Source organism: Sebastes umbrosus, chromosome 2 (assembly GCF_015220745.1).
Source record: "Sebastes umbrosus isolate fSebUmb1 chromosome 2, fSebUmb1.pri, whole genome shotgun sequence".
Lineage (NCBI taxonomy): Eukaryota > Metazoa > Chordata > Actinopteri > Perciformes > Sebastidae > Sebastes > Sebastes umbrosus.
In genome coordinates, this window is record NC_051270.1 from 35,437,285 (window position 1) to 35,581,463 (window position 144,179).

At 39.8% G+C, this 144,179-nt stretch overlaps 3 protein-coding genes and 1 long non-coding RNA gene across 8 annotated transcripts; 3 read left to right on the forward strand and 1 right to left on the reverse strand.

The window, feature by feature from the left end:
- Window positions 1-2,152: 2,152 nt before the first annotated feature.
- On the reverse strand, window positions 2,153-9,737 carry traf6 (TNF receptor-associated factor 6). 4 transcript variants are annotated; one of them, XM_037759765.1, is made up of 8 exons: window positions 9,595-9,737; window positions 7,373-7,704; window positions 7,052-7,202; window positions 6,424-6,582; window positions 6,212-6,283; window positions 5,036-5,113; window positions 4,578-4,901; window positions 2,153-3,104 (listed from the first exon to the last, which is right to left on the reverse strand). In XM_037759765.1, the coding sequence occupies exons 2-8, from the start codon at window positions 7,702-7,704 to the stop codon at window positions 2,499-2,501; spliced, it is 1,722 nt and encodes a 573-aa protein (XP_037615693.1). In that variant the 5' UTR covers window positions 9,595-9,737; the 3' UTR covers window positions 2,153-2,498. The 4 variants fall into 4 exon arrangements, with proteins under 4 accessions (XP_037615693.1, XP_037615689.1, XP_037615696.1 ...); XM_037759761.1 differs by having other exon boundaries at window positions 9,502-9,687; XM_037759768.1 differs by lacking the exon at window positions 9,595-9,737 and adding an exon at window positions 9,293-9,451.
- Window positions 9,738-11,114: 1,377 nt separating this feature from the next.
- ttc17 (tetratricopeptide repeat domain 17) lies at window positions 11,115-36,818 on the forward strand. The gene is made up of 25 exons (XM_037789997.1): window positions 11,115-11,313; window positions 12,556-12,645; window positions 12,914-13,083; window positions 13,220-13,331; window positions 14,884-15,015; window positions 16,115-16,224; window positions 16,353-16,500; window positions 17,326-17,465; window positions 18,049-18,209; window positions 19,325-19,437; window positions 19,632-19,784; window positions 20,501-20,616; window positions 20,852-21,005; window positions 21,212-21,283; window positions 22,151-22,375; window positions 23,895-24,114; window positions 29,173-29,292; window positions 29,593-29,888; window positions 30,026-30,179; window positions 30,273-30,393; window positions 31,536-31,695; window positions 32,805-32,888; window positions 33,628-33,747; window positions 35,446-35,589; window positions 35,774-36,818. Exons 1-25 carry the CDS (start codon window positions 11,143-11,145, stop codon window positions 35,903-35,905), a joined length of 3,618 nt encoding a protein of 1,205 aa, XP_037645925.1. The 5' UTR covers window positions 11,115-11,142; the 3' UTR covers window positions 35,906-36,818.
- An 8,688-nt stretch (window positions 36,819-45,506) lies between these two features.
- Window positions 45,507-50,007, forward strand: LOC119500337. The gene is made up of 2 exons (XR_005209607.1): window positions 45,507-46,705; window positions 49,534-50,007. It is a non-coding gene; the product is annotated as an uncharacterized LOC119500337 (long non-coding RNA).
- A 3,076-nt stretch (window positions 50,008-53,083) lies between these two features.
- hsd17b12b (hydroxysteroid (17-beta) dehydrogenase 12b) lies at window positions 53,084-94,385 on the forward strand. Of its 2 annotated transcripts, none has more exons than XM_037790019.1 (12): window positions 53,084-53,102; window positions 65,378-65,559; window positions 78,724-78,770; window positions 80,663-80,738; window positions 81,510-81,617; window positions 81,953-82,017; window positions 84,649-84,693; window positions 86,083-86,117; window positions 88,288-88,369; window positions 89,137-89,202; window positions 89,924-90,083; window positions 93,602-94,385. In XM_037790019.1, the coding sequence occupies exons 2-12, from the start codon at window positions 65,382-65,384 to the stop codon at window positions 93,688-93,690; spliced, it is 951 nt and encodes a 316-aa protein (XP_037645947.1). In that variant the 5' UTR covers window positions 53,084-53,102; window positions 65,378-65,381; the 3' UTR covers window positions 93,691-94,385. The 2 variants fall into 2 exon arrangements, with proteins under 2 accessions (XP_037645947.1, XP_037645940.1); XM_037790012.1 differs by having other exon boundaries at window positions 89,924-90,073.
- The last annotated feature ends 49,794 nt before the right edge of the window (window positions 94,386-144,179 follow it).

A 144,179-nucleotide genomic window follows, 5' to 3' on the forward strand; every position in this document is an offset into this window, starting at 1 on the left:
AATTAATAGCATAATGTAAAGGCTTAACAGGCAGTATGTTGGTGTAAAGTAAAGACAATGACCCATCATGTTGGATTAGGTAGGAACTTTGATGAAAGGCACAATAAATTCTCAACAAAATGAGCAACTTAGTGACAAATCGGCACAGCTGTAATGTATGATATGTATATAAAAATCCAAAGTGGTGATGAAACAGGGTAAACAGAAAGTGTAAAGACTGATTTTGCCACAGTGATTCCCCAAAAACAGGACAGTCAAAAGTAGTGAAGCATGAGATGCTGATATTGGAACGCACATGAATGTGTTTTGCTATTCCTTTTCCTTAAATGTACCTTACTGAAAAGGTACCCTGTGGAGTTTTTTGTGTAAACACAGTTAAGTTTACGGTCAGTGTTTCTCATCGAAATACACTCTTATGTATCCTTGAGGTCCAACAAATGTGTTGAATTCATTTCATGCCTCATAAAACACTTGCGATGCAGACTTTTGAATATTTTGCAATGTTTCCAAATATCCATCCGTACATCAACTAGTAGTCTTCTTCTTCATCCTTTGCTGGAACATTTCTAAATTGCTTGCCATGTGACCTCCACCAAGTATCCAGTGTAATACCATGAAACCAAGAGATACTATACAGCCATCCTTTTGTTTGATGGACACACCGTTTCTTTGCTCTGTCCGCTGCTTCATCTTCTCTACTCAACTTCTCGTTTCCCCAACAGATATATTAAAAAATAAATAGATACTGTATTCCAAGATAGCACCCCATTCATTCCAATGAAAGTTGCTCACCTGGCGCATACACAGACAAAAACAGGTTACCGTGTTTTTGGATCCGTTGCACTTGCACATTAGAAACCCTGTCTGTCTGAGCCGGCTGACTCTGCAAATGGACAAATCAAAAACCTAATAATCACAAAAACAATTACTCTTTTGTCAGGTATGGTCAGGACAATAATCATCTGCTTCAACTCCAACTTTCTGATCCACTCCGTCAACACTCTAAACTGGAGCAAAGCTGTAATTTCTAAAATGTTCAGTGAGAAATATTCTTCTGAATACTCCCAAAAGGCACTGCACAACAAGAAGATTTTTTTGCAGAGTATGCATTGCCTCAAATCCACGCAGCCACATCAATGATTGTTAAAAACAAAAGTTAAACTCAATAAAAGTCAGCATGCAAGTGCTGTTAGAGCTCTTACAGATGTTTTATTTTTGTTGGACTCAAATTGTGCTTGTGGCACTTCTTCACTGTTTTATAGCCACTTCTTTTGTATGATTCGGTATGGGGAAAATGTCTTTCTCAACCAAAGCACATCACACGACTCGCAATTCCACTTTCCACTGTGGCCACTACAACAAAATTGCTACACAGCCCAGAGCGTCTCCTCCTGGGGGGATTCGTTTTACCTGTTCGCCTTGTTCTTCATTTTTTTTTTATAGCTTGTGTGCACTACTCATTTTTCTTCTCACTCTCTGCAGTCGTTGAGAATGTGCGTCTCATCACCTACACGCCCCTGTGCATACATGCGTATGTCTTATAGTAAGAGGATATAATGGACATCTGCTCGTAAAAACATTACTCCATGGCATCACTGGTGGTCAAAAACTCCATAGGGTATCTTTAACATCATTTTCACATTCAGTGCCGTCTCCAACAACCAGAACAAGAGCGCAAAGTCTTGCGGTAACATTCAGTCTGCAGGCAGCGAGTGCACATCTAAAACTGGTGATGTTGAGCTGATTAAACACTTCTGACTATTATACAAAAATGTAACTTATAAGGCTCGCTGCTGAATGTTGGTACCTTATGGGTGAGAACATACATTTCAAATATATTAAAAAGGATTGTGCTGTATATAAACTGGGAAAAAAAAGTTGGGAAACTTGTGTTTGGTGGATTATTTCTCTGTTGTTACAATGCTAATTGGCATTGTATTTTACATCGTTGGAAAGCCTGTTTATTTACCTTCGCAATGATTTCCAGCTTGTAAGGATCATGCATTTGTGAGCATTTTGGCAAATTTTTCTTGGGCGCTCCCCACATAATCAGCTGTGCTGCTCATCCCACAAATGCATGATCCTTACAAGTTGGACATCATTGTGAAGGTAAATAAACAGGCTTTCCAACCATGTAAAATACAATGACAATTAGCATTGTAACAACAGAGAAATAATCCACCAAACACAAGTTTCCCAACTTTTTTTCCCCAGTTTATTTATTATTAAAACTAAAATCACACTGACATTTAAAAGTTGTTAAACACATAAATACTAGCATACTTGCACTGTCCAAATTTTAAATGGGTGTGAACATCAATTTTCCTCCTCCTGATGTCCATTCATTAAAATTAACTGAGCAGTATTCAAACACTGGGAGGTTCACTGTGCTGACATCTCAGCACGATACGAGATACGTGATACGAGATACGAGGTACGAGATACGAGATACGAGATACGAGATACGAGATACGAGATACGAGATACAAGTTTGACTTTTAGTCCCTCGAAACTGAGGCCTCGGGTCCTCGCGGCTGCACTGCCGGTCCCTCACGGTGAAACATATTGTCAAAGCGCGGCGTCACCTCGCAGCGGATGAGCAGAGTGTCGTCTTTCACAAAGGTTCTCTGAGTCAGCTGATGCAGGTGCAAGAAGGTGACGTAGCCGAACCCTTTGGGGTTGCGCTGGATGGTGGGCTTCTGGAAGGCCTGCAGGTCTGGTTTAGTCTCCATCAGCTCCATGTGGTGCTGACCCTCGGGGCCCTGGTCCAGGATGGCGAGGCGGATGGTGCCCTGGAACGGCCAGGTCAGCTGCCCGTCGAAAACTCCTTGCATGGTGTGGACGAAGAGGGAGATGAAGTTGGAGCAGCGCGGGGCGTTGGGGGTCTGCAGGTGGAGGCGCAGGCACAGCTTGTAGCCCGGACGGCCCGTGTAGAAGCCGGGGCTGTGCTCGACCACCGGCAGGCCCGCTTCTTGGCTCCGCACGTGGGCAGAGAAACCTTTGAGGCGCCAGATGAAGATGCCGTGACACTGCTGGGACTCCAGGTCCTTCACGGTCTCCTCCAGCATCGACACTTTACGCCGGATCTCTGCGAGCTGGCCGGCCTGAGGAAGAGACGGAACAATAGGTTAAAAAATCTGGTTTTACACAGGATGCGTTCAGGCACAGTATTGAGTGTAGGTCCCCTGTGTTTTGGAGGCACTCAGAGCCAAACACACAATCACTGTAATTATGCATGTAAAATGAAAGAAAATAGACGTCTTTAAAAGGGTACAGCGGGAGTGAAACATGAGAGCCTGTGTAGACAGCTGTATTGATTAAAATACAAGACGGCCGACTGAGAAGCACAGCTCAGTCCTGAGCAGACACACGGTTAAACTGTCTGTGCTCAAACAGGTAGAGACAATGTGCTGCCAGAACAACTGAACCATCTGGAAAATTAATGGAGACACAACTCAAACTCAATATTGCTCTATGATCTGAGGAAAGCATGGCTAAAGCATCATGTATCTTTACTAGGGCTGCCAACGTTAACACGAGAATAACGTGAAATTCGTTTTAACGCCGCTAATTTCTTTAACGTATTAACGCAACTTGCGATTTTTTGGTTGTAGCGGGCTCAGTTTTAAAGCTAGAGTGAAGATACTGGTATCATATGAAACTAGAAAACCTAAAGAATCCATTGGTAAACTCTTGGCCAACTCTGTCATACTAGCTAGTCAGGAAGGAGATTAAATAACGCTCCAAACTCACGCTCAATTTTAGCGAGGAATAACTGGCATGTCCATTTTCAAAAGGGGTCCCTTGACCTCAAGATCAGTGAATGTAAATGGGTTCTATGGGTACCCACGAGTCTCCCCTTTACAGACATGCTCACTTTATGATAATCACATGCAGTTTGGGGCAAGTCATAGTCAAGTCAGCACACTGATACACTGACAGCTGTTGTTGTCTGTTGGGCTGCAGTTTGCCATGTTATGATTTGAGCATATTTTTTTAATGCTAAATGTAGTACCTGTGAGGGTTTCTGGACCATATTTGTTATTGTTTTGAGTTGTTCATTGATTTCCAATAATAAATATATACATACATTTACATAAAGCAGCATATTTGCCCACTCCCATGTTGATAAGAGTATTAAATACTTGGCAAATCTCCCTTTAAGGTACATTTCGAACAGATAAAGAATGTGCGATTAATAACTATGGACAATCATGCTATTAATAGCGATTAACTATGGACAATTGTGATTAATCAAGATTAAATAATCGACTTAATCGACTGACAGCCCTGATTTTTACTGGAACTATATTTTCCAACAGAGCAACTTTTACATCTCCTTTTCTTCTCCTAATTCACACTTTCCCCCAAATGACCAGGGTCTAATGAAATATAAAATATAGTGGTATCTCTTTATGTAAAACCATTGAGCCACTGAGTACCAGATTGAGGCTTGATTCTCTGGCTCGTCTTTGTCTTTTAAAAGCCGCCAACTAACTCTACATTAAATCATTTTGTATGGTCATAGATTCCATGATTACCCAATACAAGTCGCATGCACATGTCTTCCTCTTTACCTGTGTTTCTTTTAAGATGATGAGCTCACGCAGCTGGTGATCCTGGTGTACCAGCCGTCTGTCCATCTCCCTGATACTCTGCATCGCCTCATTGGGCTGACCCGGGGCACAGCTGCTGCTGCAGCTCGCAGCTCCTCTGGGCCCGCTACAGGCCGACGACGACGCCGCAGCTCCTTGATCCTCGGAGGACACGGAGGGTCCTAGCGCCCACAGGGATTTGGGTGAGGTGCCGTTGAGGCTGAGGCCACGCACGAACTCGGCCATGTAGCGCATGTGACTCTGTGTGAACTCCTGCATGTGCTGAGCCAGGTTGTGGCGCTGCATCTGCGGAGACAGACGATTTTTCTTTGAGACATCTGGTCTGCAGTGCTGATAGGGCTAATAGTCGTGTAGCAGACCACGTTCTCAAGGATTGTTCTTTTTAACAGTGTGCGGAAGATTTGAATGTGATCACGTACCCTTTCCTTACATCCAAAGGTGCTGAAGTTACAGGCGATGGGTGCTTTTGGGCAATCTATATCACAATGAGATTCCATCTGAAACAAAAAACATTAGCTTAGCTTCACTGTAGGGCTGTCAAAGTTAACACGATAATAATGCGTTAACGCAAATCCATTTTAACGCACCTAATTTCTTTAACACATTAACGCAACTTATGATTTTTAAGGTTGCAGCGGGCTACGTTTTAAAGCTGGAGTGAAGGTCTGGCATCATACGAAACTAGAAAACCTAAGAAATCCATTGGTTCCAACCATGTCATAATAGCTTGTCGCAAAGGAGGCTAAATAACGCTCCAAACTTATGCTAAATTTTGGCGAGGCAAAAACTTGTATGGCCATTTTCAATGGGGTCCCTTGACCTCTGACATCAAGATATGTGAATGAAAATGGGTTTTATGGGTACCCACGAGTCTCCCCTTTACAGACATGCCCACTTTATGATAATCACATGCAGTTTTGGGGCAAGTCATAGTCAAGTCAGCACACTGACACACTGACAGCTGTTGTTGCCATGTTATGGTTTGAGCATATTTTTTATTCTAAATGCAGTACCTGTGAGGGTTTCTGGACAGTATTTGTCATTGTTTTGTGTTGTTAATTGATTTCCAATAATACATATATACATACATTTACATAAAGCAGCATAATTGTTGATAAGAGTATAATAGTATTAAATACTTGACAAATCTCCCTTTAAGGTACATTTTGAACAAATACAAAATGTGTGATTAATTTGCGATTAATCCCGATTAACTATGGACAATCATGCGAGTAAACATTTTAATCAATGACAGCCCTACTTGATTTCCATCTATTAATTCAAATCAGTATTCCAACAAGCCAGTTATTACTGTATAATTGAGGACAGAAGTAATGAGGAAACCCTCTTGGAGATAATTACTTTCCTGTTTCACACAGAAAACCATTTAAACGTCATGATTGCACTCGCTGCAGAAATAGTGGATGCCCACATCAGCTGTGACTGGTTGTTGAATGGTTCCCCATTGTTTAATCAAAAGAGAAGTTATTGTTGAGAGAAGTTACCGTAAATTATTAACAATTCACAAATACTCTATACAACTATTTTGATCTACCAGAGGCCTTTTTTTTCATGGCAGATACTGAATAACTCACCTGGTCTCTGACGAGATCAATCTCACAGTACTGGCACTTGACATTGGCGAAGGGACACTGCTGCTCATGAAGCTGAAGGAGCAACCAGAACAGAGTTTAAGGAGACTAATACTCAGTGATACACAATGCAGCTGTGTCATTTTCCTACAAGAAAAACTATTTTGGCAAAAAAAAGCAAGAGGAGCAAATTGGATGAAGTGAGTCCACATTACCTCTCTCTCCTCATAAACAAAGCTCGCCACACAATCTGGACATGACACGGGTCTCCGTTGGCACTCGACAGTTGTGTGCTCCTCTACGTGGCTCTTTCTCACAGGCTCCTTGCACTGTAGGCACAGCACGGTGGCAAACTGACACTGAGCCAGATGATTCTGGGAGGAAAAGAAGACGCTGACACTGTAAGACATATAACAATTTCATCGTCCAACCAGAGAAAGACGGCGTTCTCTACTTGGCACCTAACACATATTTTATATGCCAAAGACAGGATGCACAGTGTGAGGAAATGTTGGAACAGTGCTGACTATGGTGGTGTTGACAGGGGAAGAGGCTGGTTTTTTACTACCTTATTTTACTGAGGCAGTTCTTTTTTTTATTTGTTTACAAGTAGTGATGGATCAACCATAAATAATAACAATTATATGATCATTCATGGTTTATACAGCATAATAAACACATCTAAGCAATCAAAATGATATAAATATAATTTGAATCTTACTATGCCACCCAGTGGCATTTTAAATTCTAGATTTTTAACTTTTAACTTTTAACTTTTCTGTTTCCATGTTCTTGGTTGTGAAGTTGCATTAAAAAAAAAACTCAGTGATGCCTGATGCTTACCTCTAAATGTCGGAGCTCCATTTTCTCAGCACAGTCTTTGTTTTGACAGCGAACAGTTAGCGACAGAATCTCCCGTTTGGCGAAGTTATCTGGAAACAACTGGTCTTCTAACAGCCTTTCGTTGTCCACAGGGCATTTCTGTCCTGTACCACTGTTTTTGCAAAGAGGAAGAGAAGTAATAATTTATGAAGCGCGTTAGAAATATCATGTTCTGTGTGGTGCTTTATATCTGAGCAGGAAAGTTAGTGTCAGTGAAAAGGTTGCATCAGTTACTGCGGCCTGGAGCGCATTTATTTTTCAGAGAGCTGCACAATAGCATACCGAATAGACTTCTCGATGCAGTTCTTGCAGAATCGGTGACCGCAGGGCGTTTGAATGGCGTTCCTCAAAGCCATGAGGCAGATAGGGCACTCGTATTTACTCTCTAGGGGGGGATCAAAGTCCACGTCGTAGCCCTGGGGGGGGACAGCGGCCTGTAGGCCAGCGGAGGTGGAGGTGCCGCTCATGAAGGTGCCGGGGCTCTCTGAAGGGCTGAGGAGGGATTCCCGTTCCCTTTCCAGCATCGCCAACGCACAGCCGGACAGCTCTCCACCGACAGCTCCTTCATAGCTGTCCTCCTCCAAACTCCCCTTACTGCTGTCAAAGCAAGCCATCTGTGGAGATTCAGACAAAAATGGGACATCAAAGGGTGGAAGTGGCAAAAGAAATGAATTGTAAATAATCTTTTTTTTTTTTTAAAGTTGGCATCAGTAATTATTTTCTCTCTTATAGTGGGAGGTCATTACTTCAACAATACTGAAGACACCTCAGCAAAGACTTTTCTATTCAAAACAGCTGAAAAGGTTTTATATCACGGGATGGTACAGTATATCAAGGGGGCATCTTCAAGTTGCGATAACTGTGGGACACCAACACCTAAACTCAATGAAACAGCTGGATAAAGTGGTGCGAGCTGCATCAAAAATGACCAGCCAGAAGCTACCATCCTTCGCTGAAATGTACACCATTAGGCTACTAATAGATTCTACAGGACTCATCTCAGCCTACGAACTATCCTTTTAACTTCCTCCCTTCAACTAACCATCTTTTCAACTTCCTCTCTTCTTTTAAAAGACAAAAAAAAGACAAGAAAAATATTAGATCGAGGATAGCCAGGTTCTGTAAAAGCCCCTATTCAGAGACTCCTTCACTCCTAAAACACCAGATGTGTTATTATTCTCTACGAAGAATAATAATAACTTAAAGCTGCAGTGAATAGAAATGGAGCAAATATGAGATTAACAAAAGTTATTTTTATAAAACGGTCACTATATCCTGACAGTAATGCATGAGACAGGTAATCTGAAAAAAAATAAAATCATGTGCCTCTATGTCCCCCGGTGCAGCCGGAGCACAGCCAATAGGAACGCTCTCTCTGAAATGACCTGTGATTGGCCAAAGTCTCCCGTCACGGGCTAGATTTTCTAAAGCCTGAAAACAGAGCCATGAAGAGGTGCAGAAGTCTAGTTTTCTCTCAGAACACTTGAATTACAATATGCTGAAAGGTTATTATGGAATATTTGCCCAGTGATACCAAAAATATTTTGCCTACTGAAGCTTTAACTCTCTTAAGGTATACCATAAGATACTGTAATGGAATGTACATAATAGTACACATCATAGTTAGTTAGTTTGTGGTGATAATATCATCCCTATGGGAATGCTTCAAGGTTGCCACTAACAATGATTATTAATTATGGAATAATCAGTAGGACCTAGATTACTTCTAATTTCAAATAATTGATAAATCATTTGGTCTTTGAATTGTCAGAAAATGTTGTTTTAAGTTTCTGTCACATGTTTTATGCTTCAGTGAGGTGACGTCTTGAGGTTTCTGTTTTGTTTTTGGTTTACATGAGTTCACCAAAGCTCAACTAAATGACAATACAGTAATACATCTTGAATCCTGAATATTGAGTTAAATACTGTTTTTCAGATCATGGCACCTCCTTCATATGAAGAAATATACTGAGGATTTGTAGTTTAACATACACACAATTATAATGCAGCTATATTCATTAAGTAACGGTGTAGCTGCATCTGTGTACATAGAAACCACATATATATTACTCTTACTGCTAATCCAGTAACAAACACTGTAGAATATGAACTGGAAGTATCGAAACCTACTAGTCACTAGCTGCTCACCGACACTACAAACTCCTGCTAGAATGAGGTAACGTAAAGCAAAACGTTACACACCTATAATGGGCAGTAACATCATTAGTTTTCATAATTAACATGACTCAACAAACTAAAGTGGTAGCTAGCTAACACCCAGAAGCCGTCGGTAATCATATATTACACAATAATCAAGTGTTGTCACTTGATGCAGTAGTCATGCTCCTGGATGCGGAACTGACACTTTGAACCTGTGGTGCTAAAGAGCGACTAAAAGAACAGATACTGACCAAAACAGCAGCGATCGTCCTCCTCAGCTACAACGGCATTAAAGTACTGACTGTACACATGTGAAAGCAGATATTATTCTTATATAATACCACCTTTGTCTGGAAATCGTCTCGAACTTTTCGTTTCTACAGAATTTCCTGTTTTCGTTTCCTGACGTCATCACACAGATGACCTGTTGAGTTGTTGCTAGGTGATGACGTGAGCGCCGCCGGGCGGCCGGAGGCTGAGTCTGCAGTTGGTTGCCACTAGTGATGGGAATTTCAGCTCTTTTTTGTGAGCCAGATCATTTGGCTCAGCTCAGCTCACCAACAAGATCCGGCTCTTTCGGCTCCCAAACGGCTCTTAGTTATAGCCCTTATAATTTCAAGAATGCCACAATTTAACATGCTGCTTCGTTTCCTACTGTCACTCATCTTGTCTGCTATTCACGTACTGCACTCCTCACTCTCTTTCTCTCTTCCTCTCCCTCCTGCTCTGTACCTGTAGACCACCAGCGCGCCAGCGCGCCGCGCACCCCCGCCCCTCCCTGCTTGATGCTATGATCCTTGTCTGTCATTACCTGATTGGTCGCACGGACGTCATTAACACAACATTCAGTCACAGTCAGTGCATAGAGTGCCCATGGCGCGGAGAAGATTGTCCTATCATTCTGCCTTGAATTAAAGGGACTGTTTGTAACTTTTTACACATATAAATCTACCAGGTCAGTTTCCCATGCGTGCTCGCATATGCGCGCTCGCGTGTGGCTACGCTATTCAGACTCGGACTCCAACACAAACTACACAGAAGCACCAAAACCGCAAAGTTCTATCTAGTGAAGCCTGTCTTGCAAAACAGTGTTGGCCGCGGTTGTAGTACGCGGGGGAGACCGTAGCTTTGGTCTCCAGGACCGGATCTCTGCTGTATTCTGCTCCTCTGCCTGCCTGTCTTCACTCACACAACGCGTCATTCTCGCTCCACCTCACGTTCATGCGCGCACACTACACACTGCAGAAGACTTCGTAGCTCTGAGAATATCTAGTGAATATACAGTGGATGTTTGTGCAGAAATAAATGCTGCAGATCCTCCAGACTAACAGAGGGTTCCTGTGTCTTGTGAAGTGACAGGGCTCTGGAGCGAGAAGCGTTATCGTCTCTGACCGGGTGCCGGTGTCTTCCCTACGGGCGCAGTCGGAGACGATAACGTTTCTCCTCCTGCTTCCACCCTGGAGGAAGAAGCAGGAAAAGCCAACACTAGGATCAGCAGTGATCCATGGAGAGACCTTCATCTGGTCAGCTAACATTACTGCCAAGCAGGTGAAATATAGAGAGATATTGTGTTTTTAGCTGACGTGTGTCGCCTCACTGTTTTGAGCGATGCTCGTTCATGTCTATGTAGAGCAAGCAAGCGCGAGCCCGACGCTGACTTTCGTTGACTTAACGGCCACAGGTGTCGCTGTCAACAAGCATTTCCGAAAGTTACAAACAGTCCCTTTAATACATCCATGGTCATACTGCCTTGAATTAACAAAAAAAAAAAAAAAAACGTCTCTCGGATGGGAGCCGGCTCTTATCGTTCACTTAAGAGGAGCCGGCTCTTTGAACCGGCTCGTTCGCGACCGACACATCACTACTCCACAGAGCAAAATGAGACAGGAAAAATGGCGGACCTCAGGAAGACCTGTCCTGAGTCTTTGCCCTGTCGTGTCAACTATCCGCGAAAAACGTCGTTTCGGGGGAAGCTTTTCATCCTTCTCTGCATACTGATAGTGGACTCCGGAGGAGCTACGACACACTGGGTTGTCACAGAGGACGGGAAGATCCAACAACAAGTATGCCAGTATAGCGCCAGCTCATTGACCTGCTGACGTTAGGAGGCTAGCTCGTTAAGCTAGAGTCGTTAGCATTAACGGTAACGGGTTGTTATGGGGTTTGACAACGTACTTTTAGGAGATAATTTGATCTCAACAAGACGTCGTTTGACAGCTTCGGTAACGTTACACACAGTGAGGAAGTAGCATTAATAGATCATCTAGTTCGGCTCAGTCGGTTAGCTCACACTAGCTACCTCACATTTGATGTTATCTGTCTGAGGTCAAGATGACCAGTATATATTACAGTACCATGGCAACGCCCGCGGTGGAAACTGCCTATTTATTATGTGGGAGATAACGTTAATGGCGGTTGGTGATAACTGCCAGCCAACGGTTCCCTTCATTTAGCTGAAGACAAGGCCTGTTGAAGGAGGTTGGGTCACTGGTCTTGGGATAGGGGTATGACGCATGCGCAGTGTGACTGAAGCTGCGGTCATGCGTTGCGATTGGCTGAATTTCAGGCCAGATTTTACTGCGCATGTGTAATACCCTTGAGATGTGACGTGTTGATGACGCGTGACCCAGCCTCCTTTCCATAGGCCTTGGCTAAAGATAAAGATGTTAATGTTTATGTGACAGGCTTTGGGGCTCTAATAGGCTGAGTTTGCAATGTAAACATCTGAAATTAGAGTTGGACAGACTATTTCCAACAATATAACTTGAATCTACTGTCATATCCTTAGATAGATTAGATTAAAATGGTTTAATGTGTTTTGCACTCACTGGGACTGACTTGAGTATTTTAACTCTATTGCTGTCCTTAAAGGTCCCATATTATAAAAAAGTTAGATTTTCATGTTTTTTTTATTATAAAGCAGGCTTAAGTCCTATATAAATACTGTGAAAGTATAGAAACACTCAATCCACAGGGAGGTACACACAGCCCATATTCGTAAACATCCTAAATGTGTCCCAGTTTATATCCTGGTTGCAGTGGTTGTGAATGTCATCAGCTGACAGGAAGTACACATGGAACCAAGCTTTGGATCCAATTCTGTTGCAATTCTGTTAAATTATGCTAAAATAGAGCGTTTCAGACAGAGGGTAAATACAGGCATATTCAGGCTGACAGTATGAGGAAAATAAAGTTTTTTTTTAACATTACAGCATGTAAACATGTTCTAGTAGAAACACCAAATACAAGTATGAACCTGAAAATGAGCATAATATAGGACCTTTAACGCACTGTTTTCATTTCAGGTTGACTCGCCTTTGAATCTGAAGCATCCACATGACGTTGTGATCTTTATGAGGCAAGAGACTCGTGTTAACTACCTCAAGAAGCTGGAGGTGTGTGGGTTTCACTTTGTCAGCGTCATGTGCAAAGATGTTTGTCAAAGTGTGTTTCTCTTTGGGTTTCCCTTTTCTGGTTAATCTTTAATCTAACAACAGAGTCTATTGCCTTCCGATTAATTTGTGCAGACAAGAGGAAACTGTATCTCAATTATGTGGGAAAAGAGAGCATTTTCTTTTACTTTATTCATTGTAACTGTCAACTGTCCATTTCTTGTGCTCACTAGTCCTCATTGATTGATTGTCCTTGGTTATTGTTGAGCAGAAGCAGCTGGTGGCGCAGAAGATTCACATCGAGGAGAACGAGGACAGAGACACAGGGCTGGAGCAGAGACACTACAAAGAGGATGCAGACTGTGTCATGGCTAAGGTACCCCTGGGAGACCTGGACCTGTATGATGGTACTTATATTTCCCTGGAAAGCAAAGACATAAGGTAAGCTCTCCTCAATAAAACACGTAATTGCCAACATTCTTTTTATCTCTACAATGTTTTTGTTGTGTTTAGTGTCTCTCTATGATTATGATGAAATGTCATCTTAAAGAGATTTTATCCTGCTCTCCTCCTATAGCCTTGAAGACTATGTGGATTCCCGGTCAGCTCTTCCCCCAGATCTGGAAAAGCCTGACTGTGCGAAAGTGTTTGAACTACCTTATAGCATCCATGCCTTCCAGCATCTCAGGGTGAGTAGAGGTCAGACTTGTCAATAGTTTGCTCAGAAATGGAACAAGAAGGGAATGACTGATGATAATGAAAGTACTGTCTAGGTTGCTTTCATCACCCAATGAATATTTTGTTAGAATAAGTACGCCAACTTAAACCTCTGTTTTTGAGAGAAGGGATGCTGTAACTATGTGTAAAAGTATTCTCTCCACTCTCAAATTTATGTTAAATTGAAACTCATTAGTCACAGGTGCTTAACATAACAGTTAATGTTTAAGATTTCAACATTTTATATTCATCAAATGTAAGCATCCTGTTGGGAATGTACTGTATATAACCTTTAGTTTGGCCGAGCTGACATTTTGCAGCGACGCTCTGTTTACAGTTTCAGTGGGAAATTATTTAAATAATGTAAGAACAGAGACATACAGGAGAGAATAGTTTACAACCAGAAAATGGGCTCACAGTTAAGTCAGTCTTAGACAGATATGGGATGATTATCAAAGATGGTCTTGAAGTGTGAATATAAGTGTTTTGCTTTGTTGGTGGCTTTGCAGTTTTGTCCTATTATTCCATGCGCTAACAGCAAAAGCAGTCTTATTTAGATCAGTTCTGGTACAGGGTTAATGAAGCATCAGCTAGTCACTAAAGCAAGTTCAGCATGGACAGAATTCAAGAGCACCAAAGAGAAGATATAAAGCTGGCCATTTTCTGACAAAGACTTTGCAGATTTATGAAGAATGAAGTTTATTAAGTTTCTCAGAACGAGAAGCCCAGTCAACCTTATCAAATGAAATGCAGTGGTGAGTCTTGTAATTATCGCCAGTAATGACCCTAAGAGCCTAATGGGAAATGTAATCTAAAGGCTAGAGTGGAGGCAGCTGCATGTCGATAAATTACATCCCAATAATGTAGAGCTAAAAAGAAGAGGTGCTCAGAGGGAAACTGGTTTTGTTTCTGTGCAAAAAGCTAAGCTTCTGTTGCAGTTTATCTACAAGGTTGTTTGTATGATGTTTAAATGTGAATCTTTCATCTTGACATTTATATTCCGTGACCCTTTTAGCAATAAAAAAATGTCACTGTGGAGATATGCAAATCACTGTAATCTGTGTTTTTGGATCTCAAGACTAACTTGATTGTATCTTAAGGTTGCATTCAAGTCCAACAACATTTTTATAAATGAGGCCATTGGGTAAAGATTAAAGGGCAGCGGTGTTTTCGTGGGCAAGTAACAATAAATAAAGTTGATATTTTGTTGCCGTCAGAGTGGAAAACCCCGATGACTTCACCACATTTCATTCAGTCAGCCATTTATTGCTTTATCAGGTTAAGAATCCAGTGGGCGTTCACCAGTACATTATATTTATTTGAATATAGTTGCAGATAAGTGTGTGCTTTGGAAGTTGGTATGCTGTTTACCTAGAATTTCTGTTAGTCCTGCTGTCAGGTGAGATTATATGTGCTCTGCTTATTATGTAGACAACAGAGATGTAGCCTTTGTGTGACCGATCACATGCTAAAATTCCCAAATTCCAAGTAAGTGAACTGTAACTTCCCTTCTGTCTGTTCCAGGGTGTGCAGGAGAGGGCAAACTTGACCTCCCCGCTGCTTTCTAAGGAGGATCCAATTTTTAGTTCATTGTCTCATAAGCTGGGCCGCAGTGTCGATGAGGTGGGCCATCGCATCCATCAAGGGTTACTGAGGGTAAGGTCTGCCTGTACAACTTTGCCTCACTGAACTATACAAATATTAAAGACATTTGTTATCCCCTTTGCAGATATTGGACAAAAGCATGGAATGTGCATAGAAAAGAAAAAAAAACTGATTCAGAAGAAGCCTGGTAAAGCATGGAGAATACAAAATATCTGCAAATGGGGAGCAGACCTGTATTTTTAAGATTTTTTGTATATGCATTTGCCTAAATAACACCACCATATGTATAAATTTGAGTAAAAAAAGAAGTCACTATGTAAAATGACTACTATGAGGACTAACTTCAATACATATGAATACAATTGGACTCATTTGATCCACAAGAGTATCAGCTTTCCAGTGATACACAATTTATGTAATTCCAAGACTAATTGTAATTTAGGGACCCCAGTATGCAGAAATATTCAAACACACCATTTTTAGAATAGGTGAATTTAACACATTTGTACTGCATTCAAAAACTGCAGGGTATTATCATAAAGTGGGCATGTCTGTAAAGGGGAGACTCGTTGGTACCCAAAGAACCCATTTTCATTCACATATCTTGAGGTCAGAAGTCAAGGGACCCCTTTGAAAATGGCCATGCCAGTTTTTCCTTGCCAAAATTGAGCGTAACTTTGTAGCGTTACTTAGCCTCCTTCGCAACATGTAAGTATGACATGATTGGTACCAATGGATTAAAACTGAGCCCGCTACAACCTCTGAAAGACAGAATAGCAACCGGGTCCACTGCGCATTTTTAAGAGGTTAATTAGAGAATTGATACAGTATTGCAAAACATAATATTGCGATACTCGTGTATCAATATTTTCTTACACCCTTACTGTATGCATGTGTCTTTATCTGCCTTCCGCTCAGTCAGCATCAGAAAAGATGGGTTAATGTTGAAACCATCATTTTGAAGAAGCAGCCATTGTCAGGACAAGCCCAGACACAGAGTACAAGCAAGTCAGAGTAATTAGACATGTGACCAAGATTCAATGCAGCAAAACTATGTTGGGGAAAAACAAAGATTCCATAGAGGCCTAACAGTTAGCAGTCCTTCGAAGCAGTTAAAAGTGTGCACATCTTTATAATTACTGTTTTGCAGAACTCATCGTCCTGGGTTCTGTACAACATGGCGTCATTTTACTGGCGTATGAAGAACGAGCCTCAAAGGGCAGTGGACTGTGTGGTGCGCGCTCTGCATTTCTCCCCAAGGTAATGTCGGGCTGGTCAGAAGGCCTCTGCAATACTATATACTGTTTATTGCATGAGACTGCTCACAGGTGTTCACATTCTCATGCTGTGTGTGTGTGTGTGTGTGTGTGTGTGTGTTGTACTTGTAGGCAGCACAAGGATGTAGCCCTGGTCAACATGGCCAACATCCTGCACCGCGCCCATTTCTCAGCTGATGCTGCTATCCTGGCCCACGCTGCCCTGGACCTTACGTCAGACCTCTTCACCAGCCACTACACCTTAGGCAACATTTATGCTGTAAGTCAAAGAAAAACATATTCCACCGCAGTAAACACTTGTGTAATTAAACCGCAGACTTACCATCTAGTTAACCATTAAATGTGCCGTTAACTGTTTGTTCAACAGGATCACAGGATCTCTTGCATCAGCTCTATACTGTGTGTGCATATGTTAAAGTAAATACTTACAAAGCAAGATAATTTAAGTCTTCCATGTTGAACCATTTAAAAGTATAAATATCCAGTGAATTAGATATATTGGTAGAGCAATGTTGCATTGGACAAATGGAGAAATACTTTTATTTTCTTCCTTTCAACTTTGCTGCCAGCCTGTCCTTACCTACCATTGCTAATTATTTAAGTGTTTGGTAAGAAATACATAGGTAATTGAGACTTAGCTAACTAAACTCCTACTACAGTATTGCTACAGTAGCTCACAGGAGAGTGATGCTTACCTAAAGTGGTGGCAAATGTGTTGATAATGATCTCATGAGTTGAGTTTCAGGGTTTACATAACACAAATGAGACAGAATTCAGCTGTCAGCAACTTCTTTTCTTACTGGTCAGTGTACAGTATATATAGAAGATGCTATTTTCTGAATGTAAAGGTAGAGCGTATAAATTAAGATTTTTGTATTTGTAGGGAATTAATCGAATCACCTGCATTTTACTAAACTCTTATTTAACTAACACTTACATTTGAGTCCCCAAAGCTTTATTCCAGCAGTGTGTGGTACTCTACATATGTTTAGTCTGTTCAGTTCTTTTTTTTTTCTACATGAAACAGATCACTGTTTGACCTCTGCTATATTGTTTGTCTCCTCTTCTATCGCTGTCTGACCAGATGCTTGGGGAATACAACCACTCAGTGCTGTGTTACGAGCAGGCACTGCAGGCCCAGCCAGGCTTCGAGCAGGCGCTGAGGAGGAAGCATGCTGTGCTTTGTCAGCAAAAGCTGGAGCAGCGTCTGGAAGCCCAGCACAGGTAGGCAAGCACTCGTACATACATACACACTTTGATTGGTCAGGACATTCACTATGATATCTAGACATTTCCAAACATGTCCCACTGTACGCAACTGCGAGGCACCAACAATAACTGATCCTGGGTTAGGTTATCTCAGAAGGCATTTTTTCCCTCTTTCTTTTCACTGTTCAGTTTAAAAAAATCCTTGAAAAATGACTGGTAGATCTGAAAAACATAAGCGGTTTAGCGTACCTGGGACTGTCCACAATATTTCTGTTTAAGCAAAGATCGGTTGGTCTAAGGTTTCATGAAAATGTAGGGGATTTTTAATGATACCAAGTAAAACCAAAACATTTTTCCCTGTAGGGAAATGTTCCTTGCTCTTAGACTCCTCAATGGGGCAGTCAGAGTATGTAAGTAAAAGAAAAGTCCCTTGAGCTGGCAGAGAGTCTGTGTTTTTCTTAAGAATGCAGAGTGGATATTGCGCAGATACCAAGTCTTTAACATAGTTGTAGTGTGGTCATGTGATATGCTTTGTTTCCCTGCTATGCATTTCTGCCTGTCTTGTATATATGCCTTCCTCATTTTACTATATTTTTAGATCCCTGCAGCGGACGCTGAATGAACTGAAGGAGTACCAGAAGCAACATGACCACTACCTCCGCCAGCAGGAGGCACTGGACAAACACAAGCTGCTGCAGGAAGAGCAGATCCTGCGCAACATTATCCATGAGACCCAGATGGCCAAGGAAGCCCAACTTGGTAAGATGCCATGCACATAGAACTGAAAACACTTATAACAATCTTGAGGTGTGCAAGGAATATATTACTTTTTGGATTTTGTACGTAGAGTAGGGGTAGGCGATATATTGAATATACGGGTTGTATTGCGGCTCGTTCTACGTGGGATGTAGTAAATGACTATATCATCAACATCGAGTATAAATATTAATTGTCATTTTTTTAAGCCGCCAGCATGACACTCGCTTTGGCATTTCGCTTCTCCCGCGGCTCTCTCCCTCCCAGAGAGACACTCTCCTGGAAGAGTGTGTGTGTGGCGTATGAGCATTGATGTGCTTATGAGGTGTGTGGTTTGTATCTTGAGGGAAGCGGGGAACAAGGAAAAAGCCTGGCGAGAGCTGAGGAAGTGAAGCGCCAAAGAGGGTTTATACATGTTGAGGTCGGAAATGTGATAGAAGATGCCAGCCTCCACTTCAAAAAAGACGTTTCCGCTTTTAATAATCGCCACGGTCTCTGAGATATACTGGTTTTGAACTGCCCATGGGGGCAGGGAATGAACATGTAAGAGTCTGTCCATTCTGCTTAAATAGCTCTGTTTTTGTCGTCTACTTTTCTCTTTTTAGAGCATGCCACGTATTTCTCCGACTGTTGTCTCAATGCCTATCGGAATGCACAGATTTAATTGACTGATTATTATTTATAAAACATATCGCCCACCCCTAATGTAGAGTATATTATATTCTTAAGTAAAGAAAAGCTAATTGCTTTAACTGGTCAAGAAAGAATGTATTGACTTGCGCTGGCTGTGATTTAGCATGTCGTATGCTAGATAAATGCACATATTGATAATTATGAAAAAGAAGTAAGATGATCAGACAGGTGCTCGGCTTTAAAGTGATATATATCAATTTACCATTGGCTTCACAGAACAGAAGTAGCAATGCTGTAGAGTCGAGATAAATGTGATTGTATGGAACTCATGAGAGGCAAGAGTAAACAAGCTTACTGTGTGAGTTGTTTGAAAAGATGTGTCGTCACATAAATCTAGCTTTGATATTCATGCATATTGCTACATATACATACCTTGATGTGGCAGTATAGAGCAGCACCTAAGTATTGTGTGTTATGTGCTCCAGGGAACCATCAGATGTGTCGGCTGGGTCAGCAGCAGCGCAGCCTCTACTGCCCCTTTGACCTGCCTGTTCGCTATCACCGTGGCGATCTGTTTGAGCATGTCCACTATGTCCAAGTGAGTCTAGTGATATTTCAATGTACTTGGTCATTATTAGTCCAAGGTTTTTCCTGAAATTCCATTTTGTTATGAAACGAAGCTGTCAGTGTTAGTAGATATTTATCAACAAAAGCAAACAAACGGGGGAGTATACTAAAATGTCCCTTCAGTTTCTGTTTCTCAGTTCTTTCTGTTTCTCTTTCCGTTCATAGTTTGGGGAGGAGGTGTCAGTGGCTTCCAGCGTGGCGCTTGTGTCAGAGCGCAACCCGAACCAGACGGCAGCCAGCCCCCAGCTCCACCCCTCTGTGTCCGGAGACCAGGACCCTGCTGCTGCCCTCTGGGGCGGCCATCAGGATTACACACAGGCAAGACAGACAACTACATTTCATTGCTTTTTGTTTATGTTTTAAATTCTTTTTTTTGCAGGTCAGCTCAGTGACTGCAGAGTACACCGTCAAATTAAAATCAAAAGGAAAAATTATATCTCTGCAATGCTAAAGCAACACAATTCAGAAACCACACTGGACCTGCTAAACAAATTAATACTACTGTAGAAAAACAGCTGGATGAGGACAGTCTATAAATATTTAACAATACTTAATGTAAACAATATTTAATGTAAAATGGTATTTTGACACACATTTCACCTTAAACAAATATTACGATTTCCTCCTCGTCCTACGATTTGAAAATTGCAGTAGGTCATATTGTGATTTCGATAAGATTTCAATTAATTGTGCAGCCCTACAGGGTACCAACAATTACAAAATTCCTGCAATTATCATTTAGCTGACCTGTATACTCTTGGTAATTTAATTGAAAAATATAAAAAAAAATGTCTGATCAGAATGGCATGTATTATTACATCAAAACAGGTAGTGTTTTGTAAAAAGTGTTGGTGCAATAAACTGTAGCTTCAGCCTACACCTTTTTGGTCTGTAGAAAAATAGTCTTTCTAATGTGACATTGTTTTGTACTGTTTTGTTGTAATTACATGTACAAGTTGTTTGCATGTACAAGTTGTTTGCGTAATTATTTACAGACTGAAATAAATTTCAATTTCCATTCAATTGTTTTGTAGGACATACAGGGGATGTTGTGGCCTCAGAGGACTGATTGTGCCCAAGAGTACCCAAGTGTTCCCCCTGCTCACCTGCTGCCAACTTATTACCTTCCACCTGAAACACAGGGCCTCAGGTCAGTACACATTCCTGGATGGGGGTGATTTGTGGGTACAGTTGCGTTCCATTTGAGTTTGAGGTTCCTCAGAATGATCATCAAAACTGCAGCACACACCAAAGCAAAGAATACTGATTTGAATTCAAGTGAGAAAAGAGTCGGATTTTGCCTCCAGAGTTGCATATTAAAACTTATTACACAATGAGTCAAATGACTTGAAATGAGTGTAATGTGTCTAATTGTGTATATTCAGCCCGGTGGCAATTCTCCTCTATGGGAGCAGCAGTCCTCTGACGGTAGAACTGCCAAACTGTGGTCCCGTACCCCAACCATATCCAGACCTCCTGCCTGCCTCACTAGACTGGCCTCTGGAGGAAAAGATGCTGCCAGATCCCTTTGCCTCCCAGGTATCTGTCTGCCTGATTATTTAGATATGTGTGTGTGTGATTTGAATAGGGAAATAAAAGAGTTGGATGCATGCCATGTGCATTATGTTTACAGACTAACTATGCCCTTACTCTGTATGTCTGTATTTGTGTACGAGTGTTGTCTATGGTATGTAGAACTGTGCAAAGGAATATTCAATCATTGATATTACTATGTGTGATTACAGATACTGCAGTTACGTAGTGGAGGATGGACGCTGGATCAGATTGGCTCCAGAATAGCTCAAGCTATGAAACAAGTAAGAGGGCCCCTCACTCCTCTGCTCTCGTAGCACAATAATGTATCTCACTACCTAGTGTGAAATGGATGGAAGTCTAAATCTGTAGAGAGTGGCATGTGGCAACATGTTTTCTGTCTTTAATGATGGAATGTAAATTTACCTTTTTAGTAGGGATGTCTCGATTAAATTTTTTTGGCCCCAGTACCAATCCGAGTTCTTTAATATCATCTCCGATACTGAGTCTGATTCTATGCTTGAATCTATGCCGAAATTATTAAATCTGACACAATTCAAAAGCCACTTGATCCAAATACTGAAGGCCCTGGTTCAAAACTATTAAGTTGATAAGCTTTAATTATAAATATGATATTAAGGAAAGCTTATCAGGGAGACGGTGACTCCTGAAATTGATGTGATGCGATCCACTAGAGAGAAGATGTATCACTCTGGTGAAGTTGTTGGGACTACAAAAACACTCACACTCGTGGTTGTACTGTGGTGTGACAGAGTGATGCTTCTTGTACCTCCATAAACGATGTTTGGCAGAGTACAGACACCCACTTGCAGAGAGCACATAAACCCAACAACAACAACCAATATTTATTTAGGCAGATTTTGATCAGTTTTATTTTAGCAGATATACAGGTCCAGTAAAATATGCCAGGATCGAGCCCAATACCGGTACTGAGGATGTGCTCGGGACATCTCTACCCTTTAGTGAGGCGATGCTCACACACTCAAACTAGAGTTGTCTTGTTGTTGAGAAAAAGTCTCGATTAAATTTCAGATTTGATTATGAATCACATCTAATCGCTCTAACTTGCTCCCAATGGCAATAGTCTGAACCCATCTTAAGTCATTGATTTTTTTTTTTTGTATATATAGGCCATTGTACCCCGCTGGCAGATCCACAATGAGGCAGCTCTATTCTGGCGGGCCAAAGGCAACGGCAGCCACGCCCTGCAGTGCCTGCGCCAAGTGTTGAGCTCAGCCCCGCCTTCCCACCGCCACTTGCCTCTCACCAACGCTGCTAACCTGCTGCTACACCACGGCTTGACCACCCACTCACAAACACTGCTGGAGCTAGCAGTGGCTTTCAACGCATCAGAGGTAAAAACACAACGGTGCTATAACCTGCTAGGTTTTACCCTCTTAGTGTTGCACACATACACTGTGTTACATTTACTTTTCTGTTTTGGCCACTTTTTTAGGTACACAGACTACACATGTTTGTTGATTAAAAAACAAGCAGGGCTGTCCTGCATACCACTTTTTGGGTTTCAAAGCTTCGGGGAAAAATATTTAAAGCTTTGCGGCACGGCGCAGCAGACTGACATGTTCTTCTTTCTGTCTGTCTCCATCTCCCCTGTTTCAGTGCCGCTGCCGCACTACTGTAAACACACGCACCTCTACACATAACAAACAGCGGTATCCGTCTAAGAATAACTACTAATGATTAATGTTGAATATGAATAACGTTGTGGGATTATTCCTTTTTTCATATGCTATTTTGGGATTTATACTTTATTAGGACATACTTGTGTGTGTGTATATAGATAAAAAACAAACAAACAAAGCATTCAAATACTTATTTGAAGGTTGATTATCATGGCAACGGTCGAAGCTTAACCTCGAAGCGGTAGTGATAAAACCTTACTGATACCGTTGCAGTGTAAACAGATTGTTATTGAGTAGGTTAGCCCAAAAACTATCCCAATTCTGCTAGTTCACCACATAGTATTCTTGCAGAACTGTTTATATTTAATATCAGCAATGCATTATATACTCAGAGATCCACATTCATGTTGGATCTCGTAGGTGGAAGGACATATCCAGGAGCGAGGAGGGCATTATTGGCTTGAATGTTGATAAAACAGAATTGTTGGCTAATATGTTTTGGACTGTACAAAGTGATGTAAGTTCATTTTAGCTTTTATTTGACATGTGTCTGGAACAAAGTGTACTTTGTCCAAAAACATTACCAGCAGTACAAGTTGTCACAAAAAAATGCCCTGCCCTGACTACCAGTAGAGCAACATTTGTCCAAACTTTGCTGACTAAGCACAAATTTTAATGGCCACTCACTGTACCCTTTGTCAGTTTTAGGCACCCAGCAGTATATTAAACCATGTTACAAAGCCCTCATTATCTCAGGGTGGTTCCAGGAACATGAATATGAATTTAGTCCTCTCCTTCGGCCTGCTGATTCTCCACATTTCAACCCAAAAGAGTGACTTGGGAAGATTTAAAGCAGAAAAAAATGTGCAGGATCTGCAAGATGATATCGAGTCAGCGTGGATTAAAATTGTTAGAAACATTTCCAACATCTTGTTAAATCAAGCCATCAAAAAAACAGGGACTTGTAGAGGTAAAAGGGGCTTCTATACAATGCTTGTTGATGATATAACAATCCAGGATCCACTGGATTTATGTAAGAACTGGAGCTGATAAAGTGTAGTAGGGAATGGTAATATACACTACAAACTGAAGTTTTAGAAAAAAATGCATGTAAATATTTATTTTGTTTCTAGAAGGTACATACAGTATATCTACTAAAGTTGAGTGTTTTAGTTTCTTACCCGTCAGCTAAGTTTCCCCTGTTTTGTTTCGTTTTGCTCTCCTCCCTCAGCCCCACACCCTGCTCAGCCTGGTGACCGTGCAGTTGGCCCAGGGCAATGTGACAGGTGCTCTGGCCTTGTTCCGCCACATCCTGGTGAAGGCCCTTTCCTCCTCCTCTTCCTTCTCATCCTTTGCTGGCTGTGAACAGTGTCGCACCAGCCTACCTCTGCTGCGTTGTCTGCAGTTCTACCCCTTCCTTTACAATCTTTCACACCGACAGCCCTGCTCACGTAAGTGAATCCAATGCACACATAGACTTATTTTACTCCCTCTCCTAAGCGTGATGGATTTTTTACTTGGAATTTTACTACTGATAATGGTACACTCTCAGATTTTTCAAACTGTGAACTGAGATAAAGTTTCAAAACATCAGCACTAATGTGGGATAACATTTACGGATTTGGAGACACTGTTAGGGAGCTACACCAAAGTGAAGGGTAGATTTTAAAGATGTTTCATGGTTTTTGAAGGCCTAACAATTGCATCATTAGACTGTGTTTAGGCAAAGAAGCTGTAGCATTTGGACAGAGCAAGGACAGGACAGTGATAATCATCATTTCCACACGTTTTTTTTTCAAAATCTGAGCTGTAACATGAAGATAGTAGGGGTGTAAATCACCTGTTTCATCACGACACGATATTATATTGATTCTTTGGACAACGATACGATATTTGCTGATATCACAACGTCTGCTACGATACAATTTTGATTCAGTTCATTCAGTGGCATGCGATTGGTATGAGACAATATGGTATGCCCATTTAACAGAATCAGTTACATTTATATAAACTAGGGCTGTCCCGAATACCATTTTTTGGGCTTCGAAGCTTCGTTGAGAAATATTCGAAGCTTCGCGTAGCAGCGCGGCGCAGCAGGCTGACATGTTCTTCTGTCTGTCTGACTTCATCTCCCTCATTTCAGTGCCCTGGACAGTGCTGATGACGCACAACTGTACAAACACGCACCTCTACACACAACAAACAGCAATATCCGTCTGAGAATAACTAATAATAATTATTGTTAAATATAAATAATTATTAATGGTGTGGGATTATTCTCTATTTCATGGGATATTTGGGGATTTATACATTATTATTACATACTTATATAGAAAAAAATAAAGAAAAAATATAAAATAAAGCATTCGAATAGTGATTTGGAGGTTGAATACCATGGCAGCGGTTGAAGCTTTGAAGCATTCGATTCAGCACTAACATAAACTCTAAAATATGATTTGACAATTTAATTACAGGGCTCTTTAAGGAAGGAGGTCGCTTGGACTGAAATTGGTGATGCAGACGTGCCATGGGAATTTCAAAATAAAGGCATATCTTGTATCAATGTTTTCATTTTGCACCGATGATATTGGATCGTTGATCATTGAATCGATGTATCGTTACACCCCTAAAAGATAGCTGTGTAATCGACGGATGGACAGACCAGGGACACTAATTCTTGCATAATTTCATATTGGAAAATAACAAATTTATACATTGCGAACAGTTTACATATAATGTACCCCATCTAAGACATTACCAAACATTTTCAATATTGTTCAATGATGATGGCATTTATTGTTCTGATTATACAAAATCTTTTGTAAAACCATTTCTTTATGGTTTACAAATAAGCAAATATAATATTTTATTTTTGCTAAATTGTCCAGCTCTATCAGCTAACTGTGTTGAGCTGGAAATTAGCCATGGGCTTAAAATGCACTCATGAGCTGTGGGCCTGGATAGGACAATGTTGTCCCTCGAAGCTGCAGGAGTAGCTGTGAGAAACAAGTAGTATGTTGCGCTTCTGATATGAATAGAGACTGCACCTTCCTCTTTATTCATATCAGTGGGAGTAAAGAGAAAAGTGCTTTGAAGTGGAGAAATTTTGCCACTCAATAATTTACACTGCAGAAAATAGCTGATGCCAATTTTAGAAGGGTCTATATGTTACTCTCCAAAGCTAAATATTGCTCCCTTAAAGCACACTGAGTACATGAGGTCACATAAGCACTTTTAAAACACACACCCACCTCAAGTTAGGGCAAAGGTTTAAATATACAAAAAAAAAAATACACAAACCTTTCTCATGTTAAGTTTTATGGTTGCTGCAGTTCCTCCCACATGTTTGATCCTGTTAGGGATTTTGCTGCAGTCAAACAAATGGTGATAATTTGGGCTCTCTGGCTGTATTCGAAACCGCCTACTACGTACTGCTGACGAACGCAGTACGCAGTATACAGTACACACTGCATACTGCGTTCCTCCGTAGTAGTATGCAGTATGAAACCGTTAAAGCGATTTTTTATTTTGCAGTATGCTAGACCAGGTTTTAGCATTTAAACAAGCTCTTAAAGCACTGGACAAATAAACAAACTCGTACCACTATTGCATTTTTATCGAAAAATACAACTTGATTTATTTATTTTTTTTTGTTCATGACCAGTGTTTATTTACTTTATAAGATGCTGCATGGTAAAACAATTTACTCTAAACAGCTCATAGTGAAGTAAGACAAACAGGATCATCAACGAGGGGAGACGGTAAAACATTGCTCACAAAATGTACTCAAAACTGCTTTTTCAGTTACAGCAACAAAATAGTGGAATGACATCCCTTAAAAATAAGTAATGTTAAAAAGCGTTGTGTTGTCTCAGCAGATATCACTCTCGTGATCGTGGAGCTTTTCAATTCCAAAAAAGCAGATAAGCACAGGTTCCTGTTAATGTTATAAAGGACATTTATGTTGTGATATTTAAACAAACCATCTGTTAACAAGGAAATAAAAGCCCCTCGTCTACGAGACCGGTGTCTCTAGAGAGCTCCAGCTAGCTCACAGCGGTCTGTGAGCGTGACTGAGCGTGACCGTCCGGCTGGTGAGGTAGTGACACCGACAGGTACTAGCTAGCTGTCACGGCAGTTTGTGGAGCTTCTAAGCTCCAAAAATGTTGGAGCAAATGTTCGATTCGTCATTTAATAATGTAAAACTGTAAACATTCAAAATATACACAGTTGATTTCTCACCTTAAAAATTTCAGGAGTGAATTTAGTGATGAAATAAACTACGAAAAATGTAAAGAATTTTCTGTTTTTGTGACCATAGCTTGTACCGTTCCAGTGCTTTGCATTGTGGGATACAGTAGGTAAGGTAGACTAATCTGATGGCATACTGGAGATTTGTTCTAAATCAGTATGAAATCCGAGTATTTTTGGCATACTGTAGATTTTGCTTTTGTTTGCATACTGCATACTATATACTACATTTTGGCCAAATCAGTACGTACTACTAGTATAGAATGCGGTTTCGAATACAGTCTTTTTAATGGTTGTGGAAAAACAACATCATGCATAGAGTCTTGATTAGTACCTAACTACTGCACTTGAGAAATAGCTCCACAGCCCAACATCATGGTAATGTCAATCCCTGTAGACAAGCTAACAAACAACAGAAAATCATACCAGTGCAACAAAGAGCCATACAGGGCTGCAACAATAACGACATTTTCGCAATACTACGGTATTGGGAGGTATAATCCATGGCGTAGCATGTACTCATCATTACGACCTTCTTCCTATCTCTTGTAAAAACTGTCCATCCTGAAACAGCCCTACTGGGTTAAATGTTGCAGCATAGGAAAATAAAAAAGACTACTTGCCTGTTGTGAACCAGCCATCCAGGGTGTCTCTTGCACCTATGCAGCTGTTCTCATGGGCCTCCCATGGCTCCTATAAGCTTGTGGGATCCAGTAATGAAGTGCACAGATCTAATGTCTTCGCAGCAATAGCCAGAGTTTCCAAGTTGAAAAATATCAGAGCTTTGCTAGAGTAAATTGAGACAGAGAATGGAGTCAGCAGAGTGTAGAGAGAGAAGCTGAAGGGACAGATTTGTTTGTTCCACAAAAACAAACACTGTTGCTGTGTGTCGAAATATAAAATGCATCACTTTCTGTCCTGGAGAGGATTAGTCCCCAGGAAGAGCTAGTGCAAAAGCTTTCATGGTCTGGCTTTGGTCTGAACCACTATATCGGTCAGAGACAGAGTAGTAATAAGAACCATGTTTATAGTCAAAAAGGTGAAGGTCCAAACTGCCTTAGTAACTTGTCTGTAATAACATCATGATTGCATAATTTCCAACATAAGAGTGGGCTAATTGTTCAAGTATTCATTCTATTCCAAATTTACTGATGCAAGCCCCCTTCAGCCAGTGTTACTTCCTGTTTTTCAGTTAACGTTCTTTTCTCAAACAGAGAATGGGGGTGTGGTTAATAGTCAGATGTAATTCATTACCATGGAAACCAGAAACCGTCTACTCTTGGCGAGGCGGCCGTTTGGCTGCTGCTGCATCGAAGAGCCGAAACGCAGGATGGATAGACATGTTGCAAAGTCCGCCGATTGAAATGCAGTTTTGGGATGTTTTGGTGGTGCACCGTTGACCAGCACTGACCTCTCTCGCCCCGACACTGCACCAGGCTGCACTGTGATTTGTTTATTTCTCTAACGGGGCTTTTCTCTTGTTTTCTCTTGGGCTGAAAGTTATGCGCTCCCCGGCGTCCGGACCTGTTAGCGGCTTTTGCTGGTGGGCAAGACAAACCTCCAAAACGTCCCAAAACTGCTTTTCAAATGGCAGGCAACTATGATCCGTCCGTGGCCGGACACAACACCGGCGTGCAGGATCGGCTGCTTTCCGTTAATTTATTTCCACCGCACACACGAATGCCATTGTGAAAATAAACCACACACTAAACTAAGGTGGAGGGAATAAAAAATGTAATGAAAACCCTCAGTTAGCTAATGCAATAAGTTGGGCTAGCTAACTACACATAACTAAGTTATCTAACTAACTAGAAAGACAACCTGGCAGACAGATCAACAAACACATTTATGGGTTTGTCGCTCAGATGCAAAGAAGAGGATGACATATGACCTTCAGCTATAGTCATTCCCATTTTAGCAACAACCTTTTTTTTTTAACTTTGAGCTCAAAATAAAGTTATTAGTCAAAAAGAAATTTTGGTGAGCAGTGAGGCTAAACAACATTGACAGGAAATGACTCAAATGAATATGAAATATCATAGAAATGCCAAAATACACTGGAGGGAGGCTTCTACCATCTACCGATATAGAGAAACAGTGTTTGAGAATACATTTCACATTTGTCACCTGTCTCTTAGTCAGTCTAATCAATTATAAATACATTTGTTCCATTCAGCTAATCTGTTTCTGCTGCAGGTCTACTGTCACGATAAGGTTTGTATAATAAGTGTGCCTAAACTTAACTTGTGTCTATGCAGAGGGTGCTGCCTGCATGGCTGAGAAGGACCTTGGGATACAGCTGGAGGAATGGGAGGGCAGTGAAGAGAAGCAGGACGCACCAGCCATCACCGCCATGGAGGACTCCCTGCTCTTTGAGAGTAAGAATATGATTTAGCGACGCCTCCAGTGGCAAGAAATCAAGTCAAGAATGTACTTAATTCAGTCAATGATGTCCTCTAATGGTGTAATTTTCTTGAGTGAGGAGTGACTGACGGACAAAATGTCATTGAGAATTAGACCACGTGTCACTTGGCTTCATTTGCTGCCCTGTAAAAATATATTTATCAGATTCTCAATAGTGTTTCTGTCCTGAACAGATTTGCTAATTGCTCCTGTAGCTCAACACCACTCTTATTTATTCTCTTATTCCCCACCCATCCCCCACACACACTCTTCAGAGGTTATCTTGGACAGCAATGGGTCAGGTGAAGCTGCTGGACAGCAGCGGGCTTCTCCCTCTGCCTCAGGAACAGCTAAAATAGCCACCCCGTTTGGTGGTGGAGGAGTGGAAGGGGAGGAGGAGTGGCAGCTGAAGGAGGACCTGATGGGAGCTTTTGAGGGAGCGCTGGACGTTGGAGGCAAACGAGGGGACCTGCGAGGTATCCGGGTGCTAAAGAATGACCGTGTCATGGGTGCCCGTGCCGGTGGCGGGCCTTGCTTTGGTAACTGTGAGGATGACGAGGGAGCTGAGTGGGTAAGTGTACATACCCATACTTTTCACAACACAGAATTATGTTTGAGTTATAGTCCCAAAGTATGTGAGATCTGGGGGACTGATGTGACTGAAGTTTGTATAGCCGAACTGAACATGAGTGCCTTTTTGTTCATCAGATCACCTTCCAGGTAAAGCGGGTCAGGAAGGCTAAGGTGGATGGGACGGAGAGTGTTGCCAGCTCTGATGACGGCCAGAACGGAGAGTCGCTGCCAGGAGGACACTCCGTCTTGGAGATAAGCGGGCCAACCATCCCGTCGCCTGGCCCTTCAGGTACAACACACACCAGCATGAGCACAGGAAAGGCACTGAGTTGCAGGACTTCACTCAACTGAGAGACATGTCTTTTCTTGTGTTTTCATGCAGGCCGCTGGAGGGACTACACAAGTCTTGGCTGGCCAGGGCCAGAGGAGTGCCAGCGGACACGAAGGGTAGACCTTACCACTGTAGCAAGCACCTGGTTGGCTGTTTCTGCCAAGAACATTGAGTAAGACTCTCACTGTCCCGATCATGGTCACATTTTCATTTAATGTTATATTATAACAGGTTATATACTGTATATATATAACTGTGAATTTAGTTAGCACTGAAACATTGACCATGTAGTAAGGATGTCACGAGAACCGTTATTTTCGGTACCAAATCAATGCCAAAATTCTGAAAACGTGACGGTACTCGTTTTTCTACAGTACCGTAGATACCGTCAGGGCTCAAGACGAACAGCGTCCCGTCGTGCCGCCGACAATAGACAATGTGTTTGGGACTTGGAAACTCACTATTGACGCAACTAGTGGACGCATCCTATTTTTCCCTGATAATGCTACATTGCGAACAACAAATCCATTTTGAAATCGGCATGACGAGAGCTAGTTAAGACGAGAGCTGCTTACTGGCTGGTAACGCCTAACGTTAACTAGCTCTCGTCCTGCCGATTTCAATATGGGAGGTAATATTGATTTACATTCTGATGCGGCTCTATTTAGTAAAAATGAGTATTGGGCGAAGGTAAATTCTAACGTTATCATGATGTGTTCAAATGTGATCTTGTAAAATGTAGTTTTTGGCGAGAAACTTGAATGAATACAGTTGCAAGCAGATGTTTTCATGGAATTATTTATTATTATTTGAGGTTTTAATCTCAATGTGACTTCCTAGTTAAATAAAGGTTATATATATTATAAAATGGATAATAATAGAGAGGGGATTATGACCTGTTAAACTTCCTAACAAAAAACAGTATGCAAACAGTAATGATGGAGTGTATGTTGAAGTACATTACCGTGGTATTGAATTAGCATCAAGAATTGTGGAATTCCACTGGTATTGGTGTCAACTACTAAATTTCTGGTATGGTGATATCCCTACCATGTAGTACACACTGTTAGTTTTGGGAGTGACGGCTCCAATGTGTTTTCTATTTTGATCACAGAACCACTGGAAAAATAATATCCACAAAGCTTTTAAGATACCTTAGAAATGTGTGGAGTGTTTTAACAAATACCTGTTTAGTGTTTAGACATAGAAAACAAAGGGAAAAAAAGAAAACATTGCTACCTCATTGATGTTCTTGCATCACAATTTTAGTCTTATGTTTGATTTCCCCTTTTTTTTGCTGTCTCTTTTTTTCAGCATCACAGAGCACATAGACTTTGCCACTCCACTCCAGGAGCCAGCTGCTGAACCTTTATGCAACGCCAACCTAGCTGCCAGTATGCACACCCTCGACCACCTGGCAGGGGTGGCCAATCGTGCTGCCATCCACTACACCGGAGAGAGCCAACTGCGTGAGGTAGGCCGAGGCAGAAGCCATAGATTACGAGAATTAACATGCATACTCTTCCTAAACAGTGTGGAGTTCCACTAACTGTGTTGCTCTATTGAAAGATGTCAACAATAATTAAATAAGTAACTAAACGACCAGAATGACAGACCAGTTGGTCATCGATCAAAACTAAATATTGATATTCTCATCCAGGAGTTTCAGTTCCACAGGTGTACTTACATAAAGCATGTATTATATGAAGCTTTGTGCAAACTAATGAAAAGAATTCAAAGAACTTGTGCTTGGTACCACAAAAAATCAAACAGTTCCAGCAGGGTAGTTAATATCTGAACCTAAAAAAAGGTTTAACAGCCAAGATAGGTTGAGTTAAAGGACATGAAACAGGTAGATAATGCATGGCAGCAGCCTCCCACTCAAGCTAACGTTAGCTAGCCATGCTAGTCACTGTCACCAGCATCATTTAGCGATTTACCACACTGACGGTGAATATTCACGTATCGTATGTACCTCAAATCTACTGTATGTGTGAAAGTCTCGGTTAACCCGCGACACAACAGCTTTTCATCATTTTCTCTTCTCTGTGACAGCGAGTTTCTTTCCCCCAAACGGGAGCGCAGCCTCGGCGATGACACCATGCAGGTCTGGTCTATAGCTTGGAGCCATAAAGACCCTCTGTTACATTTTTGTTAGGACATGGCGGGGGAACAAATCGGAGATCAGCGTTTTTGAATTCATTGTTGGTGCAACCGACTTCACAGCAACTCTTGGACATAGTGTTATTACTATTACCGGTTAGTTTAAAGTAGAGGTTTGGAGACATGTTTCAACTTCTTCTGTTTACTTTGTTACCGTCTGGGACATGGAATTGGTTTCCCCCAAAGCGGTTTGGTCATGAGAGCCTACTCTTGATGATGTATTGACGGTCTGATGTATCCGCTGGCTACACCAGAACCCCAGGAATACAGCCCCTCCTTACCCCCTTAGAGGTTTATCTGTCGTCAGACCGAGAGCCGATGGGTTAAGACATAATTGACAGACTGTTTTTTAAATAATCAGAACAGCCCCGCTTCTTAGTTAATAGTGGCACATGTGTCTCTTCTTGTCCAAACCCCCAGGTCCTGCAGAACCTCGGCAAAGATAAGTTCTCCCCTCAGTCCTTTGAGCAGGTGGGAACGCGCATCGCTAAAGTACTGGAGAAGGTAAGGGCTCTCGCATCTCTTCGTTAAAGACAAACTGTTGTATTCAAACAATGGATGTTTTGATATCTTGAATTTCACCTGACTGTACAACAGCAAAGACAGATGGCAGATCATTTTGTTTTCTGCATTTTTCATTCCTTCCTACAATAACTCCAAACCCTGCAAAAGTTAACTACTATTAAAATACTAATGTTTATGTGACTTGGAAAGCATCAGATGACACACACACTAAATTGTGTGCTATGTGAAAACGCTTCCAGTCGCCTAAACACATGCTTATTAGCAAACTCTTTAAAGCTCTGCTGCAGCTATTCAGAATACTACATTGTACTGAAACCCATATGGTTGTGTTAGCTCAATTTGTCTGACTCGTCAGTTTTTCTGAATGTAGGTTTTTTTTAGAAAATGACATAATCACAGCCATTAAAGACGGGTTTTTCTCACTGAGGAAATGGCGAAATGCCAAGAAGTAGATTGTAGAAAAAGCTTTTCTGAAATATAAAGATGCATTGAGCTTATTATTTGTGATATGTTGCTGTAAATTGTAGTAATGTGAATAAAACACATTCAAGGTGCAACTGCGGGAAAAAATATTAGCAAGGATTTGAAGTGTCATTGCTGTGCATAATTATGAAGTAACACCAGAGCCATTTTAACACCCCACTACTACTACTACACACAACCAATTACTATAGACTTAAATTGTACATTCATCGCTCTCCCTCATACATGACTGCAGAATCAGACATCATGGGTGCTATCCAGCATGGCTGCACTGTACTGGAGGGTGAAAGGTCAAGGCAAGAGAGCCATCGACTGCCTGCGACAAGCCCTCAACTACGCCCCCCATCACATGAAGGCAAGTTAGACATCAACTGTTCCCAACAGCTCACCCACCTGGTGCTTACATTAAACAAAGGATTGTTTTAAACAGGGTTCCCCACGGTCATGAAATTCCTGGAAAAGTTAGGAAATTAGAAAAATTGTTTTCTGGGCCTGGAAATGGTTTGAAATTCATTAATTAATTAATTAATTTAATTTAATATTTCATTTTAAGCCAATGCAAGATTAGTGAAAATAAAAGAATATGGATGCAATAATGAGGCTCTTACTCTACTGTGCTATGCCCTGGGATAGGTGGTGTAACAAATATGTAGTCCCTGTTGGGCATAGCACACTGGAGATCCAAGAGCCTCATTACTGCACCCTATGATCGCTAGGGGTGGGGGAAAAAAAGAAGGAAGTTAGAGCTTTTATTGTTGTAGTCTGAGTAACGTGACGTCATATCCATTCTGTATCCTTCAACCAAAACAAACCGCAGCAAGCCAAAATCAAGGCCTAGAGAAAGGAGGCTGGGTCACGCATCATATCTCCGGGGGTATAACACATGCGCAGTAAAATCGCGCCTGCACTCACCGAAGTTGAGCCAATAGCAACGCACGACCGCAGCTTCAGTTACACTACGCATGTGTCATACCCCACACCCCAAGACCAATGTCCGCCCGTGACAGAGCTTCCTTTCCATAGGCCTTGGCCAAAACAAGGAAGTACAAAACAGCGGAGGGTCTGTGTGGATATGACCTGCACCCTCGCATGTTTAATCCAAAGTGGTAAACACGACACATCCAGTAAAGTATGGAAACACTTTGGGTTTCACATATTGTCAGGAAAAGCAGAGCTAGACCTCACGGCTAAAGCTGCATGCTAACTCTGTCATGGACAGGAAATGTTATCGTATTGCGGTAACGTGCGTCGTCACTCGCATCTCCGTGGTCAAATGGGCCGACGCTACAACCGTAGAGCACCCATATACTGACATTTATGTTAAATGCATTCAAACGGCCCCGATGGAGCTGACCATGGATGGATAAAGAGAACGCAGCTGACGGGAGAGCTAGCAACAGACTTGGCAAAGTTAGCGGAAGTATACACGTGTGACTACGTCCGGTTTTCAGAATAAGGTGTTAACAAAAGGAACTATATACAAAATACATCTATGGAAATAAGATTGATTGAATTATATTCACCAGAAGTATAAAATATTACATGTCCCTTATAAATTAAAAAGATACTACCACTAATTTGTGTGGGAAATGTTTCTAGTCTTTGATTTTTGAGTTGCTGGAAAAAATCAGGTCAGGACATCTTTGACTACATACATGCTGAAAATCAAACATTTTTATTGTATCAATTTAGATATTTTCCAAAGTAAAAGTCCATAGAAGTGTATGATTCAACTTTTTCTCATGGTCTAGTGTTAAAAAAAAGTTAACAAAAATCGCAATAAGTCATAATATCGAATCATAATACTTGTAGAATCGCAATACATATCGAATCGCCACCCAAGTATCGTTATAGTATCGAATCGGGAGATAGATAAATCGTCCCAGCCCTAATGATCGCTTTATAGACTTACCTATTATAAACTACTTGAAGTCATGGAAATGGGGGAAATGTTATGGAAACATATTGAAAAGTCATTGGTTAAAATGTGTGGGAACCCTGTTTAAACTGTTTATGAAAATAATAATTTTTTGCCTCCTGAATTGTGAACCAGGACGTGCCCCTCATCAGCCTTGCCAACATCTTCCAGAACGCTCGGCTATGGGAGGACGCTCTTACAGTCGCCCGTATGGCGGTAGAAATCGCCCCGCACTTTGTCGTCAACCACTTTACCCTCGCCAACGTCTATATAGCAATGGTAATGGCTACAGTCACGTTTCCTGACACTGTTTGATCATTATTTGTGTGCTTGTGGTGACATGAGCCACTGCTCAGCTCCTCAAGTTTAACCACTGCAAACAAGAAGTCAAAGGCATTTATCAAGCAGTGATGGCAGTCATGTGTCCTTACAGTGACGTGGTTGTTGTGTTTGTCGTCGACAGGAGGAGTTTGAGAAAGCCATGCGCTGGTACGAGTCTACTTTGAAGCTGCAGCCAGAGTTCGCCCCCGCCAAAGATCGACTAAGAACCATCCAGTGTTACCTGCTCACCAAGAGGGAGCGTCGTCAGCCCTGAACCTGTCTGATCCAGTCTGATCACAAGAGTACCCCACAGTCATGCACACTCACACAGACACACTCTGATCTGAAGACCACAGATAAGTAGGACAAAATAAAAGTGTAGGAAACTTTTAATGTGGTTAAAGGTGAGTGATCAGGATTCATATCCTGTAGAATCTGGCTCCTAACGCCCCCCAAAGAATTAGGTTTGAAACGTCACAACAGTACAACTGTAGATACTTTTGCCCCTCAACTTATCAGTCAAATGCAGGACCTCTTGTTATCTAACAATCAAGAAGTTATGATTGTCAGACTCGGTTTTTTTTCTAGGTTTTGCTTGAAAAATGGAAGCGGGATAATAAGGTTTGCAAATCCCAGTTAAACCTTCTGCAATATTTTGATTCCAATCTGTGCTAATTGGAAGAAAAGCTCTCATTCTTGAAGATGTTTCGGTAAGAGGTGGCATCTAGGTGGTTCTCAAGGATAATAACGTACTTCAGCCTGCAGATGGCGCCATGTTTTAATGTATCTTCATTGGAAATTTCAAATGAAAAGGATGTTATACAGTATTTGCTTATGCAGTCTTTAGCTGAGATGGTAAGGAATGTGCCTCTCAACTCAGAGGTTAAAGGAGTTCGAACTGAACAATATATGCCCTCACTATTTCTGCTTCATAAAATGGATGGGAATTCTCAGTTTTTGCACTTTTTTCTATATCATTCCTATTTATATGGGACCTACAAACTTTTGATTTTGCTCCAAGATAATTTAAATACAAAAGAGAGAAACTGAAATATGCTATTACATTTGCTTCTTAACTTATGGAAATCATAAGGCAGAAAAAGGATTTGCCGTTGACCATCTATATAAAAAAAAAGTGGAATCTGTATTTAATGTACAGTATTAAAGGCAGTGTGTGGATTTCGTTAGTTCATTTCTCTGCGTCAATTCTTTGTCTCTTTGAGAAATAAAAACAAAGTGTTTGGACTCCTTGAAGTTTAAATTAAAATGTAGAATTGATAGCATTTCACCATTAACACTTTACAGCCGCACTAAATGAATCTGTGATTGAAGACTGTGATTGAAGACTGCTCTCATAAACGTAACTTCAACCTTTTTCTAGTTAACATTTTAAAACCGGCCTAATGGGGGCACTGTCAGACCTTTTTTTTGTCACACTCCTATCAACCCCTACAATCTCACCCTTTCTTTATGATAGCCCAAAATGCATTCTAGATCAGGTTAAAGGTCAATTTTGTCAATTTTTTTTTTTTTTATCTTGCATATTTTAAGACATCACAATTAAATATTTTAATAGATTAACAGCCCTAATTTTTGGTTATAATGGTATAATTATTTTACTGTAAAATACAGCAACATTAGGTCACATTCTGGGTTGTGCATTGAGTTTATCTTTAATATAATGATCAGATTAATGCGTTGAAATCTATCTTGAGAGTCAGATTTAATTATTGCCGTCTGTCACATTTGTGCTCTTCCAGTTTCACACAACTCTGGCATGTACATTAATTCAGAGATTGATGAGCATCTTCAGTCCAGCAATGTATACACTCAGCCTAACTAAGGCTATTTCTTTTATTTGCTTCTAATATTCCTACTCTTTAGTGTGTTAAACTACCCAGATAGCACCATTGATGTTTTTAAAAAACTCTCTTTTATTGGTTTTGTAGTTCAGAACACAAACGAGAACACGTCAGGTCCAGAGATCATTACATAGCCGGTCATATACATGTAAACAGACACATACAGTCAGAGAGACAAGCTAGAAATATGGTAAAGCACACGTATACAAGCAAAGGGGACAGAAATAGACAATACATAGCTAGCAAGATTATACTATGAAATAATAACAATAGTACTAATGATGATGGTATTAAATTAAAAAGATGGGGGAAAAAACTAATGCTATTTATAAAGATACTGAAATCAAAATAATTTTTGAGTGAATACATTTTCTTCTTCACATCAGTCATCAACCTCCAGAGTTTACAGGCAGTGAGTGAACATTACTAAAGCAATCCAGCAATTGTGACAGAGGGTTCATGAAAAATGATTTGAAAAACAATTCAATTATTCAAACTTTTTTGTGGAAATTGAAAATAAAGACACTGTGGACCCATGAAATAATAACGATTGTAATTACAATGGTGATACACAAACCTTACCATCAAGAAGTCAGGTGGGGCATCTCATGCATTCTTTTTACACAGCACATTATATTTCACTTCAGAGGACAACGAATCAAAATACTATCAGCTCTGAGCCAAAAGCAAAAACACTTCATCCAATCCTAAACTTCCAGGTGAACAAATGATCCTTGTATGTTGTGTTCATGCCCTCAGCTCATGTTAGTGGTCATCTTAAACACATTCACATTCCTGAACGTCATAAAACCACTTTCCAGATAACTACACATTCCAGATCATCGTAAAAAAAACTGTCCAGTTGAACAGAGTCACAGTGATCAAAGTGAAATAATGATAAACTAACGCTTCATTTTCAATAAAGATCTACTCCCTGGCCTAATCTATACTACTATACTGTTTGGGAAACCTGAGGAGTTTGACTAGAAAGTGTTAAATACCCTTTTGAAACAAGCAGATGTACTTTCTAGTAGATCATGTGTATAAATTATGTCTGAGATATAAATTAACTATGTACTGCTCAAAATAGATGTCATGTTGTTTAGTAAAGGCCAAACATGTTGAATTATATCACAACTAGGGCTGTCAAAGTTAACACGATAATAACAGGTTAACGCAAGTTTGTTTTAACACCAATAATTATGGGCTAGAGTGAAGATACTGGTATCATATGAAACTAGAAAAACCTAAAGAATCCATTGCTACCAACCTTGTCATACTATCTTGTAGCAAAGGAGGTTAAATAACGCTCCAAACTTACGCTAAATTTTGTCGAGGAGAAACTGGCATGGCCATTTTTAAAAGAGGTCACTTGACCTTTGACCTCTAGATATGTGAATGAAAATGGGTTCTATGGGTACCCATGAGTCTCCCCTTTACAGACATGCCCACTTTATGATAATCACATGCAGTTTGGGGCAAGTCATAGTCAAGTCAGCACACTGACACACTGACAGCTGTTGTTGCCTGTTGGGCTGCAGTTTGCCATGTTATGATTTGAGCATATTTTTATGTTAAATGCAGTACCTGTGAGGGTTTCTGGACAATATCTGTCAACCCTGCAGTTCAAAGCAGTTTATTTGAACATGACGTTGCCGATGCAGCGTGGAGCATCTCAGAACAAAGATGGAACAGTGCGTCCACAAAAAAAAAAAGTGCATCCACATAGTATCCTTGTGAAACAGCACTTTTTTTTCCCCCTTTAAATTGCAACAGCTAAAAATGGCACAAGCACAGTGCAGCCTGCTATTTTTAGAATCCTGTAAAGGAACAAGATGGTTGCAGAGGAGCTGAAGTGTATGCACAGACTCCTATAAATACGAGCACAACACATGAGAGAGCAAATCTGCGGCTAGCTACACATTTCCCGCCCGTCTCCTTCAGATTCAGCACCGCTGAGGACAAACGGGCTGCTGCGTTGCTAATGGACATTATTTATTGTTAGCCCCTTGGTCTATTCCTGTGCAGCCGAACCCCCCCGCTCTGTTTTGGAATGTTTCTCAATGAATAATTGACTGGAGCGGTATTTTTGACCAGCCCTGTCTTGGGTGCAGTGTATAAATAGCTCATGTGCAGCAAAGCGTGCATGGATTTGTCAGGGGCGTTAGGCCTGGGAGTAGGAGCCCTGTTATGTAATAGGCATGTGAGTTGGCACACCATAGAGACGCTGCATTGAATGGGTGTGTGTGTTTGTGTGCGTTTGTGTGCGTGTGTGTGGATGTGTGTGTGTGTGCGTGCGTGCCCGTGTGTGTGTGTGTGTGTGTGTGTGTGTGTGATGCTCTGTTCCCATTGAGTGTTTTCAGAGTGATAGTATACTCACTGGGAGTCCTTTGTTAAGACTGCTGCAGCTGAGGCAGCTCATTTCATTATTGCATTAGCAACACAAACGTACATGCACCTTATATACATTAAAATAATGCACTTTGTTTATTAATACATATTTAAATTAGCAGTAAAGTATGCTCATCCAGGTTTAATATTGATTAAATAAACATTTTCCTCTTGATTAACTAGCCTTATCCCATTCATTTGAACATGTAGTATCCCTATATTGCACTGTAGTAGTATTGGTAAAGCAAACATCCTTATGAATAGAGCAGTATTAAAATGGTAACCAATATTTTTCAACCAGGTCCCTATTTTTCCATGTGTTTGTGTCTAAGTGACTAATGGGGACAACAATTTCTGAAATGTAATGAAATTGTAAACAATGTAATGTTATGTTCACTAAAAGTGCATGTTTTTGCCACTGACAGGCTCAGATTATTATTATAAGTGTCTGACAACATTATGAAATCTGAATATCCGTATACTCTGGCTCAAATAAATACGGGTGATAATTGAATTCAAAGACCTCATTCACATTGTAGAAATCATCTAAATATTCAGCCATGACATTGAAAATCTTTTATATAACACTAAGCTACGCTTTCTCTACTCCAACACAACAAACTCTGCCCTGCTGGCACTCGCGTTTCCACCATGGATGTATTCCACTATACCGTTGTCTTCCGGCAACACATCACCTCGCCAGATTTCAGAATCTCTTTGAGCGAGACTCTTTCCATAATGTTGTCAGACACTTATAATAACAATCAGAGCCTGTCATGGCAAAACCAAGCACTTTTAGTGGCTGTAAATGATGGCGCAACCCGATACCACGCCAAAGCGTGTTATAGATCCGTCTGTCCACCAGAGGATAGCGTGTCAGTGTCACATTTTGCCTCGCAGAAACAAGAATATTACACGCCTGTATTAATGTGCAGTACCAGCAGGGGGCTACAAAGCCACTGATTTAGGATCAGGCAAGAAAACTACTTAGGTATGGTTAAGGAAAACGTCATGGTTGGGCTTAAAATAAGTATGTAAACTAAGTAAAAAACGTACAGAAACAACCTAGTGTCAGTACAGAAAATACTTGACAACTGTCATTAACATAACTTGCTAAAGAAAACACCGGTCTTCCGGTTGTTTGTTGGACCATTCCACCTCTTCACCCGCCCACCATAAGCGGTCTTTCTCACATTATATACTACATAACTACCTCTGAAGCACCTTCATGCAGGCATGTAATAATCACGTCTCTGCGACACAAAACGTGACACTGACACACTTTCTTCCGGCGGACAGACGGGTCTATTACACACTTCGCTGTGAGACTCTGCCGGGCGGTGTCAGCTTGCCCCATAGGATTACATTGCAGCCTGTGAGCAGCTGCCGTTTACAGCGCTCTCCCTCAATACTGGATCAATTTCATAAAATTGTTGTTGCTATCAGTCAGTTAGACACAAAAACATGGGGAAATAGGGTCCATTTTGAAAAATACCAAAGTTACCCTTTAATATTTATCAGTTGCATGTTGGTAATAGTTAAATAATCTATTTGTGTGCAACACAAAAACATAAAATCAACAAACTTTTGCAGTTATCTATTTATGTGCTGCTAAATAGATGCTGAAAAGTCATTTTGGGTCAAGGAACGTTGGGACAAGTGGACAACATTCTGAAGTTGTTCCGATGCAAAACTTTTGATGCCCATTTCCGCATCAAAATTGTGTTATTGCACCTCACAGTGTGTAGATATATTTGGCTCAGGACTGCTGAATATACTAACACTGAATGGACGTTGCTGCAAGATATTACATAATGATAGTGAATTTCCTACGCGGACATGAAAGGAGACGACTATTTTAAAGACACAGACACTCAGAGTGGAGCAAGACTACAACACACAAGGAAAGAATGGCAGTTTGTTTGAATGTCTTTCTCATTTATGGCGTAGAATTACAAACATTTGTGTGTGTCGTTGAATTATCATCTGATGTGACAGCGACTTCTCAGTTGCTGCGGCAAAATATGATCTGAGACAGGTTGTGTAATGTTATTTTAGATATCAGAGGAAAATTACAGTGTATTGCTTCAACAAATAAAGATACATTACTGTAGAATATGCACATTATAAGAAGAATATAAAGTACCCAAAAATAAAACAAAAGAAAAATATGTATTACATAAGCTTGCAGTTGGCTTTTGCATCATGTTAAGTAAAAATCTAATGTATTTTGGTTTTACGTATAAACATTTATTAATTATTCATATATGCGCAACATAGTAAAATATCATAAATGTTTATGTACAGACTAAATGGACAGTTCTGATTTTGGTTTTTGTGTTTGAGGTTGAGGATGTGCATCTGAAGATCACCATATATGTAAGTCATAGAGGCCCACACCATGAAGGAGAATACTATGGCAGCAAAAATCTATTTTCTCCACCATTTGCCCTTTATGTTATGGCATGCATTCATCTAAATACTGCACTAGTTCACTAGACATTCATAGAAGCATGTATTATTTTTTGCTAGGCTGTATCCACAAGGGATTTACTGGCCGTTTCTTTCCAGTTCAGTGTAATAAAAATGCATTGGCCTTGTGAGAACAATAGTTTTCTCTATCATTAACACCAAAGTTATTCTTGTCTCTACCCTCTTTACTTTTGCTCTTCCTGCAGCCTGAATCAGTGAATCTGTGTTTTACGTATAGTAGCTAAAGAACTGTTGTCTCCATCTGAAGTGTGAACTCACTCCTGACTGTGTGTAACTGCTGCACTGTTGCTGTAGTACCATGGACAGCTCCAAAGTAATGCCATCCCACTCTCTCCTCAGCATGCAGCTGTACCACTGAAGTTACAGACCTGTTCACACAGATGGGTGACGATAAGAAAGAAACAACATAATTAGAAAGTTGTTAGACGACCACGAGCTTCCAGAACAGCTTCAATGCACCTCGACGTTTCTGGAGTTCTGCTGAGGGCATTGTCATCGTGGAATAGACCGCTCCCATCAGGTTTTTGTTCTTTTAAATACATCGTACGTCTTTTCTTACACTTTACTATAATTAGGATTATGTGCACAGGCATAAGTCAAATACCAGATCAGGACAAGCAATTCCCGAGTCTTAAAGGGGAACTACGCCTATTTTCAAAATTCATACATGTTATTCCTATATGGTCTAAGACAGTCCAACAAATATGGTGCCTTCAAATGGGTTCGTGTGTACGAGTTGGGCCCATATGACCGCCCACCCCTTGCAGTATTCAAGTTTCTGAAAGCTCCGAGTTCACGACTTGTGACGTGTTTGTTGACGTTGTCAGAAATGGCGGAGGCCATGGAAGTTCATTTTTCAGTGCATAATAAGTGAATATATTGTAATTCTTCGTAATTGTTTAATATGTCTGAGGAAAATGTTGATATTCTCAACGGCCTTATCCTTTTCCTCTTTCATTATGCCTTCGCATTTACATTATGTTACCCGCTTGCTAGCTTCCTAAATTGTTAGCCTCTGTGGCTTCTAGATACCGACAGCAATGTTAGTGTTGCCGTTGCTTAGCAGCGTCGTTCTTCGCGACTTAACCACTTGAACGGCAAGCATATCGTGTACACGACTTCCCATGTTGTAAATACAAGCTCACAAGACACAAGGCACCAATACTAATAATCATGAACAACTCTCTCTCAAATCCAAAAACTAGAGCGCTAAAACTCAAATTTTGTGATGTCATCAAGTATAAAGTGTTTAGCCGCTCCATAGACAATGAATTGGGAGAGATGTTCCAGATGACACTGAGAGCACCCAGGGGATCATTCTGAGTATATGGGAACTTTTTCTGTTTCACAACTGACAACATGACAATAGAATAAAGATCATTTGGGTATAAAAAAGAAAACAAACATTCTATGGATTCACAAAATCAATCAGCCTCCCATTTATTGTCTATGGAGTAGCTCCAGACTTTATACAAGTTTGAGACTTCCTTCTCTGGTTTCTGGCTTTGAGAGAGAGTCGCTCATGTTGATTAAACTTCACCAGGCCATGGAAAAAACATATTGGAATTCTTTATTTAGGTGGTGTTCCCCTTTAAACAGGTCCTCAAGTCCTAAACCAGTCTGTAAACAAAATGTACATCATTTACAGAACTAAAAACAAAGTGATAGTTTGCATCAGGACGACTCTGAAACACCTCGATTGTACATCAATTCTCTGTTTCTTCTCCTCTCAGAGAAGCTTTCAGGACTCTTTCAGACTACACCTTTGGTTTTGCATTCAAAATATTTGACCTTTTTGTGTGTGCCCTAATGTTGATTCACACAGCAACTATTTAGATCTGTTGGGGGTTGAAATCCGTAAGGATAGAGTAATACACTGCATTCTGCTTTTTTGCAACCATCTTCTTATTTAATTTTCTGTGAATATCCACTATCAACCGTGTGAAGGAGCAACAAGGTAACAATAACTTCAGGTATTCATATGAAAGGCCTCTGAGTACCTGGTATCATCCCTCTGTGATCACACACCCTCGTAGTTTGTCACAGCACACCAAGGTTCACTGGTGTGCACGATGTGTGTGATATATTGTATTATAAAAAGGCTTTATTATTCATTTGGAAGATAAATTATATTTGCATTTATAAAATCAAAGGCTGTCCTCGACCAAAAGAATTGTTAGTCGACTACTACTCATATGATTTTGTTGACTTAATTGATTAGTTAATTTTAACCGACAGTACGATATGGAGAAAATCAAATATCGCAATATTCTTGACCAAATACTTCGATATCGGTATCGCAATGTTATTGTAGGGTTGACTATTGGAGCATTTACTAAATATTTATACAATGAGATTTTTTATAAATAATCATCATCATCGTGGGTAAAGGCAAATAATAGAACATCTAGAACAGTCTGGTAAGTTCAGAAAACCCCATAACTTTACTGTAATATAGCCTTTAAAACCAGGAAAAGACAACACCTGTGTCATATTACAATATTACGATATCACAAAATCTAAGATGATATCTAATCTCATATCACAATATCGATCGACTGATCTTTAAAACTGAGTTTCTCCACAAAGAATCACATTTAAATCGTGTGTTTACCAGAGATGTGCTCATAAGATTATTGGAAATAAGTCTTTCAGCATGAAAAAAAACAAAAACAAATTACTAATCGACTAAATAAATCTTAATCGACTAAGAGGGGGCAGCCCTAAATAAAAAAAAATATAATCCATGTCATCATGAAACATTCAAATAAAACACAGAAAATGGAGCAGAAAGTTGAATATCCTGTAAATGTAATGCCATGAAAATCCTACAGGTTGCAGCTTTAATGAATGAGACAGCTCTCTCATTCTTAAAGAGACACATTGATAAAGAAGAAAAAAAAGGCAACATAATGTGCCGAGGATTGTTTTCTATATTTGTGTGTTTGTGTGGGGGATGAAACCACAAAGATGCATCCCTGGAATCTGTCCCTGTGTTGATGTCTCCACCTCTCAGTATACAGTATAGTAGGAGGCTATACCCTGAGCAGAGAAACCCGCAGCGCCATGCAGGCATGTTGAGGATGGGAGTTAAAAATAGCATCATCGGTCGGCCAAGCGGCGCTCCGTTACTACGCGTTTCAGCATTCTGCCCTGTGCAGGGGGAGTCTGCAGGACGGAGACCGAAACAGCCTGGAAGCAGCCTGGAAGCAGACTAACACCTGCAGCATCACACTCAGCAGGGACACTCCTCCTGGGTCTGCTGGAGGGGGGTTAAAACCAGAACCAGGAGTCATTTAAACCAACATACAGATTTGAAATAGGAGGGGAAAAGCATCAAAATGCGACATTGTGTGTTGCTTTGTCTCACAATGGAGCTCATCTTATACTCCAGTAGATTTGTGAGGAATATGTTATATAGGCCTTTTTGCTTCCAGTGCCTTCAAAGAGAGGTTTTGACTCCAGCCAGCAAACAATGGCCCTTAAAGGAGGAGGAGGAGGAGGAGGGTGCTGCGCCTTCTTCAGCCTATCCTCTTGCTATTTTACATTTTCCAGCGCATGTTTCATTGGACCCATCGCTGGCTTTTTTTTTTTTTAGTCAACGGAGGCTCCTGCTTCCACCTTCAAAGTGGGAGATTCTCCACCTGACGTCAATAGTGACTGACGCAGCCCCCAGGAGGAGAAGAGAGTCTGTTGTGTTCTTCCATTTATTTCTAAATTAAATGTAAAAGCAGGACGCGTAAAAACATCATATCACATGAGCTTTGTGTGAGCACATTTTTTTTTTTTTTTTTTTTATTATTATTTGATAGGGGGTCGGGGGGGCGGCTGTGCTCGCGCGCGTAAATGTTTGCGCGTAAAAGGGATGGTGGTGATGGTGATGGAGGTGATGGTGGGTTTAGCCAAATTCTGCACACTTCCGTGATTCCGTGCAGTTTTTTCCACAGCATCATTATTAGGGAGATGCTCTGACGTGCGTGCACGCGCATCCATCGTGCAGAGAGAGAGCGAGATGGTCGCGGGAGCGCGCTACGGCTCTCCAAACGCTGCACGCTCGAAATTCCTCCAAGGAACCTCTGCGAGCTTTTTCTTTTTTTTCATCACGCGCGGGCTAAAAATAGAAACGGGGTTGGATCGTGATCCAGAAATAGATAGGGGGCATCACTCCTATAAAAGGCTCACCATTCAAGAGTACAGTGTGTGCACGGGTTGGAAGAAGCGGAAAGAAGACACAGCAGCTTTTTATATTGGAGAAACGGGCGCTTTTTTATGCTACTTTTCCTGTTTTTGTTTTTTTTTTGTGAAAGGAGGCTCCGCTTGCTCCAACGGTGAGTTGTGAACCCTTCTCTCTATAGCTGCACCTGATTCCGGTTTTGTGTCTTGTCTTTAAGGCTCTGTGCTTTTTATTCACACCACTGCAACACGTAGAGAGAGTATAGCAAAATGTGTGATGTGTGATGTGTGCGGAGTAGAAACGCGATGTCATGAGTGTTTTGGGTGGATTTCTGTGCTATTTTTTGCAGCATGCTTGAAGGGATGGAGAGCTACACGGGAATCACCCTCAGTTCTGATTAAAAAAAGGGTGGATGTCAGTTTGCTGTAGTTGATCGCACCATTATTATCCTTTTGTTCAGGATGTACCAATATTTTTGTGATTCCTTGTGAGGATGCTGTGAGTGTGGAGCTGTCCTCTGGCTTGTGGTGCTGAAGTGCCTTTTTGCTCTTCTCCACGGAGCGTCCTTACAACACCACTGGGGTTATTTCTGATAAGTTTCATGCAGCAGGTTTCACATAAAAAAAAAGGCTTTTTACGAGATCTTCTCGATGCTCGCTCTTTCTTGCCATTTTTTAAACGCGCACATCTCCATCACCGCCTCACGCTATAGAAGCCGGAGAGGACGAGCATCTCTCTCATCATCCAGCATCCAGCTGCTGCTGCTGCTGCTGCTCTACCTTTTACGATCCCATCCTTGTTTGCAGTTTTTTTTTTTTTCTCTCCCTTTTGTGCACGAAGAGTCTCGAGTCGTGACTGCTAAAAAGTGAGTAAGGCGCGTGCTGCGTCAGTGGCGTTTGGCTCCGGTGCGCTCGAGACAGATGGGGGGGAATCGTGACCGGCTGGTGAGAGAGAGAGAGAGAGAGAGAGAGACGCGTCCACGAATGAGAGAGGCTGGACGGCCCAATGGAAACGGAGGAGCGAGGGTGGGGTGGGGCCCCCCATGCCTCGGCTGCTGGAGGCTCTAGAGACAAATTAACCCTTTAGAAATAAAGGCAACTTTACTATTAATGAAACTGGAGGCGTTTTCAACTGGTGCTTTTCTCTCTCCTCCGCGTAAAAGGAGCCACAGAATGGTGGAAAAGCGCACATCAGATCAGGCGTTGGATCATCTGTTGTTGTGTTTGGTTTAACGTCGCGCTGGTGTCCAGATAGTGGATGGATGTTGTAGTGGGGGGGGGGGGTAATGAAACTGTCAGGTGCTTTGGCCTCCTGCTTAGGTGCTCTTTTCCTTTGCATCGCTATTGGTAGATGACGAGGTCCTCCTGTCCAATGAGAGCGCGTCCATCCCTCTGCTCTGCTGCGCGTTAAAGTCTGGAACGATGAGATGAGATGATGCCGCCTCTCCTCCTCATCCTCACAGCCGCTCTTTTTAATAACAAGGCTGCGTGTTGCTGCAAAGCAATCCACTGGCTTTCAGTTTTTATATATATATATAGCTACATCTTGATATATACCGGTTCGTTTGTGCACAAACGCCCCTCATGCACAATGGTGTTTTTATCTGGAAAACACTTTGAGGATGAAGACCACCCTGAGGAAGAAGGAAGTCGTGGACTGGAGTGGATTTTTTTTTTTTTTTTTTTGTGGGAGCAGTTGTCCGTCACGAATCTTTTTGCGGTCTGGGCTTGCTGTGCATACATGAATCTGGGAAGCCCTTACCCCAAAAAGCATTTGTGGAGGATATGAACGTCGGTGGTGGTGATGTTGTTGGGACTGAGAGAAGTCACACTGCTGATGCTGATGCTGCTGCTGTCAGGAGACAGGCTCAGTGAGGTCTGGATTCACAAAGTGTACAAGTGTGACCCAAAACACACACACATACGCACACACACACACACACACACACACACACACACACACACACACACACACACACACACACACACAGTGCTCAGCTTGATGTTACACATTAAAATGTGAATATTAATCCTCTCCAGCTGTGATCCATGATGAAGAAGTGAGTGGTTGAAAAAAAGAAAAAAAGAAAGGGAAATACAAACAGTGTTGTCTTGCACCATCTCCAGCCTCCCACAGCAGTGTACACTCATTCAGCAGTCCTGGGATTGTTTGGTGTTACGCTTGTGATGTTGCCTAATTATGCACTATGTTGCTTTCTATTGTGCTATAAATAAACCTGCTTGAAAGAGGAGGAGCAGATGTGGAGGATTTTTAACAAGAAATGTGTGCAATATTATATTAAAGAGAAATAGTTTTTTTATCTGATTAGTAATTATGCATCAGAATTACATCAGCATCAGAATTTGTTATCTGCCTGGCAGTGCCTTTCTTATTGGATGCAATTTAGTTGTTTAGATGAAAATGCAGACATGTTCTTTAGTATTTTGTTTTGATTCTTATATTTCTGCTGACTAAACATCTGGGACGTAGACTGACAGATTTCATTTGATTTAAATATGTAATTTTAAATGAGGATTCTGGGGTTTTGAGTCTTCTGCGTATAGGCGTCAAATAGAAAATGATGTACTAGGAATCATTTCAGCGCTGCAGGAACCTCAGGTGCACCACTGCACTTACGTCACTTTCGGATTTTCTTGCAATTTGAATATTTGGCTTTTTCAAATACACCTCTCTGTTTCTCGCTTATGCTTTTGTGAAGCTAATCAACAATCGACAAAATGCAAATTAGAAAGCGCAATAATTCCTATTCTATACATTCACATCATTCAATATATGGATGTTCTTAATGTTTTGATTGTTGTCTTCGGCATTTTATGGTTCATTTTCCCATTGCACTCAACATGTACCGATGTATACCCATGTCACATCCTTCTGAATCAGGAGCAGTTCTCCGTATACTATGATGATATATCTGCTTCTGCTTTCTCATATTATCTTTTTTTATGCCTTTTGAACTCACAGGTTGTCTACGTCACATAAACTACGCTGGGAGACGGCAGCAGTGACCAAACCACAGTGAGGTCAGCAGGTCGAAACCACAGAGTGAGTGGGAAATCTGTAAAAGAGAAATAGACAATAGTTTTTCATCATATGCAAAAACAAGTGCTGATATCATGCTCATGCAGCATGGGTGTGCATTCATTACGTCTTGTGTGTCACCCAAGATTTTGTTTGTAGTCTTTTTCTTCTTCTTCTTCTTCTTCTTCTTCTTCTTCTTCTTCTTCTTCTTCTTCTTCTTCTTTTTGATCACCACATATTACAAGAATGGAAATTAATTTTGTCCACACAACTTTTCCTTTTATTATCTGAAATAAAAAAGGGCGTCTACTTATTATTGCAAGCTAATGAATGAGCTCAAATCACAATAATCACCAGCCAGGAAATACATTTGTTCCTATTCAGGCTCGGCACTAACACAAGAAGAAAATGTTACAACATGACAGTCACGACTATCGAACATTCATAATATTCCAATGTACAAAGACTGGCGGCACACTCACTAACTTAAACTGCCATGTGAAAATCAGCTGCTCAGTCAAAATCTCCACAGAGTTGTAAAATCTTAAGATTATTGCATATAGTGTTAATATAGATTACTAGACATTCAGAAAACCAGAGGTGATAAATGATACCTTCTTGGGAATGTTTAAGCTTTTCTTTCGGTATTACAAATGTGCTTCTTTTGTAATCTGACCTCAATGAATGACCCCTTTGATTTTGCTCTCTGAAATATTTTAATGAGAGTCACTTCATACAGGAGACCCTATAGGGTCTTCCTGGGGGTCTAACGTAGGCCCACGAGCACTAAGCGAACCCCCCCTCAGCTCCAGTGGAGCCGTCCAGCAGCTCACAGAGTAGGGAGCTCCTGTTTCGGGAGAGTGTGATTATGTTTTAGCCTCCCTCTCCCTGCGATTTCCCCTCCAGGCCGTCTTTTTAATCAGCTCACCTGCTTAAAGGAGAGGTAATAACCATTACACCAAAGATAGAATACACATGCTGGTCAGAAGACTGTCTTGTTTCTGTAGTTCTGTCAGGTGAGGTGTGAGGATGGTGACAGTAACTTGGTAAAAAGACAGAAATAGTGGAAAGATTGTGTGAGTCTATGTTGAAAGACAACCAGATTCAAAAATTATTTAATAGTATTTAACCAATACAATTAGAGAAATCATAAGAATACTATAATTATAAATGTACAGAGTTCAGATCTGAGGAGTAAAGATGTGTGTGTGTGTCTTTGTTTTTCTCTCTTTTTACAGAGTCACATTTTATGTGTGATTATGGACATATGTGTCCTGTAAATCAGACGGTGATTTGTGGTTTTAAATTAGTTTTTGCATATTCATTTGTGAGTGTAAAGAGCCCTACAGTTTTTAATGTGCTGTAAGTGTTTGGGACTGGACAGACACTTCACATTAAACAACAAAGAAACATTACACGGCCATTTCTAAATGTATTTAGATATGCCGTGTCCTAGCTTTTCTTTAACTTTGTCCTTTTAATTATTTTTTTCTTCTGGAACAATAATATCACTGTTTAGCTATGACAATGAGCACATTTAAATCTTTATTTGAAAGGCAAGACACACACAGCAAAGTGTGTGTGCATCCATGTTATAGTGTTACGTTTGCAGATGTGCGTGTATGTACGAAGGAGCGATAGAAAGAGAGAAAGTCTTCAGACTGAAATTAAATAAGATACCTGCATGTGTCCATGTACAAACATTTACACCAGTTTACAGTATATACGACTGTTAAATCTATGTTGAAATTTGCAAATATCAACAAGCCACATAAACACGTCCTGCTCCTGCGTTTCTACAAGGCAGAAATGTTAAAATCATCAGCGTTATATAGAAACCGGTTGATCCTCCTGTTTGTAGTTCTCAGACATACAGCGAGCAGCCAGACACTTAACACTGATTAAATGGAAATCTGCAACCATCTCTTCTCACGCTCTGTGGGTCAAGGAAATATTCACGAGTCTTGAACTGGAAAACAATCAGATACACGTTAACTGTTAAGGCTCCGAAATCAAATTTATCACATGTGGAACTCCTGAATAATTGATTTGTGGGTTTTTTTTTCCTTCTCAATTTAACAACAGATGACAAAGAGAGACGAAACACAGAGAGCGAGGTGTGTGTGTGGAGTCAGTGTGCGTCCTTGTTATGGTCTTCTCTTGTAGGAGTGTGTGTGTGTTACCTTTTAGTTTACACTTTTATTTCTTCTCATCATGTGTGCTTTCTTGTCTCCTTATTTGTTGAATTAATTTAATTAAATTTAAATAATTCTCTCTTGTTTTGTCACATCTTTTCTATTTTTTTGTTCAAATATGTCATAATAAACTATAACTTAGATTTTATTTTATTTTTTAAAAAGAAACCTTACCTTAATCATATTCCAATAATGGCTGAATGTGTTAATGGTAAATTTGCGTCATTTGCTCTGATTATGAATGGATTTACAATTTAATTGTATGCTGTTAACTGTGTGTGTGTTTTGTTTCAGAAGCTACTGTATGTTTCAATACTAATGATGCTTTTAACCATTTTTATATAGCAGCTTTATAATAAAAGCAGTGTGAAATATCCTATCATGTGTCTCTTATTGAATTGTAGTTTTAGTGAATAACACCGCACAGTATTTGGAGTGTCATGTTTTTAAAAGAAACTTGTAATCAGTGTGTGCCTTTGTGATGTTTCGCTGTAAAATAACAGATGAAAATATGAAAATAAACATTAATAAATACTTGTGAAGATGAATCTGACAGATGTAAAGAACACGCAGAATAAAATATGTATTGTCCTGTAAAATCCACAAAGAACAGAGTTTATAATAAGTGTATTATTTGTATTTTGTGTTTTCTACGAATGTGGTGTTCTTCCTGTATGCGTGTGTGTGTGTGTTTTGTCCAATAACAGACAGATTGTTCTCAATATACACAGTTGTAGATCTCTCGAACATTACGTGTCCTTATCAACAATGTGTCAAAATAACAATTGAAAAACAATGACATAATGATAAGGAGCTGTCCATCAACACACGGTGCTGAATCACTGGCTGTATATTGCACCATGTGTCATTAAAAGATGTCCATATGCTTTTATTACATATTTATATTAACTAACTGTTTTTTATATGTTTTATCAAAGTCACAAGTCAGCCTTCATCAATGCAACAGTTTTACCTCTCACTCTTCATCCACCTCATTCACACTCATTCACACGTGGACATCAGGCCCGTGCACTGTACTTGCCTGCAGGCTCTCGTGGTCATGATCAGCAGCTGGTCCATTTACGTCCGAGATGGAGCTTTAATCTAAATTTCATTCAGGTTCCTTTGAAAGCTTAGAGCCAACAGTTTAGACTCCTGTTTACCATTGCTGCATTTCTATTTTTAGATGCAATGCTCTTATGTAACGCTCACTCTCACATTATGGACCACTGCTGTCTGCTCCACTTGGCTGAATTGTGTACTCCCCCCGTGTGTGTGTGTGTGTGTATGTGTGTGTGTGTGTGTATGTGTGTGTGCGTGTGCGTGTGCGTGTGTTTGTGTTTGTGTGTCTGTATACTAAGTTAGATTCAATTATGTCTTATAACTTCCATGACGTAAAAATAAATTAAAAGGAAAGAAAACAGACAGATGCGTTCAAGGCTCAGCATCTACATGTTGTTGGGAAAACTATAAAATCAAGCAAACAAAATATCCAATTCAAGAACAATATTGCATTGAGACTGTTTTGTTTTATAGGGTTAGGGTTAGTTTAGTATTTAGACCCTCATTTGGGCCCTTTTTGTTAAAATACACTCGAAAGAATTCTAATCAAATTCTCAGGGTGAACATGATGTACATGCCAAGAGTTTGTTGTGTTAATGGATTTCTCATGATAGGTATATATCATGAATACTGCCAAAAACTTACAGCATTTCAGTATTTATAAAGTATTTATACATAAGGCAAGGCAAGGCAAAGCAGCTTTATTTGTATAGCACATTTCAACAACAGGGCAATTCAAAGTGCTTTACAGAAACATTCAAGAACATTGCGACAAAATGCAAAAGAACATTAAGAAATAATTAAAACAGTTATAAAAACATTAAAACATTAAAACATTAAAGATTAGAAAATAAAAACGAGCTAAAAATAAAAGCTAGGATAGAAGCTAAAATTGCATAAAACTCAAAAGAGTAAAAGTTATAGTGCAGTGTCAGATCATTATCTAGTTTAATAAAAGGCACCCGCAAACAGGAAAGTTTTAAGCTTTGTTTTAAAAGAAGTGAGAGTTGGAGCGGTCCTGCAGGTTTCTGGGAGCTTGTTCCAGATATTTGGTGCATAAAAACTGAACGCTGCTTCTGCATGTTTAGTTCTCACTCTGGGGACACTAAGCAGACCTGATCCAGATGACCTGAGAGGTCTGGATGGTTCATAACAAAGCAGAAGATCAGAAATGTATTTTGGCCCTAAACCATTTAGTGCTTTGTAAACCAGCAGCAGTATTTTGAAATCAATTCTCTGAGAGAAAGGGAGCCAGTGTAGAGACTTCAGAACTGGACTGATGTGATCCACTTTCTTGGTCTTAGTGAGGACTCTAGCAGCAGCGTTCTGAATCAGCTGCAGCTGTCTGATTGATTTTTTAGGAAGACCGGTAAAGACGCCGTTACAGTAGTCAAGTCGGCTGAAGATAAATGCATGGACTAGTTTTTCCAAATCCTGCTGAGACATCAGTCCTCTAATTCTTCTTATATTCTTCAGGTGATAGAAGGCTGTCTTTGTAATTGTCTTAATATGGCTGTTAAAGCTCAGGTCTGAGTCCATGACTACACCAAGGTTTCTGGCTGGGTCCGAGCTTTTTAACATCACAGATTGTAGGTGAGCACTAACCTTTAATCTTTCTTTTTTGGCTCCAAAAACTATGACCTCAGTTTTGTCTTTGTTCAGCTGAAGAAAATTCTGGCACATCCAATTATTGACTTGTTCAATGCACTCACTCAGTGCTGGTATTGGACTGTAGTCTCCTGGTGATAGAGTTATGTAAATTTGTGTGTCGTCTGCATAGTTATGGTAATTTATTTTGTTGTTCTCAAAAATCTGACCCAGTGGGAGCATGTAGATGTTAAACAAAAGAGGCCCCAAGATGGAGCCTTGGGGAACTCCGCATGTGATTTTGTTCAGCTCAGATTTGCAATTACCTATAGACACAAAGAAGTCCCTGTCTTTTAGGTAGGATTTAAACCAGCTGAGTGCTATGCCAGAAATACCCACCCAGTTTTCCAGTCGGTCTAGTAATATATTATGGTCAACCGTGTCGAATGCAGCACTGAGATCCAGTAAAACTAAAACCGTAGTTCTACCACTGTCTGTGTTCAATCGGATGTCATTGAAGACCTTAACAAGAGCAGTCTCAGTGCTGTGGTTTCGTCGAAAACCTGACTAGAAGACATCAAAAGAGTTGTTTAGTGCCAGAAAGCTATTTAATTTTTGAAAAACTGTTTTTTCAATTATTTTAGACAAGAATGGAAGATTTGATATCGGTCTGTAATTATTTACTACTGATGAGTTCAGATTGTTCTTTTTGAGGAGTGGTTTGATGACAGCAGTTTTCAGGGCCTGTGGGAAGACTCCTGAAACAAGAGATGCATTAACAATCTGTAAAAGCTCTGAGACCATACAATCTGATACTTTTTTGAAAAGGCCTGTTGGCAGAATGTCAAGGCAGCATGAGGAGGATTTTAGATGTTGTATGATTTCCTCCAGGTATGTCTGATTTATTGGATAAAACTGTGTCATGGTATTTGCACCAGGTTTAAGTGGACGCAGGGGAAACAAACATCCTGTACCTGCTATGGAGGAAGTGACTGCTTGTCTGATTTTGTGAATTTTTTCTGTAAAAAAGGATGCAAATTCATTGCAGGCCCTGGTGGATAAAAGTTCAGAGGCTACTGACACAGGAGGGTTTGTTAGCCTGTCGACAGTAGCAAACAGGGCACGTGCATTGTTATTGTTTTTGGTGATGATGTCAGAGAAGAAGGACCGCCTTGCATTTTTCAGTTCTGAATTATAAATGCAAAGTCTCTCTTTATAGATGTCATAATGAACTTGTAGATTTGTTTTCCGCCACTGGCGTTCAGCTTTTCGACACTCTCTTTTTTCATTTCTTACCAACATGGTATTTCTCCATGGAGATTTTTTCTTACCAGAGACAATCTTCACCGTTTTGGGTGCAATGGTATCAATAATATTTGTCATTTTAGAATTGAAATTATCTACAAGCTCATTGACAGCGGTCCAGGGGAGGGTGGGTGTGGAAGAGAAAGCCTGAACAAATTGATCACTGGTATTTTCAGTGATATACCTTTTTGTGATTACCTCTGTCTTATCATTTCTGTGCACAGGAAGAGTACTCTCAAAGAATACACATGAATGATCAGACAGAGCAACATCCATCACTACAACCTTGGAAATGTTCAGGCCCTTTGATATGATTAAGTCCAAAGTGTGTCCCCTATTGTGTGTGGGCTCTGTCACATGCTGACTCATTCCATAGTTATCAAGAACCTGACACAGTTCTTTGGCCCCTCTGTCCTGTTGGTTGTCAACATGGATGTTAAAATCACCAACAATGACTACACAGTCAAAGTCAACACAAATTACAGACAGCAGTTCAGTAAAATCATCAAAAAAGTTTGCACAGTATTTAGGTGGCCTGTAGATATTGAGAAACAAAGCTCGAGAAGAGGAGTTCAGCTGAAGAGCGACATATTCAAAAGAAGCAAAATGTCCATAAGATATCTGTTTGCATTGGAGAGAATCATTAAACAATATGGCAACTCCACCTCCTTTCTTATGCATTCTAGCTTCGCTCATAAAACTAAAGTTGGGAGGAGTTGACTCAATAAGAACAGCTGCACTGTTATTTTGGTCTAACCAAGTTTCAGTTAAAAACATAAAATCAAGCTTGTGCTCAATAATAAAATCATTGATTAAAAAACTTTTTCCTGCCAAAGACCTGACATTTAACAGGGCTAGCTTTAATGTGCTAGAAGCATTACTATTATTTTTTGGGACATGGTTTGGCTGGCAAGGAATCAATGCTAAATTTGATAAATTAGCACAATCAGTAAAAATCTTCCTGTTTCTTTGCAGGTTCACCATTCTTTTTCTACTACTTATTAGAACTGAGATAGAAGAAGCTCTCATCACACAGGGCCCCAGCTTGTCCTGGAAACAGTCACGTGTATCATTAGCCTTGAAGCCTGAACCCAGCACATATCAATCTGTGCTTGCAACATTTTGTAAAGGAACATCCTCATCAGGCTGCGGAGACAGAGGCTGATTCCATTGTGGAGGGGATGGAGGTGGTGGGTGTCGTGTTTGTGGAGATAGTGCCAAAGTTGTTCGAGGTCGACCTCGTGGGGGGATCATGGGAGAGAAAATGGGTGTAGGGCGGGGAGTAAGTTTAGTTCCAGCATTGACCAGCTCTTTCATGTGGTCAGTGAACTCCAAGAGGGGGGAGGAGGGAGAAAGGGTGATAAGCGAGGATGAGGACGCCTCCTCTTGTCTCTGCTGTATCCCAGGGCTGGCTTGTGGTGGGGGTGAAATGATTCTCCTTGAGGTCCCCTGGCACATTGTGTTGTGTCTTCCTCCAGTGGTGATTCCTCTTGTCTTGCGTCCTTGGCAGAGGGAACAGATGAATGACGCAGGAAGTAGAATAGGTTGTAGTTGAACAATTTTACTCCTGACTTGTTTAGGCAGAGTCCATCTGCCTTGAAGAGATGTCTGCGGTCCCAAAAAAAGTTAAAATTGTCAATAAAATGCACTGAGTGGGATTTGCATGCTGTTGAAAGCCATGTGTTCAGCCCCAGCAACCTGCTGAATCTCTCGACTCCTCTTCTGATCGGCAGCAGGGGTCCACTGATAAACACCTGAGCATTCAGAGAGCTGACCGTGTTTAGCAGACCAGTAAAGTCCCGTTTCAGCACTTCAGACTGTTGCTTCACAACATCATTCGACCCAATGTGCAATACCACATTTTTCACATTTGGGTGTGCAGTCACAATATCCAGGATTCTTTCTGCCAGATCAGAGACCATATCTTTGGGAAAACAGAGTACTTTGATGTCTTTACTCCACATGCTTTTCACATCTTTAACAGCAGCATCACCCACAATCAGAGTTTGAGTTTGAGGCCCAGTTGTTAGCTTTCCCTGTAGCCTTTTACCTTCAGAGTTGCTTTTGGTTCTTACCCTGCTGTGTGAAGAGTTGAGATTATCCAGGGCATCAGATCGAGATCCAGGGTCCTGCAACAGTGGAGCAAATCTGTTCTCCAGTTGCAAACTTCTTTGTTGGGGAGGTTTGTTACTCATCCTTCCTTTCACAGTTGTCCACGGTTGGACCTTACTTTGTACAGGGGTTGATGAGGCACTATGCTCGGATGCTAATGCAGGCCAGCCGGTCGCATCATATATCTGAGGGTGCTGGGTTCTGCCTGTAAGTTTTCCTCCCATTTCCCAGGGACATGATTTACGCTTTGGCTTTGCACCAAGAGCGTTCCAGGGAGGACTACTAGTCGATTTATTGCCCTCTTGATTCTTGGTGGTCTTGTTGGTGCTAATTAGCTTTCTATTAACCTGTTCCAGTTCACTGTTTTGAGTCAGTGGTAGAGTGGTTTCATTCCCACATAGTCCATTCACCTCTGCATTCACTTCGAGCCGGATAATCTTTGTTTCCAGCACTGCTATCTTCTGTAGAAGTTTGTAGTAGTCATCCGTGGAGAAGGGAGGCATCTTGCTGCTGATTAGCTTTAACCAAGCACCTCGCTCCCGTTCACTATAGTACAGGCTTGTGCTGCTGATAGGCCACGCTCACAAAGTAAAACAGTTTTTAAAATAGTGGTAGCCTTCAGTTTCTTTCATAAATGAAACTCCCAGTGATTTGTAAGTATCCAGGACCCGTTTTCCAAAAATTTAGTAGCGAAAGATAAGCATAGCAATGATAAAAAGAAAGCAAAGCGAAGAGCAACTCAGCGAAGCGTCTGCACAGGAGGAAGAGTCTTACTGACCAATAAAACATGAAGGAAAGCAAGCTTGCTGCAATATTATCTGTCGGTTTCCATCAGAGCAAATACAGAATCCACTAAAATACGCAAGAAATCGGACAGGGCACTGGCTTTTAGGTATAGAGAGAAGAATATTATATACGTTATATCAATAATCATGAAGAGCTGGGGTTTCTTTGGATTTTTTGTTATTGCATTTTCAAACAATGTATTTCAACCTACTAAAAACAAATTCTGGAAAATATGGCTCAGGAAATACCATATCACACACATTTTATTTATTTATTTGTTTCAAAATATGGGACTGATAATAATGACATTTTCAAACAAGGTATTTCAACCTACTAAAAAATGATTATAGTTTATTATCATTATTATTATTATTTGTTGCAAGGTGAGGTGCAGGAGAGCAAGGTGAAAAGTCACGAAGAGAAATCATCACACTGGCAGGTAAGTATGCTTGAAAAATAAGGCAGACTTTTATTTTCAGTCTTTAAAAATTCCATCAAACAAAGGAAAAAACACATGGAGGGAAAATCATCCTCTGCATTCAGTTACACTGCTCACCACATGCCTGGTGCTGCTCTTTTTTACCACTCTCTTTTTCAAACTCTACTTTCACACATGGTCATATAACCTAACAGCCCGCCTTTCCAGTTCAAACTGGCTTATCAGGCGAATGCTGCCATCAGCTCAGACTGGAGACACCTGCAGTAAGAACTTGGGAAATCAGAGCACACCTGATTACACTTGGAGCCACTCAGTCCCTGTCAGTCAATTAACCCCTTAACTACCCACATAAGGAAAAACAAAGATAACTGTGATCAACCCCACTTGGCTTTACCATACAGTTACTGAGGGAGTTGTTGCTTCCTCACATTTCACACCTCCTCCCCCTCTGGCTTACATAAGTCAGGCAAACGTGACAGATAATCAGCAATAAGGTTTTTCTTACCAGGACAGTGCTCTATGGTGAACTGGTATGGCTGGAGGGCTAGGCACCAACGCAGAATCCTTGCATTCTGATGCTGCTTGGATTGCATCCACTTCAAAGGTCTGTGGTCTGTCTGCAATACAAACTCTCTTCCCAAAAGGTAATACTTCAATGAATCAATAGCCCATTTTATAGCCAGTCCCTCCTTTTCCACAGTAGAGTACTTTTTCTCCCGGTCAAACAGTTTCTTACTTAAGAACAGGACAGGTTTCTCTTCACCAGGTTCCCCCTGGGCTAGCACCGCTCCTAGTCCAACACCGGAGGCATCAACCTGCACAAGGAATGCTTTCGTGAAGTCCGGGCTCTGCAACACAGGAGCTTGACAGATCTGCCTTTTCAATGCCTGGAAGGCACGTTCACATTCATCATTCCATATCACTTTCGAGGTTGATTTTTTTGTTAGTTCGGTGAGTGGTGCCGCCAATGTAGAGAAATGGGGAACAAACCTTCTGTACCACCCCACCAGTCCTAAAAAGGATCTCACTTGCTTCTTGGACAGGGGTCTTGGAATCATCTGTATGGCCTTTATCTTCTCTATTTGTGGCCTTATCTGCCCACGGCCGACCAGGTACCCAAGGTATTTCACCTCCTCCTGAGCCCAGGAACACTTGTTTGCATTCAAGGTCAGCCCGGCTTCCTGTATCTTGCTTAGGACGATTTCAAGATGCTGCAAGTGTTCTTCCCAGGATTTACTGTAGATTACCACATCATCAAGATAGGCAGCTGAAAACCTGGAGCAATCATTAAGAACAATGTCCATTAATCTTTGAAAGGTCGCAGGTGCGCCATGAAGGCCAAAGGGTAACACAGTGTACTGGAACAAGCCCATTCCTGGAATCTGGAACGCTGTGTATTCTTTGCAAGATGGGTCAAGAGGCACTTGCCAGTAACCTTTACAAAGGTCTAATGCTGTGATGTAGTTGGCTTTCCCGATTCTCTCTAGCAGCTCATCAATACGGGGCATGGGATATGAATCAAAACAGGAAATACTGTTCAGTTTCCTCATGTCGGAACAGAACCGAGGTTGAGTACAATTTTTCTTGGGAACAAGCACTATGGGGTTTGACCACTCACTTCTGGATGGTTCAATGACTCCCATGTCCAACATCATCTGCACCTCCTTCTTCAGTGGTTCCATCATTCGTTCTGCAATTCTGTAAGGCTTCAGGCGAACAGGTTTAGTGTCCTTCAGAACAATTTTGTGTTTTATCACATCAGTTCGGCCAGGTTTTTCTGAGAACAATGATGGGAAAGATTGTTTAAGCTCACCCAGTTGATGCCACTGATCCACACTCAGGTGCTCTGGAGGGATCTGGGGTTTACACTTCTCTCTGAAGGGCATCATGTCCGCTTCCTCAGCTTCCGCCACATCATCTTCAGACTGGACATCCTGGACCATCAGAACATGCTCTCCACCTGTTTCCAAGGGATTTCTTTCATGGTATTCCTTTAATAGGTTTACATGGAGCAGTTGCTTGTGTTTTTGTTTATCAGGACAGGAAATTTCATATGTTACTGGGCCCACCTTTCTGGTAACAGGATAGAGGCCTTGCCACTTCGCTAGTAACTTACTCGGCCCAGTAGGGAGCAGTACCAACACTTTCTGTCCAGTTTTCAGTTCTCTTTCTCGAGCATGTTTGTCGTACCATACCTTTTGTTTATGTTGAGCCTCCAGCATGTTTTCTTTGACTCTTTCTCTGCAACTTTCCAGTTTGTCTCGCATCTGCAGAATGTAGGAGATGATGTTCGTTGTTGGTGACGTTGCCACACCAGCCACCCAGTTCTCCTTCAGCATGTCCAAAGGGCCTCTCACCTGTCTGCCATACAACAGCTCAAAAGGGGAGAAACCAGTTGAAGCCTGGGGTACCTCTCGATATGCAAACAAAAGGAAAGGCAACCATTTATCCCAGTCTTTGCCAGTATCATCAACAAATTTTCTCAACATTTGTTTCAGGGTACCATTAAATCGCTCGACAAGACCATCGGTTTCAGGGTGGTAAGGAGTGGTTCTTATCCCTTTCACACCAAGTTGAGAATACAGTGACTTCATTAGATGTGACATAAAGTTTGAACCTTGATCTGTTAAGATCTCTTTAGGGATGCCAACTCTAGAGAATAACTCCACTAAACATCGAACTATATGTTTGACCTGAATGGAGCGCAGTGGATAAACATCTGGATATCTGGTTGCATAGTCACATATCACCAGGGCAAATTTGTGTCCTTTGCTACTCTTTGGCAGGGGACCAATGATATCCATGGCTATTCTCTCATAAGGCACACTCATAATAGGTAATGGTTGTAATTGGCCTCGGTCTGAAATTTTGGTGGGGGCCACCACCTGGCAATCATGACATGTCTTGCAATACTCCAGTACCTCTTTGTATAACCCTGGCCAATAGAAGCGCTCAGCAATGCGGTTATAGGTTTTGGCCTGCCCTAAATGGCCAGCCCATGGAATAGTATGACCCAAATGCAGTATTACTTGACGATACTCTTTTGGAATAACAAGTCTGGGATTCTCAATGTCTGCCAAATACAAAAGGTTTTCTTTTATGACAAAGGGATCCCCAATTACACCTTTCAGCCCCCCTGTGCCAGCTTTTTGGACCCCATCTATTTCACAAACTTTTGCAAAGAGAGGTTTCAGAGAGGAGTCATTCTCCTGAATCTCTCTGAAATTGTCAGGGATTTGCCATTGTGGTTCAATGGGAGGAGTTAAAGGGAGAGAAGGGTCAGGACATTTAGCTTTATCAAGATTTCTGTTTTTCTCCTGACGACGCTGACATTTTGTTTTCTTAACCTTATTTCCCCCTTTAAACAAACCATCATCTGCATCAGGTAGGGGTTCTAACCCCTTGGTGACAGAGCGAGTCACTACAGCACAAGAGTATGCTCTGGAGTTTTGCTGGACCAAATTGTCTAGCACAGGCAAATCTTCTCCAAGGATTACATCATATGCTAGGTGATCTAGCACACCAACAGTTAACATAAAGGCTTGCCCTTCAACCTCAATGATCACTTCTGCAGTTGGGTAATCTTTCCTACATCCATGAACACATGTGATATTTACATTTCGTTCAAAGTTAGTCAGTGAGTTGTGGAGTAGGCTGGACTTTACCAAAGTTTGCGAACTACCAGTGTCAGCCAGAGCCTTTGCCACATGACCGTTAACTGTGACATCTACTACATGTCTATGTGGAATCATTTCATTCTCATTAACATCATCATGGTCATCATTATCAGGACGAGGTACAGAACACAACTCAACTGTTTTTGATCTTTTTAAAGGACAAAATGAAGCTTTGTGGCCAGGTTGCTGACAGTAAAAACATGTGAAGTTAGGTTTCAAGTTTGAATGTACAGGTTTCTTACCAACCCCAATGTCCTTATTGTCCACAACAGGCAAACCGTAAGGTTTGGTCTCCCCAAACCTTGACTTCCCAACAGTCAACTTTTTCCTTGAAGGGTCCCCGTGAGCAGCTGTGTAGCGTTCTGCCAGGTCCGCTGCTTCCTCTCCTGTCTGGGGATCGTTCTCCTTTACCCAGGTGCGAATGTCTGGTTGGAGCACACGGAGGTATTGCTCCAAAACAATAGACTCACCAATCTGCTCCTTAGTGCGGCTGTTTGGTCGCATCCATCGTTTATAAAGTCCCTTTATCCGGTTGTAGGTTTCACGGACTGTTTCTCCCACTGGCACAATAGTGCTCCGGAAACGCTGTCTGTAAGTCTCCTCTGTCACATTGAACTTCATTAACACTGCTGCTTTAACGGCCTCGTAGGATTCAGCTTGTTCTTCGTCCATTCCAGCATAAGCATCAAGAGCTTTTCCCGTCAATAAAGGTGACCACTCTGGCTGCCCACTCCACTGGCTGCCACCCCCATGCTCTGGCCATCCGCTCAAACCGAACAAAGAAGCTCTCTGGATCTTCACCTTCTTTGAAGTCAGGTATTCTTGGTTCACTGACATGGGGCCTGACAGACCGGGTTGGTGGAGAAGCACGCTGTTGCTGCTGAGGCAACAGTTGCTGTAATGAGGAGACAGGCCCACTAGCTTGAAGTGGAATGAATTTCTTTGGTTCTTTAACTGTGGGCAGGTGCATGGAGGTTTCAGCTTGCAGCTTTAAAACACCAGCAGGTATAGCATGAGGATAATGTTGGTCAGGCTGTTCATATTGTTCATCTGACATCCAGTCCTGCGTCGACTTTGCTCCCATCTCACCTCTTAGCTGTTTAATCTGATCAAAAAGTACCGCTTCAGTTTGTCTAGACCGTCGCATAAACTCTCTCATTTCTTCAAAAAAGTCTGTGGCAGAGAGTTCTTCACTAGCAACACGGTCTATAAGTATTTTTGGCCGTACCACTGGTTCTTCTTCTTCATCTCCAGCGGCCATGGCTCCATCAAGTGGTGGCTCAAACTCCACTGTCCTTTCAGCATTCTTTCTCTCCATTTCTGCCAAGGTGGATTTCTTCGGCCGACCTCTTCCACGTACTGCACCTCTCATTTAGTCAGCATTCCAACACCAACTCGACACAGGCGTATTAGATCCCACCGCTGCCACCAATTGTTGCAAGGTGAGGTGCAGGAGAGCAAGGTGAAAAGTCACGAAGAGAAATCATCACACTGGCAGGTAAGTATGCTTGAAAAATAAGGCAGACTTTTATTTTCAGTCTGTAAAAATTCCATCAAACAAAGGAAAAAACACATGGAGGGAAAATCATCCTCTGCATTCAGTTACACTGCTCACCACATGCCTGGTGCTGCTCTTTTTTACCACTCTCTTTTTCAAACTCTACTTTCACACATGGTCATATAACCTAACAGCCCGCCTTTCCAGTTCAAACTGGCTTATCAGGCGAATGCTGCCATCAGCTCAGACTGGAGACACCTGCAGTAAGAACCTGGGAAATCAGAGCACACCTGATTACACTTGGAGCCACTCAGTCCCTGTCAGTCAATTAACCCCTTAACTACCCACATAAGGAAAAACAAAGATAACTGTGATCAACCCCACTTGGCTTTACCAAACAGTTACTGAGGGAGTTGTTGCTTCCTCACATTATTGTTGTTATTATTATTATTATTATTATTATTATTATTATTATTATTATTATTAATAATAATGTTATTATTATTATTATTATTATTATTATTAATAGTGTTATTATTATTATAAATAAAACAGAGCTACATAAGGAGGTGAAGAAAAAAGTGGTAGAAAAACATAAAACAACATAACAGCTCAGGAAATGCCATATCACATACATTTTATTTATTTATTTCAAAATACGGGACTGATAATGGTGACAGGGAGGACTGTGGTATATGGGTATAACACTAGATGGTAGGAAAGATAAGATCTTTTGCAATTTGCTATTAAAAGCAGAAAAAGAAGAAGGAAACGGGCCAATATGATTTATTCTATTTTTATTTTTTATGTATTTATTCATTTAATTTTTGCAGTTATTGTTTTTGAATATAGTTCATACCAGCCAGTCTGATCCACACACCACACATACCAGCTGGTGGCGGTAATGCACCAACTCGTAGTTTACCAACCGCCAATAAACATAAAAAAAACGAAGAAGAAAAAGAAAACGGACCAATCACAGACCGCCATTCGCTGATGCGGAAGCAACACCGATCCGTTTTTCGTGGCACTCATTTTGCACTTTGAGCACTTCTTCTTCTTCTTCTCCCAGAAACACAGAGACTAGACGTCCGGTCGGTACTGTCCTCAGATACCAGAGACACAGAGGTATGTGGTCCAGTGGAGAAGCCGTGTTGCGGTCCGTGGAGACGCCGCTGCTGCTGCTCGGTGCTCTGACGGCGGCCTGGCTGTCGCTGTGCTCCGTGTGTCGCCTGGTGACCGGGGTCAGGGTGTGGGTGCTGGGCAACGGACGGCTCGTCTCACCCACCACACTGGGGACATGGGCAGGTGAGAGACTGTGTGGACACAATGACGTCACTGTCTAACGTTAAGCTGGCTTGTGTCATTCACCTTTTTTTAAATTTTTTATTTCAACTGTATACACATAACTTACTAAGAGGAAAGTGATCAAATAAAGATACAATATCATATCAAAATACCATGAAAACTGCCAAAGTTGTCATTGGAGTCGGTCCATTTCCTCTTTAAAGGTCCCATATCGTAAAAAGTGAGATTTGTATGTATTTTATATTATAAAGCAGGTTTAAGTGATATATAAATACTGTGAAAGTATCAAAACACTCAATCCATGGAGAAGTACACACAGCCCGTATTCAGAAATTGTGCGTTTGAAACAAGCTGTTAGGATTTCTGTCAATTTGTGATGTCACAAATCTACAATATTTAGACCATTTCACAGTTTTTTTTTAACTTAAATTTGATTGCAGTTTCAGCAACTCATACAATCATAATAACATTCTATACCACTGTATTTTCATTTTTATAGCTGTCTCATAGTTTTAAAAAAAAAAAAATCTTACAGCTTAAAACAAGGGGGAGAGAGAAAACACACAAAAAAACAAAAACAGAAAAAAAAAAAAACAAGACTTAATATTAAAATATAATTTCAATTGGATTCAGAGAGAAAGGGAGGACACAGACCTAGACAATCCAAATAATTAAAATAAAACAAAGTAAAATGAATAAATAAATAAATTTAAATAATAATAAATGTGGTAAGGGGTCGGAGGTAAGGGAGGGGGAGTGTGTTGTATGGGTGTGTGCTGTATGGATGCGTGCACGTGCCCAGAGAGGTGATCTGGGTCAGGAAGACAAAGACACAAGTATGATCCAGGATATATGAGAACACTCAGATCACCGATCACTGCACTAGTACAATCATGGCAGGGCTCCACCTTTTAACAAATGTGTCTTTTTGGAGTCTTATGGAATAGGTTATTTGTTCCATGTGGTAGATTTCCCATACCTTCTCAATCCATAAATTGTATGTTGGGGGCTCAGGTTTTAGCCACTTAATTGTAATGCATTTAACTGCTGCTGTAAGCAATATTTGTAAGAGATATTTTTGGCTCTTCCATCAATGCCTTCAGGTATTGCTCCCAGCAGTGCCATTTTTGGATCTTTGGTGAAATTTTGGTCGAATACATCTTCGAGTGCCCGAAATACCTCTTCCCAAAATGTTTTTAATTTGGGGCACGTCCAAAATATGTGAATATGATTGCCAATATGTGTACCACAATTTCTCCAACATTTATTCGAGTGTGTAGGGCCCATTTTGGCCACTATTTCTGGTGTACGAAAAAATCTAGAAATCACTTTCCATTTGAATTCCCTCCAGCTATTAGAGTTGGTCACTAGATGTGCTTCGGTGCATATTTCTTCCCATATGTCCTGTGGTATGTCTATATTCATTTCAATTTCCCATCGCCCTTTTATTTGAAGCGTATTGTTCAAATTCATGCCTAAAAATATTTGGTAAAAACGGCCTATAATTTTCTTATCCCCATTTCCTGTTTGTAATTTCATTAGGAACTCTTCAATTGTAGTGGGCTCCAGAACTTTATCCCATTGCTTATGTTTCATTAGGAAGTCCCTTAATTGTAGATATCGGAAAAAATCTGTGTTGGGAAGTTTAAATTCCTCTCTCAACTGCTGGAATGACTTAAGTCTGCCATCCTTCAGGAGTTGGTGTAGGTTAGCGAGTCCATGTTCTGACCATTTTCTAAATCCTGTATCTAAACTGGAGGGAACAAAATCCTTTATGAATCCAATATTGGTTAATGCTGAAATTGCTTTGGGCAATCCAAATGCTAGTTTGATTTTTCTCCAAATTGTTAGTGTGACTTTAGTCCATTCGCCCATTTGAATTTCTCGTAAGGCTACATCTAAGAAAGGCAAGATCTGTAGGGGCCTCGCACAAAGGCTTTTTTCTATGTTAAGCCAGCGTGTATGTGTACAATCCCGGGTCCATATTGTCAAAGGTTTTAACTGCGCAGCCCAGAAGTAATATCTTAGATTTGGAAGTTTGAGCCCTCCCTTTAGTTTAGATAGCTGCAATGTTTTTAGTCTGATTCTTGGCCGTTTTCCTTGCCATATAAATTTTGAAATTAACCTGTCCAATTTATGATTAGTGCATGATTGTGTGAATGTAGGTGAGTGGGTGTAAGAAGATAAGTATTTGTAATAGGTAGGGGTGGGGAGGATGGGGGAAGAGGGGTATTTAAACCAAAAAAAGAACAGAATATACAAAAGTAAAATACATAAATAAATAGAAGTGTAGACAGGGTTGAAACATTAACATGAGACATTTGTATTGGAATAGAGGAAAAAATTAATTTCCTTGTTGCTTTAAATCTCACAGTGAGATCCCTGGGGAACATTATGTTCAGTTCAGTTTGAGTTGATCCCAAAGTTAGATAAACCGTGAACTCGGTCAACACAGTGTCCAACACACCTTTGGGACAAGGTCCCAGGCTGCAGGTCAGGACGGCAGCTATGCGAACAATCCTAGAGAGTGCTCGCCTTTGCTTGGGTGGAAAACCAAACAGAACTAAAGAACTAAAGCTATTATTCTCGGTTCAGGCTCCTGCAGAACCCCGAGATAAAATTAGAAAAGATTACGACATTTCAATGTGAGTGTCACAATTGTCAAAGTAATTCTATGTATAAAACTTATTGTGAAACTTAGGAATTTATCAAAACCAAAGGAAATGAGATAAAAATGAGTGAAAGTTTCCTGAGAGCTTATGCTCATTCATTACAGCCTGTATGCACACAAGTATTTAGATCACATATCCTTCTACTATACACATCCATACACAAGCACACACCCTCACACCCACACACACCCCTACCCACATCCACACCCACACACCCAAACATCCACACACACACCCACACACACAGGTAATCTCAGGGGATATTTATGTTTTGTTTAACCTATGCTAATATCCTAATGATAGACACAGCCTCTCAGGTAATGAGCAATTAAGTAAATAATAACAAAAACGAAACAAAACACTCAAATAGTCCATCTGAATAAACATTTAGGAAGCTGTCCCAGGCAACAGTTATTTAGAATTGTTTATATGTCACTTCCCATGTGAAATAAGGATACCTTCAGTTAGTCTTCCATCTCAGATCTGGGGATGACTTCTTTCTTTACATAGTCCATGGCTTTGGCAGCATCCAGGAACTCCTTCTCTTCATTGTTGTGGGAAATGCGGAATCTGGCCGGGAAGAGTATTCCATAGCGAACTCCTGATCTCCCGCAGAGCATCTTCCTGACGTCCGTGAACGCGGACCTGGCTTTGGCCACGGCGGCTGTGTAGTCGGGGAATATGGCAATCGGGCTGCCGTTGTAGCGGAGCTGACCACCGCGGTCCCGGGCCCTCCTCAGGATGTTTTCGGCATCTCCCTCGTTCTGTAGTTTTGCGATAATGGCGCGTGGCTTGTCTCCCGGTCTCCTCTGTGTTAGCCCGCGATGTGCGCGCTCCACCCGCACCTCTTTATCCATCTGTAGCACCGCTTTAAGAAGTTTAGAAACCTCCGTAGGTGAGCTTGATCCAGGTTCTTCAGCTACTCCGATGATCCGAATGTTACCTCTTCTCATCCTCCCCTCCATATCTTCACATTTTACTTTTAATTCTTCCACTTGCTTATTGAGGTCTCTGACATATGTTTGAACTGAAACTACCTCGTCCGACCACGTGCATAGTCCTGCCTCCATCTCTGTTACGTTAGCTTTAACATGCTCGAGATCTGAGCGGAGCACCGCGGTGTTGTTGGCTATTTCAGTTTTCAATGCTCTCATTTCCGTCTGTAGCGAGTCAAAAAACTCCGCCAGAGTACTCTTCAGCTGTTCACTTATCACAGCGGTTATGTCCTTTCTTATGGAGGAGAGGATATCCGCTTTCACCGAGGCGATGTCCATGGTCAGTTCAGCCGCGGGTGCGGGTGAAGCCTGGTCGGTGTTAGTTGAACTCTTCGCCGAGGATGTGTTGGGCCTTGTGGTGGATGAGCCCTCATTCTTATATTTGCGCAGATTAGACGCCATCCACGTCGATTTTACCGACCTTTAACTGCACCTTGGTTAGTTGAGGGTAGATTCTAAGCTTTTTGCGTGCTTTTTTAAAATTAAATGTCGTTTAAATACGAAATTAGTCAGGATTCTGCAGGAGCTCTGAAAAGTACGTCTTACTCCATTTGCGGCTCGAAAGCCATTTCACAGTTTTAAACGTAAACATACTAAATGTTTATTTCCTGTTGCAGCGTATGCGAATGACATCAGCTGACAGGAAGTAAACATGGACCCAAACTGTTTCCTAGCAACGCAATTCCGTTGCCATTCCGTTGAAATGCGCTAAAACGGAGCGTTTCAGACAGAGGGTAAATACAGGCATATTCAGACAGACAGTATGAGGAAAATAATGTTTTTTTTTAACATTAAAGCATGTAAACATGTTCTAGTAGAAAACCCAAAATACAAGCATGAACCGGAAAATTTGCATGATATGTCCCCTTTGATATTAATTTATTAGTGGGCCTATTCATAACAAATTGCTTCTTGGTACAGGAATGAATGAGTTGTTTGGATTCTTGGTGGTTCCTATATAGATGAGCATCAATTTGCACCTGAACCTGAAGAAAACAAAGTTTCTTTAAGTACTTGTAAAACTAAGGAGATGTGTCTGTCTTGTGGGTGTATTAACCAGCCATTCTTTCACTAAACATGAATCCAAGATATATATAAGAATAATTTATAGTTTATTTTTCTAATCTACAGATACAGATAGCTTTATTTATCCCCGAAGGGCAATTCAGTTTCTGCAGTCCACCGAGACATTTACACATTCATACTGCACTATCATCAATGACAGAGGGAACACAGTAGGTGGCATATGGGGAGGTGCAAGATCAATAAAAGTACAAGAATAAAAATATTTGAATTATTATAACTATTATAATCTACAGAACTCACAAGAATATTCATAATCAAATCTAAACTTCTCCAACTCGTTTTTAGTTATATTCAGTGTCCAAAGGAACTTCTCTAACTTAATTACTATTATTATTATTATTATTATTTTTATTATTATTATATAATATTCAATTTATTTATTTACTATTTAATCACATCCAACCCCTTTACATTTTTGTTTACAAAGTCACATTAAAAAAAAGAAAGGCCCAAATCATTTTGTGTGTCTATGAAAGAGTAACTGAACTTGCAGCTTCAGAAGCTCTGTTCACTGCTCTCTGCTGGCTGAAAGTTATAGTTGCATCTCTGACAGCATCCAGCATCAGTGTTTAGTGATGCAGCAGCTCAGCATTTAACAACCTCACACTAGACTCCACTTGATAATACTTTGATTTAGTGTTTAATCATTTGTAGCTACAGAAAACAGCATTAAATTGCTTTTACTGTAAACACAGCATTTAACTTTAGTCTACAAATTCCATGGTCTTTCAGATTATCAGTTATAGATAACAGGCCATTGAGCAATGAAGGCCAATGAAGGAAACACTTTCTGCTGATATGTATAACCTTGAATACTATTTACAACGTTCCAGTTTTACAATCTTTGTCGCAACAATACATTTTTCTGAAATAGTTTTTTCATTTTATTCTATAAGAGAAAATGTACTTTAATCGCTTAATAGAATACGTCTATATTATACATTAGATTGCTCTCAGTTTGAGAGCAACAGTAGAGGAATAGATTTACTAACAATTTTTCACAATACATTACACAATTGGTGTTGTGAACTGCATTCTATTGAAAGGTTTCTAATATCCTGCCCTCCTCAAGTATATAAATAGGAAGGACAAAACAATAAGAAAAAGTCAGAATATAATGTAGTCAGTCTAGTACAACCACCTCCAACTATGACCTCAGAAACAGACCTATAGTTGAATTTACACACTTCAGACAACAAAAACGGAACATTATAAACTTTGTAAAAGTATACGACTTTATGGCAGAACTGTTTAGAGCTGTGACGATTATCGATTAGTTGTTAACTATTACATGAATTGCCAACTATCTTGATAATCGGTTTGAGTCATTTTTTAAAGAAAAAAGTAAAATGTCTCTGATTCCAGCTTCTTAAATGTGCATATTTTCTGGTTTCTTTACTCCTCCATGACAGTAAACTGAATATCTTTGAGTTGTGGACAAAACAAGACATTTGAGGACGTCATCTTGGGCTTTGGGAAACACTAATCAACAGTTTTCACCATTTTCTGACATTTTATAGAACAAACAACTAATCGATTAATCAACAGATTAATCGACAATGAGAATATTCGTTAGCTGCAGCCCTAGAGCTGTTGTATTGGATTGCATTATATTGTACAGGCGTACCTAATAAAGTGGCCACTGAATGTATATTACAATCAGACACATTTTCTTTGAACGTGACATGGCCAACCTGAACAGTACTGTGCTGTTGCACTGTGTCACAGCTTGCATAATAAGTTAACCCTGAGTGTTTTATGGCTCACACTGGTGATTGTGAAGTCTACTTTTGCTTTAGCACATATTTGTTACACACTATAGGCTTCTTCTTCGTCCCAGCAACAGCAGACTGCAGTGTTAGTCTGTGGTGCTTTTCACTAGAAATAAAGAATGGGCAGGGAATGATCAGCCTTTTGTTATCTGGTGTAAACTCTAGTAAATCTTGTCATGGGATTATGGCTGGAGGGGATTATCAAATCAGACTGAACGCTGTCCATCTGTCCAGCCTGCTCACTGACTGGACCTTGAAGTTTGAACAGACTGCTGCTGGGATTGCTCAAATGATTGCGAGTCTGGTGTTCAAGGTTCACGTCATGATACATGAATCACATAATCAGTCAGTAGTTTGGAAAGAGGTAGAAATAGCTGTTTTAGATACAGTTATATTACATTGCATCCTCCACGTTCAGTGGAAGTCATGAGATGAAGAACAATAGTTAATAGTCTGTTTCGGAGTAAATCTTTCATGCGTTTGCAGTGTATATTTCCCAATCCTAAATCATTTTATGTGTGCATTTATCTTTTTACTTGGGCACTCTTATTTTTATCATTTTATCAGAGTTTCAAAATCGGAGCAGTCTTTTTCAAGCGGTGCATGTCGCAGTCACATCAGTCCGCCAGAGAAACCCAAATGTTTTGAGGATGCGTGCTGAAGTTGCCCTTGATCTTTTTTTGCGTGCAGCTAAAAATGGAACCGCGTCAGCCGGGGTTTTTATTTTTGGATCAGGCTACACATGCAAAATGAATCAGAATATATCCAATGAGGCAGAGGAGCCCGTTAGCCTCGGATGCCGCCGCCGCTTCCATTCACAAACTTTGTCTCAGTGAAGTGGACTTGATTGAGAGGATGGCCTGATTATGTAACGGGAGCAGAGCCATTCATAAATGAGCCGCAGGATCCTCGGGATTCAGGTTCACTGGTACCACATCGCACTTTGTTGTGTGTGTGTGTGTGTGAGAGAGAGAGAAAGAAAGAGAGTCTGTGGCAGTATAACAGAGAACCATTGTAGTGGTATCCTAATGAAATGGCGTCGAGCTATCTGAGACAATGCTCCACTTATTAATAATATAGCTGCCTTATATTGTAATAATAACGCAGGGTGGTTTATAAATCAAGCTCATAAAACAGTAACATCTATCTAAAACAAAAGTTACAGCTAACAGTTTATTTATCACAAACCTGTCTGTCAGTGCTTATATAATGACTTCATCTGTTCACATGCTGTCTGATTTTTTTAAATTTACAATCCAGTTCAAACCCTTCAGCTCAGTGCTTCCCAAACGTTGTTTCTGGTGTCCCACTTCTTAAAAATGACAAACCATTGAGACCCAATTCACAATAGTTCTTATCTATAAATCGTGAGAAGTGCAAATTTGTGCGTTAATGAACGTTGCTGACCATTTTTACTGCCATTTTCACATCACATTATATTATCTTGAATAGGTAAACCAGCCATAATAAATCACAACTCCATTTGATGTGTTATTGAAAACATATTGCAGATGCAATTTGCTATGAAAGCAGAAAACGAAGAAGAAAACCGTCCAATCACAGACAGCCGATCGCTGATGCAGAAGAAACACTGATCCTTTTTCGTCGCACGCATCCGGAGCTCATAAAATTTGTCTTTAACTGATGCCATTTTCTGGCGAGCGTGCCAATTGGAACTGCTCATGTACAACTCTCAACAGAGATGAGAAGGAAGCGAGATGGCTCACTCATTAGCTATGTCCATCATCAGCTCCGGATTTTTTTTTTGTTTTTTTTGTTTTTTACCACTTTCCGATTTGCTAGATTTACTAGCCCGATGTGGCATTTTACTTGCCCCGGGTAAGCGGGCAAACCTTATTGTTTAGCCCTGTATGTCGATGTCATAATATGAGACTAGATATTGTCTTGGATTTTGGATATCGGAATATCTTATTATTTGCCTTTACCCACTTAGCCATTATAGCTACATTACTGATGATTATTTATCAAAAATCTCATTGTGTAAATATTTTGTGAAAGCACCAGTAGCCAACCCTACAATAGCATCGCAATATCGATATCGAGGTATTTGGTAAAAATGTCATGATATTTGATTTTCCACCTATCGCCCAGCTCTTATCGAGGCTCGGACATTGTTGGTTATCAAACATATGCACACATTCCAGTGGTCTTATTTGATATAATAATAGTCATTGTTGCTGTTGTAGATTCGGTAGTAAATTATTTTATTATTGTGATTGTTCCAGTAGTGCTCGGTGCAATTACATTACATTAGAGCTGCAACTAACGATTATATTCATGTAGTATAAAATTACAGAAAATGAAACATGAAGTATAATTTAGCTCAAAGTGACATCTTCAAATGTCCTGTTTTGTCTGAACAAGAGTCCAAATCCCAAAGATATTCAGTTTACTGTGATATAAAACAGAAGAGAGATGCAACAAATTCTCGCAAAGTTGATACTAGAGAATTTTTGGCATTTGATTGAAACAAATAATCGATTATCAAAATAGTTGTCAATCGACTAACCAATTATTTTATATATACAGTATATAAACACTTATGTCGCTATGAAATACCCCTCTCCTCTAGTATAAATAATGAGTCTGGAAGTAGGGCAGGACTTTGGTTTATATTTTAGGTGCAGAAGATGAGTTATTCCCACTCCTTCAATTATTTTCAACAATAAAACGATGTTGGCTATCAAACCCGACACCCGGATGATGACACATAGTAGCACCATCATCAGAACACCTAGCCAGTCTAACCTACATTCTGCAGAAGACAGCACTTCCTAAAATAGACCTTGTTTTATTTGACTGAAGGGAACATGCACTCAGCTATAAAAGCTTTTTTTTTTTTTTTTTCTGTTCCGACTGCAAAACAATTCATTCTTAAAACAACTAAAAATAACCCAGCCTATGTTTCCCTCATCATTGTGCCTGTGGACTCTGCATCACTCTCCCCTCCTCTTCCCTGTGCTATTTTTAGTTGCCCCCAGGATCCCCCATGTTCGTGTTTGTCATTTTCTCTCCTCTTTCCTCCCCCACTCCCTTCTATTTGGCTCTGCTGCAGCCCTAGAGGATGCTTGGCACCTCGGCATCATCTGTACTTAGGAAGATCACACAAAGGGGACATGGGTACAGCGAAGGGTAGGTAGACAGATGAGTAAGAGAAGGAATTAATAGTATTGTCAAAAGAACAAAATATTTGCCTAAAATAAACATCTCTGCGGGGATATTTGTATTAGACATTGCGGCAACAGCACAAACAACGTTTCATGAAAGCAGCAACGATCGGGTAGTGTGTGGTGTTCTGCGATATGGCTGACAAAAATACCGTATATTAACAATATTAATCATGATATATATACCATGTCTGTTAAATGCTTATAATTCTTAAATAAAAAAACACATATAATAGAAAATATTTGATTAGTTTTCTCAATTAATCGATTAGTTGTTTGGTCTATAAAATGTCAGAAAATGGTGAAAAGTGTTTCCCCAAAGCCGAAGATGACGTCCTCAAATGATAGCTGATAAAAGATATTCAGTTTACTGTCATAGAGGAGTAAAGAAACCAGAAAGTATTCATATTAAAGAAGTGGACTGGAGCTGGAATCAGAGAATTTTGACTTGTTTTTATTATAAAAATGACTCAAACCCCATTAATTGATTATCAAAATAGCCGATTAATTTAATAGTTGACAACTAATCAACTAATCGTTGCAGCTCTACCACAGCAATCCCTGGCCTCATCTTACCTTACATAAAACATCCAAATAAATGCAGTGAGGTATACAGTTTTAACATTTTGAGGGAAAGAGAGGACTGGTATCAGATTGGTACTCTGTATTGGCAGAGTTGAGATGTTGGAGGGAATATATTGGATCGGTGCATCCCTAGTTAAGATAATATAACAAGTGAGACTAAAAACACTTTAATTCTCGGTCTCACTCATTTCAATGAGACCACTGCATTGACCAATTGGGGGTGTGAACACAGAAGGATCTTACAAAAAAAACAAAAAAAAAAACACAGGGTCTTTCGGCAAAAACTTTTAACACGGCTCAACTTTTCTTGCAACACAATGCAACATAAATCAGCAAGACACCACCGCATCGGCCAATCAAATACATCTTTGTTATGTAACCAGTTGCCTTCCGTGTGGGGAATGCATTTTTCCCCACAGTGCTAATGTCTGTCACACGCATACTCTGGCCTCCATAGATGTATTTCATCTTTTTTTATTACCTGTCCCAGCATATAAAAACACAACGGATGAAACTTTAGTAGAAAACAATAAGTCTGTACATTTTAGGGATGCACCGATCTGACTTTTTCAGTCCCGATATCTGGGCTTTGGGTATCGACCGATACGGCGAGTACCAATCCTGCCAGTCTTTAATTAATAAGCTGTATGCCTCACTGTGTTGAAGTGACTGAGATCATTCTCTTATGTGTAAGACAACATCAGGCTTGACTTAAACATTCCTAACTTTGTAAAACAAAATGTAACAAAAACATAGATATAAAATAGATATAACATAGATACTGAATTGTTATGTATTATTAAAATAATAAATCGTACACCAGCAACATGGTAAAATATATTCAAAATTAACAGAAATTACAATTCAAGTGTTTTTAATGCAGTCCAATCCATTGTCACCAATACCCGATCCAGCTCTTTGAGACCGTATCGGCCCGATATCCGACATCAGTATCTCTGTGTCCCTAGTACCTTTTTACTGGGCCCGGCAGCAGACCACAAATAACTAAATTAACGGCAAACCATAATGCACTTTTCTTTTCACTAGTATACTTATCTTTAGTAGACTTAGACTGTTTAAATTTGTTTTGCATAGAGATTGCACTTATGTTAGTGCACCTTGCATGTAAATGAGTTTAAAAGCCACGCTAGCGGCCCCTAGAGGCGGATCTGCTCAGTGCAGCCAGACTGTTGCGGTTTGACCTAAACCACCAATGATAAGTGCTCTTCACTCTGACAATTAGGTCTAAACCACAGTGCAAAAAAAAGGGAACAAAATAATTACAGAATAATAATTACACACAACTGACACTTAAAAAACACAAGATGAAGAATAATACAAAAGTATACACAAGGATAAGATGAATGTTGTTCTTTTAAGCCAGGTCATACAGGGACGTCCTGACTCTCCATCCCACTCCAATCCACTTTTTGTTATATTTAGCCAGAGGTGTGATGAATAGTTCCTTCTGAAAGATGGGAATTACTAAAAATAGGCCGCTGCTGCTGCTGCTGCTGCTGCTGCTGCTGCTGCTGTTTGTGCCAGGCAGTTCCAGGGCATCCGTTTGCTCGATTGCCACTGATGACAGAGAGGACCTAACTTCCCCTCTCTCTCTCTCTCTGTCTTTGTCCTCCTTATATCCTCGGCTGCTCTCAGCGTACCTCTTCCTGCAGTACATTTATCTACACTCCCACTCAGCCCTTTACCCTTGAAAGTCAATTCATTTTATTTTTCTAAAGCTTTCTTGGCTTAAAGCAAAAAGACCATCATTGGTGTTATTGCACTGCACTTTCCAGGGATCACTTATCAGACATCAAACATTCCCTGACTCTGACTTCTTTATCATCAGTTTTCTGTGGTGCTAAAGTTCCTGGAGGTGGCGCTCTTTGTCTGTTCATATATGGTGGCTACTAGCGTTGCTTAGTTTTTACTGCACAGTTTTTGCAGTGTTGTCTAAAATCTTTATTTATGAGGCTGGTATAGCAGTAGATTAATGCCCGTTATTCGGTCCTGGAAGAAGATGTCCAACAATCACATTATGGATGTAATGTTTAGGTGTCCTTGATCATGCACACGAGCAAATTTTTTGTTGTTTTTTAAACAATATTTTTATTGAATTTTACATACATTTTACACATACAAATAATAAAAAAAAAAAAAACATCAGATAAGGGAAAAAAAAAAACAAGGACAACGATGTAAAAGCACTCAACGACACATAGAAATTTCAACCTTGAAGTTCAAGGAATTCCAACAAGAGTTTCAACACCTTTTCAAATTCTCCTACTTTTTCTCTTTGTTATGTAAGTCAGTCTCTTCGATACAATACAAGATGCCATCTCCTTCACCCCATACATGCATCGACGGTACAACCAATTTTTTCCAAGATAAAGCTATCATCCTCCTGGCCTGTTAGTTGAACTAACAATAAAGTTATTTGTATATATACCTAGTATACAGAGGGCTTTATTCAGTGACAAACACTCAGTACTCACTGTTTAATGAAGACTGTATATCCAGTAAATTGCTTCTCTCTCTGTTTGTTGTTTTGTCTTTGGTCCTTTTTTCATCTAATTTATATTTATATTAATTTTTCATGTTGTATGGATCCATCCCGATGGTTAGTTGTGAATGAATGGAGGAGTATACAAATATACAAAGACAGCGTAACTTCCTTTTCTCAGTTTTAATGAACCAGCCAATAGAGCCCCAGTTTTATGTTCATGGAAAGAATCTATATCTTGTTCTTGTACCGTGGAGAAGCATATCTTGCCTTATTAAAGTCTGTGTTTTCATATTTGATTTAGGATTTTATACACTTTGTCTTGCTAATTCAGTTTCTGTCTGTCTCTTTTTCCCATTTCAGTTGTGACAGGAGCCACAGATGGGATTGGGAAAGCTTATGCAGAGGAGGTAAGATTCCCTGGACTCCGAACCTAAACAACAGAGGACCACAGTGAAACAACGGGGGGGGCAGTTGGGTGGGATTTCTCTCTCTGTCTCTCTCTCTCTCTGTCAAATACATACGGAATATTAAATAATTCATAAAGGTGTGCTTGAAAATATAGAGTTTTGTGCCTGTAATGTTGGTTTTATAAGCTTGAACATTCAGGTTTGTATTTATAATTTCAGTTGGTTTGCACGAAAATACAGTTTTGTTGCTGTGATCCTACTTCTGTAAACTTGTACATTTGATTTGTTTCTGTAATGTCTGTGTTTGAACGTTTGTACATTCAAGTCATTGCTTGCACGTTTATTTAGTTGAGTCTGAATATTTAGGCTTCTGTAAACTGTGCTTCTCAAGTTTGTGCATTCAGATCCATGCCTTAAGGATTAATTTAATTTAATATCAAAGTAACAATTTAGAAATGCTAGCTAATGTTAGTTAGTTGACTAGCTACCTAACTAGGATAGTTCCACATGAAATGTTTCTTCCAAATGGTTACTTTCAAAGAAGGTTTTACCTTGCCAGTGACCTCCTGTTTGACATTACCACACAGTAAACCTGTCAAATGTACGTGCTTGTGCAGACAGATGCTTGTGCGTAATTATTCGTCTTGTGGAATTAAGCTTGACTTGCGAAGCAGAGATTACAGGTAGAAGCCTAAATCTTCAGACTTAAAAAAATAAACCTGTTTGAAACAGAAATTACGGGTACAATCACAGGTACAAGTTTACAAAGCTAGGACTACAGTGACAAAACTCTTTATGCACCTTTATGAATGATTTAAAGGGAAAATTGATCCACCTTTTATGTGGATGTCCAATCAGTGTTGATGGTAAGATGTAGTCAATTGAAGCAATAAATTCCTCAGTGCGTGCTGTATTGACCGAGAAAGCTGAGTTCTCCTGCTCTCAGAGCCGCGTAGGCAGTGCCTACATGTACCAGGATGCATTGCACGCAAGCTTCTGATGCCCAGGGTCCCTGCCGGGCGCCAGCCATATCATCTTGTACAGCTGCAGCCACGGCCTCGGTCTTTCTCTTGTTCAGCTAAAAGCAAAGAGAACAAGGAAGACTAGAAACCAAGCTGAAATAGCAACCTGTATTTCTTCCTTCCAACTACGTCATTCATGTCAAATGACGGCACTGGATGCAGGAAGAACAAGAGATTTTGTAGCTGCGAACTCGGCTTTCTCAGTAAATATAGCACGCACTGAGTAATTTATTGCTTTAATCAGATACATTTTCCATCAACACTGATTGGACATCCACATAAAAGGTGGCTAATTTTTCCCTTTCATATTCCATAAACACACACTTTTGTTTAATGCCACTTCCACTCTATTATCTTCAGACTGACTGTGTGTGAAGTGCACACGTGTCAGTGTATAACCTTTGTTTGACATGAGTCCCTGTGCATACAGCATATAGACATCTTTGAATGTGCATGCTGTACATGGTCATCCAGTCCATGTATATCCATTCAGTATTTATTTCTTTGCACAGTTTGTGTTGTTTGAAACTTCCAGAGCACTTGACTGGTATATAGATATTTTGTTTTATTATTTTTTTCTTGTTTTGTTGTTGTTTATTGGTGCTTTTTATATATATATATATATATATATATATATATTTATATACTTTTATATGTACACCTACTTTTTTCGCTGCTTGTGTGCATGTCCTGTCTGTTCCTCGCTTTTGTTTGTTCAGCTTTGTTGTCCTTGTTCCCAGATGTTGTTTCTGTTTATGTGTAGGTACATAGAGAGCGATGCATGAAGTCGGAGTCAAATTCCTTGTATGTACATGTATGTACTTGGCAAATAAACCTGATTCTCATTACGATGTTTTTTTGTGTTTGCAGCTTGCCCGCAGAGGCTTTTCCATCGTGCTGATCAGCCGCTCTCAGGAAAAGCTGGACGACGTATCCAAGGCGATCGGTGAGTTGTGTAAATATTGTATTTTAATTTCATTTCATTTCATTTCATTTTATTTTATTTTATTAGTTGTTTTTTTTTTGTTTTTTTTAAACATGCAGTGTAAACACAGACGAAAGTGTTGCCAGACATGGACAATGGAAAGTGAAGTTTTTTGTAGACGAGTAGCATCTACATCTAAATCACGGTGAAATAAATTAATATAACTCAATATTACTAATCCATCAGTCAAACTAATCCCGTATTTTACAGTCGAGGGAAATCAACAGTACCTGTGGTCCAAAGGCCCAAGTCTAATGTAGTTTGTGTGTTAATTATGACAGCTGCTTGAGTTCAGCCTCATTTATCCTGGACCTGAAGTGTTGCATCCATATTGCTCAGTGTGATAGTCCGACAGGGCTAAATGACTAAGACTAAATGCTGTTGCATTGAGTTGCGTGTGTTTCACGAGTGATCCTTCATTGAGGGGAGATTCAGCAGGACTCTCGTGCTTTTGGCTACGAGGCAGTAAAGCCTCCTGCTGGAGCTGAAAGTGAATCTGTCCAATTAAATGAAAGCTTCCTCTTAAGGGAGGGATATCCTCATTGATGAAGAAGGATTATTTCAGGGTTTAATTATTTTTTCTCCTCTGCTCCGGTCTTCCCTTTCCAAGTGACTATTTGTTAGTGATGTGGTCAATTAATAAATGCTTTACACAAGAGAGCGCTCCTTTTTCTGGTATCTTTCATTGCTTCTCATGTATATATGCAAAATGAAAACGTTTTGTGCCCCCAGCGAGCAAATGTGGTGTGGACACCAAAACGATCGCAGCGGACTTCAGCGCTGTAGATATCTACTCGAAGATTGAAGATGGACTCCGCGGACTGGAGATTGGAGTGTTGGGTAAGACTGCAGCAGGTGCTGCTTAGGTCACCTCGCCTTTCATAAAATTGAATTAGTCGGTCGTATGAGAAGGCAAATTCAATCTGAATCAGTGCCTACAGGGCATCAGGAATGCTGTAAAATCCACTTTGTTAAATGTGAGTTTTCCATGTAATCATAAAGGTTAATTTATCCTGGCTTTCTCCAGCCCTCTGCTGCCCTCCTAAGATTGGAAAGAGGAATAACACCCTGAACTCCACATTACAGAAATGCAATCTTCCTTTTCATCCGGTACTTTGTTAACGTTATTTAGTGTGTTTAATGTCACAGTTCTGTTATTTTTCTCTCGTTAACAGTGAACAACGTTGGAATATCCTATTCTTACCCTGAATTCTTCCTCAACGTCCCCAATCTCGACACTGTAAGTTATTTACACTTTACTATTTACAATGAAGGTATAAATGATTATCATACAGGCATATAAAGAATACCAGATTGAAAGGAATAGAAGTGGTAATAATAGCACATCCCATATCATATAGTTTATGTCATTTTGTCTTTTGTACACATCATATTTCGATCAAGTTTGATTAATCTAGCTCCACTACAAACTGAATCCTTTTCAGTTTCCAGTTAGATGTATGGACAGTTGCTCAGATCAGTTTCTGACTTACATTGAATAGACAAAAGGGCCAGCTGAGTAACACCTGATCAATTATTGTACTTTTATTTTAAGTGGAAAATAAATGTGTTATTGATAATGTATTGTAATTATTAGGGTTGTCAAAGTTAATCTTTAATGCATTAACGCAACTTGCGATTTTAAGGTTTTGGTGAGCTCAGTTTTAAATCTAGAGTCAAGATAGTTGCATCATATGAAACGAGAAAAAACCTCAGGAATCCACTGGTACCAACCATGTCAAACTAGCTGTGTCAAGAAAGAGGCTAAATAACACTCTGAACTTATGCTAATTTTTGGCGAGGAAAAACTGGCATGGCCATTTTCAAAGGGGTCCCTTGACCTCTGACCTCCAGATATGTGAATGTAAATGGGTTCTATGGGTACCCACGAGTCTCCCCTTTACAGACATGCCCACTTTATGATAATCACATGCAGTTTGGAGCAAGTCATAGTCAAGTCAGCACACTGACACACTGACAGCTGTTGTTGCCTGTTGGGCTGCAGTTTGCCATGTTATGATTTGAGCATAGTTATAATGCTAAATGCAGTACCTGTGAGGGTTGCTGGACAATATTTGTCATTGTTTTGTGTTGTTAATTGATTTCCAATAATAAATATATACATACATTTGCATAAAGCAGCAATTGCCCACTCCCATGTTGATAAGAGTATTAAATACTTGACAAAGCTCCCTTTAAGGTACATTTTGAACAGATACAAAATGTGCGAGTAATTTGCGATTTATTGCGATTAATTATGAACAATCATGCGATTAAATATTTTAATCTATTGACAGCCCTAGTAATTATACTACGTTGCCTGCTTCAAGGTTAAAGGTTCTTTAATTGTCATTTGTCAATTCCAGCAAAGCAGTCATTGGCAATGAAAATCTTTGGTCTCAGGTTCCTTCAACAATGCTCATAATGCTAAGTGTCAAAAGCAAGACAAAGCTTTCAAAAGTATTCAAACTGGGAAAGACAATTACAGGCTACAAACAGACCCTACTGTCCTATCATCATGGCAAAATCATAGATGACCACAGCCATCCCTTAAACCACCACTTTCAGCTACTGCCATCAGGCCAAAGTTCCCTGTGCAAAAAAAAACATAAAAAATAGTTTGTCCCTGTTGCCATGAAGTATCTTAACATGTAAGGACAGACACATTCCGAAGCCAGCTGCTACCTCCACACACAGCACTTTATATCTATTTATTTAACCTTGATTCAGTCCTGGTATCTGGTGCTCCTTTTTAATGTAGCTTCTATTGTGTTTTTATGTGAATGTGTTTTCATGTCTCCTGTCTGGATGTGATATGTTGTTTTAATGTACCCTTTTCATAGCAGTTTTAGCACATGCGAACCAAAGACAAATTTCTGCCTTTTGTACGCGAAAAGCAGACAAAGTATTTTTTATTCTACTCTATAAAATATGTTTATATATAAAGGGAAATCACACAGTAAAAGTTAATGCGAGCCTGTGTGAGTTTTACTGAAAGGTGGCCAAAAGAGGCAAATACCGGACCTAAAATAGTGTAGTGCAACAGTAGCACAAGTAGAGAAGCGTCATAATAGTTACACAGCAATATACTGTACCTAAAGTTTGCTAACATTAGCCACCATAAGCTACTGGTCATACCACACCAAGTAAGGTTGTAACTTACTTAACTTAATTGAGCAATGGTGACTTTTTTTTTTGCTTAGGTTTTAAACTTTTCATTTGTAAGAGAATGTACATGCTTTTTCTTCTTTCAGAAGTTACCAAGTGTTGCTTTAATGTGAACAACTTTTGGCATTTCAGCAAATAATTTCTACCATCTTGTGCTTTAAAGGACCAGTGTAGGATTTAGGGGGATCCATAAGCAGAAATGGAATATAATATTCACAATAGTGTATAATCACCTGATACTAAGAATCGTTGTGTTTTCGTTAGCTTGCTAGCCACGGTGGTCCGCCAGGTTTCTACAGTAGTCCAGAACAGACAAACCAAACACTGGCTCTGCAGAGAGCCTTTCACGTTTTTACGTTACCTGAAGGCCACCGTAGTTCTCTAACACGCTCGTGAAACTATAATGTAAGCCGCAGAGTGCAAAACCGTGGTACCGCCAGCCGCTGTCTGACTTCTGTTGCTCCTGAAAGTAGTGTTATTATGGTAAGGATGGCCTCTGAGCGAGGCGAACGGCGTTACCGCGATTTTGCACCCACACCAATAGATGCCACTAAATCCTACACACTGTACCTTTAAGAAATCTCAAGATAACATGTTCAATATCTGCAGTTGATTGTCTACATTTCTGAACAATGATAAATGCAAGTTAATGCACAAACACACCACCCACGTTGTAGTAATGCTCCTGTTCTTCTTGTTTCAGTTCATCGACACCATGGTCAACATTAACATAACGTCAGTGTGCCAGGTGAGTGTTACTATTTTAAAAACGTTTATATGTAATTGGGGATTTTTGAATCGACAAAAAAAAAGACCTTTAATGTCAAACATAAAGCTATGGGTTGGTAATGTATTTTAGATTTTTTCATTACATCCAGACAACTTTCAATAAATCATATGTTCTGACAAAAAAAGAAAAGAAAATCCGGTACCTGTCGCTGTCACAGGACTGTAATAAACACGTCCGATCATTTCATTCGGCCCAAATGAATTGATCGGAGGGGCTTATTACAGCTTGCCTGCGTCACTCCCTCTGTCCGTACACTCATTGTGCGTCACCGTAGTCTTCCCCAAGCTGCTAGCTTGACAGCTGTGAGTACTAACAGTAGCCATATACGTTGTTTACGTTCATGATGATCATTTTGGGGTAGTGGCTTTGGAGGGAGGTCTGAAGGGACGGGCTGTCAGTGTTGCCGACTTGCTAGATTGTATAATTTTAAAAATCTAGCGTACTCTTGCTAGTTTCTCCAATGTTACCTACCCAAGCTTTAATAATTGCACAAGTATTTCCCCTTCAAGGTGATATTTAATAGAGGCACCTTTGGAAGTGATAACAGCCTTGTGTCTATGTGGCACAAGGCTTTTTCCTTGAGGCACAAGGTTTTTCCCTTGAAAAACTGTTAGAGTTCAAAAGAATTAAAAATGACAAAGTTTAAGGGCTGTGAAAATGTTCTCAAATCCCCTTTTTATATAGTCACCTTGGAGATCCCTCCCTAGCAGAGATTAGCTTAAATAAGTGGTTTAGTCTGCACAACATGGACTCTGTGGATATTGACTAGTAAATGTTTGCTGTATGTCAAACAAACGTCCGGGTCGCCTTTGAGTAATTAAGTTCGTCCAAGTGGATTCAAACCGCTGAGATAGTTTGAGACCCCACTGTCAGGTAGTCTCGCAGACCAATAAAGACACACACACACACACACACACACACACACACACACACAAACAGCACAATGACATAAAGCATAGTAAGTCACTTCCGTCCCTCGTCTCCATGTTCGGCAGTTCCCAGAGCAACAGCTAAAGTCCACCCACTCTCTTTACACTTAATTTATGTCATTCAATATTTCTTTAAACTGCTCCCTCTGCTATCGTTATCATTGCCTCTCTCTTTTTGTCTTCGCTCCCCGACCACCTCTCCACACACAACCCACACACACACACACACGCGTTTACAAATGTGGATGCACACCTCCACACACACACACTTGTCCACAACCCACGCACATTAGTAGACTTGTTTTTGTTTTTTGCCTGTCTAATGCTTTCACTTGTCCCCTTCTCTCTCTCTCTCTCTCTCTCTCTCTCTCTCTCTCTCTCTCTCTCTCTCTCTCCTTCCTTCTCCATTGTTTTTCAGATGACACGTATTGTTTTACCTGAGATGGTGGAGAGGTAAGTTTGTCTGACTTCAGCAGTAATACAATACTGATGTCTGTGAATCTAGAGTGATTAACAGCACAAATGCATTAAGCAGCACACGGGGCTTTGAGTTGAAATGGTGTCGTGATGATATGATCATGCAACGCATAACTGTAGAAAACAGTTAAAGGAACGGTTCGGTATTTTGGGTAATATGCTTACTTCTTTTCTTTAAGAGTTGGATGCAAAATTTGATACATGCTTTCATATCCGTCTCTTAAATATGAAGCTGCAGCCAGGAGACGCTTAGCTTAGCACGAAGACTGGAAACAGAGGGAAATGGCTAGCCTGGCTCTGTTCAAAATGTAAAACCAGCACCTTTTAACGCTCACTAATCAACATATTAGATCTTGTGTCTTTCATCAGTACAAAAATTGTTATAGGTACACACCGATAACGAATTGGATATCGGGCCAATACTGACTCAGATAGCTTCATCGGGTATCAGTGACAATGGGGCCGATCTATTTAATTCAATTCTATGTTTATATATTATATACATTATATACTGGAATATGAATTAAGTTTCGACCGATTTGTTGCTGCAATAAAAAGGTTTATACTTGAATTGTAATTCCTGTTAATTTTGAAGATTTTTTACTAAGTTGCTGGTGAACGATTTATTATTTTAATAATAAATAATTCAGTAAATTTATATCGATGTATTTATTTTTTTACATTTTGTTTTTACAAAGTTAGTAAAGCAATATTTAAGTCAGGCCTGATGTTGCTTTGCACATAACAGAATGATCCCAGTCACTTCCACACAGTGAGGCATACAGCTTATTAATCAAACACTGGTATAGATCGGTACTCGGTATCATCCGATACCCAAAGCCCAGGTATCGCTATCAGTATCAGGACTGAAAAAGTATGATTGGTGCATCCATATTAATAATAACACGTTGTGATTTTATGTGCTGGACTACTTCTGTGCCGGGCGCAGTAATTTCCTAGAGTAAGCGCATTTCACAAAATGTTGAACTATTCCCTTAATTACACTGCACATCATTCAAACTCTTTATTGTACTATTTTAAAGTCAAACATAACATGAAATGTTCATGCACACATACTGTATATAGATCTGTTAATACGTGATTGAAATGTAACCTTGATTGCATATACAGTAAGCTTTATCTTAAGGTTTATTCACTAAACTGGATGCTTTATGTGCTGCTATGACTGGTGTTATGGTTTAAATCAATGTCACAAATATTGTTAAACTATTAATTTTTTTGTCAAAATTGATGTCGATCAAAATATGATAAATGTAGATGATAAATGATCAAATTGATTAACAGGATTAATACTTTTGTGGGAATATAATCTCTTTCATGATACATACTGCACCATCTGTAATTTTGGTAATTGTAATGTTATATTAGAACGTGTACATCGTAAACTCTGAATTACAGTTGTTTTATACAATTTTCTGATCATTATACCCCCGCGACAACGTAGTCGGGGGTATATAGCGCTCCGTGTGTGTCCGTCCTTCCGTCCGTTTTTGTGTCACAATTTCGTTTCCGGAGCAGAACTCTGAAACTATTTAACTTAGGAACTTTGGTATGGTGGTTGACAGTGTGGTCTAGTTGAGGAAGGTGAGCTAATAACAAGCTACATTGTGCTCAGTAGACTAATTCCATTAGTTCCAAAAGGGCAAAACCTTTGGCCCTACTTTAGTAGGTCAAGCGGTGAGCGGGGATATATGAGCCATGCTCACTTTTGCCTTGTTTTTGTTGTAGCTGAGTGAAATTAAGTGTGAAAGCCTTCACTTGCTTGGCCATCGTATACTCATACAAAATGTATTTTATTTTTTTTTCTCAAAATATCCACCTCCAGTTTAGATTAAATATTGTATGAAAGCACCAGAAGCCGGGGCAAATATATCAACACGTTGTAAATATTTAGGTATTGATGTTACTGTATCTTTGATCTTATCAATATCTACCAGCTCTTCTTTGATGTACAACAAGAGCAGTTTTTTTTATTCAGCTTGCAAGCACACACAGCACCATGTCCTCTATCGTACTGGGATTGATTTCAGGCTGAAGTCTTTGTTGCATGTCCCCTCTTTCTCTCTTTATGTGTTTCCTCTCAGTGTAAAAGAGCATTTTCTTATTTATATTCCTGTGTTTCCAGGAAGAAGGGGGCCATCCTCAACATCTCGTCCGCCAGTGGGATGTACCCAGTTCCTCTTCTTACCGTCTACTCCGCCTCCAAGGTAATTGCAGTACATAGTTTATGACCTTTTCTTCAAGTGTTCACTGTGTTATCAATAGACGCGTCCCAACATCATAAACGGCTTACATCTCGCCATATAATATAGTGCATCTTTGTTCTCAAGGTATGAATTTTTCTGTCTAACACATCGAGGCGAAACGTACCTACTGATGACGATCGATGTTAGTTCAGCTTTTTTTTTTGGATGCAGGGATAAAGTGAGGGATCGTCCTTTCTCATGTTTGCCGTTTTAATTGTTGAATATAAATAAGCCGGTGACTAACTCAGGTCCCGAGGTAGTGTACCAATTAAAAATGTTTATAGGAGCATTTGGCGTCATAATGTTTTTTTATAACCGTCTCATGTGTGGTTGTTATCTTAAAAACAGCCTGTTGTTCACACTTTGAGCTGATTAATGTGCCGGTGTCTCAACGCCGGGTCATTTTTATCTACTAAATCCCGGTGTCTGCAGCGCAAGTTTAAAAGTGCATTCCAAAATCCATCTCGGGTGAATCTTTAGTTTAATGCTCAATTTAACGATCATCTCAGTTCATTACACCTGCCATTAACATTGTGAAAGCACATTGTACTTGAACTCTTTGTGCACTTATTTCCTCTTTGCTAGTTTTTGGCACTGCAGATTGTGGACTGGCCTTATTCTGTTTTTTAGAATTGAAATGCCATGGATTTTTTTATGTTTTGGTGCCATTTTTCTTCTTAATGGAATTGTAGTTTTGGCCTTAATGAGCTGTTCTTTATCTAATGTAGGCATTTGTGGACTTCTTTTCACGAGGACTGCAAGCTGAGTACAAGAACAAAGGCATCATCATCCAGGTAAATGAACCAACCTTAGTTCTTTCACCAGAAGCCCTCATGCTTTTGATGAAGGTTGGTGGTATATAATGATGTGTTTCTATTTTCAAATAGAAACGCCCACTCAGCTGTTCCCAAAAAGCGGTGACATGTTACCAAAATAAGCTAATTGAAGCTAATCAATAAGGTTATAGGTTAAAGGCCCACCTAGTAAAAATCAATATCGATTTAAGTGTACACTATATTTAGAATATTTTCACCACGGTACCTCCTTTCCAACGAGGAACTGAAGCCGTTATATCGCTGTTTTCAAAGCCACCAAACTACATTCTGCTTCTCCAAATTGGGAGCATGCCGACCGCCATTTAAGTTACTGTACTACACTGACCATAAGGATGTATATATACTGTACATGTAGGGGCTTTGGAAAATAGCATTTTAACGCTAAAACATTCATACTTTGACCAAAATATGAATGTTTGGATTTGAATACATGAGGAACACCACTGGGAAGCTACAGAATGATATAAAAACCTAAAAAAAAATTAAGTAAAAGTAATAATTGACCTGCCATTTAAAGGGACTATTTATAACTTTCAGAAATGATTGTTAACAGCGACACCTGTGGCCGTTAAGTCAACGAATGTCAGCGTCGGGCTCGCGCTTGTCGATACTTTACCAAGCTATGAATTAGACACATTGTTCATTTATGTGTGTTTTCCTTCTTTCCCCTCCCCCCCAGAGTGTTCTGCCATTTTTTGTTGCAACCAAGCTAAGTAAAATCCGGCGGGCTACGCTGGACAAGCCCAGCCCAGAGCGCTACGTGTCAGCCGAGCTCAACACTGTGGGGCTACAAACCCAGACCAATGGCTACCTGCCCCATGCCATTATGGTAAGTCTTGGTATGTAACGGTAGGAGCAAAAAGAAAAAGAGTCTAATATGAATACGTGCCATGAATCTTTTTTTTAAATCTTCACTTTGGGCTTCATTTTTGATTTTCACCAAAAGCAGGCCTGTCTTTGAAATGAGTTTGAAAGGGAACCTCAATCTATTTTATACATTAATAGTCAAACTGTGTCTCTGTTGAACTGAAACACATTCCAGGCTGCTGAAGAGCTGGGTTTTTGTGTAACCATTTCTTCAAAAACAAGTACAGGTCCTTTGTACAATTAATTAAAAAACTTCATAGTATCTCCACATTTTTATTTTATAATAACTAGCCGTTGCCAACAATGTTTGCAAATTCTGGAGATCTGGCATTGGACGCTAACCGAAGACTGTCGTGTCATCTGCGTGTACACTAAACTGACCACTCAGTGTGACTCAAGTTGTGCTGAAAGCCAGCTGGAACTTAAAATCACACTGCAGGCCAGACCTTCCTCCGCACGTTGTAGTCCGTTTATATAAAGAGCACGAACAATTGAAATGTGATTATCCGACAGTCTGAATGGGCGGTACAATTTCAGCCGTTCTAATACCAACTGTTGTCTCTGTAGCAGTAATCGACCAATAGTCAAGGTCTGTCATGGCAACAGGACGGAAACATCATGGGGCTGCAATTTCACTTTACACAAAAGAGCTTCCCACCTGCTCATCTCCATTCATTGATTTAATGTTGTGTCAACAGTTGCTAAAGCATCAAGAGGTAAACATCCTCTGAAAGAATGGAGTGGGATGCTCCTCCGTTACCTCGCCGTACTTTGTGCATCCTAATACTGTAATTACTCCGCAGAGACACGAGCATCACAAAATGAGACGGAAACACAAGTTTAGTTCAGATTGTTCTCGGTCTCTTCATTTTAACAGAGGTTACAGAGAGCCATCCATTTCCTCCACGTTGTGTCGGACACTGTTGAACTATGTGACCTTTAATGTCAATGATCATTTATTGATATACGTATAAATAACAACACACCATCCGTTACCGTATACAGGTGATCAATAAATCATTCAGCATAAACAAGCCTTTGTTGATCCTGTAAGGTCGACGGTTATTTTGCGGAGAACGTAAACAGATCCTCCCTGTCACGGGCCTTTTTATTTCACTAAACCACAAGCTGCAGACAAGTAGCGTCTGCTCTGATTATCTCATAATCCCTCTGCCTTCAGTTGTGCAGTAAAGCTCTGCCCATCTCCCCGTTATAATCCACAACTCATCTGTATGTAATTTAGACTGCTGTAAGGCTGCAGTCTGAAACCTTCTACATGCTCACATGTTGTTTATAGATATTTGGTTGCACAATTAAGAAGTCATCATAAAAGACTATTATAATAATGATGATAATAACTAGAATGGCACTCGGAGAGCGCAGACCTTCGCCCCCCTCTCTGTTCAGCCTCCGCCATCATCCACGTGTATTTTCGTTTATGTTGAGATCAGCTGTACGTAGCGGAGCATCGTAAAACACTTCATTCAAACTGGACAGAAACAAAATAAGACTCACCTAAACCGTCGTCGTTACTCTTTCCAACAGTCACCAAGTGTGCTTTGGTCAAACTCAACTGTAATCTCACAGAGTTTAATGTGAAAAACGCAGATTCTACATTCGGATCGTGATCTGGATCGCCACCAAAATCTAATGGATTGTTCATTGTGCCACACCCCACCCCTCTAAAAAATGTCATTAAAATCCATCGCAGACTTTTGTAGTAATCCTGATAACGGACAAACAAACAAACAAACCAACAAACCAACGCCGGTGAAAACATAACCTCCTTCCTAGGCCTTCGGCCTTGGCGGAGGTAATAACGTAAAGTGGGAGGGGCCCCTTGCCCACTTCCTGCCCCCCTACTTCCCACGCCCTTGCTCTAGGGATGTCACGATACTACAAATTTAGTAGTCGATACCAACACCAGTGAAATTCCACGATGCTCAATACCCAATTCGATACCACGGTAAAAAAGAAAAACAAAACAACAATTAAACATATTGATGTGAAAACTTCTCCTTCAACAAACTGGATTTATTTAAGTTTCTCACCAAAAACAACATTTAACAAGATTACATTTGAACACGTCATGATGAGGTTATTATTTACCTTTGCCTCATTTTTACTGAATAGAACCTGAATGCATCATAATGCAACCTCCGTTAACGTTAGCTAGCTCTTGTTCTGCCGATTTCAACACAGATTTGTTTTTCACAATGTAGCGTTATCAGGGAAAAAATAGGGTGCGACCCCTGGACACGTCGATAGTGAGTTTACTGCATCCTTTCGGATTTTAGATGCTGTTAGTTTCAAGTCCTCCCCCGGTAGCTATGGTACCAGCGTTAACTGTAGAAAAACGGGTGCCGTCACGTTTTCAGAATTTTGGCATCGACTTGGTACTGAAGTATCTGTTCTCGTGACATTCCTACCTTGCTCGTACCAAGCCCCTCTTCGAACTCGACCTTCATTTTGATCTCAACTGCACAGCTGTAAAGTTTTGTGTCTGCATCCTACACGGTTGTGACGCCATCATGGTCACAAAAATGTGTCCACAGACAGACTGGCAGAAATCTATAAACACCTGGCAAAGTGCTCTAAACCTCCTCTGTGGTAGCCCCCGCTACAGTAGGTGTCTCCAGGAGCACATTTTGCCACGATGACACACACACACACACACACACAGAGACTCACAAGGTCAAAACAATACCAGCCACACGCTGTCGCGGCTGGTAATAAAACTAAATGGATGTGGAAGTGAAGGGCGCTTACAAAGAGTAAGTGTATCACCACACTCAACCAAGTCCATAAGTCATTATCCGTTTATTATATCCACCTTGGATTTAAGTATCTATCCATTTAGAAAAATAACTAATTTCAGCTTTAAAGTAAATTAGCATGAGGAATTAAAATAATTCAATTAATAGGAAATCTGTATTGGTAATTAATTTAATTAATTGAATACGATAAGTCAAGGAAACAACCACCATAAAACTGCTACTTACTTAAAAAGAGGATTAAAACCAGTAGGGGTTTCTTTGAAGCAAAATTAACTGTTTTAGGCGCCATACTGTTGTCTTGGAAGCGTGTTAACTGACATTATGGCTAAAGCAGAAACTGTTTTATTGCACTAATTTGAATATGAATATATATATAAAAAAAATTGATGCAAATGTGGTGAATTTGTCAAGCAAGATAAGTATATTTTTACAACTATCTATAAGTCGTTGTAGCTTTTGATAACATCAGTGAGATAAGGTTTTTAAAAAAAATGCTGCAATGGAAATTTAGGTTTGTTGATGTATATGTAAGATGTGCAGATACTGTATAGAGACTTGTGCCAAAATGGCTGTAAGAGCATTAAAACGGCACAATTGCTTGCGTTTTCCTCTGCTCGCCACAGTTGTTGCTTCTGTGGGTCGGATAATTAATAATGAATGCTAATCTGTTATTTGTAAATGCCACCAGCTGACCATGTTATTTCCCTCTGAAGGGCTGGGTGACTACAGCTCTGCTCCCTGCCAAGATCCTCAACAGCCACGTGATGGGGATGGGTTTGTCCCAGCGCGCTCGTTACCTTAAGAAGCAGAAGCAGGGTTAGACGGGAGCGGGCGGCGGCGGCGGCAGACAGAGGGGACCAGCTGTGTTAACGACTCGTCTGTCCGACTACCATCATCATGGACCAAGAAGAGAAAATGTGACAGTTTCTGGGCAACATCTCCCGTTTCCCTCCCTCTGATACTCCCAGTCATAGATGATGTGAGGCAGCATCTGGCCACAGTTGCCGTTATATGTATTCAAACAGTCGTGTGAAAAAATACCGAACAAAGTGGTGCTCTTCATCTAGTGATCAGCTTTAATGAATGGAACACTAACGCGGAAACTAAAAAAACAATTCCCCAAACTATCCATCTGCCTGCGAAACATGATCGAGAATTAAGCGTAGATGATGAGGGAAAGATGCAGATCATTTGGATGTGACGTTGGAGGCTTCTGTATATTTTGTGTGTGTGTATCTATGGGCCTCCTGTGAGTGAGTGAGTGGACGAGCTTTTAGCTTGTTGACCAGCTTAAAGCTGTTTATAGAACACTGGAGGTGGTGCTCGCTGACTGTCAACACTCTCCAGAGCACTTGAACAATGTTTTATCAAGATTTAAAAAGGCGTTAATGGGTTGTTTGTGTGACATTAATAGCTTAATTCTTCATTCTTTGGGATTTTATTTTTTCATATCAGTAGTTTCAAAGCACTGAGATTGGCACCTTTCTTCTTGAGCACCAACTCAGTTTCATTAAAGATCTCTTTTTCCATCTTAAAGGGATAGTTCAGGTGTTTTGAAGTGGGGTTGTGTGAGGTACTTATCCATATTAGGTGTATTACTTACAGTAAATGATGGTCAGCGCGCCCCCAGCTTGGAGAAAGAGACAGGAGTATTGACACCGGAGCAAAGCAATACAGTGCTGTGGACAGGGGCCGGAGGAAAAACACATTTTAGCCACCTAAAAGAAAGTCCCCCCCTAAAAAAATGTATATCTGTTTAAGTCTACGCTATAGTTAGAATATTTTCACCGTTTTATCTTTACGTCAGACAGCCCTTTCTTTCTCCTTTCCGACGGGGAACTGAACTGAAAGGGAAACCTTTCTACGTTCTCTTCAAAGCCAGCAGGCTCAGATGACAAAAAACTTATGGATATGTTTCACCTTCAGTTCAGTTCACGGTAAACGTAAAACGTAAATTTAAAACAGATATCAAATTTTTTAGGTGAGGCTTTCTTTTTGGTGCATAAAAAAAGTTTTCTGCCGTCCCTGTCCACTGCACTGTATTGCTTTGCTGCAGTGCCGGTGCTCCTGTGGGGGCATACCAACCGTCATCTACTGTAAGTAATACACAGGGCGGTTGTGGCTCAGAGGGTTGAGCAGGTCGTCCACCAATCGGAAGGTCGGTGGTTCGATCCCCGGCTCCTCTGGCTCCAAGACACTTAGCCCCAAATTGGCTTAGCCATTGGTGTGTGAATGAGTATTTAGATTAGATCCTGATGGGCAAAGCTGGCACCTTGCATGGCAGCCTCTGCCATCAGTGTATGAATGTGTGTGTGAATGGATGAATGCTGACATGTAGTGTAAAGTGCTTTGAGTGGTTGGAAGACTAGAAAAGCGCTCTAAAAATGCAAGTCCATTTACCATTTACATTTATAAGTACCTCATACAACGCCACTTCAAAACACCTGAACTATCCCTTTAAGGTTTTCTCGACAGTATTGATGTGGTGGTTAAGGGACCGCATGTTTAATTTAACCAAACCACATTTAATCTATAGATGAATAACCAGCACTGAGGGAGAAGTTTTGGTGGAATATGAAAATGTGTGTTTTGTTTACAAACTAAATTGATTTTCAAATTCATTCTTACAACTGCCGTTATTGTTCGGCACGACTTTCTATCCTGAAATTCTTAAAATTCTTTTAAAATACACTTGATCCCGGTATAATGAGTGGGCTGTTTGTTTGTGTGTGTGTGTCAATAACAGAGCTACAGCGACATTAATCTCGATCTTTTCACCTGTATCACTGGATTTACTAAAATGTGAAATCAAACCAAATGTACAGATGGGACAACAGACGACTTTCTCTTTTGAAAACTACGTGTTAGTTGAGTTTGTGTGTTCCTAGATTAGTCGTTTCGTGTTTCATTGATTTGTTTTGGCTCAGATATCAGCTTTAAGTCATACTGTATTAATCCCCATGGGCAATTTGTACTTGACATTTCTAACTCTTTAGGTGCAGCAGCAGGGGACCAGCTTCTGTGCTTTTCTCAAGGATTAGGTATTATCCTAATACCGGGGGTGAATGTTGTTCGGGGTGAAAGCAGAGCAAAACATAACCTGGAAAACCACATTGCATTTGTTCTCCCAGCTATCAATAAACATCATCTGTCTGTTCTGACTTCTCGTGCTCAGTTTCACCTTTCTTGTCACTTGTGTTTTGGATCACATGGTTGTACAATTAAGAGCAGTGGTTCCCAACCTGGGGTCCGGGCCCCCCTTAGGGGGCCGCCAAAGATCACAGGGGGTGCGCCAGGATTTGTCTGCTCTGAGGTTATCAAAATTGGATTTGCACATAACTAAAATCATAATAACACACTTACTGGATAAATTATACAAAATTCTGTATAATATTTAAAAATATATATATATTTTACTGCTCAGTAGGCCAGATTCTGTTTAAAGCCGGTGTTGGCGCACAGTGTCAGATAAAGATCCAGCTACACTAATATTATTAGTTTTATACTATTTGTAGAATTAGATTCCAGTGGAGGTTGCGTAGGATTGTTTGTTTCAGTGTGATCAAAACATTTCCAATAACTCCAGAGCGCTGTAAAGTCCAAAGATCGATGTAATCATTTCCAAAATTCACAACATGTTTTTATCTAGTGAAATATTCTGCTTCAATCCATTTGTTGGCGTTTAGCCTTTCAAAACCAACATTTTCACTGCAAACAAAAACCTTTTTGCTCTCCCGCTTGCCGTACACAAAGAGTGGCCTGCATTTGTATTCACGGGGCGGTGTAGCAGCATTTATTTAACCACAAAAACTAAAAATCTATTGTGCCTCTAACACTACTAGAGTAAATTCATTAAGATGTCACAAAGAAAAGATCATAATATTCATCTGCAATTGCTTAGCGAATCCTTCAAAACATCATCACTTTATTTATGTTGACAAAACTGACGAGTTTTATTCATTAAAGGCAGTTAATTTAATAAAAATAAGTCATTTAATACACTGAATAACTTAATTCAAATTGAGAATTTTGTTTGTTTGAGGATCATTTTTTGGGTGATGACATAAAATGGGCGGGTGGCCCAGCTTTTCTTAGATACAAGAAAAATAGGTTGGGAGCCACTGATTTAGAGCATAGAGGGAATCCATTTTAGCCTATTTTATACTGAATTCATGGTATAGTCTGATTAGAGAACAGTTGTAGTTTTAATTCAGGCTTTTTGATTAGATCAAATATGAATACGTTTGGAGTCAGATATCACATGTAAATAGTGTATAAAGTCTGTAAATCTTATGTGCCAAGTAGCATCTATGTCAGATACCATCACACTCAAACATTAACAGCAAAAAGTCCACAAACTCGTGCCCTATATACACATATTGTGTGTTATATCCTGTCAGCTCATATAACTTCCTTGAGTGGTTTTACCATGATTCGTCATTTTCACAGTCGGTGCAAATGTGTTGCTTTTTTCACGTCCTGCCTGCCTCTTCTCTCCCAAACATCACCGTCCGGTTCCCATGCCAACAGTTTCTGGGAGATTATTCCGGTGCACTGGTATGGAAGCTGCGGAAATGTGTCATCGCTGAGAATGTAGGAGGGGAGAGGAGCTCTGTGTGTGGAGGGATGCCCAAAGGAAGAAAGGAGTGGGTTGCAGAGATGTATATAAAGAGGAGCTCAGTGGTGTTCAGAGTCCACAGCTCTCTCAGACTCACACTCAGATTGGAAAAAAGAGCAAAACAGGATCTTTCAAATCATCTCTCATCAAGCAGAACCCTCAGGACTGAATATTAAACAGCTCTCACTGATTGAGTATTGTATTTTTACAATTTATTTTTTGCATCATCTCTACCAAAACTTGTGGAGACAGCTGATCAGAGACACCAGGCTTTCATCCTATACGACTCATCTACTCTTGAGCTTCACTGTCAACAGCTCGTCATCCTCACATTCGAGGCCACCGTTCACCATGGCGACCAGCATGAACACGCTCCCTGCCCATCTGCTGCCTTTGGTGATGGAGGAGTTCCCCCAGTCTCTGGCCACAGCTTGTGTCTGCAGGGCCAGCCGACGCGAGCCCCGCCTCCGCTGCGTACAGTGTGGCATCATCGACGAGGAGGAGGAGGACTGCTCCACCCTGGAGGAGGACCAAGCCCTGCGGTCCTTCCTGCAGACCGTGGAGAGCCTGAGGAGGAGCACCAGATGAGCTCCTTCCAGAGGAGCATCACTCTGACCCATTTGGCTCTTCCCTGTTTGGAGACCAACAGATGTCTACAGTATTACGGATGAAAGACTGTGCTGACTTAAAGCCTGTATCGGCGGTGATATTTTTGGTGGACACCAAATATGGAGAGACTGAGTCACGACACTAAAGAACTGTAATGGAGCGCTTCCAAGAGCTAGTCATAAGGTGCTGGCAAAAAAACAAACATATTATATCTATATTTTCAAAGTAAAAATGTTTTGTGGTATAATGGTTTTCTGCACTTTCCCAATGCCAAGTTGTTATTATATTTACATGATTGCATTTCTTTTTCTTAAAGGGGACATTTTCAGGTTCATACTTGTATTCTGGGTTTCTACTAGAACATGTTTAAATGCTTTAATGTAAAAACACTATATTTTCTCCTACTGTCTGTCTGAAACGCTCCGTTTCAGTGCCTGTCTCTTTAAGACTCCCCAAAAGCCCAGTCTGCTGTGATTGGCTCGCGAGAACGCACTTTTGCAAAGGTAGTTCTCAATGTGACATAGGAAGGGGAGCCAAATCTGAGTGGCTTGTTGAATCATGTTTCTGACCCATGCAGCCCACAAAAACTATTATTTCACAGCTTGTGTGTTGGTAGGAACTCAAAGTGAGTTTTGTATGATATGTCTCCTTTAAAGTTCATGTTGCCTGCTGCTAAGATTTTGAATTTGATATATAAAGCTTGTGTTCTAACCTTTATTTGGTGGTCTGTCTCCTCTATTATTAAGGTACAAGAAAAACAAATCTGTTCAATTCAATGTTGACAACTTAAACACACTTTATCAGGGTTGGAAATTAATTATTATTATTCTTATCCACTGTGGCTGTTGGATTCCAAAACATACCAGCCACTCAATATATTACTATTGTTTTTTTTTCTTGGCTGGTGAATGAAGCAAATCTAGCAACCACTTGCATATTTTACTAGCATTTGGCTGTTAGTTTTTCTGTTAATGTTGTTAATGAAATCTAGCACTAGAAGCTGTGTTTTTAAGGGGAAATGTTGGCTTATGCAGGACGCCATTAGAATCTTTCAGGCCTTTCCATGTGGTGGCACTATTGATACACTTTTTTGAGCAAAATAGCACAAACTATACTGTACTACACAACAATCCCTCCTCTCAGTCCAGCCTAACTGCATATTAACACCTGCAATCTGTACATTACCCCTGCTACTACATTTCTGGTCGAACTGAACCGTGAATGTGTTTTACCTTTGACCGTTGAAGATAAACAAAAGACACAGTCATAAATAATGAGTCCACAACACAAGACTACAACACACTAGTCCCCCAGCTATCATGCAGTGCTCTCCTTGGGCCTTGCAAACAAACACAACATTTCACCCTTTTAACTGTGTGGCTTCTTTTCTGCCTCCTTTTTTTTTTTTTAACTAAATCAGCCCTCCTGTGACCAATTCATTCCCTCCATGTTTACTATCATCAAGGCGGTTTTCCACAGTCAAGCTCTGTGTTGTCTGCATCATCTTTGCACACTAAAGAGCGCGATACTTTTCATTTTAAAAGGCAAAAACAAACAATTATGAAGCAGCTATTACAGGATGAATGAGCAGTTGTTTGAATCAGATATATTGGGATTCTCAATTTCTCGATGATTTTCAGAAAACAGCAAAAAAAAATATTTGTGAAAAACACGCTCTGCAGATGTCTGCCACATATTCAATTACAGATACTGTATGCCAGCTGCAGCCTGTTTAATTTTTGGTTTGTTATGTAAATATGTGCTTCTTTGTGAGGGAGCCTTTTTCTGAATTTTCTATGCAGAAGAACAACTCTTTCACTTCTGTTTTTCTTCCTCAGTTAATCCAGTGATCACTGCAGTGGTGTTGCAGTTAGAGGCTGTTTTCAAAGCTTTGTGTGGTCCAACAGACTTGAGTCCACCACTGATTTGTTTAATCATTTATAAACACTGAATCTAAATTTAATTAACTAATGAATAAAGCTACTTTCTGGACAAATCATATTTTCTCAACGCAATTACATAACGTCGTTTAAAAAAAAAAATTAATTAGACAGTTTTAGTTCATGTTTACTGAGGGTCAAAGCTTCAATATTTCCACCACCATTATTGACTCTAGGTGTTAAGCACTGATGCACAGGTAAAGTTATGTGAAGCACTCTCCTCAAGTAACCCTCAGATTGCCACTGTACATTTAAAAAAAAAAAAAGAGCAGAGTTTGTTGTCATGTTCAGCCGAGGTATTTTTCACCATTTCTAAACATCCATCTCTGCACTCACATACATATCTTTCCAGGAGCAAGAGGTTGCTGAAGTGTATCTCCTGACAGGTCACCAGTCTATTACAGGGCTAACACAGATAGACAACACACACTTACACACTTACACATCTAGACTATTTAGACTTGCTCAACTGAAGCCCTATGTATTTTGCCTGTGGGAGGTGACAAAAAAACAAACATGCAAATACAGGGAGGACAAACTGCAGAAGAAATTGGTTTAAAATTCAGGACATTCTGTTGGGAGGTGACAGAACTGAGCATTTCTCAAAAAAATAAAATAAAATATGTTGTTCAGTGTCCTGAGATGTCCTGCTACCCTAAATCTCCACTTGTGAGACTAAAGGCACACTGCATAATATATACACACACCACAGCTGAAAACACTCAGCACGCTGCAGGGTTTCTTCAACTTTCTGTCCTAGATTAGGCTAAAATCTGCGTTTAGATTAAGGATATCCCTCTTACCGTGAGGCTCTGGCTATTCTTTGAACATAAAAGATGCAATAGTTATAGGTTACTACGTTATCTGAGGTCATTAAATGTTGCATGGCAGGAAAGCATGAGCAACAGTGATATACTGTAAGCTAACATGGGACTTTATGCCCCTGTGTGATAATACTGTGTAGACAAACACAACATTCAATAGTTTAATTCGCTTAATAAGGAAAAGGAGAATAAAGAGAATAAGGAAATTAAATATACTTCGTTTTATATTGTGCTTTATGTTACGATCCGAGAGAAAAAAATATTATTTAAAGGTACTGTTTGTAACTTCTTACACTTACACTCTTATAAATCATTGCGGGTCGGTGTCCCATGCGCGCTCGCGTGTGGCTACGCTGTTCCAACACAAACTACACAGAAGCACAAAAACCGCAAAGTTATATCTAGTGAAGCCCGTCTTGCAAAACAATGTCAACTAATCCTGCTCCTGTAGAGCGAGCACAAGAACGAGCAACAGGACGCTGACTTTCGTTGACTTAACGGCCACAGGTGTCGCTGTTAACAAGCAACTTCTGATTCTTACATAAAGTCCCTTTAATAGCCTAGAATTTTTAAAATGCAGACTATTTGTTAGAAGACATGATAAAAAATCCGATTATTTAGACAGAACATGGACACTGAGAAAAAATATTTGAGTGTTTTAGCTTTATATGTAAGGTCTCTATTCTGTAGATGTGTTAATCATATTTAACTATTATTTATTTTTCTTTACATGCATTGCCTACTGTAGTATGTGGCATACAACACTGAGCGACAACAGCGAGTAACGTTATCGACTCCGGCCCAAGCAGGAACAGTTAACAGAGTTTGGTTTGTCTTTTCTGGGCAACTGTAAACACTGCGGTGCAACATGGCGGACTCCGTGGAGAGAGGACCCGTTCTCTATGTAGATATAAACGGCTCGTTCTAAGGTAATGGAAACACAATGACTCTTATTATCAGGTGATTATACACTAAAGAAAACATATCAATATTATATTCCGTTTATGCCAATAGATCCCCCGAAATGCTACACACTGCTCCTTTAAACTTCTAAATTCATACATGTTATTCCTATGGTCTAATGGTGCCCTCAAATGAAAGTCGTGAGCTTGTGTTTACAACAAGGTTCGAGTCGTGAGAACACCACTGCTACGCAACGGCAGTATTAACATTACTGTCAGTGTCTAGAAGCCACAGAGACTAACAATTTAGCAAGCTAGCAAGTGGGTAACATAATGTAAATGCAAAAAGACACTGTTGGGAATATCAACATTTTCCCCAGACTTATTATAAAATTATGAAGAAAAACAATATACGAATACAATTTAAATATTTTAACTTATTATGCACCAACAAATAAATTTCCATGAGTGCCGCCAATTCTGACACAACAAATAAAACACGTCACAACTCATGAAATCGGAGCTTTCAGAAACTTTCCACTTACAATGTCGTGAATACGACGTGAGGAGGACGTTCATATGGACGCATATCTCGTAAACACGATAAACACGGTAAACACGACCCCTTTTGAAGGCACCATAAGACAGTCCATGAACAACTCTCTCCCAAATCCAATAACTAGAGTGCTAAAACTCAAACTTGTGATGTCATAGGGTATTAAGTGTGGAACTGCTCCTTAGACAATGAATTGGGAAAAATATTACAGATGACAGTGAGGGGAATGATCTGAGTATATGGGAACATTTTCTGTTTCACAACTGACAACACTACAATAGAATAAAGCTCATTTGGGTATAAACAAACATGCTGTGGGTCCACAAAATCAGTCTCCCATTCATTGTCTATGGAACTGCTCCAGACTTTAAACCCTATGACATCACAAGTTTGAGACTTCCTTCTCTGGTTTCTGGCTTTAAGAGAGAGAGTAGCTCATGTTTACAAATATGAATTGAACTTTCCTAGGCCATGGAAATAACACATTGGAATTCTTAATTTAGGAGCGTTCCCCTTTAACAAGAGCCTCCTGTCTGTTTCAGGCAGCTGACAGTAAACGCACCCTTTCCATTATGGCGGCGGGTCTTTTTGAACTGCGTGATGCTGTGTGTCTCTACCTGCAGCTGCTGCTCACCTGCTAATTAAGGTACCAAACACTCTACTGTACTCACCGCTGTTGTTCGTGTAAAACAAGCTAACCTGCACACGCGTCCGTTAATGTGGCTTCAGGACGACTTTGTGGAGAGGTAGTCATGTTTGTGCTGCTGTCACTATTCAGTTACACTCCTCTGTGTTTGTGATGTTTGTGATATCAACCATTGGTTCGTCGTTCGTCATATACACTGACAGTTTAACCGGATAATTCAACACCAAGAGGAGTTTTCATATTCTGTTATGGAGTTTACAACATCAATAACTCTCCAAAAAGAGCTTCCCTTTGTTTCTGCGTCACTCCACTAAGTTTTACTTCTTCCTGTGCTAATGTAGTTGAATGTCCTGCTGTTTGTGTGCTTCATCTGCTAATTTCTGCTCTTTTGCTAACTATGTGCAGCATTTACACAGCGTTGGTTTTAATTGTGGAATTAATTATGGTTGAGCTTATTTTTCTTTTGGTTGTTTTTTGGCATGCATGTGCATTGCAGTCCTCTCATATTGTAATGAAATATGGATATTTAGCTTATGTTATGGGTAGTAGAATTGATTTTGCACATTTTCTTTTCCCCCTTAAACTGGTTGTTGCTGTTTGGGTCCTGTATAGAGTACTAGCCTATTGTACATTGGCTTTAGAGATGTAAACATAACTGTTATAGTAACCTACACTATAGACAAACAAGACATTTATTTTAGTTTAATTCACTTGTCAAGAATAGGAAAATTAAATTCCCCTTGTTTTATAATGTCTTTTATGTCAAGAAAGATCTGAGAAAAAATATCATTTAATGGCTTTTTTAAAATGCCAACTATATTTGTTAGAAGACATGAAAAGCACAATCACATTATTTAGACAGAACACTGAGACTGAGAAAAAAATTCAGTGTTGTTGCTTTTATAAGTTAGATCTTTATTCTGTGTATGTGTCAATCAACTATTTTCTTTTCTTTGTAAGAAATGCATACCGTAGTAGGCCTTTGTGGCATGCAGCAGTGATTTCTCTTTCTTTTGACTGTAAATGTACACTGGTCTTTGTTTAAATATAGATATTATTGTGTCAATACTTAGCAGCCTATACATTTCTGTAGCCTGAGTAGTTCATGAAATGCTTCAAATCAATCAATCTGAAGTCCAGGTCCAGTGAAAATCAGGGAAAAGTAAAAGTGAGCAAAAGGTTCCCCAAGAATGGAGCAATCTGCTGCCCTGCTGTTTGTGTGCTTGCTAACCTGCTTCATCCGCCAGCTGCTTGTAGGTTAATTTATGTTCATTTGCTAACGTTACCTGTCAGTATGTGCAACATTTGCACTGGTTATAATTGTGGAATTAATGGTGGTTGAGCTTATTTCTCTTTTGGTTGTTGTTTGGCATGCATGTGCATTACAGTCCTCTCATAATGTAATTAAATATGGATATTTAGCCTGTTGTAATGGGTAGTAGAATTGATTTTGCACATCCCTAAGCTGGTTGTTGCTGTCCCTAAACTGGGTCCTTTATAGAGAATAATAGCCTATTGTGCATTGGCTTTATAGGGATGTAAACATAACTGTTGTCTTGGCCACAGGCCATTATCATTATTAATATTTGCTTCATTGAAAACTGAACATGCTTTTGTCATTAAACATAAATTACTGTAGGTAGTCACAATCATAACATCTCCACACAATCCATATTCAGTTAGCAGTAAGCTATAGAAATGTTTAAACTCAGTGAAATGTGTTCATGTGACATATTTCCATACTATTCTTCATATCATAATTACATCTAAACTGCTGAGCTCCTGCTGTACGTTTTACACCGCCGCTTCCTTCATTGTCAACCTTATATCCGTACTGATGGTCATCTGCAGCTTATTGCTGTATTTGATATGAGGAGATTGTCCGAGCCTGAGGTCTTGTGATTTTATTGTATATATATATATATATATATATATATATATATATATATATATATATATATATATATATATATATATATATATATATATATATATATATATATATATATATATATATATATATATATATATTCATAATTATGTGCTGCATAGCTGATGTGTCTAAGCCTGCTGCTGCTGCTGCATATCTGCTGTATTGCTGGGTTTAGATTTATCCATCAGCACACTAAAAAAGTAGGCCTATTATTCCTCGTGGTCTCAGGTGCCCAGCAGGGGAATAGCGACGCGGTGGTTGACGCCGTTGGCCAATTTGCTAACTCTGCTGTAAGCAAAAAAACTTGCTGCTGCCACCGCTGCTCTCTTGTAGCATTTCATAACCCCCACCTTCACCCCAGCATTCACCTGTAGGCTCCGAGTTCCAAGTTTTCCCCATGGGGGCAGTTTATCATCGTCACTCCCCAGTCGCTGCTGTGCTGAGGTCTGTGTTTGCTTGCGGGGGAACTACGAGCTCAGAGTCTGACACCACATATCAACTCTGGACATACTCTTTATTCGCGTAATAAATCTGTTCTGCATGAGTTGGCAGCTTGGAAATAGTTATACACTTTGAAAAAATGAATAAATACAACCCTTTTACACTTCTTTAGCAACTCTGAAGGACAAATTACTGACAAAACCCTGATTCATGCTGGCCATTCTGATGATATCCTTTTCATATATTTGTTCTTATGTATTCACAGAAACTCATGGTATAACCCTGACCCACATTTTTATTTCCCTTTTTTGAAAATCAGTCTTCTCATACTATAATATTTCTCCAATCACTTGTGTCTCGACACAGTCATGGGGGTCAAACTGAAGAGCTGAATTGATTTTTTTTTTTTTTTTTTGCCACACAGACACTGGATTGTTGCTTTGTGAGGATGGATAGCTTAAAAATAATGACAAACAAATAGCCACTGTGGATACTTGTGGTGTTATGGTCACCAATCCTCATTATGCCACCATAGTCTGCTCGCTGAGCACATGTACGTACATGATTGGACTTGCCCTTCCATTTCACTTGCCACGCTGCAAATTGCTGCCACGTTGGCGGGTTCACTTCATTTGGGCACGGCATGCTATTAAGAGGTTATTTGTATAATTTACCACTTCTAATTCCAAGGCTCAGCCATATTGGCAGGAACATTCAAGACTAAATTGAGTGTGAAGATTGAGAGGAATTAATGTCTGCTGGACTGTGAGCTGAATGCGTGCCTTCAGTGGGCCCGCAGCCACCACAAGGGCAAGAGTCTGAGCAGGATTTGTACGTTAAAGGTTGACTTAGCAAAGTCAATAATTGAGCTACTCTGTGGGACTTTGTCCGCCCCAAAGCAATCAGCCATTCTTTTTTGTTGGATGAGAGGAGAGAGGCAAGCAATCTAATAGGAGTATAAGGCTTGTAAGTGGAACGAAAACAAAAACTGAAAAGGAATTTACTTTTAAAGGAACAGAAGTTTCAACAATGTTTCAGACTTCTAATAAACGGTGCTTTCAAGTCAGATAGCTTATTACTGCTTGTTGACTTCTGCTTGAATGGGCATACCATTTTTGTATTTCCACTTCCAGAAACGCTACGGTAATGCACAGTTATCTTTAACAGGATATAAATATTTTTTTTGCAAAATGTTCTTATTTGATTTTAAAATAAAGTCAACAGAGCTGTGTCTCACTAATTAACCCGGTCTCACAGGAAGGAGTATAAATAGCATGACATTACACAGATGCAAAACAAAACATTGGTCTTCAACACTAGTTTCTTGGTTGAAAGTTGCGATTTTGTTGGACCCGTCCACCTCTTAAGCATTTTTTTTTTCACTTTTTACTCTACGTCACTAGCTTTGATTGTAGCATATTTATGCAGAGCGTAAGACTACATGTACAGACTAGATGGCATACAAATAACATGCCAAACGCAGGAAAGGCATTCTTATCGCATGGTAAATGCCTTGCGCATTATCGTGGTGGCATTCATACACCTTTTCAAACTACACAAACTACAGAAAAAAATGTTTGGTTACCGTAATTAAGCTTTTATTCTTTTATGTAACATTTTTATTATTAAGCCGACGTATAGCTGCATAGTGTCTTCCACTAACGTCAGGAAAAAAAAGAGATTCAACTTTAGGGAAAACGGGCAGAAATGCTAGTTCAAACAGACATATTTAAGTTGTGAATGGACAGTTTGGATCATCATCTAGTAAATAAATAGAACACGAGAGGAGATGCGTCACGATCTGTCTGATTCAGCTCAGCGGGTGACATTGATTGAAAAAAGAAAACCTTCAGAGTTTTTACTAGTGGGAAGAGTAGAGACAACAGTCTCAGTCAGTTACTTACAGGCAGGTGGAAAGTCATTGCTGTACTACACCAGTTGTAGTTTGATAAGAGAGTTTGCATTGAGTTGAAGTAAGTTTAATATTAAATATTGCACAGCTGGGCTTCTATCAGTTGCTCTGTGTTGTTTGCATCAATGACAAAGTGATCAGACACACAGTTAATGTTGTGGAGTTTACTTAGTGAAGGCTGCACCAGTGTCTGAATACAAAGGAATCTCCTGCTGTTTGTATGACGTGAACTCTAACTATATCTATAATTATGACCCAAAGTTTCAATATATGCTTCCAAATTTCACTGTGAGCATATAGAGCAACAATGGTTGGGGAGGAAATTAAATCAATGAAATGCCATTATCTTCCTGTATACATCCTGTCATGCAGTGTACTTGAAAACTATTTTTTGTCTATTGAATTTCTGATATTAGTCAGCCTGGTGAAGACAGTTTATCCAGCCACAGTTCATTTTCAAGTAGACTACATCACTAAAGTCACTGTGATGCTGATTGATTACAACCTACTCCAAGTTACATTGAACTAGGGCTGCACAATGAATCAAATATTAATCGCGATCACAGTTTTGGCTTCCCACAATTAAATGAACAAGATCGCCTGTGATAGTGACATTTAAATGCACGTTCTGCTCATAGAAAACTGCTGCATATCAAATCAAGCGCTTCCTAAACTAACAGGTAGCCACCAGCTGGGGATCGAGATGTTTTGACTTCACTTTTGGGGATAGATATTATCTATACAACCAATGTGTTTATGAACAAATTGAGAGTATAGAATTGTTTAAAATCTCTTAATGTTGCTAATTTTGCTCTTGAAGTGCACCAGAATGAATCATTTAACTTTAAAATGTAGCTAACAAAAGAGTAGGGTGAATATTCCTGTATTTTTTCATATTGCAATATAAATCGCAGAAAAAACTATTGCAATGTCCATTTTGTTCCAACATCGTTCAGCCCTAATCTGTACATTTGCAGGAATGTAGCACAGCATGGAAGTGAAAGCAGTGCTCTGTTTATTTTAATGCGAATATGCAATAAAAATGTTGTCGCTAAAATCAAAAATGAATCGCGATTATCATTTTGGCCATAATCGAGCTGCCCTACATTGAACTGATCCAAAAAACCTGCATCATCACCAACAACGGCATCCTCGTCCCCAGAGGATTACTTGAACTTTCTTTATATACAGCTCTAACTGCAACATCTCAGACTTGATACTGAAAACAAACACATTTTGTTCAATGAATCAGACACGTGGCAGAAAACACTGTACAGCCGGCAACTGTTGAATTTACAGAAAATAAGAAGAAGTGCAGCTTAGTTCCGAGACCAGAAGAGTCACTTAGCTTTCTATAATGATACAGTATATTTCTAAACCAGTCAGAGAGATAATAAATCTTTATCGTGTTTCCAGACTGTTTCCACATTTTGGCAATAAAAGAGATCTCAAAGCAAACAGCGGGTAACTATACTACTATACTAAATTAGTTAACTATAGTTACCAGTAATGAATGAAAGTGACTGGTGCATATTGAGTGTGCTGAGACTTGTTTATTGGATTGCTGAGAGAAATTGAAGCAATAAATTGCAAACGTTCCCATTACCTCAGCACAGAGCCAACATTGTAAATAGAAAATCTTTACAGCTTCAATGTCATGACACCGCGCTGTATCAATGAAAAAGTCTACCCACAGTGATAATGATTTTGAAAATGTGAGAGACCCCAAAACATAATGACATGTTATGATGTATTTGACAGTTTTGTTCCTATAGTGTGTGGTGAGCAACGATCCGGCCCTAAACAGCACAACACACACTAATGGAGTCCATTCATGAACTACAAGAGTCCAGACTAAAAAAAAACCTGAAATCTTGCAAAATATCTTGCGATCAAAATGTGACTTTAGTGTAAACAAATATGATGGAAGACAGTGATGTTAGATTTCGCACTACTTTGTAGTGAACATTCACGAAGAAAAAAATATGGTCGAAATCATTGAGACATTTTAATGAACACTCGTGTTGTTGCCACAAATCAACAAGTTGGTCCTACATTTCTGCGGTCCGTCTTACTACTACTTTATGTTTCACGTTTTGCATTAGCTCGTGCATTAGCTGCGGCTACAATGACGGTGGTGGTTGTCCTTCCATTTCAGTCAGCTTTGTTCTCAATTGGCTATCCTTCTTTCCCACGTGACTGTGTCTTCGGCCGTCCTCGTAGGGATGTCACGGTACCAGAAATCTAGTAGTCGATACCAATACCAGTGAATGTACATGATCCTCGATACCAATTTGATACCACATTTAAAAAAACAATAAAACAGAGGCATGTAGCCTTTAAGTAATAAATAAAAAGAAACGTCTATTAACATTGCAAAACAGAACAGTGGCATGTAGTCTGTCTTTGAGGTGCTTTGCTAAATTTGAAGTATTTCCTACCTTGGAAAGAAAAGTACGACGGCGCCGTTACTGCACCGCATACTGGTTTTTGCAAATCTAGTATTACTCCTTATTAATCCGCCTCGAACGCAAAGTACCTCCATACCCGACTCTTGCTATTTGTTTTCTCAACGAGTTGAGGCGGAGGTAGCGCTGCAGCGGCTGCCATCTTTCACGTCTCGTGTTGTTGTTTTTTTTCCGTGCTGTCATGGCGTTCTTCTTCTTCCTTCATTTCACGGCAGATGAGAACACTTGTTAGCCTATACTACCGCCATTAGATCTGGAAGAATCGCATCTCCAGTACTTCCGCTCCGGTACCAAATGACCATTACAGGCATTGTTCGGTACCTTTGGTACCGATGAAAACGAGTACCGTCACATTTTTTGAATTTTGGTACCGAAGTATCGGTTCTCGTAACATCCCTACGTCCTCGGGGTTCCCCCACACACAACAGGATATCCCATCGTAAATATTAAACAATGATTAATATTTACGATTTAAAATCGGTAAGGTCAGAATGGACTTCCGAGTCGATCGGGGGATGTAAAAAGCACTCTTAACATACCTCACACAACAGGAATATCTGGAAAGATAATCTTTAGAACCATCAAAAATCAGGGCTTTGCTGACGATTGTCAGGACGGGGGAATCAGGCCCAAAATCGTCTTGATTCTTGTGTGTTATCCTCTGTTGTTGGTATTCTTGGATTGATTCTATTTGTTTTTATACTGCGTTGAGAGAGCAACATAAACGTTAACGACTGTTTTCCCATTTTGTAATATGTTGTGAAATCAGAGCTGCATTTGTTTATTAACCTCGTTATAGACGGAATTGCATTGCTAGGCAAAAACTTGGGTCCACGTTTACTTCCTGTCAGCCTAGTTTAGTATTGCAACAGGGAATAAACAGGGGCGCATTTGGAATGTTTACGTTTTACAACTGTGTAATGGCCTATAGTCTATTATTGTTGTTTTACTTCCCACTAGTTGCTCCCTGGCTCTATTCCCTTATCCGCACTAATTCACATTTGTTTTGCAACTTTAACAACCTTCGTTGTCGCCCTCAGAGATCAGATCAGTAGTTCTATCTTAACTACATGCAGCACAGGTTGAAAATGGAGCTTTTAAAAGGCAGAAATATCAGCTTCTGGCAAAGTAACCGTTGCGTCATTGATGCTGATCAACCCTGTCATTCCCTCCCAGATAGATGATGGTCATTATGTGCTATGAGATGGTAAAAAATTCAGCCTATATTTATCCTGTATATCCCTATATCTACTAGATCTGTTTCAGCTGTCTGAAGTTTTTGATGAAATTTGATGTAATGTTTAAAAAGACCCCCAGTTATGCTACTACGCAACGTTGGACGCTCCCCTTCCATGGGTTTTATTTTGATCTCTTCATCATCAAAGTAGCTTTTTGTTCAAATCAAACGGTGTTGCAACAAATTGAAATCTCATTCTGGTGGAGGGGTTTGTGTGCCTCGGTGACCCTAAAAGCATTGTTGTTGTTGTGAGCACAAGCTCCTGATTGGGTCACACTCCATTGGCTGGACAAATTATAATTCACAAAGTGCCCTTTGATTAGTTTTAAACATTTGGAAAAACATATCGGAAATATTGAATATCGGGATTCTCAAAAACACTGTATCGATTCTTAATTAATAGTTTAAGTCAATATTTTATTTAATTTGCAAAGAGATGTGCCCTCTCAGTGTATGTGCTATGATGCTGGATGTTACAGGGACTGTTATAAATGCAAAAGGTAGATCCCACTGTTCTGATCACGTGAGAAAGTAAACATTTTTTCACTCAGATTTTATGCATATGGTGGTGTGTTCTTTATACTATGACAGTTAAATTAGATTTAAAAAAAAAAAAATCACAATATATCGCCTTGCTTACAGTAACGCAATATATCACAATATATTGTATTGTAACCCCTGTATCGTGATATGTATCGTATCTTCAGATTCTTGCCAATACAAAGCCCTAATATCGAGCGACTGCTATTGAAAGTTATATGATATAATAATGAGTATAAAAAGCGAGAAAAAGTCCACTACTGGGCAGGTGGGAGGGTGGATGGGACTCTCCCCCAGGAGGCCGCTGTTCGTGTCCTGTGTGAAACTTAAAGTCAACGTTCACTTGCGTAGGCATTTGAAGCCAAACCATGATGTGGTTTTACTAAACCTAACCCAGTAGTTTTGTTGCCTAAACGTAACTAAGGTTTAAAGGTGATTAAAGATGATTTAAAGGAGACAAATGTGAAATAGGTGCCATTTTAAGTGCTACCCACTTCTTTCTCCAGCAGTGTCATAGTTAATGTTAACCGTGTGTTTAAAACTGTTTAAAACTGCGACCGTAATCCACAACAAAATCCGTTTTCCCTCTAAATGTAATTGAGAATTTAGTTCAGTTGTATGGGAACGTAATTTTGTAGGAGACAGGGTTGGTTTTCTGATGTGATGCTCCCATCAGCAGGACGTCCATATTGGTCAGTGCCTTCCAAAACCAGTACAAATGATCATAACAAAATTATTCATATAACCCTTTTGTGATCTGCCAAATGCTATGGATACGGTTAGTATTTGGGGAAAGTTTGAGGGAGATTGCGGTCATGGTTAAAAAACAACAATTTTGATTGTAGATGGGAAATGATAAACAAACAGCAGCCTCTTGTGTTCAACTCTTTCATTTTTTTGAGCTCTCCATCCAGCCCAACCACTACCCACAACTCCATGCATCGTCAGATTAACGTAGACTGGAAGTCATGGATTTTTCCAAACTCTGCTTTGAATCTGGACCATAACAGGAAGTAGGAAGTGGACAACGGGAGCCCCCGACGTAAACAAAATGTTTTGGCTTCATTTATGCGTGGTTTATAATTGTTTATAATAGAACGGCAATTGTTTGAGTAATTCTTTAAGAAAATAAGTCACAATTCCCTGATTCCAGCTTCTTAAATGTGAATATTTTCTGGTTTCTTTACTCCTCTATGACAGTAAACTGAATATCTCTGAGTTATGGACAAAACAAGACATTTGAGGACGTCATCTTGGGATTTGGGAAACACTGATTGACATCTTTCACCATTTTCTGACATTTTATAGACCAAACAACTAATCGATTAATTGAGAAAATAATCGACAGATTTATCGACAATGAAAATAATCATTATTTTGCAGCCTTATTTTATAATTTTTTTTCAACCCACTTCCTCCAAAATGTATCATTATTGTCTTTTTTCCCACTCATGATCCACATAAATACTGGACATTCCTCATTGCTGGACTGTTTTACTAGAAAACCAAGTTCCCCAAAACAAGCTTTGCATTTTTGCTCTTGATAAATGTCTGCTGTTGGGTCAGGGTATAGGGGATATACTAAGAACTAGGCTCTCCTCCATGTTGTTTTGGCAGAACCACTGCATTGTTCTGGGGGTGGAGACTGCATCACCAAAAAAAGGTACGCCAAAATAGCGGAGCAAGTTGTACTGCCAAGAAATAGCGCAACGTTGTATTATTGCCTCCCAACAGAGTACACTGGTTCTTGTCAGGTAAACTTATGCATAGGTTGTTTTAGGCATTGGAACAAAGAACACATGCTGTTGTTCTTGTTGGAACAGTCTCCTTTCAGAGTATTTTTTTTATTTACTAAAAAGGAAACTTAGATCTACCATTATGTGCATTATGATTCAGTCAGATATACAAAATCCCTTCTCCATGATTGTAGTGATTATGTAAAGATATGCTGCAGAGGAGATGGTTGTCCACCTGCCAAACTGATATGAATCACACAACATGCCCATCTTGGCAAGAAACTGCACAACAGCTGTTTTCTTTTCTTCCTCCTGTTTGGTATAAAAAGCACAATAAATATAATCTCCATAATTTAAATGTATCTCTCTCTCTATGCTTGGAAAAGCAAAGAAGTGGTGACAGTCAGATAAGCAGTGTTTTTGAGCAGTATAGGTGCTCACAAGACCTTTAATATACCATCCTCCTTAAAGCTCCAGCATTTCTTTTTGTTTCCATGGGATGCAAACAGTATGCACCTTTTTCTTCATGTCTTTTGTCTTTTTGTTTTTTTAAACACTTTCCCTGTGGAGCAATTACATTTCTATTTTTATCTGAACTACATACTCTGTTGATTCCAAACTACTTTTGTAACTTTGTTTGAAACATGTCTATAAAGAGTGATCCCAAACCTGAGCTGCTATTTTTAGTAGCTGCATCATTACATAACCATTTTAAATGGGGTGTGTGCGTGCGTGCGTGTGTGCGTGCGTGCGTGCGTGCGTGCGTGCGTGTGTGTGTTTTAAGCATCACCTTACACATTTTCCTCTCAGCCCAGCGTGGTGCTTTATCCATCATGTGACAGCGAATCATCTTGCCATGCCTTCATATAAAACCCACTTTTTAGCAACAGCTTTTTGTACCTACATACATCGACAGCAGTGTATTCATCAGAGATTGTGTTCCTGTAGAATTGTGTTTCAAAGAGATTAGAATAATACCTGCGAAGGACATCTATCGATAGTGTGATTGTACAACTGCGGTAAACAAACTGTAATGCCATTCAAAAAGCACTATCCCTGGCTTGCCAGGTTTGTCTCTGAAGAGGGAACATTTGTGATGACAGACAAAAGTCACTGCTTTGTTTTTTCCCCTCTTTTGCTCTTTGTCTTTCTGCCTCGGTGACAAATAACCATTTCTGTTTTCCACACTCCAACTAGGAAATGTAAATGTAACCGTTTACCCCCCCCGATCAAATCAACACAGTACACAGCCATTGTGTCTTGTCGCAGCGAGACGTATACTATAGACAACGTTTTGCCTCCACGCTCTCATGTGCTTCTCCTTGATTATCAAAGCAGAGGCTGAGTGAATTGAGATTTTAAAATGGACTTCCTGGGCTTATGATTGAGTTGGTCTGGGAATGTAGAGACAACAGATACGTTCATCTACATGTTAATCAAATGGCAGCATGCTCTGAAATGTTTAGCCTGCCGGTGGGAAGGTAAAGGCACGTACGTATAGCCTCACCCTGCAGGCCTGACTAGAGACTAAAAAGCTTTACATCTAAAGCAGTGACCTCAAACAAAAATAGTTCTCTTACTTTTTTTTTTTTTGCTTTATTCCATTCAGACATAGCAGGAGACATGGTTTATTTAATAAAGTGTACTTTGTATTAGATTAGATGACCAATTTGAATGATGCTGCACTGGCGCAGTCATGGCTGCGTCGTTTAGCATGCATTACAATGCAGAGATGTTGACAAAAGCCATTTTGCAAGGTCACTTGTCATAAAAGATTTAAGAGAAAACTCAAAGTGACTGATTGACCTCCCAGAGTCAGTAGAGAAAGAAAGAGAGGCACACATTGCTCGTTGCTTCTGCTGTTGAACTGACTGTCAAAGCATGCAGAACTGAAATGATTACTTGATAAGAGAAAGTGAATCATCAGCCACTGATTATTGATTTCTCATTTAAGTCATTTTCCAACCGAAAATAGAAAACATCACATAGTTTTGTAGCCTCTCAATTTAGAGGATTTGCTGCTTTTCTTCTGTTAATTGTTCGTTCCATTGCAACATCAGCGCCCAGCAGCAAAGCTACACTTACGTCATTTTGGACTGAAAGCGACTACTGGACGCCAGTAAAACGTCCGTCTAAAAAGCGGCATACAAAAGTAAATCAAAATTATTTCTATTCTATTGTCATATTCTACCGAAATGGCCTGTGTTGAACAGTAAAATATTATAAATATAATAAGCGTTTTCTGTCCAAAATGGAGGCAGTGGCTGTTGTCAAAAAAACAACGGAGTTTCATCTCTGTGCTTCTATACTCTTTGCGATAGCTGCGACTTTCCGACTCAGTCGTTGCCATGTTGAGAGCCGTCAGGAGGCAAAAGATATTCTAACTCATTTTTTAAAGCTTTTTTTTCAAGCAAAAAAATGCCAATTATTCTCTGCATGGTTCCAGCTTCTCAAATTTGATGTTTTCCTCCATTTGAATATTGCAAATTGAATATCGTTGACTGCCATTTAGTTGGACGAAACAAGACATCTGAACATGTCACCTTGGGCTCTGAGAAATAGTGTTTTAATTCTTATAGATTTGGCATTTAATCAATTTAATGGAGAAAATAATCAGCACATTAATCAATAATGAAAGTAATTGTTACATACAGTACATAGTTGCAGCAGTGAAGGGCTACTGAATTGAAAGAATGAATTCTAGTAAGCTAATGTTTTACTATGTGGGTCTGCCTGTGAGGCGGTAAAAGGACACGTATTAAGACTCAAGCCAGTAAATTAAGCCGATTCTACTTACTCTTGGCTCTTCCTACACTACACTCGGCTTACTCCTCTTTTTTACAAGAACAAAGTCCAGTAGTTTGTCCCTGGTACTTGTCTCGCTCGCCTCTCATCCATTTTCGGAAGGCATTGGCGCTATTCATCAAGGGCACCATAAGCGTTCATCAGACGACCGATTATTCCTCTATTCTCCCATTTCTGTCCTTCTCATTTGATTTCCATCAGTGAGGTCTTGTTCTCTCGCTCTCTCTGTCCCCCCTTAATTAGCCTCCAAGCAGACACAAAGAGAAAGTTGTGATAATGAAGCAAGGAGAAGAGAGATTCCAATTTGGAGTACAGCTAACCCTTCAGAGACACACTATTTCATTCCTAATTCATCCTCCCAAGGCCACACTGGACGTTTCAGTGTAACCACCTCTAAATAGATAGATTTGAATAGTAAATCTGTGGCCATAAATGACCATATTTATAAAGGTTATTAAATGGGGGACACAATTCTGGAAGCCCTTCATATACAGCAAGTTTTTACAGTAAATATGCTAGTGCTAAAATAATTTCTTGATTAATCGATTAGTTGTTCAACAGAATTTTTTTATATTCACTGGTTCCAGCTTCTCATATGTGAAGATTTTATGCTTTTCTTTGTTTCTATCATATGAAACTACACAACATAAGGAATCGATTGGTACCAACCATGTCATACTAGCTTGTTGGGAAGGAGGCTAAACAACGCTCCAAACTTACACTAAATTTTGGTGAGGAAAAACTGGCATGGCCATTTTCAAAGGGGTCCCTTGACCTCTGACCTCTGATATGTGAATGAAAATGGGTTCTATGTGTACCCACAAGTCTCCCCTTTACAGACATGCCCACTTTATGATAATCAGCAGTTTGGGGCACGTCATAGTCAAGTCAGCACACTGACACTCTGACAGCTGTTGGTGCCTGTTGGGCTGCAGTTTGCCATGTTATGATTTGAGCATATTTTTTATGCTAAATGCAGTACCTGTGAGGGTTTCTGGACAATATTTGTCATTGTTTTGTGTTGTTAATTGATTTCCAATACTAAATATATTCATACATTTGCATAAAGCAAGCATAGTTGTCCACTCCCACGTTGATAAGAGTATTACATACATTACATACAAATTTCCCTTAAAGGTACATTTTGAACAGATAAAAACTGTGTGATAAATTTTGGATTAATTGCGATTCAATATTTTTGATTGACAGTCCTAATAAAATGGTAAGCTAACGTAACAATGGATGTACCATTGGCCTTACACTTCGTGTTGCTATCTGAAGGAATGAGTAAGTTCCAGTTCCAAAGTTTGGCGGTCAACCATCTGTATCGTCCTCTAAAGAAATATCAATACATTATCTGATGTTTTAGCCTCTCTTTTTAAGCTAAACCTGGACAATGAACAGTACTTTTAGTGAACGAATAATTGATGAAGTGATCCACCTTTTGAATGCAAGTCGCTTTGGATGAAAGCATCAGCTAAATGAATGGAATGTAACTTAACCAATGCTCTGCAGTGGAGACAACAGGTAGCTGCTATTGCTAATGCTAGTTAATGCTGAATTTATACCAACAGCTGGATTTACTGAGGAGAGTCAGTCTGATGTTACTGCACAGCAGTGAACAAGTAAACAATGCCTTTTCCTCTAACATTGCAATAGACAAGAATGACACTTGTAACCATGGTAACTATACACAACAATAACAATTAAAAATGCATGACGAGAATGTTTTTTATTGACTAAAAGTAACAATAAATCGATAAAATGTGCCACAGATTAATTGATAATGAAAGTAATTAATATTTGAAGGCCTAATGTATTTGCACAAGAATCATGACATTTATGTTTTTATGAGTTAAGACTTCAGTGTCGGTGATTGTTAGACTGAACTCTGTAAGCACTTGATAAATAAAGAAAAACATAGACCTGTCTATTCACCCTCTATGAGGCTTTTATCTCTATTCAAGCATTTCCAATACTTGAGAATATCTTTCTAAATTAGATCAATCCTTCTACAAACAGGCTGCATGGATCAGCCAGTGCACATCCATTCATTTAAAGCATGCAGTGAATGGGTGATTGCAATCCCTGGGGGAGACTAACTGATAAGGGGATTGATTGACAGATCAGGGGGTGTTGCTACGGCATAATTTATCTCTGAATGGCTGCTACGGAGTTCACATTGAGGGGAGATAATGTCATTTTGCGCTTAATAAGCTAATGGATCCTAAATCCATTTTTTAGCGTGCATATGAGCTGAACACCATTACCCTAATAGTGATGTGCAGACCAGGGATGGAGAGAATGGCAGTGGATGTTTTTTGAGTTTAAATCCACTCTAACATGTGGAGGATGGATTATCACGGCCCTGGTATATTCAGCATTTTCCTCAGAGGGATTAGATTATATTTGTTGGAATTAAGGCACTAAATAGTTGACTAGTGATAAAAGTGTATGTATAGTTTTCAATTATTAACTATTGTTTTGGCATTTCTATATAAAGGTCATCTACTCAAAAAAATTAAGGGAACAGAAATAATTTAAATACTGTTTTTTATTACCAAAATGGTATGGACACAATAACATAATGCATGGCTGTATTTGTTGTATTTGTTCAATTTGAGACAGTTTCCAAGAAATAATGAAACCTCACAACACAGTCACACGGCAGTTCGTGAAATTACAAAATTTAATCTATCTGATTCGTGTACATAGACACAAATTTCCCCTTTTTTCGTGACGCTCAGCGCGACTTTCAACAACGTATCTTTTTATTTTTTTTCTTACGAATTTCCTGCAACACGTGACGCACATGTCAATTTACGCTCCAGTTTTTTCAAAATAAAACTGCTTAGTTAGGTTTAGAAATAGATCAACTTGGCCAGGCTTAGGCAACAAACTACTTAGTTAGGCTTAGGAAAAGATTGCGGTTTGGGTTAAAATAACAAAAGTTGTGTTTTTTGACCGACCCATACACCCCGACCTCCCTACCCGGCGTTCACCGCTCTCTATACTTCCTGGTTCACAATTACGTGGATTACATACGAATTGATTTTATGCTGACCATCACGTAAAAAAGAAAGTGAAATCTGTGTCTATGTACACAAATCAATACATTATATTTCGTGACTATTTCCGAAACTGCTGTGCGACTGGGCTGAACAGCAACACAATTTGACCCCTGAAGAACACTCACGTACAAAAACATGCGGCAAAACCAAATTGAAAACCAATGCTTTGCAGTAAGTCATTTGTAAGGTAAATGACATTTATTCACCACAAATGTTCTCTAATAACTTGTGTGTCCCCCTCTTGCGTTCACTCTCCCAGCAACGACTTGGCATACTCCTGATGATACATGTGATGTCATTTTGGGCTATGTCCTGCCATTCTTCAACTACGGCATTGGTAAGGTTCTGAACATTATCCGGAGGATGTTCTCTGCCTCTGGGACATGCTTGATTGGGTTTAGGTCAGGAGATCTGGCCAGCCTGTCCATCACAGAGATACTTTTGTCCTCAAGGAAGGTCATGGACACTCAAGCTGTGTGGGGACGGGCATTATCTTGCATTAAGATAAAGTCATCACCAACAGCGCCTGCAAATGGTCTGGTCAAAAATAGGCTCCAGGATTTGATTGTGGTATTTTACAGCTGTTAGACCTCCTCTGCCGAAGGCTGGAGGTCTCTTATGACCACCCAAACACACTCTGGTCCATGACAGAGCCCTACCGTACCCATCGACCTCCACAATGTAGCAGTCAACATGCCGCTCTCCCTGGCATCTCCAAACCCTAACACTATCATTATCGTTAGTGGAAACAACCTGCTCTCATCTGTGAAGAGTGCTGGCCTCCAGTGACGAAGTTGCCAGTTCTGGTGTTCATGTGAATTGTCCACAATGCTGTACAGTGTTCTGCAGTGAGAACATAGTGCCTGTGATGGGTCGTCTTGCTCTCATACCATCGTCATGGAGTCGATTCCTAACAGTCTGGTTGGATAAGCGGTAGCACCGGAGCACGGGGGAAGTCAATTTCCAAGGATTGAGCTGTACTCCTGCGATTTCGACGACACAAGGTGATGAGATAATTTGTCTTATCTAGGTGTTGCGATACGCAAACGACCTTGACCGTGTCTCCTGGAAAAAATATGTTCTTTTAATTGTTTTTGAATGCTGTATTTGTACGTATGAAATAATGTAAAAAAATCAACAAAACACAAAAATAAGAGAAGATACACATTTTTCAAAGCCTGTATATTTTTTGTTTCAATCAGTTTAAAAATGGATCCAAGAATAGCAACCCTTGTTCAAGACCTTGTTGGATCCGCCAGCAACAGCTGGCACCAGTTATAGCAGTGACTTCACAAGGGACCTGTGCTGCCATTGTTAAAGCTGACCATACAGTCTTTCTATGTTTAAGTCCATCCCAAAGGTGTTCAAGGGATGTATAGATATCATTTTCTTTTGGTGACCAAGGGCCTCATGTATACACAATAAGTATGAACAAAAATGAGTCGATAAACAAGGACTTCAATGCAATTTCAATGCTAAAGATTGGCTTTTATTAAAAAACTCGGTGGAGAATGTGTGCATTTCTCTCTCTGACCTTTCCATTTCCATTTCCAATATATTGAAGACTGTGGAAAATGTCCACATTGGCAATATTGTAGGTTATGAAGACAAAAACTAAAGGAGAAAACTGTAATGACATTTCTCAACATCATTACAGTAATAACACAATAATTTAATATCAAATTTAAAGTCTTCTTATGGCCGTCATAGTTTGCGTATTTCTGTCCAAGAAGCCACATTATGAAATGGTGTGAATTTTGGTGTACTCTTATAATAAATAATACAATAAATACAATTACTAATAAATATATATATATAATGTATACATAATAATATATAAAATAAAAACAATTGTTAGTTGCAGCCCTAGATTTTCGGTTTGAGACCACTTGACCAAGAGGAATTTGTTCGCCACTGTGCTAGTGAGAATAATTCAGAGAACTATATTTCTTAAATAATTTCTATAATATGACAACTGTGGTTCATTCGCTCTGTAGTATTTTGAGAAATATGCGAGGTTAGAAATGTTCTTAGTTTTATAAATTACCACTTAAATCATGCAGTCAGATTCACTTCTGGACATTTTGTTTTTAGATTACACTTACTGGTTGAGGCTGTTGACCTGAGGGAATACAGAGTTGTTGGCCCTCCCAAGTCTATCTTTGTTGAGGACCCGCAATTGTTGATGTCCTGAGTCATCCAACATTTCCCACAATCATGTAGCAATGGTTACCTCCCACCAAGCAAATGTTTTGATGAGATGTCTTGTTTTGTTCTGGTCCTTTGTGATTGAACACCTTTTGAAACAGCCGCCTTCAAAAACCAAATAACTCCAGTGTGTCGCCGTTGCTCATAGCCACCCCCCCGACGCTCGCCATCATGATAATGTCTTTCAGAAAGCCCATTCTCACTCATCTGTTGCTGTTTCATTCACTTGTTTATGTGGTACGAATACAAAGGAAGTGAGTCTTTCTGCAGTGACCGGGTTTTCCACTGAGTGTACGTGAAATACTAAAGGGCTTATAAAAGCACATCATGTTGAAACACCTGTAGGAACAAATGAAAGACTTCTGGATAAACACAAAATGCAAATGAATTTCATAGAAGATGAAATTATAATAAACGCACTCAGCCACCCATATCCATTCTCACAAATACACACTCACAGACACACACTCGCTATCACATTCCCTATGATTTCATTTTCTGCATCAGGGGTTTTCAAATCTGTTTAACCTCTCCAACATGCCATTTTATCCAATTTGTTGTTATCAAACTACACTTACATGTGCTGCATTCTATTGTCATGTGGATTGTATGATCAAATTTAATAGTGTCGGTTTCTTATCTTAATTATTTATGTGTTATTCTGTTTCATGGGTGCTGCCGTCTGGTGTTTTTTTCTTGCTGAAGGTTTTTCAGCGTTTTCTTATCACTTCACTTTCATGTTTTAATACATTTAGCAAAGTGGTCAATAAAACTTGGTCACTGTTTTTTCCAGTTCAGAGATAGTCTCTTGCTAATTATGTTAATAAGTGATGCTGCATACATCCTCAACAGTTTGTGAAGCATTTGACTTTTAGCACATGTTGTCATGCAACATATTCTCATACGTTTGTATGATATCTTACGAAAAAAAAGTTATTCCTCCTTTTGCGGTAATTTTCCTACGAATATCCAGCGACACATGTCTATTTCCGCTCGTTACATGCATACAGTGTTTTCAAAATAAACTTCCGTCTTCATAGGAAACTACTTCCTTAGCTTTATGCAATAAAACAACTTAGTTAAGTTTAGGAAGAGATCGACTTGGTTAGGATTAGGCAACAAAACTATTTAGTTTAGGTTTAGGAAAAGATCGTAGTTTGGCTTAAAATAACTCCGGAAGTGGCGTTACTTAAGTACGTATACGTTAAATAAATCAACGTTGACTTCTGGTTTCACACAGGACATGAACGCCGGTCTCCTGGGTGAAAGTTTGATATTTCTTGACCCACCCATGACCCATTGACCTCCTGCCTACGGGGCGTTCGCCGCTCTTTATGTTTCCGGGTTGACATAGGACTTGATTTTGTGGAATATACACAAATTACAGAGCATTATTTTTCATACTGTAGGTATAGCTACAAACAGTTTATGGACCAACCTGTGTCATATTTGTGATCCTTTTCCTTTAAGAACAACCTTTATCAGAGTAAAATCATCATGATACAATTGAAATTTGCATGAGGCTAATATTTGAATAGGAGCAAAATTGTACAGCCATAGTATACAATAAATATCCATAACTGGGCTGGGTTTCATTTAAAGAATTACGATACCACTACTTGCTAGATACCCAACCCGAATCTATAAACACTGCCAATTGCTACGTTTATGCATTTCTTCTTCTCCTTTTTAGTGACATATGAGGCGACTAAGAAAGGGTTTAGAGTGGGAGAAAGCCAAAGAATGCATTTAGTCTTTGGTGTCTCTTGCCAGCCATTTAACATGCTGTTGGATATGTAATAGTTTTTATATGGGCAGTCATCCAGCTTGGGTCAGTACTATGTAGATTAATTTCTTTCTCTAGGGGTGTATAATATCACAGAATATGAAGGTATTTAACAGCACCATGATAACACGTTGATAAACACTGCATAATGATATAATGAACACCTAGATGTAGATGAATTCATACCATGTCCTTTGCCGTGAGTGTTGTATGGAACTTGTTGATTTTCTTCTTATTTTATATTTAAGTCATACAGAGAGCCCCCAGCCTAATATTTCATATTCACACACTAATTTTCTCTCACAGATGGAGCAAAACGCTCTCAGTGTAGCCTGACTGTGTTAAACTAGCATGCTGAGGGACAAAACACAGTGGAGTTCAGTAAAGAAAGGATCTGATTTTGATCTGATTTTGGCTGATACCAATCCATTAAAATCGGCCCCAATACAGGAACACATTTTAAATACATAACAGCTAATCAGTAAGATAAACTTTAAGACGCTGAAGTTTTTTGATGGTCTGAAGTTTGCTTGTGTTGGATGGGAACATAGCTGAACATTTTAGAAATGTCGCTATTTCAATGTACAAATGTGAATAATCAGTAATTAATCAATTTTCACAATACGACAAATTGATATAGTAAACATGCTTGATTTGGAGTCTGTATGTAGAGTTAATTTTTGAAATGTATGTAGTAGTGTCATCGTCAGAATTTTTTTCCTTAAATCCCAAATCACAGAATAAAGTAATTTCCCTCACAATTTAGTGGGATTTCTTTATTCATAAAGGGACACGGGAAACATGTTTTATACTTCCTGTGAATATAATCCAATTAATATCATCTCCATATATGTATTTTCTCTTTGTTAACACCTTATTTTGAAAAGTGGACGTAGTCAGTCCCGTGTATCTTTGGCCATTTCAATGCATCTACCATAAAGGTCAGAATATGGGTGCATTCAAACTTTAGCAGCAGTTGGTTTGAGCACGGAGATGGGAGTGATGGCTAGCTTGACCGCTCCTTTGCTTCTCGGGTGGTCCTGAGGCAGCGTCTGATGTTTCTGCATCGCCTCGGCCGCTGGGTTGATGGTGTTTGTCTCAAATAACTTACATATTTCTGACTGCTTTGGTTTTTTCTCAGACATTGTTCGGTTTGTGGAAGTGCATCTTGCTGCAACTTACTTGGCGTGCTACAACTGAAGCGAATAATGTGCGTTCTAAACAATCTAACCTTTTGTTTTTAGGTGGAAATAACATCACAACTTTCAGAAACGCAATACTTGAACTATACATTATTAAGGTATATTACTTCAACCTTAATGTCAAGTTTATTTCTTAAAGTTGCAGTAGGCAGTATATGTTTGGCATAACTTGGCAAAAATTCCATAATAACCTTTCAGTATATTGTAATTCAAGAGTTCTGAGAGAAAAGTAGACTTCTGCACCTCCTCATGGCTCTGTTTACAGGCTTTAAAAAATCTTGAGAGATTTAAATTTTTTAAAATTTCATTGAATAGAGCATTCCTATTGGCTGTGCTCCGGTCATGTGACCAGAACTTGGCGTTCCTTCAACAGATTTTTACAATGGCTTTCTCATTTTACAGCTAAACCGTGCACTACAAGATGATTCTGAAAACATTTGAGGTGACAAATAGGCATCAACGTAACATAATATTGATTCATATTTGATCAGTGCTGCCTAGTTTGACCGTTGGGTCGGATTTCGCGAGTGATTGACAGCCGGCTCTCATAGACAGCAGACCTCAGATCAGCTCTTACTGCTTGTTTTCCCCCGGTCTGTGAAATCTTGCAGATGCCGTTAGGAGCACCGGAGAACACAGAGGCACATGATTTTTTTCAGGTTACCTGTTTCATGTACTACTGTCACGATATAGTGACCGTTTTATAAAAATAATTTCTTTGAATCATATTTGCTCCAATCATGCCTACTTCGGCTTTAATATCCATTTATTTCTTTTTTATAAAAAAACGAATGAATGAAATCAATAATTCATCATCCAGCCCCCCATATAATGGTAGGGGAAACACTGAGATATTAGTGCTCAGTGCTGGAGCCGCATGAAGCAGAGGCGGTGAGGATCCAATCAAGGTTAGACAGGATGAGCAAGTCGATGATGAGCGAGTTTATACAAAGTCATCCTTGACTATGCAATCAATGTTCTGAGCTGTAGAAAAGTGGAGGGGGGAGCAGTACTGTTGATGTTCTATTGTAAGGGCAGACTATAGGGTTGAATAGGTTCATCGTTATTAGCTGAGTAGCCTCCATAGTGCACATACATATTCAGAAACACAGAGATGAGAGACTGGTGCCTTTTCAGAGAGAAATGCCTGTGTGAAATAGAATATTTTGAATAAGCTTCATACGCTGGTTTAAACATTTATCAAGAGTAACTTCTTTTCTTCTTCCATCCTTGAAGTAAAGTAGCGAGCCATACAGTTGAAGGAAAAAGCTGCATTTGTTGTGTTTAAAGCCAATACCTATCATTTTAGTTGTTTTAAATGAAGCCAGAGGAGATAAATGCTATACCTTTTGAAGGCTGCGGTCAAAAGGTGATGTGCACTTTGAAAAGGAAATCTTTAGCCATTTCTTGGAGACAGCACACATACTGAAATAGAAAAGAAAAACAGTTTTTTACAATGGAGACTGGGACGTTTTATCTTCCTGACAGGGAAAATGAAAATCAGTGGAACAGTCACTCTTCAATTGTTACTTCATTCCATCACCTCCTGCCATTGCTTTGTAATACATTCTCCAAAGCTTTCAAGATAAATCATGTAGCTTTGAAAAACGTGTGTAGTCATCATGAAGTCATGGATCAAGAGGGGCTGCTTTTTTTTACGGAAGAGGCTGAACAATTCTTCAAATAATCAGGAATGCCATCAGTGGAGAGGAATACATTCACAATAGAGAGCAGGCAAGAGCCCACAGCCCCCATAACCCTCTTTGAGGAATTTAGTGTGAATAGTATCTAAGGGAATTTGGGTGGGTTGAAAGATAACCACAAAGAGCAGGTTCAGCAGCGGTAATTTTACACATGAGCACCTCAAGGCCAGAACATTCACCAACAGAAATAGATTTACTGTGCTAAAAACAGATTCAAAGAAATCGCTGTGGTCTAAGAGAGGTGTAATTTAGGCATGAGAGATGGGGAATAAACTTTGATCAACATTGTGTAAATTGACTCAAACCTGAAAAGTAAACTCTCTGTTTACAAGTACATCTTTGTAATGATGTAATAAGGTATCAATAACATTCCTTTAAAGGAACAGTGTGTAGCATTTCGGGGGATCTATTAGCAGAAATGGAATATATAATATCCATAACTATGTTTTCAGTAGTGTTTGAACACCTGACACTAAGAATAACTGTGTTTTCGTTAGCTTAGAATGATCCCTTATATACATAGGGAGCGGGTCCTCTTCACGGAGTCCAACATGTTGCTCCGCCATGTTTCTACAGTAGCCCAGAATGGACAAACCAAACAGTGACTCTAGAGAGAACCTTTTATGTTTTTACGTTACCTGAAGGCCACCGTAGTTCTCCGGCACTCTTGTGAAACTGCGGTAACGTGAGCTGCAGATTGCAAAACCGTGGAACCACCAGCCGGCGTCTGACTTCCGTTGCTCCTAAAGTAGTGTTGTTATGGTAAGGATGGCCTCTGAGCGAGGCGAACGGCGTTACAACGGTTTTGCACTCGGTAGCTCACGTTACTGCAGTCTTGTTGGTTGCTGTCTGCAACCACACCGCTAGATTTCGCCAAATCACACTGTACCTTTAGGTCTACTTCAGAGCACTAAATGCTTATTTCAGGCAGAGGCTCCTCTTGTCTAACCAGTCAGTCAGTCCACGATCAACCATCCAGAATACAATACTTATACAGATTATTTCCCTAAAACCTCCTGTATGGTGATGTGTTTTTGGAAGATATATACCCAAACTTATTTGCCTTTTAGGAAATAGCTGGAATTACAATTTAAATGACCCATGCATCAATCCTTCTAGCTTGATTGTGGTAACAGCTCATCCTTAAATAATACCTTTGCCCTTTGTAAATGCACTGCTTTCTTCTTATTGTATTTACAATACAATTGACTCACTACTCTCTTCTTATTGTGTTGTAAATACAATAAGAAGAGAGTAGTGAGTAAATTGCAATAATGAGATGATTAGCCTAATGTTTTGAATCGCTGTGTTCATTTAATTTTGATGTTGGGAGAAAAATGAATTTGCTTTGCTCTGACTGAGTTCCGTTTTTAAACACAGATCCAGATAGTTCCCATCTCTGTGGCTACTAATACCTCCTGTAGTTTGGTCCTTCAGCACAGCAGCAGTGCTCAGCTTTATATTATTTCAGTTGCAATAGATTCATAAGGCTATGTGATAAAACCATATTTATCAGGTAGAATTAATCTGACATCGTGATTATTTGGTGCCATTGTTGTACAAAATTCAGTTTTAAAATTAATTATGATTAACTTTGGTTCTTAAGTTAAAACTAAAAAATGCAGTCCATTGCACTGAACATTAATTTGATAATTTTATGTGATTTTAAAGAGATTTTCTGATACCGTGACACATACCAGTATATAATCCATATATTTATATTGATATGTTTAATATCAAATGACTATGTGTATGTGAATTGTGTTGCTTGTAGTGGCGAACTGACTCTGCAGTTCCCCTCTGTCCTATGAAGCATTCTTGAGCCTCCTCATTATTTGGGTTTTCTGTCCCACAACTTCACCGTTTTGATTCACTCTCACTGCTCTCAGCATTGTTTCCAGTAGCGGGGAGCTGTTTTCAGGGTAAAAGCTTTGATAAAGCCACTGTACACTGTCTGCCCAGCACCAAACGGCACACAGACAAAGTTGGTGACTAGACATTGAACATAGCGGAGCATTGAGTAGCTGAAGAGACACATACATTCCCTTAGAAATGAGTGGAGACTTAAACAGGACCAAAAGAAGAGTTAATTCATTCAACAGGTGGTCAGAACCACAGCTCCAAATTAATGCTAATGTTGCGCCGTGTGTTGATGTGTGCAGTTTGCTATATCAACTTAAAACTTAAAACATACCGATCAGCCATAACATTAACTCACTGACAGGTAAAGTGAATAACAGTGATTATCTCGTTACAATGGCACCTGGCGGTGGGTGGGATATATTAGACAGCAAGTGAACATTTTGAACTTTGAACTTTGTGTTTGAAGCAGAAAAAATGGGCAAGCGTAAGGATGTGAGCGACTTTGACAAGGGCCAAACTGTTCTGGCTAGACGACTGGGTCAGAGCATCTCCAGAACTGCAGCTCTTGTGGGATGTTCCCAGTCTGCAGTGGTCAGGACCTACCAAAAGAGGTCCAAGGAAGGAAAACCGGTGAACCGGCGACATGGTCAGACCCGAGGCTCATTGATGCACGTGGGGAGCGAAGGCTGGCCCGTTTTGTCCGATCCAATAGAAGAGCTACTGGAGCTCAAATTGCTGAAAAAGTTAATGCTGGTTCCAATAGAAAGGTGTCAGAACACACAGTGCATCGCAGTTTGTTGCGTATGGGGCTGCGTAGCCGCAGACCGGTCAGGGTGCCCATGCTGACCTATTGTTATGGCTGATCGGTGTATATCAATATTGTGTATAGAGCGTGTTTCTGCTGCCCTGAAGTGGCAAAAATCACTTAAATATTGTGCTATTGATTTCAGCCATATATCGCCCAACCTTATCAGTGCATTGAAAGTATTACAATAGAAATTTCTTCTCAAACTATTCCTGTAGAGTTTCAACAAAATATGCCAACACACATAAATACACTGCCCATATGGTTTCTAAGCTCTGGGAAGTATACTGTAATCAATATGAATTCAAGGAAGCAACAGTTGCTGTTCCCTGAAGGACAAAACAAACAAAAGATGCGACCTTTCATAGAAAACAGAAAATATTTTGTCTGGAGTATTAATTTAATATAATACGATATCTACAACTAGTTAAGATAAGTGATGACCTAGAATTTGTGTAAATGGTTAAAAAGTAATTTATTTAATCAACGGTGAGCCAGAATGTTGTTAAAACCTTTCACTTGATGCCACGAACGCTGGGAGGCTGTCTCTCTTTCGCTCTCTCACAAACACACACACATACACACAAATTCCAGTTTGTAGTTATTGGTCCAAGTAGGAAAACAATGTTGGTAATTACCTCATCTGTAATGCCAATGTGGCGTTCATAACTTATAATTTGAAAACAGAAAAACAATTTCCTCATCCAGCCCTGGTCCAAATTTCTTTATAGGTCTAACTGATGATTCAGAATAATTTTAGACTCATGGAAATTGTTTTTCCAACGACTTGATAATGCGAGTAACATGATGCTCAATAGAGTCATTTCACCTCTTCATTTCTCTTACAGCCTTCACTGTACTTCGCTGGTATTTCTGTTTGCTTTTAAAAGTCATACAACTGTAGAAAACTATTAATAATATGTGAAAAAATAACATACCAGTATTCATTATAAAGGAAACTACCATCCCACTCACATGCCACTAATTTGCTGCGGCTGTGATTCATTAACTTTTTCCTCGACCTCTTGACTTTCCTCACTGGCAGAAAGTGTTCTCTCTCTTTGTGCAGAAAACAGATAGTTTGCTTTCAAAGACTTGAGTTATAGATAGGGGAACTCCATTGTATCACAGATTTCTGTGTGTTTGAAATCACAGCAGTTATGCACCAATAATTCTGGTGAGAAATATTTTCTATTATTTTGTATCATACGCAGCACTGATACATCGGCATGGGTGATATTATCTGCAATTTTATCTTATTACAGATATATGGTATCCATAAGTACCAACAAACTGCTGTACAGAAATGCCAGATAGATGCATTTTAGGTCATTTAGGAGCAATATTGCCATTATATTAAATCACTTTGTCCATTAGAGGGACACATTTTAAAGTAAGTAAAGTTTTTTTTTTTCAGTACATATGTTGGTCAACATTTTTTAATAATCAAATTTAAGGGATCCTTATCTGTTTATGTTAGTGACCAAATATCGGACAATATATCATTATCTGTTGTTTTGAAATATTTTATTATCTACACATGGTATCCGCCTCAAAATTCCATTATTGCTTTGGCTTTAATATGAGATATCTTGAGTTTGGGAGTACACATATTATTTGGTGTTAATAGTTACATGTCACTTGAACATGAACAGCTAACATATAAAGCAATAGAATATAGTGATATGTGCTGTGCATCGCACATAGATTACTGTGATTATCTCATTATTTCCGGACTTAAATAACTTAAGCGACATATTGCTGCACACCTTGCTCTTTGCTCCATGTAGTTGTTTCCATACATGCTGTCAGAGTGATATCTTGTAATAATGACATTAAAGCTGCAGTCGGTAACTTTGAGCAAATATGAAAAAAAAAAATTTTTTTTATAAAACTGTCACTATATACTGCCAGTATTGGATGACACCAATAATCTGTGAAAAAATCTAGTGCTCCTAATGGCATCTGTAAGATTTCACCGCGCCCGAACAAAATCAACCAATCAGAGCCGAGCAGTTTCTAAAGCAGCTGTCAATCACTGCTTGCAAAACTCTCAAACTCTGATAAAACTGTCAAAGTAGGCATTGCTTATCAAATATGAATCAATATTCTGTTACTGTAATGCCTATTTCTCTCCTCAAATGTTTTCAGAATCATCTTGTTGTGTACTGTTTAGCTGTAAAATGAGAACGTGTGTGACCCGGCTGCCATGTTGAAAACAGTCGAGCCAAAACCAAGCGCCGCCCACCGGCCGGAGCAAGCGTACGGAATATGGAGCGCTAGGAAGAGGCAAGGGAACATGATTTTTTTCACAGATTATCTCTCTATCATGCACTTCTGTCAAGATATACTGACCATTTTTAAAAAATTACTTTTTATCATATTTGCTGACATTTCCCAACTGCCGCTTTAACAAACGACTTAGTCATGCAGAACTTTTCTTAATAAAGTTACAAAGTGGTTTACAGGAAATAAGAACAAACAACGCAAGTGAAAAAAACAAGACAAAGACATGCAAGTAAATCATTAGGACCATGAAATATTTGATGACATCCTAAGATTAATTATCTCGGGGATATATGGAAGCATTACAGTGGCAGGAATTTGCTAAGACGAATGTGCAAGTCATCTAGACACATTAAAATTGTAGATCATTTTCCAATAATGGCCAAACATTTGAAAACATCCATGTCTGCTTTCAGCACATTGGACACAGTCAGATAGAATGACAGGTATTGACACCATTATACATAGATATTCACATAAAATCTAATCAAACTTTATTTATTTTTATATGGACATGTCATGGTTCTGGCTGGAGAGAGTACTGATACTCAACTTCCACCTAAGAGTAGATAAACTACCATGATGCATGTCCTCAGTGCTTTATTATACAGTATTTATATGAACATTACATGCGTTGACATAGAAATATTAGCTAATTAACGCATGTAGAAAATTAATTAATTACCTCATTAACTACACATTTTATTTAAGATATCAAGGTAATTATGGTGGGAAAATATTTTTAGTATTAATCACATTTATCAGATGACAACTGACTGCAAGGGTAGTGCGTGTCTTTGAATGTAAATCAATGTTTAATGCACATCAAGGCAAGACTGTAACTTTCTAAAATAAGAAATAACTTACATAAAGCCAACAATTTGGCTTTGGTAGAGGCGTGTTACTTCAGGCACTGCGGGGCAGTGTTGTAGTCAAGACCAACTAAATGTAGACCACGTTTAAACCAAGACCATGTGTATCGAGACCGAGACAAGACCAGACAAGCCCACACTGCATGACACACTTACGATAAACTGTAGAACATACAAACCATAGATGCCTCTCAAATTGATCTGAAATAGCTTTTTTCCATACACATAAGTTGGCTTGGCTTGACTTGGTTTGACTCTGCACATCAGCCCAGCACTGCAGGGATTTGCATCTCCATTACAACAGGGCTACTCACTTAAGGGTGTGTGTAACCATGGCTGTGACCAGTGGTCAAAGGAGCGTCTGTAAAACGGTGGATTTCATTTCCTATATTCTTCACAATAAAAGTCCCTCCCGTTATTTAAAAGCTTTTGTTATGAAGCAGCAAAATCAGAAATGTTGGGTTTTCATCAGCAATAATTTAACAGGACTCTTATACAGCTGAAAGCAAAACAGTAAAATAAAGCAGATTTCTGAAAGTACAAACAGGGATGCAGGAGAGAATCTAAACTTCAAACCACAGAGTAGTTAGAAGTTAGAAGCTAAAAATATTAAACTGAAATTTCAACTGATGTCTGATTTTTTTACTTGAAAAGTCGGACGAAACTCACCAACCCGACTTCTGATGTTTTCTGAGGTAAATGCAACGCAGTATTAGGTAGACAAATGTTCTTCTCCTGTCTCCCAGGTTCACTTTCTCGGATTGGGTGTGAAGGGGGGCAGGGAGGGGTGACAGGCGTCAACAGTAACACAAATTTTGAATTAGAAATAAGTCAAGTAATCGGTTGCATTTGAAGCAGGAAGCTTTTCATCCAATCACAGTAATAATGACAAATAAATCAGACAGTGCACAGGTGATTTAGTGATGACCCCGCAGTTGTGGTCTTGACCGGTCTTGAAATTTAAGTCCCAAGTCCTCCTACGTCTGAGACCGAGACAAAAATGTAGTTGATTCCGAGACACTGCCATGGTGAGACATGACGTACGATCGAGGATGGTAATCCTATGTCATAAGGGTCCTTATGTGTAGTTCATGGTGGTCCCATGAAGCTCTCATGAATGTCCACAAGGCTCAAGCAGGCCTAGAAAGACGGAGTTAGTGGAGTGGGACTGTGGTTGAAAATATTTTTTTGCATTGTGGTGTAGATATAATAAGCTATTGTGAATTAGTCGCTTGTTATTATTAGGTAGGTACAGTAGATCTCAAATCTATCACTTCAGGCTGGAAAATGGAGCCCTACAAAACTTCCCATTTTGCTGCTTTCTTTCACTCTGCTAGTTAAAACTAAATGATTGCCTTTCAGGCCAGAAACATACCAATTAGCAGTTGTCTTGAATGCGATCCTAAAATACACACACACACACACACACACACACGCGCCATTTTTAATACATTGGTAATTAATTAAGTAGAAAATGCTCAGTGCATGTGAAATGTGAAATGTCAGTTGAAATGCAGTTTATAAAAAAAAATAATCATTATGCGCATCCTCATTACACAGTTATAAATTTGTCTCATGAATAATACAAAGTAAAAGTATATAAAGCCATCAACAGTCTATTGGATCAGTCAAATTGATTCCTAATAATGTTCAGTGGCCATGAAGCAGAAACTTCCAAATGTTCTATGCCTATAGGTCATAACAAATTAGAGATGCTGTCATTCACACGGCAAACTTTATTTTCAGCTTTTCCCTCTGGAAAAATATCATGGTGTAATTAATTGTGCTCCCAAGCCAGGCCTCCTTGTCTTCACGAGACAGCACAGTGGTAGAATAAGATAGATGCACTGGGTGGCACACTCTCTTCATTTGAGTAGATTCCTTATTAGATTGTAAACTTTAATTTCCTCTGTTGAAGCTAGCGTAGACGGCATCAGTAGTTTCTTACCTGTTAGAGCAAAATTGCATTGTATTTTTAGACATTAGTGCACAAACATTCTAATACAACAGACGATTCACATGATTACATTCTGTTGAATTTAGTGATATCCATCACAGCAATCTTGGGCGATTGCTGCTACACTGCTCTTTGTTATTCATGCATGAAGATCCGGGTTGTGAAAGACATGTGCAATGTTTACTAGACAAACAGATTTAAACAAATTAGAGTTTGTGTTAAATGTAACTTAAAGCAGCAGTAGGCAGAATATTTTTGGCGTCATTGGGCAAAAAATATTTCAGCATATTGTAATGTGTTCTAAGAGAAAACTAAACTTCTACACCTCCTCATGGCTCTGTTTTCAGGCTTTAGAAAATCTAGCCCGTGACGGGAAACCTTGGCCAATCACAGGTCATTTCAGAGAGAGAGCGTTCCTATTGGCTGTTCCTTCAATGGAGGCATCTGTCAATCACTCGCGAACTCCGACCAAATGGTCAAACTAGGCAGCACTGATCAAATATGAATCAATATTCTGTTACTGTAATGCCTATTTGTCGCATAATTTGTATTTAGAAACAACTTATAGTGTACTGTTTAGCTGTAAAATGAGAACGTTTGCTCCGGCTGGTGGGCGGTGCTTAGTATTTCTTCAACTGATCTCAACATGACTGCCTGGTCACAAACTTTCTCATTTAACAGCTAAACAGTACATTACAAGATGATTAAAAAAAAAAATATGTGAGAAATAGGCATCATAGTAACAGAATATTGATTCATATTTTATCAGCGCTGCCTAGTTTGATCGGAGTTCGCGAGTGGTTGACAGCTGCTCAGAGACGGCAGGCTCCAGCTCGGCTCTGATTGGTTGTTTTCCTCCGGTCTGTGAAATCTTGCAGATGCCGTTAGGAGCACCGGAGGACAGATAACCTGTCTCATGCACTACTGTCAGGATATAGTGACCGTTTTATAAAAATAACTTTTTTTAATCATATTTTCTCCAATCTGCCTACTCCAGCTTTAAAAATGGACAGGAGGGTAGTGAAATTGTAGTCTGATTTCTAAAACAAAGACTTGAAATATTATGGTCTATTAAGCTCTGCGTTGGTTTGGAGAAATCACCCCTGGACTAATTGTAAACTTGTTAATTATTCAGGTGAGGAGAAGTAAACAAATGGCATTTTTTCTGCTCATTTACCAAATTGGAAAAACAACAAATAAAGAAGATACTAAATCTTAATTACTGTCGGGAATTACTCACTTAGTTACATTCTCCTTTGGCAGACATCACAATACGTTTCTTGAGGGCAGCAAACAGTCACTATTTTAGATTTTTCCCTTCCTCCTTTGCAAGTACTTTAAGGTTACCTTGCATTTTTGACAGATTTTTGATTAAATTCTGTTTTGCTAGCTGTGAAGCCAATTATAAAAGTGAAACCTGTTGTTTCTTTGAATAGTTCATGGTTCATTGTTAAGTTATGTAAGGGATCATTGTGTGCTCTACCCATTCTCCTTTCAGCTTTTTTTTCATGGACTCTGGGACATTGGCTTCCAAGATTTACAGATGTTTCTTAGAATCCATTCTTGCCTCTAACAATACTACAGATGGCAAAGTGTTTTTTACTTGATGCTTTTTTACTTTTTAAATGTACCACACAGTGACATTTTTGTTTAATTCCACAGCACCAAGATTTATAGAAATGTTACACTGAAAATGTCTTTTGAGATGTCATTGAAAGTCCCCCTGTGTGTTCATTAACACATTTGTGGGGAGAGTAACACTATAGTAGTTGTAATACTATTTTCAACTCTTCTACACCTTCATTATCTGAAAAACAAGATTTTTTTTTCAACATTATAATGCAGCTTCTTACATTTTCAGGCTCTTGTAGCTGTTTTCCACTCGGCTGTGTAATTTCACAACAAGACTGTCATCACTTCTCTCACAATAATGCCTCCCAAAAGGGGTGTTGATTAATCCATTAGCGAAGCTGCAATTACTATTGTCCCTGCAGTTATTTGCATGTAAAAGGAGAAAATCGGGCTTTTCATAGACTCTGACAGATATCATCACTTGGAGACATTCGGTGACATTCAGGAGTTATTTTGTGATGAAGTGTTTTATTTAAATTCGTAATTTAATTTTGTGGTACACCCACTTCCCCCCTCGACCTGGCTGATACACTTCTACTTCGGTTTGTGATTTCCTTTGTCACCCAAAACGACTGAACAACCTGAAGAGAAAGGGGGCATGAACTTATTACTTTGGATCAAAGGTGGGCGTATAGGAATATAAATGTCTCACCAATGAGTTCATGAACGCTGGGGCGAGTCTGTGATTGCGGCTGAAACACTTACTAAAATGTCTAGTGCCTGCTGCATTGCATTATGGTCTATTGAAGCTTGAAGTCAGTGGAGAAATTGGTCTCTCTTCCTGTTCTGCTGTGGATTTTCTTCTTGTATTTTGAGTATAGGGCTGTCAATCGATTCAAATATTCAACCACGATTAATCGCATGATTGTCCATAGTTAATTGTGATTAATTGCAAATTAATCACATATGTTTTATCTGTTTAAAATGTACCTTAAAAATAGATTTGTCAAGTATTTAATACTCTTATCAACATGGGAGTGGGCAAACATGTATATATTTATTAGGGCTGGCAATCGATTAAAATATTTAATCTCGATTAATCACATGATTGTCTATAGTTAATTGTGATTAATCGGAAATTAATCACATCTTTTATCCGTTTAAAATGTACCTTAAAGGGAGATTTGTCAAGTATTTAATACTCTTATCAACATGGGAGTGAGCAAACATGCTTGCTTTATGAAAATGTATGTATATATTTATTATAGGAAATCAATTAACAACACAAAACAATGACAAATATTGTCCAGAAACCCTCACAGGTACTGCATTTAGCATAAAAAATATGCTTCAATCATAACGAACTACAGCCCAACAGGCAACAACAGCTGTCAGTGTGTCAGTGTGCTGACTTGACTATGACTTGCCCCAAAACTGCATGTGATTATCATAAAGTGGGCATGTCTGTAAAGGGGAGACTCGTGGGTACTCATAGAACCCATTTACATTCACATATCTTGAGGTCAGAGGTCAAGGGACCCCTTTTGAAAATGGCCATGCCAGTTTTTCCTCACCAATATTTAACGCAAGTTTGGAGCGTTATTTAGTCTCCTTTATAACAAGCTAGTATGACATAGTTGGTACCAATTCCTTAGGTTTTTTAGTTTCATATGATAGCAGTATCTTCCCTCTAACTTTAAAACTAAGCCCGCTACAACCTAAAAATCGAAAGCTGCATTAATGCGTTAAAGAAAAGAAAAAAATTAGTGGCAGTAAAACAGATTTGCGTTAACATGTAATCGCGTTAACTTTTACAGTCCTAGTTTTGAGAGATGGCACAAATGGCGGCTGTACAAAGAAGGCCTTTTTCTGAGCGACCCCAAAACTTAGCATAGCACTAGTTAGATGCTTTTTATCATATTTTGCTGTGGTTACATGATGTGGCCACTTATCAGCATCAAGCAGATCCAGAAATAACCATAATAGTTCTTTATAACCACATTTGAGTGTTTCAGGATGGATTTTTCCATTACCAGTACATAAGGTGGCTGCTTATAGCGCTCAACACATACCTGATGCTTTTATGTTGCCTTTTAGCATCCTAATAGCGATACCCTATTTACCGTGCACATAGTATGCTATGGATTCTTTTGTCTTCTTTTCTTTTGATGGAAAATGAGCAGGCTGCTGCTTCACTGCCATTTCACAAAAGCAGTATTTGGTGTTCTTATTTTGGTCTCTTCTCCGCACACAGCTCAGTGAAAAGAAAAGTGATACCCGTGGGGTTGCTTATGGCTCATTTCTTGGTCTTGTCTCACATTCACCGCACACAATTCCATTAAACTGTGAGGTCTTTTTAGAAAGCGAGCATGCTCCCTCATGTGCAACACAAACAAATGCACCCTCAATGCACACACACACACACACATTCACACACACTCACACACCCCCTACAGGCTTCTTTCTCTAGCGAGGGAGCACTCACTTAGCGTAGCGGTAGAGTGCAAAGATTGGAAACTCAGCAAGTGGTTGGAAACTCGTGGTATGGAATGAGAGGACGTTTGATGTTAACAGAAAACTCAGTCTGCGCCGTACAGGCACTTTGCTACTAAGACTGATTGGCACTCGAGAGATTGCATCAAATTAGATTCTATTTTGGGGGCAGATGGTTCCCACATAGTATTTACCCAGAGTGTGTATTTTGGGAACTGTATTTGTGTGTGTGTATCTGAAGGATACACTTAACCTCTTCAGTTCTGCTTGACCCACCACTGGGTATAATACATGCTTCATTACAAGTTGCATGGGCAGCCATAGTTCAAATGTTCTCAACTGTAGTATATTAGCCTGCACTTTCATTATATTCTACAAGTACACATCCTTTACTTCATGCAGAGGAATTGAGGAGTTATTGAAAGGTGTACACTCAGGCCCTGTTCAGACCTGGTATTAACATCAGTGATCCGATCACAAGTGGACAACTCTAAGTACAGGTGTGAACGCACTCAAGACGCATTGAGGACGCATTGAGATCGTATCTCTCAGACCACATTCAGAGGTGGTCTGGGCCACATGTGGCCACATTCTTTTAGCAGTGTGTACGCAAATGCGTCCTGGGCCACATTAAGGACTACCTATACTCATCTGATGTCCAGCTGGGATCCGTGGGATCAGCGCGCCCCTCAGGTGAATAAACAGGCAGACACGGGCGCTTGTCAGCATGGAAACGGCCTCTGTGCTCTACTGTATGCTGTCGGTACAACTGTATTTTATTAAAATATATCTTGTTTATAGGCTACATATCTACAGACTATCAGACTAGGCACGCAAAGTGCATTATCATCATACTGTCGGAGATGTGTCAGTGTTTTTGTTCCGCTGCTTTGCGAGGGGCTAACCTCTGCCCGCCTGTTCTCTCTCCTCCCCGGCTCTCTGGAGCGATGTACTCTACTGTTGTTTGGCAAAAGCAGCGGTGCCGGTGTCCCGGTGGCGCGGAGGTACCCGGGGACCGCCGGATCAATAACCTTTTTTTTTTTATGTTAATACAATGTACCAGAATTCACGAATATGTAGGATATTACTGCTGACATTTATGTAATATTAAGTCACACAGCTGCTGTATTAGCCATGTGTTTACTACGTGTTTATTTGCATATAGAGCGGGGAAGTGAGATCGGATCCCTAGTGGCCACTGAAGATGCATGTTGAGATGTATCCTAATGCCAGGTGTGAACAGATGTACTTAAAGCTGTCCACTTGTGATCCGATCCCTGAGGACGCATGTTAATACCAGGTGTGAACAGGGCCTCAGATCCTGTAGTTAAACAATCACAAGAAAATAAGCTATTCCTGGTCCTTTTATGTTTGTTTTCAAACCTCTAATACCAACATTTAAAAAACTATATGTACAATATCTGCACTTGGCAACATTATGGTTAAGGTTAGGGAAATACTGTGGTTATGGCAAATAAATCATGTTAGGCAACTACACAAATTGGTTAAACCTGCAATTTGTTGGCCACTTGGGGGCAGCAGAAACAAGTTATGAAGCCAACTTTGACATTTTATCACCTTTTAAAGTTGCTACGACAAACTTTTTAGTAGGCCTGTCACAATAACTACTTTTGTTGGACAATATAATGTCCCACAAATAATTGTAATAAACAATATTATTGTCATTTTAAAACCATGTTATGCCACTGATATAATGATAATATAATGGCATAATCATCGGTTTCTTTTCTTTATCGATACTCTTATTGGTTCTTTTTCATTACTATTTAATTGCTTTTTAATATATTTTTAAAAAAAGAATAAATTCAGAACAGGATTAGAATTTATTTATATTTTAAATGTAATTAAATATTGTTTCTAGAGCAGCAACAGTAATGTTTATAACAGCAAATCACTATATAAACTCAATAATGTAACTGGAAACTAATCTACAATGTCAATCAAATAAATAATATTCCTGAGTGAAGTTTAGGAAGAACACAGTATCAGTCCTTCCTCCTGTCCTCTGTCCTCCTCTCTGCTGATGTGATTCACTGCCTGTAGATACCGTTATAAGAGGAGGGGCTGCTTTGTCTCAGCCTGTTGATCAGTTTACAAAAAAATTAAGATACGTGGCAAACTAAGCTGAACAGTTAGACTACGTACAGACTGCTTTGATTTTAGCTTGTTTGTAACAATTTGCTATTAGCCGAGCGCGCTGTGCCTGTGTAAACATAGCAGCGGTGGATGAGAGACTGCGGACAGAGCAGATTGAAATATATTTTTTCTACATGTTTACATCATGTTTATGCTAGTTGAGCAAGTGTATTGGCTTTGTACTAACTAAAGTTTTATTGCGCTTACTACAGCTGGGCATACACTGTACGATTTAGCCCGTTTCTGGCCCGAATTTTGAGACGCACAACTCAATTTAGAGTCAGACCAAATTTCTGCTACGTCGGGCGTCGTTTGTCGTGCAGTGTAAGGGGGGGACCAAGGACCAATTTACTCTTTCTGACCGGCTGTCGGACGGTCGGATGAATTTCTGACATGGCAGAAATTGTGGTCGGCCGACCACAGGCTCTCGGATAGTTGAAGTAGAGCCACGAGCTGATTCCCCAATGTCAGTGCCTTTTTTCTCTCCAATTCTCTCTGCAAAATGGACAAGCCATACTGTCCACGTCTTCCTCGCCACTTGTGAGTCCATATAACGTTACGCCGCTGCCTCTTTTTTTTAGATGTTTAAGCAGACAGGATGGCACAGATGATCAAGGCAGCACGTTTCTGCCTCGTTAGCATTGTGACCCGTACAGACCTCTGCTAAAAAACAAACTTTACCTGCCTCGGAGCTTTCAGACAAATCTTTATTCACAACTGACAACAGCCAGTATACGGTCCGCAGGAGCAGATGGGCCGTGTTTATTTTCTATTTTACACATACAGTGTGAGCACTCAGGTCGTGGCTGATGAACTGAACCTACAGTGTGAGCACTTGTCCACCGGCCAATGTAGTTGGTGGATTCAAAATTTTACCAGCCACTCAATAGACTACCTTTGTTTTTTTGGCTGGTGAGTGAGGTTAATCTAGCAGCCACTTGCATATTTTACCAGCATTTGGCTGCATGGTGCTTATGTGTGTGCGTAGTCGGAGGAGCTCAGCCCCAACACAGACAGCAGAGGAGATGTGCGCTGCAGCGTGATAATAAATTACACTAAAATGTTAAAATAGTACCAATAAAAGAACCGTTAACGTCAGAGCTTGTCAATACTCGGGTCTTTAATAATTTAGCACTGGTGCCCGTTTAATACTTAACACAGTATAGTTCATCAGTCTAAACAGCAAACAAACAATACAAGGCAGTTATCCAAAAAAACAGGAGATGAAGCAAAAGGGTCAAATACCAACAACTAACACCAGGAATGCAGGATAGTGATGAACACACGGGAATAAATAAAGACAATCTGGCAGAAGAATAGGGAAAACCAGGAAGTATAGACCATTTCACAGTCATAAACGTAAACATTCTAGATGTGTCCCAGCTTATTTATTGTTGCTGTGCATGTGAATGACATAAGGAAGTTAATATTGACCCAAGCTGTTGCCTAGCAATGCAATTCCATTGAAACGGTCTATAAATGAGTAAGGCGGATGGAAAACCAGGGGCAGGTGAGTAATTGAGGAGCAGGTGTGGACAATCAACATCGGCGGGGAAACACACAGAGGGCAGGAACTGAAACGACAGGAGACGTTAGTGTTTCAAAATAAAACCAGACAAAAATAATTTGTGCCAACAGCAGGATGTTACACATTTGATTTAAACCCCAAATTTCCCCACACCTGAGCTGTAGAGTGTGGCTTTGAAACCAAGTTAGTACTTATTCTTGCAGTCTTTCTGGTCAGTGGCCATTGGCTAAAACACCTATTAGCCTCAGCTTCACCTGTTGCTGTGTATGTGTGTGTGTGGAGGAGCTGCCTGAGCCCCCCCTCCCCCACAGTGAAACAGAAACATTGAGACCAGAACTGACAGATGTGTCTCAGCATAGTTTTTTCTGTTCATTCGGCTTAGGCACTGTGAAAAAAAGGCTGAGGTGCTGCGCCCAGGTCGTATAACAGTAGGGAAAACCCTGCTGTTTATTGTGGCATCATGTTGGCTGAATAGTTGGTGACGTTCTTATGTAGACAAACACAGGCATGTAAACACAACGGGCAATATGGAGGCCAGCGAAAATAACCAATTTCATGTCCATATATCATACAATAAGTCGATAACGTAATTATCGTGACAAGCCCGCATATCAAACTGTTGTTTATTTACACATCCAGCAGTTATTCACAGTGGTGGAATGTAACTAAGTACATTTACTCAAGTACTGTACTTAAGTACAATTATGAGGTACTTGTACTTTACTTGAGTATTTACATTTTATGAGACTTTTACTCCACTCCTTTTTGAAAGCAATTTATTTTATTTATTTATTCCTTTTACTCCACTAAATTTATTTAGTTTAGTTACTAGATACTTTGCATATTCAGATTAGTAATAGAAAATAATAATAATAAAACAAATCAATTAATAAATTCACAGGTTAAGTTACCCAGCAGTATATAAAGTACTTAAACTTAGCTCCACCTTTACCGGCTGCAACATTAAAGTGATGAACACTGGCATCACTACTTATAATTCAATAATATAATATATATTATGCCGAAATGGGCTATTCTGCATAATGAGTACTTTTAATGTTGATACTTCAAGTATATTTTAATGCTAATACTTTTGTACTTTTTCTTAAGTAAGACTTTGAAAGCAGGACTTTTACTTGTAACAAAATATTTGTAGTACTGTAGTATTGCTACTTTTACTTAAGTAAAAGGTCTTAATACTTCTTCCACCACTAGTTATTCATTATCTTTCATTTGGAGTTGTGTGTCTGACCACCTGGTGAATGTCCATGATTCCACTCTCTTTTAGCTCTGCTTGTTGTCTCCACCAACTCCTGAGGGAAATCTGTCTCTTTAGCCGCTAAATGCTCCACTTATGTTCACCAGCTAGTCTCTAAACCTGGGTCTGTCCGTTTGGTGCTGAGCAGGTAGTGAACAGTGGCCAAAAACGACGCTATGAGAGCAGTGAGAGTGATCAATGAGCTGAAACTCGCTATAAAGCTCCGTGAAGCCGAAGGGGAGCTGCAGATTTGGGTAATAATTTTCTGCAGGGTCATCACTGTGAGCGACCTCTTTCACTTTGTCACATTATTATAACATTGTCACTTGATAGATTGTTATCATAAATAATATCAATAATAGCTGCTTTAAGGTCACATGGTTATACAGTTTTAAATAAGACAACATAACAATAACCGTTGGATGGTGATGGGATGTGAACAACCATCCACCTTCCACCATCCTCCCCCACCCAACCCTGTACTTTCTTTGACCTCGCTACATTACAGTAAGGGCACACTACTTCCTGCATTGGAACTGAACCTTATAGGAATATAAATCTTTGAGAAACGCAATGAGGATTTGTTAGTGTGTAGTACAATGAGTCAGGAAATGTGGACTGCACTTGAAGTTGATATCACAACTATATAGAACCAAATATAAGGCCTGCTGTGCACAAGATGGTGTGCGTCATCACCGATCCTTACTGCTAACACGCTGACAGACGTGTTGGGTTTTTGTCTTTGTCACTCAAGCCACGCTATGTCCACACGAGGTCTGCAGCAGGATGACGTTTGCAGTCACGTCAGCTAATTAAAGGTTCCCCGTGGAGTATTTCACCTCTAGTAGCGCTAAGGAGCTGTTTTTCTTTCAGTGGGTTCATGTTTTTCACATGCAGGGCAACTTTAAGGAATGTATCTGCCTCAGTGTGTCAGATGAACCTGAACTCATTTAAGTGCGCGTGAGTGTTGACAGATCATTAGCCGCTTGTTTTAGTTATTTTTCTTCTTTTTTTTTTAATTACCTTGTCAGTGTAGGAGGGAATGTTCACCTGATTGCTAGCTGGTTTCGTGAAGTTATATGGGGACACATGCTATTATAATAAGTCATATAGACAACTGGGGAAGTATAGGGGACACTATACAATTTCCTTTATGTTATCTTATATCTATATCTTTAGCTCTATTTAATAATAATAATAATAATTAATGCATGGGTCCTTCGAGATGAGGATGAGGGAAAAAAAATGTACACACATCGGATGATTGTTTAATTTTTATTTAAGAAAAATGCAAAACCTCCCCTTGTTCCAGGTTGAGAAGTGTACTCCTGAATATTAATTTCATATCCATTGCATCCATTTA

What these genes read in the sequence shown, in the direction of transcription:
- traf6 (XM_037759765.1), bottom strand. Translation starts at nt 7,704, where the DNA reads ATGGCTTGCTTTGACAGCAGTAAGGGGAGTTTGGAGGAGGACAGCTAT. An exon ending in TGGAGCTCCGACATTTAGAG is followed by an intron (nt 6,583 to 7,051) that starts GTAAGCATCAGG and finishes TTTTCCTCCCAG; the next exon opens with AATCATCTGGCTCAGTGTCA. An exon ending in TTGTTTATGAGGAGAGAGAG is followed by an intron (nt 6,284 to 6,423) that starts GTAATGTGGACT and finishes TTGCTCCTTCAG; the next exon opens with CTTCATGAGCAGCAGTGTCC.
- ttc17 (XM_037789997.1), top strand. Translation starts at nt 11,143, where the DNA reads ATGGCGGACCTCAGGAAGACCTGTCCTGAGTCTTTGCCCTGTCGTGTC. An exon ending in GGACTCCCTGCTCTTTGAGA is followed by an intron (nt 29,293 to 29,592) that starts GTAAGAATATGA and finishes CACACTCTTCAG; the next exon opens with AGGTTATCTTGGACAGCAAT. An exon ending in GTTTCTGCCAAGAACATTGA is followed by an intron (nt 30,394 to 31,535) that starts GTAAGACTCTCA and finishes TCTTTTTTTCAG; the next exon opens with CATCACAGAGCACATAGACT.
- hsd17b12b (XM_037790012.1), top strand. Translation starts at nt 65,382, where the DNA reads ATGTGGTCCAGTGGAGAAGCCGTGTTGCGGTCCGTGGAGACGCCGCTG. An exon ending in CACACTGGGGACATGGGCAG is followed by an intron (nt 65,560 to 78,723) that starts GTGAGAGACTGT and finishes TTCCCATTTCAG; the next exon opens with TTGTGACAGGAGCCACAGAT. An exon ending in ACATAACGTCAGTGTGCCAG is followed by an intron (nt 84,694 to 86,082) that starts GTGAGTGTTACT and finishes ATTGTTTTTCAG; the next exon opens with ATGACACGTATTGTTTTACC.